Source organism: Protomyctophum bolini (assembly GCF_963924005.1).
Source record: "Protomyctophum bolini genome assembly, chromosome: 23".
Lineage (NCBI taxonomy): Eukaryota > Metazoa > Chordata > Actinopteri > Myctophiformes > Myctophidae > Protomyctophum > Protomyctophum bolini.
In genome coordinates, this window is record NC_137884.1 from 24,560,044 (window position 1) to 24,704,222 (window position 144,179).

Here is a 144,179-nt window from a genome sequence, read left to right on the forward strand (position 1 = left end):
ACTGACTCAACATGTAATATTCTACTGACTCAACATGTAATATTCTACTGACTGAACATGTAATATTCTACTGAGTGAACATGTAATATTCTACTGACTCAACATGTAATATTCTACTGACTCAACATGTAATATTCTACTGACTGAACATGTAATATTCTACTGACTCAACATGTAATATTCTACTGACTCAACATGTAATATTCTACTGACTGAACATGTAATATTCTACTGAGTGAACATGTAATATTCTACTGACTCAACATGTAATATTCTACTGACTCAACATGTAATATTCTACTGACTCAACATGTAATATTCTACTGACTCAACATGTAATATTCTACTGAGTGAACATGTAATGTTCTACTGACTCAACATGTAATATTCTACTGAATCAACATGTAATATTCTACTGACTCAACATGTAATATTCTACTGACTCAACATGTGATATTCTACTGACTCAACATGTGATATTCTACTGACTGAACATGTAATATTCTACTGACTGAACATGTAATATTCTACTGACTGAACATGTGATATTTTACTGACTCAACATGTAATATTCTACTGACTCAACATGTGATATTCTACTGACTCAACATGTGATATTCTACTGACTCAACATGTGATATTCTACTGACTGAACATGTAATATTCTACTGACTGAACATGTAATATTCTACTGACTGAACATGTAATATTCTACTGACTCAACATGTAATATTCTACTGACTCAACATGTAATATTCTACTGACTCAACATGTAATATTCTACTGACTCAACATGTAATATTCTACTGACTCAACATGTAATATTCTACTGACTGAACATGTAATATTCTACTGACTCAACATGTAATATTCTACTGACTCAACATGTAATATTCTACTGACTCAACATGTAATATTCTACTGACTCAACATGTAATATTCTACTGACTCAACATGTAATATTCTACAGACTGAACATGTAATATTCTACTGACTCAACATGTAATATTCTACTGACTCAACATGTAATATTCTACTGACTGAACATGTAATATTCTACTGACTCAACATGTAATATTCTACTGACTCAACATGTAATATTCTACTGACTGAACATGTAATATTCTACTGAGTGAACATGTAATATTCTACTGACTCAACATGTAATATTCTACTGACTCAACATGTAATATTCTACTGACTCAACATGTAATATTCTACTGACTCAACATGTAATATTCTACTGACTGAACATGTAATATTCTACTGACTCAACATGTAATATTCTACTGACTCAACATGTAATATTCTACTGACTCAACATGTAATATTCTACTGACTCAACATGTAATATTCTACTGACTGAACATGTAATATTCTACTGACTCAACATGTAATATTCTACTGACTCAACATGTAATATTCTACTGACTGAACATGTAATATTCTACTGACTCAACATGTAATATTCTACTGACTCAACATGTAATATTCTACTGACTGAACATGTAATATTCTACTGAGTGAACATGTAATATTCTACTGACTCAACATGTAATATTCTACTGACTCAACATGTAATATTCTACTGACTCAACATGTAATATTCTACTGACTCAACATGTAATATTCTACTGACTCAACATGTAATATTCTACTGACTCAACATGTAATATTCTACTGACTCAACATGTAATATTCTACTGACTCAACATGTAATATTCTACTGACTCAACATGTAATATTCTAATGACTGAACATGTAATATTCTACTGACTGAACATGTAATATTCTACTGACTCAACATGTAATATTCTACTGACTCAACATGTAATATTCTACTGACTCAACATGTAATATTCTACTGACTGAACATGTAATATTCTACTGACTCAACATGTAATATTCTACTGACTGAACATGTAATGTTCTACTGACTGAACATGTAATGTTCTACTGACTGAACATGTAATATTCTATTGACTCAACATGTAATATTCTACTGACTCAACATGTAATATTCTACTGACTGAACATGTAATATTCTACTGACTGAACATGTGATATTTTACTGACTCAACATGTAATATTCTACTGAGTGAACATGTAATATTCTACTGACTCAACATGTAATATTCTACTGACTCAACATGTAATATTCTACTGACTCAACATGTAATATTCTACTGACTCAACATGTAATATTCTACTGACTGAACATGTAATATTCTACTGACTCAACATGTAATATTCTACTGACTCAACATGTAATATTCTACTGACTGAACATGTAATATTCTACTGAGTGAACATGTAATATTCTACTGACTCAACATGTAATATTCTACTGACTCAACATGTAATATTCTACTGACTCAACATGTAATATTCTACTGACTCAACATGTAATATTCTACTGACTCAACATGTAATATTCTACTGACTCAACATGTAATATTCTACTGACTCAACATGTAATATTCTACTGACTCAACATGTAATATTCTACTGACTCAACATGTAATATTCTAATGACTGAACATGTAATATTCTACTGACTGAACATGTAATATTCTACTGACTCAACATGTAATATTCTACTGACTCAACATGTAATATTCTACTGACTCAACATGTAATATTCTACTGACTGAACATGTAATATTCTACTGACTCAACATGTAATATTCTACTGACTGAACATGTAATGTTCTACTGACTGAACATGTAATGTTCTACTGACTGAACATGTAATATTCTATTGACTCAACATGTAATATTCTACTGACTCAACATGTAATATTCTACTGACTGAACATGTAATATTCTACTGACTGAACATGTGATATTTTACTGACTCAACATGTAATATTCTACTGAGTGAACATGTAATATTCTACTGACTCAACATGTAATATTCTACTGACTCAACATGTAATATTCTACTGACTCAACATGTAATATTCTACTGACTCAACATGTAATATTCTACTGACTCAACATGTAATATTCTACTGACTCAACATGTAATATTCTACTGACTCAACATGTAATATTCTACTGACTCAACATGTAATATTCTACTGACTCAACATGTAATATTCTACTGACTCAACATGTAATATTCTACTGACTCAACATGTAATATTCTACTGACTCAACATGTAATATTCTACTGACTCAACATGTAATATTCTACTGACTCAACATGTAATATTCTACTGACTCAACATGTAATATTCTACTGACTCAACATGTAATATTCTACTGACTCAACATGTAATATTCTACTGACTCAACATGTAATATTCTACTGACTGAACATGTAATATTCTACTGACTCAACATGTAATATTCTACTGACTGAACATGTAATATTCTACTGACTCAACATGTAATATTCTACTGACTCAACATGTAATATTCTACTGACTCAACATGTAATATTCTAATGACTCAACATGTAATATTCTACTGACTCAACATGTAATATTCTACTGACTCAACATGTAATATTCTACTGACTCAACATGTAATATTCTACTGACTCAACATGTAATATTCTACTGACTGAACATGTAATATTCTACTGACTCAACATGTAATATTCTACTAACTCAACATGTAATATTCTATTGACTCAACATGTAATATTTTACTGACTGAACATGTAATATTCTACTGACTGAACATGTAATATTCTACTGACTCAACATGTAATATTCTACTGACTCAACATGTAATATTCTACTGACTCAACATGTAATATTCTACTGACTCAACATGTAATATTCTACTGACGCAACATGTAATATTCTACTGACTCAACATGTAATATTCTACTGACTCAACATGTAATATTCTACTGACTCAACATGTAATATTCTACTGACTGAACATGTAATATTCTACTGACTGAACATGTAATATTCTACTGACTCAACATGTAATATTCTACTGACTGAACATGTAATATTCTACTGACTCAACATGTAATATTCTACTGACTCAACATGTAATATTCTACTGACTGAACATGTAATATTCTACTGACTCAACATGTAATATTCTACTGACTCAACATGTAATATTCTACTGACTGAACATGTAATATTCTACTGACTCAACATGTAATATTCTACTGACTGAACATGTAATATTCTACTGACTCAACATGTAATATTCTACTGACTCAACATGTAATATTCTACTGACTCAACATGTAATATTCTACTGACTCAACATGTAATATTCTACTGGCTCAACATGTAATATTCTACTGACTCAACATGTAATATTCTACTGACTCAACATGTAATATTCTACTGACTCAACATGTAATATTCTACTGACTAAACATGTAATATTCTACTGACTCAACATGTAATATTCTACTGACTCAACATGTAATATTCTACTGACTCAACATGTAATATTCTACTGACTGAACATGTAATATTCTACTGACTCAACATGTAATATCCTACTGACTCAACATGTAATATTCTACTGACTCAACATGTAATATTCTACTGACTCAACATGTAATATTCTACTGACTCAACATGTAATATCCTACTGACTCAACATGTAATATTCTACTGACTCAACATGTAATATTCTACTGACTCAACATGTAATATTCTACTGACTCAACATGTAATATTCTACTGACTCAACATGTAACATTCTACTGACTCAACATGTAATATTCTACTGACTCAACATGTAATATTCTACTGACTGAACATGTAATATTCTACTGACTGAAGATGTAATATTCTACTGACTGAACATGTAATATTCTACTGACTCAACATGTAATATTCTACTGACTGAACATGTAATATTCTACTGACTCAACATGTAATATTCTACTGACTCAACATGTAATATTCTACTGACTCAACATGTAATATTCTACTGACTGAACATGTAATATTCTACTGACTCAACATGTAATATTCTACTGACTGAACATGTAATATTCTACTGACTCAACATGTAATATTCTACTGACTCAACATGTAATATTCTACTGACTCAACATGTAATATTCTACTGACTGAACATGTAATATTCTACTGACTCAACATGTAATATTCTACTGACTGAACATGTAATATTCTACTGACTCAACATGTCATATTCTACTGACTCAACATGTAATATTCTACTGACTCAACATGTAATATTCTAATGACTGAACATGTAATATTCTACTGACTGAACATGTAATATTCTACTGACTCAACATGTAATATTCTACTGACTGAACATGTAATATTCTACTGACTCAACATGTAATATTCTACTGACTCAACATGTAATATTCTACTGACTGAACATGTAATATTCTACTGACTCAACATGTAATATTCTACTGACTCAACATGTAATATTCTACTGACTCAACATGTAATGTTCTACTGACTCAACATGTAATATTCTACTGACTCAACATGTAATATTCTACTGACTCAACATGTAATATTCTACTGACTCAACATGTAATATTCTACTGACTCAACATGTAATATTCTACTGACTCAACATGTAATATTCTACTGACTCAACATGTGATATTCTACTGACTCAACATGTGATATTCTACTGACTCAACATGTAATATTCTACTGACTCAACATGTAATATTCTACTGACTCAACATGTGATATTCTACTGACTCAACATGTAATATTCTACTGACTCAACATGTAATATTCTACTGACTCAACATGTAATATTCTACTGACTCAACATGTAATATTCTACTGACTCAACATGTAATATTCTACTGACTCAACATGTAATATTCTACTGACTCAACGTGTAATATTCTTCATTCAGCCTGACTCCAGCTACTTCAGGATAGATTTGCCCAACAGTGGGAATGTTGTTCTGGACAAGCCTCTGGACTACGAGACCAAAACACAGCTGCAGTTGGTCATCTACGCCATGGTAATACATTATTCTTTCTTTTTGAGGGGCGCTTAGCCACCAGCCCCGCCTATATTCAGCTATAGTGTAGAACTGTAGATGTATAGGCTCGTAGCGCGCCACTCGGTGGCGCGCTATAAGCTTTAGATCTGCTATTTTTCAATAGCAGAATCATAACATAATGTTTAAAACACCAAAAGGGGTTCCCGCCCAAAATGGGTTAAAGCCAGCAGTGCATTCACAAGATGGATACAGCAATAAGTGAGCGTTGCCGAGCCATGGAAGGAACTCCTGTTTCTGTTGCTCTGAGGCGGAACCATCCCCCGACCATCCAAACTAATACAGTGGCGTTTCCAGGAATTACATTTTGGACAGGCATGAAGAATTACATTTTGGACAGGCAAGATGTGTTCATTAATTGTCGTCTCCCCGCGCACAATCGTAGCACTAAAGGTTTTCAAAGAGACATACCTTGCCAGACAGTAGGATACAAAAGGCTGAAAGGCATGCATTTGCATTCGAATGGGTGATTGAGGGTCGCGCTCTACCGCAACGGCCAATCAGCTGTCCATTAATAGTTCTTATTAATAGTTTTTGTCCTCTCTTTGTCCTCAGTGTATGGATTTTGGCCAGGCAGAAAATGGATTTATTGTAGTTTCGCCCCTGATCTAATATACAATTGAGTACATTCACTGAGCTGGTACAGATGACAAACTCTGCTTCACCCATTTAGACGATGACGATTCTCCTCTAAATCCTGCCAGTTCTCAAACATGCTCATGTCAAGGACCCCCAAAGATATATGTAATTGGCTTGGCCGCTGACCCCCATCTGAAAATATGTTGTTCTGCAGGGACCCCCAGAAGCAAAGATTTGAGTTAAAAAAACGTTTGCTCTGAAAGAATATATATTCAAGCATTTGCGCCACATTTCCACGATCTTTCAAAAACTAGCAGATCTGCTAGTTTTCAATAGCTAAAGTATAACATAATGCTTAAAACACCAAAAGGGGTCAAAACAACAGTATGTTGTGGCAATGCTGGAGCTATACACTACACTGACGGTTATCAAAGCACATAATTTGCTCGCATCTCCACTGTTTGACGTCATAAAACGGCCGTTTTAACAGGAAACCAACACCATGGAGAGGTACAACGTGACCGCCACGGTCACGGTGAACGTCCTGGACGGTGACGACCAGTACCCACGGTTTGTCCCCTGCACGCCAGCCTCTACCAACGTCAACCTGTCGGTCTGCACCGAGCCCGTCTACACTGCCAACGTCACAGACACCCAACAGGTGAGTCTGCACCGAGCCCGTCTACACTGCCAACGTCACAGACACCCAACAGGTGAGTCTACTCTGCACCGACCCCGTCTACACTGCCAACGTCACAGACACCCAACAGGTGAGTCTGCACCGACCCCGTCTACACTGCCAACGTCACAGACACCCAACAGGTGAGTCTACTCTGCACCAACCCTGTCTACACTGCCAACGTCACAGAGACTCAACAGGTGATATTGTCTTTTCTGAACCATGGTGAACTGTGGTGAACCGTGGTGGAGTAGCAAAGGTTTGGTTTATATTTAGATGCAGCAAACTATTCCATTACAGTGTTGATTTTGGCGACTAATACAAAGACGAAAGATTACTGACTGAAACTAAATGGAAACTAAATGAAAAGTGAGCTATGATGACTAAAACTAAGAACAAAACTAACAAATAAAAACTAGACTAAAATGTTAGGAAGGGACTAGTGGACAAGAGATCCAGTATAAGTCATTTTACACTTGGTTACATGCTGAAAATAGCTGATCAGCTACGTAGATCAGCTATTTTCAACATGTGCAAAATATGTCATCACAACGGCATCAAGGCCCGCCAAAATACCTTTTAGTTGACACAAAATCAACTGTAGATTTAGTCGACTAAAACTAGACTAACACTAAAACATTCCAGGTGACTAAAATAGAAATGTGCTGCCCAAAACCAACCCTGTGCCCACTGCATGCATTTACAGGATGTGGTTCTAGAGTTCTCTCCAGGACCGATCCATGCAGAGGACGGAGACAGGAGTCTGGCCACTCCTCTGACATACACTCTGCTCTCAGGTGATTAAGGCATAACTCTTGTTTTTTGGACAAAAATAGCAAAAATATTTTCGAGGCGCAACCCAGCACTCTAATCCCGTACGACATGGATTTCTAAACAAAATAATGTGTTCAATGTACAATACATGTGTTCAAGTTCAGGAGACTTTGGCGGAAAAAAGCAATTCTCCTGAACGCTGGCATGCCAGCTTGGCATGGAGAGGAGAGGAGGCCATTTTGCATTTCTTTCACCACTTAAATGCTGCGTTCGTGGTCTGGAGAGGGCAGTTGTTTTACAGACGGGTAAAAAGGGGCAGGGGCTGAAGCCCCCTTTGATGTCTATGTGTGTACGTCCCTGGTCGACATCATACAAAATGTACACACACCTAGGACACACTATATGTTCTTCCAACATGTGACAAACATATGCATTTCTTTTTTTGAGGGGTGCTATAGCCCCTCCTATATACAGCTTTTTGTAATAGCTCGTGTCACATTTGCCGTTGACAATGAGAGGAGAATTTACGTCATAATGTGTCTGAGCAAATCGGCATGTTAGTCCTTGAATGCAGAAGCACTGAGAGAACTGTTGCGTCCTTTCTTCGTCCTTTTTTTCAAAACTTGACTACGGTAGCGGTGGTCTCAAAAACATAAAGGGAAACTTTGACAGGAAAATATTTTTTCCTTTATTTTATCATGCTCATAAAGTGCAATTAAAAAGCAAACGTTTCGGTCCTGAGACCTTCGTCAGTGCTATATGATTTTCACAGACAAAGAACTTGCTCCAAAACAATACAGCTCAGGTGTATTGTTAGTAATTAGCAATTATCAGCACCTGAGCTGTATTGTTTTGTAGCTCTTAAAGAGCAAGTTCTTTGTCTGTGAAAATCAAATAGCACTGACGAAGGTCTTATAGGACCGAAACGTTTGCTTTTTAATTGCACTTTGAGCACAGAGCACTTTATGAGCATGATAAAATAAAGGAAAGAAAATATTTTCTTAAGTCTCAGTCTAAGGAGTTTTACTTCTAGTTTCTATGCGGTGAGCGAGTCCTTGAATGCAGACAGGCTCTTTGAGGTGTGTCTGTGTTTCAGAACCCATCAGGCTCTTTTAGGTGTGTCTGTGTTTCGGAACCCATCAGGGTTTCGGAACCCATCAGGGTTTCAGAACCCATCAGGCTCTTTGAGGTGTGTCTGTGTTTCAGAACCCATCAGGCTCTTTTAGGTGCGTCTGTGTTTCGGAACCCATCAGGGTTTCAGAACCCATCAGGCTCTTTTAGGTGTGTCTGTGTTTCGAACCCATCAGGGTTTCGGAACCCATTAGGGTTTCAGAACCCATCAGGCTCTTTGAGGTGTATCTGTGTTTCGAACCCATCAGGGTTTCAGAACCCATCAGGCTCTTTGAGGTGTGTCTGTGTTTCGGACCCATCAGGCGCTGACGGCGGCAGGTTCTCCATCAACAACGAGACTGGAGAAATCACGTTAACTAGACGTGTGGAAGACAGAGGGCCGACATCGACATTCAGACTACGTATCATGGTAGAAATATCTCACAAATCCTTCTGGTTTTTTGGAAAGTAACTAAGTACTGTTACTTAAGTACTGTACCTAAGTACAATTTTGAGGTATTTACTTGAGTATTTCCAATTTCCAATACTTTGTCCACTACATCTCAGAGACATTTATTTTACTTTTACTTCACTACAATTATTTGAAAACTTTACGTTACTAGTTACTTTGGAGATTTTAATTTTGATTAGAAAACATACACTGACCACTTCAACCCTATACACTTCGGCCATTTGAAAATAACCGATCTACAAGCTCACAATGCATCGCAACGAGACACATTGTGAGCTTGTAGATCTGCTATTTTCAATAGATTTTGTACACATTTTCAACTTGTGAAATGGGACATTCTGCACAATGAGTACTTTTACTTGTAGTACTTTAAGTACATTTTGATGCCAATACTTTTGTACATTTTCAATTCCGTACTTTTACTTTAATTAAGTAATAATGCCGCATAAGTGTAAAAACTGTGTAATTCTGTGGGTAACAAGACTACTCGCCCCGTTTCTGTTTTCCTCCCAGATTTTCCCCAGTGAGGGGTGGGAGAGGCTGGACAGCAGACGGCTGGACTTTTAATTTCTCTAACTATAAACTTTCATGAGAGCAGACAGCCTAAGTACAAATATAATTTAAGTCTGTTATTTATAATTTAAGTCACAGAAGTTGTTGTATAGGATATGTGGGGATTATCTGACGAGGTACCATTTGAGTGGGCAAAACCTTACATATACTAAATGATACTAAATTGTTTATAGGGTCAATATAAGTAAAATAATATAGCCTTTCCACAGGAGTATCTTTTTATATTTTTCCAAAAAGAATACAAACAGCCAATAGCATATTACAAAGTTATCCCCCTCACTGGTGAAAATTCCGGGAGGAAAAACGGGCAAGCACCGGGGCGAGTAGTCCAGTATTCATTCTGTGTACCACAAACATGTCCTCCTCCGACCTACAGGCTTCTCAGCTGAACGACCCCAACAAGTACAGCGTGACGACGGCGCTGGTGAACGTGGTGGCGGAGAACGGCTTCCCGCCGGTCTTCAAGCAGACCATCTACAAGGGCTTCGTGCTCCAGAACTCCAGCCCGGCCACCATCGTGACCACTTACAGAAACCAAGTGCTCCTCGTCCAGACGGTGGACAAGGACTTCAGAGACGTAAGGGGGGAGAGTGAGATGAGATGGAGCGTGCCGCGGGCGGCCTCTTTAACCCATTCTGACCTGAGATCAGATTCATACGAGGTTTCCACTGGACACACACTGGGTCTGATGAACCCATTCTGACCTGAGATCAGATTTTAAAAATGTCAGTCGTTCTTCGATTTTTCAAAAATAGCAGACCTACAAGCTCGTAGCGCGCCACTCGGTGGCGCGCTATGAGCTTGTAGATCTGCTATTTTTCAATAGCTAAAGCATAACATGATGCTAACACCAAAAATGGGTTCCCGTTCAGAATGGGTTAAGCCGAACCAAAAGATTGATGAAACAAGTGATTTCGTCGACTAAAACTACCTTTTTTCCACTGACGGAAACTAAATAAAAACTAAGCTATGGTGACTAGACTAAATATACTGACAATTTCGTCATAAAAACAAATCCCGTATAAGTCGTTTTACAATTGGTTGCATGCAAAATAATCCTTACGACGCCATCAAGGCCCGCCAAAATACATTTTAGTCAACTGTAGATTTAGTCGACAAAAATCCCATGACTCTTAAGTCGACTAAAACTAGACCAACACTAAAACATTCCAGGTGACTAAAACCAAGTGAAAACCATTCAAGAGACTACGACTAAAACTAGAATAAAAATGTGCTTCCAAAAACACTGGCGTGCGGTGTCTCTGTGCTGAATCAAAAGATTGATGAAACATACTGTATACAAACAACAACAATACGCCTCGTATTGTCTCTATTAGGGGGTCAATCCCAGGATCCACTACTCCATCCACGCGCTGCGGGCCAGTGAGATGGGACTGTATCACATCACCCAGGAGGGAGTTCTGATCGTCAGAACTGACCGCCTGCAAGACGCTGACCGCCACCACGTCCTGCAGGTATTTATTTATGACGCTGCTGATCAACCAATCACATTCTGCAGGTATCTATGAGCTATACTGATCAACCAATCTCATTCTGCAGGTGTTCATGACGCTGTGAACATTGTGCTACTGATCAAATCCATCTCAAAAGGATCCCTGGCTAATATAAGACAAACATGCCTTAAAGGACCTATAACATAAAATTCTACTTTTTCAATTTCTTTTTGTGTTTTCTATCCCCACAAATAACCATTTTTGAACAATCAAGCTTTCATGTCATCTGGGTGCTTTAATGGAAAAAGCTCTCAGGCTTTGATGATGCTCATATTAACCGTACAAAGTATTAAAGTTGTTTTGAATTAGCATATGCATTCCATACATTCCATATTAGCAGGACTCCTCTTAATGCTCATAGGAAACACTTTAATTCCAACTCCAGTTATGAATTCCATTCCGTGATCCTGATCCTGATCCTACAGGTGGTGGCTTTGGACCAGGACTCGGGGGAAGTGGCCACAGCTTCAGTGGAGATCGAGCTTCTACAGGGAAGCCAAGCGGGTGAGAGGACAGTTACATGACTTTAACCCTTTTAAGACCAGAGGACCATTCTATAAATGTCTTCTAAATCATTACAGTTTTCTGGGGGAAAAAAACATGTTTCTATGTCAGTCGTTCTCAAACATTTTCATGTCAAGGACCCCCAAAAATATTATGTATTTGGCCACCGAACCCCATCTGAAAATATGTTGTTCCAGGTACCCCCCAGAAGCAAAGATTTGAGTTCAAAACGGTCGCTCTGAAAGAATATATATTCAAAGATTTGAGCCACAATTTCACGATTTTTCAAAAAGAGCAGATCCAGGGACAGACCCAGGGATACAGGGACACAGGGGCAGGCCCAGGGACACAGGGACAGACTTAGGGACAGACCCAGGGACACAGGGACAGATCCAGGGACCCAGGGAAAGACACAGGGACCCAGGGACAGACACAGTGACAGACCCAGGGACGGACCCAGGGGCAGACCCAGGGACAGACACAGGGAAACAGGGACAGACACATGGACCCAGGGACAGACACAGGGACACAGGGGCAGGCCCAGGGACACAGGGACAGAGGGACAGATCCAGGGAGCCAGGGACAGACCCAGGGACACAGGGGCAGGCCCAGGGACACAGGGCCAACCCAGGGACACAGGGACAGAGGGACAGATCCAGGGAGCCAGGGACAGACCCAGGGACACAGGGACAGACCTAGGGACCCAGGGACGGACCCAGGGACAGACCCAGGGACAGACCCAGGGACAAATGGACAGACCTAGGGACCCAGGGACGGACCCAGGGACAGACCCAGGGACAAATGGACAGACCCAGGGACCCAGGGAAACAGCCACACACATAGCTGTCTATAAGAGTGGTTGCAGCACCACTCAGCCAGCCAAGTTCAAATGCTGCCAAGTTCATTAGTCAGTAGCATGTGATGTGGGGGGGGGGGGGGGGGTAATCTGTCCAGTTGAAGGGGCATTAATCCTCCCTTCTCTGCTAAAATAAACCTCCATTATCTTCCTGTCACAGCAGACCATGACATCATGTCAACAGTACCGTTGGAGTCACAGCAGACAATGACATGATGTCAACATTATGTCATTATGTATCGTTATGTATCGTTGGAGCCATTTGGGTCAACAGTCCTCTCATCTCAAAATAAGCCTGCAAGGTAACAGCTGGAAATTAGATAAATAACAAAGCTACGAAGGGTGTCCGAGGTTAACGGGAACCCCTTTTGGTGTTTTAAGTATGTTGTTATACATTTTGTTATACTACTGAAAAATAGCAGATCTACAAGCTCGTAGTGCGGCACCCTCTGTGACGCAAATCTTTGAATATATATGATTTCAGAGCAAACGTTTTTTTTACTGAAATCTGACTGAGGGGCTCCTGCCTGGAACAACATATTTTCAGATGGGGGTCGGTGGCCAATTACATATAATTTTTGGGGTCCTTGACATGAAATATTGAGAACCACTGATATTGAGAAACATGAGGTATTTCAGAAAACTGTCAGGATTTAGAAGACTTTTTTTTTTAAATTTCGACGTCAGGCCTAAACGGGTTAAACTAATGCTGCCGGTTGGAGAAACGTGTAGCATATACTTCTGTGTTTGAACCCTATACCGCCCCTCCGCTCTCTCCTTGCAGTTCCCTGGACTCCCTTCGCGTTGGAGCAGCAGCTGTTTGGTGACCTGGACAAGAGGCTGGTCGGAGGGCTGGCCGGTGTGATGCTGTTGCTGCTGGTGGTGTTGGGGTTGTTCCTGCTGCTGGGAGCGCTCAGGAGGGGGAGAGACGGGCCAGACGCGGCAGACAGAGGGGCCGTGGTCCTGGGGCAGCACCACAACGTGGTAAGGGGGAAGACAGAGGGGCCGTGGTCCCATGGGGCAGCACCACAACGTGGTAAGGGGGAAGACAGAGGGGCCGTGGTCCTGGGGCAGCACCACAACGTGGTAAGGGGGAAGACAGAGGGGCCGTGGTCCCATGGGGCTGTGGTAAGGGGCTGTCTGGAGCAGTGTTGGTCTCGTCGACTACCCTTTTTCCACTGACGAAAACTAAATGGAAACTAAGCTATACGGTGACTAAAACTACTAAACTACTAGACTACTGACAATTTCGTCAACAAATAAAAATGTTAGGAAGGGACTAGTGGACTCTGAGATCCAGTATAAGTCATTTTACAATTAGTTGCATGTTGAAAATAGGCGATTTACAAGCTCACAACGCCTTGCGCTGCGACACGTTGTGAGCTTGTAGATCGTCTATTTTCAGCAAGTGAAATAAGCAGTCATTACAACGGCATCAAGGCCAGCCAAAATAAAATTTGTTCGACTAAATCAACTGTAGATTTAGTCGACTAAAACCTTATGGTATTTAGTAGACTAAAACTAGACTAACACTAAAACATTCCAGGTGACTAAAATGTGACTAAAACTAAAATAGAAATGTGCTGCCAAAAAACCTACACTGGCTGTCTCGAGCGATGTAACACTTTGGCCCATGCAAGCCTTACTCAGAGCAAGAAGATATAATATTTCATAAGGATTAATTATGTGACGATTTAGGTATTGTTACATGGTATTTTTATAGCACAAAAATGCACACTTTGTATGTAGTAGTAGTAGTAGTAGTAGTAGAATTGTTAATATATTATTACCCGGTAGATTTGAGTGAAATACAAACTATGCTCCGAGGAAAGTAAATTAGATCTTGGTTAATTTGCCCTTAACAGTGTGAGACGCATGGTTGAACTCATCTCATGTTTAACGAAGTAAAAAGCTCTTCGGGGCTTGCAGGCATACACACAATTAGAACTCACAATTTAGGCATTTAGCAGACGCTATCCGAGTGACCTTTAAGTGTGAAAGAAGCAGGTAAATATAATCATACAGCGTCTAGACTGAGAGAGCAGTGAAACTACAGGAGGATATCAGATCAAGTAAAAATGAGGAAAAAGGCCGCACACTCGTATAGCCACGATGCTGTATATTTATTAACCCATTCTGACCTGAGATCAGATTCATACGAGGTTTCCACTGGACACACACTGGTCTGATGAACCCATTCTGACCTGAGATCAGATTAAAAAAATGTCAGTCGTTCTGTCGATTTAAAAAAAATAGCAGACCTACAAGCTCGTAGCGCGCCACTCGGTGGCGCGCTATGAGCTTGTAGATCTGCTATTTTTAAATAGCTAAAGCATAACATAATGCCAACACCAAAACGGGTTCCCGTACAGAATGGGTTAATATGCAAAGTTTCGACCTTTCGGCCTTCTTCTTCAGGGGATATCAGATCAAACCTTGATCTAAATAAGCTGCCTGCAGATAAACATCTGAGCACATTCTGAACCTGTTGTGGTCGAGAACAGCTAATCTCTCTCCGTCCCTCTTGCCCACCCCTGCATCGTCCTGACTCTCCGTCCTTGACTATAACGCTGCTCTTATAGAGGTTAAAGAGGTATAAGATGGTGAGTTCCTGACTCCGTGTTTGTCATTCTGAGAGACGCCTGTGCCTCAGTGATGTTAGTGGTTACCATTAGGCGTGTGCTTTGTGCAGCATTTCCCCATCTGCGTCATCATGTTGTTATTGCCCCAGTGCCGTTATTGCCCCATGTGGTGTTATTGCCCCATGTGGTGATATTGCCCCTGTGGTGATATTGCCCCTGTGGTGATATTGCCCCTGTGGTGATATTGCCCCTGACTGTGGTGTTTTGTGTTGTCAATTCTTGGTGAAGGTCATACTGTGTCTAGTTGTGGAGATGTGAACATACTTTTAAACGCATGTTCACAAAACGTATATGTCTATGTGTGTGTGTAGATCGAAGCAAAAGCCACTGTGCTGTAGTTCCACACGGACCCTAAATGCTCCCTCTTCCCCATAAATCAACAGGTGGATTCGAGTCGACCGGTCTACTTCATGGAGGAGCTGGTGTCGTGCGCCGCGAACGAAGTGCTCACCGGCGAATACCAGCCCTCGCGTTATGAGAGTCTGCATCATGGCATTGGCAGACAGGGCGTCTACACCAGGAGGAAGGAGTCCATACCCGAACTCCCCCCGCCCCTCGTCGTGAACAGCGACCAGAAAAGCGGTGTGACCGGTACTATCAACGACAGCACACTGGAGAAAGACAGCGAGGAAACAGCCATGGAGACCGAACACATGCCCAGTGTCAAGGAACTGACGAGACCAACGGGAGTTACATTAACAGGCACTGCTGATGTAGAAAACCATGGTGGGAGAATGAAGCTGAATGAAGGGAGACCAAAGCAACAACCAGAGGATGAACAGAACCTTTACAGGAACCTGCATGAGGTCATCTGTGAGGATCACAGCAGCATCGAGGAGGAACTGTAAGAACTCAAGGTAACGAAGCCAACTGCTGAACACGTCTTTGGTTCTGAACGATCAGAAGGCTCACAGACAGCGAGAGAAGACGCTGTGAATCCAAACGTCAATAACTGTACCATACTTTCCATTCCTAAACATACACTCGTCGCTCTTAACAAAACAAATACCTCACAAAGTATTCACTTTGAGCAAGACTCCGGTTTCAATTCACACCGTGACACACTTAAGCCAACAAAACTTTTGCAGACTTATATTTTGCGTAACTCTTCTACATACCATTATTTCTCCTCTGAAAACGTTTTATTACGTATTATTAATGATGAGTGAATACATTATCTGTTCAGGTTTAAGCTTTTAACATCAAAATATCATGTGGTTCGACTTGCCCCTCAACTTGGATCAACTTGCCCCTTGCCTGGGGCAAGTTGAGCCACAGTGACAAGAGGTCATGTTTTCATGGCCCTTTGTCATAGATGCTTATACTCATCATTTCGGTTGATGGAAGACATCCTGAAATATGGGTGGATCGTTAGATTTTACTGCCATCTCATTTTGCCTTGCTTCCAGGACAACTTAAAAGGAGAATTCCATACTAAAAGGCTTTCTTACCTTTCTTTGTAGTCGTTACGTCCCCATCAAAGAGGTCCAGGTGTTATTTTGTGCAAAAGCTCCTTATTGGCTATTTCCCCTACCCTAAGCCCTAAATGAATTGCATTGAATTGAATGGGATGTATGGGGTGTTGTGCTAATTCGCTTATTTCCATCGAAAGAAGTAGTAAAGTGTGCCGCTTGGGTTATTATTAACATTATGAAGAGAGGATATATACAAAAAATATATAATTTTGAGCGATGGAAATAAGCGAATTAGCACAACACCCCATACATCCCATTCAATTCAATGCAATTCATTTAGGGCTTAGGGTAGGGGAAATAGCCAATGAAGAGCTTTTGCACAAAATAACACCTGGACCTTTTTGATGGGGACGTAACAACTACAAAGAAAGGTAAGAAAGCCTTTTAGTATGGAATTCTCCTTTAAGTAAAGGGTGGTTCATCTTACCCCGTTCTCCCCTATGTATGTATATATATTATATGTATGTGTACTTTCATTCTGATTGTTAAGTCTACCAGCCAAGCAGCCTATATATATTGTAAGATGTCGAAACTAACTGACGAAATGTCTTCTCTTGTTGCAACGGTAATTGGAACCTTGGGGAGGGTGGGGCGATGGGGGATTTGTAATGAAAATGAAAAATGTTTAATAAAAACTTGGTCACAAAAAGAAAATCTTTCTCCTCTGCAAATGCAACGGGTCAAAGCCTACTGTTGCAATTCAACATGATATGTACATCTTGGAATGGAGGCTTCTATGTCAGTCCTGAGTGTTTGGCCTTAACCTACTAATTCATTCAGTGCTGTGGCGCATAATAGACATACTGAACACATCTGCACTGTTGCAGATACATTTTCTATTGCTGATTTTTGTTTGTTTGTTTTTTTACCTGTGGAGGACTTTGGTACAATGAGTTGTTTTTGTGCTATATAAATCAATTTGAATTGATTGTCTATTCACAGCTTCAGCCATAATTATAATCATAGATAAAAAGATTATGTCTTTAATATGGATGAATGGAATCCAATGGCTTCCTCAAAATAAAACGCGGGACAGACACACGGACACACAGACACACAGACACACAGACATGATCTGCTAGGTCTCATAGTAAGTGCTCACTGCGTTCGCAATCACTGCGTTCGCAATAACGATACAGAGACACCTCCCTGACAATATAACAATTCAGAGACACCTCCCTGACAATATAACGATTCAGAGACACCTCCCTGACAATATAACGATACAGAGACACCTCCCTGACAATATAACGATACAGAGACACCTCCCTGACACTATAACGATTCATATAACGATTCAGAGACACCTCCCTGACAATATAACGATTCAGAGACACCTCCCTGACAATATAACGATACAGAGACACCTCCCTGACAATATAACGATTCAGAGACACCTCCCTGACAATATAACGATACAGAGACACCTCCCTGACAATATAACGATTCAGAGACACCTCCCTGACAATATAACGATACAGAGACACCTCCCTGACAATATAACGATACAGAGACACCTCCCTGACAATATAACGATTCAGAGACACCTCCCTGACAATATAACGATACAGAGACACCTCCCTGACAATATGACGATACAGAGACATCTCCCTGACAATATAACGATACAGAGACACCTCCCTGACAATATAACGATACAGAAACAACAACTTACCGATTGAGTGGGGGGGGGGGGTTCCTTATAGTCGACGGTGACGCCACATCTCTCCTCCGTTGCCTCTGAGGACCTGTTGTTCACTGGCCGCCTCGTCAGCAGCACCGTCCGTCCGTCCGTCCCTGTTGGAGCAAACAAACTCAAATAAACAATCTTGCCAACTGTAATCACATAAACCGCTGAAGAGAGACCAACATACAAAACACAAGAGGTGACATTTCATGTGATTATGTGAAACTAGACATGGACGCTCTCTAGGCAGTGCATAAAAGACTGGTTAGGTTAGGGAGTGCTCAACTCTGCCAGCAGGCTGGGAGGGTAAAGGCTCATACATAGTCTGGATTTTCGGTGGTTAGGTGACCACCGAACTACAACATGACGTCACGAGCCGCGGTGAAGAGCAAACCACCGCCACCGCTCCAGCCCTTCTCTCTGTTTTTACTCATCACCGCGCAACGTTATTTCAGCTCCGGTGGTCAGCTCACCACCGGAGCGGTGGTCACCTCATCACCGAAAATCCAGACTATGAATAGGCCTTAACTCTCGTTGTGAGCTTGTAGATCGGCTATTTGATCAGCAAACATGTTTCGAAATTAAAACCCTGCTTCATCATACGAGAGTGTCACACAAAACCAGTGAAAATAGCAGATCTACAAGCGCGTTGTGAGCTTGGCTATTTTAGCCTGTTACCATAGTCTCGCGTTGCCAGACTGTTGCCTCTCGCAATTTCCAAATGCTTCCATCGTACAGTCTGGAGCAACGGAAGCTCTGATCACGAGTAAAATATAAATGCTTCCGTCGTACAGTCTGGAGCAACGGAAGCTCTGATCATGAGTAAAATATAAATGCTTCCGTCGTACAGTCTGGAGCAACGGAAGCTCTGATCATGAGTAAAATATAAATGCTTCCGTCGTACAGTCTGGAGCAACGGAAGCTCCGATCATGAGTAAAATATAAATGTTTCCGTCATACAGTCTGGAGCAACGGAAGCTCTGATCATGAGTCAAATATAAATGCTTCCGTCATACAGTCTGGAGCAACGGAAGCTCCGATCATGAGTAAAATATAAATGCTTCCGTCGTACAGTCTGGAGCAACGGAAGCTCCGATCATGAGTCAAATATAAATGTTTCCGTCGTACAGTCATGAGTAAAATATAAAGCGGAAGTGGAGCCTCCTCCCCACTTCCGTTTCGTCTTTACAGTCGCACAAACGTAATATAAATAGAAAACATCTAAGCATATATAGCTTGTTGCTTAGCAGAAAAGGAAAAATAAATAAATGTAAAGATATTTTTAAATATATTTTCGTGAACGGAAATAGCAGCTTCTTTACTCTGATTTGGGGAGGTGCAGTTCCAGACTCTATATAGCAGTTAGAGACTGTGGAATAATTGTCTGGCTACGTGAGACTAATGTTACCACAGTTTACGACAGGCACTGCAGTGCACTGTGCACACACTGCTTCTGTGCCAGAGATGAACTGAAATCACTTCATAGGGCCTGGCCATCAAAACGATGTATTTGGCACATATAATCAAAATGAATCAATAATTTAAACAAAAGAAGATAATAGCTGAGTGATTTATGATATTATGATCATTATGATAATGATGCTATTTAGTGATTATGAAGATGAGATACATTTGAGTGTCAAGAGACTCACAGATATCCTGGAGCATTCTGGTGAGATTTCCTGCCAGTGCCAGGTTGTAGAGTTCAGGCCTTGGAGAGAACAGTCACTCCCCTGTTTGTCTGGGAGACACAACAATCACAGTTAAACACTAACATAGAGCAGTGGGGGTCCGGGGACACCCAGGGGTACTTGAGGGAGTTCCAGGGGGTCCCCAGCTAAATGATAGTTTGTAAAAAAATGGATCCTTATGGGTCTGTAACTCTGAGAGTGTAGGCCTACAAATGGAACCAAATGGACCGTTATGGGTCTGACACTCTGTCAACTGTCAACTCTGTCAAAGTCTGGGTCTGAGTCCACTTCAATTCGGCATAGAGTAGCGCTTCCGTCATACAGTCTGGAGCAACGGAAGCTCCGATCATGAGTAAAATATAAATGCTTCCGTCATACAGTCTGGAGTGACGGAAGCTCTGATCATGAGTAAAATATAAATGCTTCCATCATACAGTCTGGAGTGACGGAAGCTCTGATCATGAGTAAAATATAAATGCTTCCGTCATACAGTCTGGAGCCACGGAAGCTCTGATCATGAGTAAAATATAAATGCTTCCGTCATACAGTCTGGAGCAACGGAAGCTCTGATCATGAGTCAAATATAAATGTTTCCGTCGTACAGTCATGAGTAAAATATAAAGCGGAAGTGGAGCCTCCTCCCCACTTCCGTTTCGTCTTTACAGTCGCACAAACGTAATATAAATAGAAAACATCTAAGCATATATAGCTTGTTGCTTAGCAGAAAAGGAAAAATAAATAAATGTAAAGATATTTTTAAATATATTTTCGTGAACGGAAATAGCAGCTTCTTTACTCTGATTTGGGGAGGTGCAGTTCCAGACTCTATATAGCAGTTAGAGACTGTGGAATAATTGTCTGGCTACGTGAGACTAATGTTACCACAGTTTACGACAGGCACTGCAGTGCACTGTGCACACACTGCTTCTGTGCCAGAGATGAACTGAAATCACTTCATAGGGCATGGCCATCAAAACGATGTATTTGGCACATATAATCAAAATGAATCAATAATTTAAACAAAAGAAGATGAGTGATTTATGATATCATGATCATTATGATAATGATGCCATTAGTGATTATGAAGATGAGATACATTTGAGTGTCAAGAGACTCACAGATATCCTGGAGCATTCTGGTGATGTCCTGCCAGTGCCAGGTTGGAGAGTTCAGGCCTTGGAGAGAACAGTCACTCCCCTGTTTGTCTGGGAGACACAATACAATCACAGTTAAACACTAACATAGAGCAATGGGGGTCCGGGGACACCCAGGGGTACTTGAGGGAGTTACAGGGGGTCCCCAGCTAAATTATAGTTTGTAAACAAATGGATCCTTATGGGTCTGTAACTCTGAGAGTGTAGGCCTACAAATGGAACCAAATGGACCATTAAGGGTCTGTCACTCTGTCAACTCAAGAGCGTACAAAGTGGAACCAAATCCAAATTCCATTTGTACAGTGGGGTCCCAGAGATATGCCATTCAATCTGGAACCGTAGCCTAATTTAGGTGAAACCGGGGGTCCTTGAAATGAAAATGGTTGAGAAGCACTGCTACATCTTCTCTTATGTGGGGGGTCCCTGGCATATCTTTTCGAATGGGGTGGTCCGCTGCAGGCTATTGAGTGCAATTTTGGGGGTACACAGTGGCTAGACATAGCCTTCATTTGAAAAGGTATGCATTATGCATACTTCTAATATCTAATGAATATAATTTGTCTTGGCTCATTATTCTCTCAAACCGCTAAAGGTGCACACGTGTCTCTTAATAGCTTTAGCCTTTTGACTCTTGGCTTGTTTTTGTTTTATAAAAACTAAAAAGAGAGGTAGTCGCCCATTCTCCAAACCTATCATATCTTATGCTTTGCTAAAGTTGTACAAAATAGTAATTTGGTCAATTTAATGTGCATATTAAAGAGCTCACCGATCCGCACAGCTGTGAGCTTTGTAGCCTAGTGTTTGTTGACAACAAGGGCAGGTCAGAACTTTAATTTGTTGCGACAGACACAAAAAGTTCCATCTTGGGGTGACAGACAGACAATACAACCTGCTTCACGTTATGGTCACGACTAAAACAGTAGCCTAACTTTATCTGAATTTCAATGAATAGTATTAATAAATATGACATTTCATTCATTCACGGAGAGAAGAAAGAGCGCTCACTCAGTCACACAGCTGGTCTGGGAGTGGGAGCAGACCTGAGTTACCGGTATGAATATTACACATTCCGGGGTTCGGGCTGGCAGTGTTGCCAACTCTCCAGTAACGGAAGTAGCTAGTGGCTCCTCGAAAAGTAGCTAAAAGTCGCCAGGGGTGGGATATGCGCGCGCGTAGCGCGCGCCGCCCCTAGCGACTTTTTTGCGTCCCTAGCGACTTTTAGGCGCCCCTTAGTGCACTTAGTTTGTATCATCTCTTCATTTGATAACACATCGTTTAAACTCATTGTAATATTTAAAAAAAACATACCTCAATTCAACTAATGTTTAGAACGCTATTTTGTTCCGATCCATACAGGAATTAGAAGGTTAATACTTTATGCATCCGAGTGTGTATTTTATTTTTACTAGCAGACTAAACTGAGCTGCCAGTGCTTCCTCCTTTCTTGCTCTGTCGAGCTCGAGGGGCGCGTTCGGAAATACCGCACCGGAGCGCACTCGCCTAGGCAGAGCAAGAAAGGAGGAAGCACTGGTAGACAGTCTGTGCAGTGTGCACATAACCGAGCCGAGGAAGCCACTGAGCCTGCTGTGACCTGTGAGCCAGACCAGACGCGCCGACCACTTTTAGTTTGGCCAATTTCGCGGATTTGAGGCTGAAAAAAAAAAAAAAAAGATTTTATCTCTGGCGCATATCTGGCGCCTGTCAACACGATTTGTCCCCAATTCACCAGGGGAAAAAAGCTAGATTTCTCGCCAGAAGCTTTTCACTAATTCAGTCGCTAGGGGGGTCTGGAAAGAAGCTAAATATGACGACAAATCCGCTAAGTTGGCAACACTGCGGGCTGGAAGTCCACCATCCATTCACAAGGATATGGCGCCCTCCACAGGACAAAGTGTGTGGTGTAGTTTTGTGTTGCAAGCTGTAGCCTATGTATTTGCTAGTGTTTTTAACTGTGTTTTTGTATTAACTGTTTTTTATCTTGTACGGCGACATTGAGTGCCCTGAAAGGCGCCTTATAAATAAAATGCATTATTATCATTATGTGTTTGTGTGTGTGTGTGTGTGTGTGTGTGTGTGTGTGTGTGTGTGTGTGTGTGTGTGTGTGTGTGCGTGTGTGTGTGTGTGTGCGTGCGTGTGTGTGCGCGCGTGCGTGCGTGCGTGTTCTATAGCATAGGGAGAGTTTTAAAACAAAATCAGATCAAGGCATGTCAACAGAACGCAGTAACCCTGGCAACGGACAACAACAAGCTCATAATAATAAGTCATAACAAACGCAGATTGTATTAAAAGTGAAAAGGAGCTGCCAGACTGCAGACTTTAGAGTCTAGATCAGATCCACTGCCTGCTTCCGTCCTAACTAGTGCCAACACCCGGAAGGGTGGAACTTAAAACTAGTTCTGCAAACAAACACAGACTGGTTGGGTCGCAGAGACAGTCCTCTGGAAGGTAAGGTAGCAAACTGCATATACATCTTGTTGTAATCTGTCTGGCGAATGCTTTGGGTATTGTTTTAATGTCTCGGTATTGACCGTGAACACGTGCGCTTTGCTTATAAATGTATAATGCAAATGCGGCTGTGTGTGTGTGTGTGTGTGTGTGTGTGTCTGTGTCTTTACCTGTACAGATAAACAACAGATGTCAGGCAAGTCTTTCTTGGATTTACAAGATCAGGCAAGTATTTTAATTTAATTTAGATATTTATAAAAGTATATATAAGATTAGCTGGCCTTTAATTACCTGGGGAGAAAAGTTCCATTGATGAAAGTCTCGTATGATTTTAAAGATCAAACGGAAGGCAATCCCAAAATGAAGGTTTTTAAAACGACAACAACAATCGATCTAGGCTAAAATGTTGCGTTTTGTTTTGCAATGTTAATCAGATGAGGAGACAGTGTCAGTGACGTAGTACAGTAGCTCTGATTAAAACCACAAACCACTAGCATTACTTTACTAAGGTAGGAACCGTAGGACAAGGACATATATAATGTATACTGCCCTTCCTATAATTAAACAGCAGGTGAAACGCTTAGATGTATTTGAACTAGAAGCTTAATTATGTCTGCTATTATAGTAATAGACTATAAGACTGCTTATTGTTACTTATTTGGTAAATTCGAAACTGTCAAAATGTGAGCTTTATTTATTCCTGTGCACAAGCATGTACACACACACACACACACACACACACACACACACACTCTCACACACACACACACACACACACACACACACACACACACACACACACACACACACACACACACACACACACACACACACACACACACACACACACACACACACACACAGCCTCAGTGCTGGAGGTCTGCAGGATCTGACTGTGATTTTGTCATTGGTGGGAAAACTGTTTTCCTGCAGTTGGCTGTGAATGAATTGCATTCCTTCCTGTGTCTTAGTGAAATCTAATATGACGATACTCTGTTGGGTTAGGGTGAGTCCAGTCTAATATGATGATCACTTTGACCTGATTCTGTGTTAAGGGATTTCATCTGGCAATACAGAAGTTGGCTCGACCACAGTTTTATACTTTGGCTTAGTAGTAAAAAACCAGACCCAACATTCTACTTTCTATTGATCTGTTTAAATGGATCAGGTTTCCATTTCTGTGCGTTTGCTGCTGCTGCTTTTGTTCAACGATCCTTGCTCTTGTATTACACGGAAACATTGTACAACTTTCAGCTCCTGTTTCTAAAGGATGGCTTCCTAAACGGAGAGATGTTGCCGTCACAAATACTGATATTCTGTGTTGTTTATCTCATTGGGGGACCCCCAGGGGTCCTTGATGCAGTTCCAGGGGGTCCCCAGTCACTCCCCATGCTAAATGATAGTTTGGAACCAAATGGACCCTTATGCAGGGGTTGCAAGTTATCATACTGTATACTGGGCCTGGCTTGGCCAGTGGGAAAAAAATCCTTGAAAATTAAATAATAATAAAGTCTAGCATTAAATGTTGTAAATTGTAATGGGTCAAAATAGGCAAATTTTGCCTATTTTGACCCATTACAATTTAGGCATTTAGCAGACGCTTAATCCAGAGCGATTTACATTAAGCAAGAACAAAAAAGCATGGGAATACACATAAAAAGCATTTATCATGAAACATGCGTAAGCTAAGAACGTAATGGAAGTAGTGGAATATCTATATAATGAAACTATACATATAAACTATACATATATACTACTATGCTATACATATGTACTATGACGTGCTATGACTACATAAAGTGCTATCTAAGGGGGTAGGGTAAGTGCTATGGGCCATGATGGAGTCTGAAAAGGTGGGTTTTCAGACTACGGCGGAAGATTGGGAGTGATGCTGCAGTTCTGACTGCAATGGGAAGTGCATTCCACAGTTTTGGAGTCAGAAGGGAGAAGAGTTTGGGACGTGTGGAAGACTATTGTCTTAGTGCTATAAAATGAATGCTTAAAAACACATTCTACAATCTACATGCGTTAAAAAAAATCCACTGGCCAAGAGGGCCAGTGCCAAATTTCCCATAATGTCTACCCCTGCCTTATGGGTCTGTAACTCTGAGAGTGTACAGATGGAACCAAATTGACCCTAACGCTACATTCCCCTCACCCATCAGTCCAGCCTGTAGTCCCCGTGTCCAGCCTGTGGTCATCGTGCCCAGCCAGCCAGAGCCATCCTCCAGCCATGAGCACTCAGCCCCGGAGAATCCGCCTGAAGCCCTGGCTCCTGGCCCAGGTGAACAGTGGACGGTACCCGGGCCTCCAGTGGCTCACTCCAGACCACAGGCTCTTCCAGATCCCCTGGAGGCACGCCACGCGCCACCTGGCCCTGTCCGAGGTGGAGGAGAACACCATCTTTAAGGTGAGGAGAACACAGTCTTTAAGGTGAGGAGGTGGAGAAGAACACCATCGTATCTCTGATGTGGGCCACTGTTTTGACACATGCTGACAATACGTTATCATGCCAGTTATATTTCCCCTTAATGTGGTTATGTACAGTGTATTGCTCCGTTGAGTCCAGAGCATGCTATAGGGACATTGTGTCATGATTATTTGTGCTAGGGACACTGGGGTCATGCTATAGGGACATTGCGGAACCACCAGGCGTACAGTATAGGGGACACATGGGAAGTAACATTTGCAGAACACAGAAAAGTGAGAAGCACATGAGAATTGAGTTGAACTTGACCCTTAAGTTAACTTCCTTATCCAGTCAGGAATGGAACGGTGGTATGACGGGCGGACAGTTTTTTTTGCTTACCCTTTTTTGAGTTTCATTTCACTTTCTCAGGGGCTTTTTCTGTTTCGGTAATTTTCAGGGGAAAAAAAAGGTAATTTACAGGTGATCATTTCCTTGTTCCATGTCTGACTATTGTTCAGTGTAGTTTATCAACTCACTCCTCAGTGCCTGGGCCTGGTAACCCTAAAAGAACGCGCTCGGTACCTTGACCGTGGTACATTGACCTTAACCCTGTCTCCCACCCCCCCAGGCCTGGGCTCTGGAAACGGGGAAATACCAGGAGGGAGTGGATGAACCGGACCCGGCCAAGTGGAAGGCCAACCTGCGCTGTGCCTTGAACAAAAGCCGTGAGTTCAAACTCCGATACGACGGAACCAAGGAGACCCCCGTTCAGCCCTACAAAATCTACGAGGTCTGCGAGCAGCCCGTTAACGGAGGTGAGCACCTGTCGTTCACTGGTTGTTATACCACAGGTCGTTTCGAGGAAGCCATCTGATTGGTTGAAACGGCCTTCTAGCCGTGGATTAAACCAGCACCGTTCACCACCTAATCAAAACAAAGAATTCAGCTGCTCTGTTTTCCCAGAGCGCAGCCAAGTCGGTGGCTAGGCTAGCTAGTTTCTTGGGACATTTGTGGTCGTAGTGACTACATATCTTTTTTTTTCAGCGATTTTCGGTAATAACTGTTGTATAATTGCAATATTACACTTGTGGGTGAGGTTTAACGTGATTATTGCCACTTCAGTGATGCTTGCGGAACTTGACTACGTCTCGTTCCTGACCGCATCACTGTCGTGGCAATAATCACGTTAAACCACACCCTCTCGTGTAACATTGCTTAAATCTCAGCAGCTGGTGTGATGTACATTTAGATACATAATATTTTCTTCATTTTTTTTAGAAATTTAGAAATACACTGAAATGTGACGGATTCTTTATCATTTTGGTTTCAGATACCGTTGATGAAGACGAAGAAGAGGTATGGAATTAAAAGTGAGAGATGCAACAGAAGCTGTACTTCCTGTTTTTTTTTTTTAACGATTTAATCTTTATCTGACTTTCATGCTTTCACAGATGCCGAATCTTGATGGTCTCAAGATTAGTAAGTAAAAAAGCTCCTTACATTTTATTGTTGGAATAGCCTGTTGTGACATAAATGGATCACACTGATCTGAATTATTGAGTAGTGATATTGGTCGTTGATCATGACATTTTAATGATCTCTTCCAGATCCAGGCGCCTTCCCCGCACACACAGAAGCCGCTCACTACAGCACCGATGGCCCCGCCCACCTCATCCTGATGCCCCGCCTCCTCCCAGACGCCATGCAGACGGACCCCAGCGGAGGAGGCCTTCCTCCTGTGACCTCCGACCTCCCTCGCTCAGACTACCCGGCCCAGGGTGGCGTCATCATGGAACAGGGCGACTTTGTGCATCACGGCGGCGGGCGACTCTCGGTCGACGGCCTGGGCATAATAGCGCCCATAGCGGCCCTCTCCTCCGAGATGCCTCCCGGACCCCCCATTGCCTCCGCGGCCCCCCCTGGGGGGCCAGCCCCGATGGACGATAGCCCCATGCCGGGGGTCCAGACCCAGGGAGAGGCTCAGCCCTTCAAGTATGACCTGTTGAGCAGCCTTCCATGTGAGTAGAACATGTGTGTCCTGGCGGTGGGAACCACATCATGTGTATTAAGCCATTCTTCTGACCTGAGATCAGATTCTAAGAATGTCTTCTACATCCTGACAGTTTTCTGAAAAAGCTACGTTTCTGTGTCGGTCGATTTTTCAAAAATAGCAGACCTAGAACCAGTCCCTGGAACAACATATTTTCAGATAGGGGTCGGCGGCCAATTACATATAATAATAATAATTTTGGGGTCCTTGACATGAAATATTGAGCACCACTCATATAGAAACGGGTATTTCAGAAAATTGTCAGGATTTAGAAGACTTTTTTTAATTTATTTCTAAGTCGGGTCTAAATGGGTTAAACTTTGTGTTATTTGAGATGCATATCCTCACAATAGCAGTGGCCTAATTTGCCGTTATGTGGATTATGTGAGGTCTTAGTGAAGCAGTGGGTAACACTGGCGCTCATACATACCAGGCTGGCACACCCAGCACTGGCATGAAGACGAAAGGCGTGGCAGGTTCCGTGTCTTTAAAGGTTTTTTGTTTTTCTTTCAACCAAGTCATCATGTTATAGGTTGTTATTAGAGAAACTGCTCTCTTTCGTTTTTGGGATTTTAGCAGTTATTCCTGGAACACTAGCATCTTTTCAGATTGGGGTCGGCGGCCAATTACATATATTTTTGGGGGTCCTTGACATGATAAAGGTTGAGCACCACTGATATAGAAACATAGGTTCATCAGAAAAGTGTCAGGATTTAGTAGGCATCTACTCCATGTCTCACTCCATGTCTTCCACCCCGTCTGTCTCCGGCTGAGCAGTGACCGATCTGGATCTGAAGTTCCAGTACCGCGGCCGCACGGTGGACTCCCTGACGGTCAGCAACCCCCAGGGCTGTCGGCTCTACTACGGCCACCTGGAGCCCACCCCGGACCAGGTGGAGCTGTTTGGGCCCGTCACCCTGCAGCAGGTCCGCTTCCCGGACACGGCCGGCGTCCAGAACCAGAAGCAGAAGTTCTACACGGAGGCTCTGCTGGACGTGATGGACCGCGGGCTGATCCTGGAGATCTGGGAGCAGGACATCTACGCCGTCCGCCTCTGCCAGTGCAAGGTGTACTGGTCCGGGCCCGGCATGCCCGAGCAGGGCCCGCCCAACCCCATGGAGAGGGAGAAGAAGATCAAAGTGTTCAGCCTGAATGACTTCCTGCAAGGTGAGAGAGACCTGCGGTCATTAAACTGCAGCCTGTTCAGTGAGGATCAGAGTGGCGTGGTTCACAGGACACCACGGCGACTGGCCCGTCGCTTTACACTCTCGGGTAACGGCACGGTACCTGAGAGTGTCCTCCTCAGTCTCTGTGGATGGATGTCTGTCCTCCCCAGTCTCTGTGGATGGATCTCTGTCCTCCCCAGTCTCTGGGAGGGATGGATCTCTGTCCTCCCCAGTCTCTGGGAGGGATGGATGTCTGTCCTCCCCAGTCTCTGGGAGGGATGGATGTCTGTCCTCCCCAGTCTCTGGGAGGGATGGATGGATGGAGGGATATCTTATGAAGAAATTATTGAAAACAATAACCGCTAGTTAGTTGTAATGGATCCAATGTAGTAAGCTCTAGTTAATACTTTTCATCAGCTAAATATTTATAAAACCCACACATCACTTTCAACAGAGATAGAGCCAGCATATCTTTCACAAATTGACAAAATGTTGTACAAAATAAGGCATTGGTTTATGAAAAAAACTAATATGGAGATGCGTGATTTCTGCCCAACAGCGATATCACGTTCATCTTTGACTGGAATCTTGTTTTTCCTCCTCTGTCCACACACACACACACACACACACACACACGGAGAGCAGGACTGATCTTCTTCCAGAAAGGTGAAGCCCACCGCCCTCCTCCCTTCGAGATCTGCTTCTGCTTTGGGGAGGACTGGCCCGACAAGAAGCCCAAAGAGAAGAAGCTGATTATTGTCCAGGTCAGTGGACACACAGTCTCACACACACACACACAGTATTATGCACCATGAAAGTCTCTCTACGTGGTGGAGGGTGTCGGGTATAGAGCAGTGGTTCTGAAGTGGGGATGTGAGGGAAAGTGGAAAAACTGGACACAGTTTAAAGTAAATGTGCTCAGGATCGATCAGAATCAAGCATTCAACCAAGCCATGTAATATAATAGTAAATAATAAACATTGTTCCCCATCAGGTGGTCCCGGTTGCAGCGAGGATCCTGACAGAGATGTTCTCCGGAGAGCTCAGCTGGTCTCTGGACAGCATCCGACTGCAGATCTCTCACCCCGACGTCAAAGATCACACCGTCGAGCAGTTCAAGGAGCTACAGAGACTGCTCCAGACCCAGCACATCCAGGGGCCCTGGGCCCTTAACGGACCCTGAACATCCAGGGGCCCTTAATGGACCCTGAACCCCAGGGGCCCTGGGCCCTTAATGGACCCTGAGGAGCACATCCAGGGGCCCTGGGCCTGTAATGGACCCTGAGGAGCACATCCAGGGGCCCGTAATGGACCCTGAGTGGCACATCCAGGGGCCCTGGGCCTGTAATGGACCCTGAGGAGCACATCCAGGGGCTCTGGGCCCTTAATGGACCCTGAACATATTGGGGCTAAAATATATATATATATACGATTCTGGGAAACACCCAAAGCGTGCCCATCCACTGGGGCCCCTAGACCCTTCACTGGGGCCCCTAGACCCTTCACTGGGGTCCCTAGACCCTTCACTGGGGTCCCTAGAGACACTTAAAGAGCTTGTGCTTTTGAGACTGGATCCAATGGGACGTTCTAGCAGTAACTCTTCGTGTTGCGTTTAACTGAAGGGCTCCACTAGTTTATTTTACTTTTTAAAGATTTCTTCTTGGCATTTTCATGCTTTTCTTCATCTACATTTCCATGTCACGCTCAGAGTGCATTGTGATTCTGCACGAAACCATTTTAATTAGAAACAAGAGTAATCTTAGAACTTTTAACATTTCAATAAACAACCGCTGCAGTATTCGTCAAGTTGAGATGCTGTCGATGCTTTTGTAAATAAGTGTATTGAAAATGCAATACGTTACTGGCTCCACATTGGAGTTCTGGACCACTGTCACTTTTTGTTTTTAATAAATCCTACATGGTTATGGTCTCCCCTTCCATCGTTTAATATTCTAATTTGTCAAGAGAACAGAATTTCTAAGAAGCAGCATATTCTAATTTGTCAAGAGAACAAATTTCTAAGAAGCAGCATTTGTGGGAGGCAGGACCGAATGGGTATACATAAAATTAAAGATTTGCATTCTTTCCTTAGTACCTTTTTAGAAGGGGCGAAATCAGTGCTGTTGAACCTCCTTTACGTCTGTGTGTTGTTTTTCGAAAATATTGAACCAATGGAAAGTAGTAAAAAAACACATTGGACAAAACCTCTCAACTCCATTGGACCCTCAAACTGTCCGCTAAAGCAGGGGTTCTCAACGATTTTGGGTGGGGACCCCCAGAAATGCTTTGGCCGTGTCTCGAGACCCCTTCCCCACCCCCAATACAAATTGGCCGCTACAATAACCATAATGGTGAAAATATCAAATACTGAAACCAGATATAATCATTAAGGAAAGTTTATGCATGTAAACTCTTCATTTCTCTTTTATTTCTTTTTATTTGGGGACCCCCCAAAATACTTTGGCAACCCCCCCAGGGGGTCACAGGTCACGACCCTCGGGTTGAGAACCCCTGTGCTAAAGCAACTAACTCCACCACCTCTCCCCCTCTCATGGAAGTAATTGACAATATATAAAGTTACACCACCAACTTTGAGGCTGTATTGCTTTGTTTTAGAAATATAAGGTTTTCTTTTTTTCTTGAAAACACAGCAGGAGATATAGACCTACTGTATTTATAAGGCTAGTGTTCTATTCACAGGCGTAAAACAGCACTTTTATTCCTTTGAAAGGTTTTTACCACAATGACATCACTGGAGTAAAAAGCTACAACCTATTCTGTACAGAAGCGAACGTTTTTAACTTTTTTTTTTAAATCTTTGCTTCTGGGGGGGGGGGGGGGGGGGGGGGTCCCTGGAACAATTTCAGATGGGGGTCGGCGGCCAATTACATATACTTTTTGAGGTCCTTGACATGAAAATGTTTGAGAACGACTGACAGACATGTTTTTTCAGAAAACATATCCTCACTAATGCTCATAATGTGGTACCATTTGTCAACGCACTAACCACTAGGCATCACTAGGTAGGTTTAGTTCAACCACCTACCAGTGACATCACTAGGTAGGTTTAGTCATTTCAAACAATTGTATTAATCTGAGAATGGCTTCCATTATTAATTAGGGAAAGTTAGCCACATTTGTGACCAATCTTCAAAATAAATGCTTACTTCTCAAATGTTTTATAAAAATCACACACGTGTGAACTGAGTGGTGCAATTCCCCCCCCCCCCCCCCCCCCCCTCTCTCTCTCTCTCTCTCTCTCTCATTACACAGCACTACCCCTCCCTCTGTTTCTGCCGCCCCCTACTGGTATAAATCAGTAACATACTCAGGCTCATACACACAGGTGTACACACAGGTAGGTACATGGACATTGCTGATTGTAGGAGTGGTTGCACCACTCAAAAAAAGGTGTCTACTGTAAGCTCTTCATTTGCTCCAACCCAACTAACTCCCTTGGGAAACCTGCTGAATGTTGGTACCATTAACCTAGTATACAGGCATAATAAATAGTATGACGGGTCAAACTAAGGGGTTTTCCCCCTCGTCACATTTGGAGAAGTGGCTACGGACGGATTTAGCCCAAGGAATGTTTGTCGTGCAAAACAAATGCTTGCAGTGGATTCAGAATCATGACACAAAAACCCTAGTTTGACCAGATTTTGACCCATCACATGGTACTTCAAGTAGAACGATTTGTTTTTTAACATTTTTTCTGCATATAGGTTAAATGTATAGTTTAATTAGATATAGATATATAGATATTCCACTGTTACGTTCTTAGCTTGCACATGATAACTACTTTTTATGTATATGTGATGTATTGCCATGCTTTTTGTTCTTGCTTAATGTAAATCGCTCTGGATTAAGAGCGTCTGATAAATGACTACATTATATAAATTGTACCCCAACTTTCAGCAGTCGCCAGTTTCCCAAGGGAGTCGGGTTGGAACAAATTAAAGGTAGTAAACCTTTATGAACACATTTTGGTGTGAAAGATATCGGTAAGCATTTATTTTGCAGATTGGATTTCGTCGACTAATACTAAAGTAAGTAAAAGACAAAGTCATTTTACACTTGGTTGCATGCTGAAAATATATCTACAAGCTCACGCGTTGTGAGCTTGTAGATCGACTATTTTCAGCAAGTGCCAAGGCCCGCCAAAATACATTTGTCGACAAATCACCTGTAGGTTTAGTAGACTAAAACTAGACGAACACTAAAACATTCCAGGTGACTAAAACTATATTCAAGAGACTAGGACTAAAACTAAAATTTCTGCCAAAAACACTGCATTGCATGCCAACTGTCCAGGAACAAAGCCTGGAGTTTCCATTAGCTTGGATGCCCCATCGATGATGTCACTGGTAGGGCCTGGTGCGGTTGAGAGGCATGCCACACTATTACCGCGGTGTCAAGTTCATAAGTAGTGATTTTAAATGTATTAGAAGATTTATCCCAAGATTTTTGTAACCCATTCTTCATCCGGTGCCAGTTGCCTAAGGGCCGATTCATACGTCATTTGTGGTTCGGGGGGGGGGGGGGGGCGGGGACCGTCTTAAAGTTGGCTCTTCGGTACTACTGACCCCCCGACCAGACCTCATGCTTCTTTCATTGCATGAGGTGTGAGCAGGCCGCTTAAGGCTCATTCATAGTCTGGATTTTCGGTGGTGAGGTGACCACCTCTCCCAGTGGCGTGCAGACATTTAGAGGCGCAGGTGCTCAAGTGAAAAAAAAAAGTGCACCTTGTGCAGCGTGTGGAACCGGCCAGTTTGCCTGAAGTGTGACATTTATAGATTGTGGGGCCTAAATAATATATTAGAAGCTTTTTATCAAGAATTGATCAATGTCACCATGGTCCACATACTGTACACTGTACAAAATAAGAAAATAAAAAAGGGAACATTGCCAAAAGGGCAGGGGGTGCTCTAGCACCCCGTAGTGTCTCTGTGCACGCCATTGACTGCTCCAGTGGTGAGGTGGTGGTGACCACCGCTCCGGTGGCGAGGTGACCACCGCTCCACCGGAGCTGAAATAACGCTGAGCGGTGGCGAGTAAAAAGGCCAGGGTGCCGGGCCTAATCCGGCGAGCCGCCCCATGTCCGAAACGGTTGAGAAATGACAGAGTTACCGTGTGGGGGTCCCTCTACTGTACTGTACCGTACTGTACTGTACTGTACTGTACTGTACTGTACTGTACTGTACTAGCACACCAAAAATCAAATCATGTGCGTTTGTGTTAGGTTGTTAGGTGGCGACAAACAGCCATGCTGTTTTCATGCTCATACCCCACCCAGCCAGCGCCACACACACACAGCTCCGTAAGGGAGTGGTTGCACCACTCAAAAAAACAAAACAAAAAGGTCATTAAAATTTTGACATATTGCTTATAGCAGCAGCTTTAAACCACCATGTAAATTCAACAAAACGTACTACTACGGCCATCTGTAAACATGTCCCCCCCCCCCCCCCCCCCCCGAGAGAGAGCCCATCGTTACATATCAGAGGAGGTTGGAAAACCTTTCAGGGATTCCTGAACAGTGAGGAAGGAAAAAAGCAATTCTTCTTCCCCAGTAGGAGCTGAACGAGGATGAACCAGTTTGACCTGCTGTGAAACGTCTGAAGAAACACAATGTGACTGATGACATCAGCTTACCCTGGAGGGCTGTCTGATGACATCTGCATACCGGGGGTTCGGATTACCAGGTGAGTGAGAGTGAAGACTCATTCATAGTCTGGATTTTTGGTGGTGAGGTGACCACCGCTCCGGTGGTGAGGTGGCCGCGGTTGGCCGAACGGCTTGCGGAGCGGTCTTGATATCGGAAGGTCGCTAGTTCGTATCCCCGGACCGGCACGTTAAAATTACCACCGTTGAAGTGCCCTTGGACAAGGCATTGAACCCCTACCATGAAATGTTCTATGAGCAGTGCCTGGCTGTAAACAAGTTACCAGTTAGTAGTTACCCTGGGTAAACATAGTACCTTTCCTTTCCTTTTTACCAGAAACTGTAATAACGTGGAACGGTGGTGTTGTAAAAACAGAGAGAAGGGCGGTGGCGGTGGTTTGCTCTTCACCGCGGCTCAGTGACGTCATGACTCCAGACTATGAATAACGCTTGAGGGTACTTTGGGGGATCGGTCAGGAGGCTTACAGCGCCACCTGCTGGGATGAGTCTCGTGTGAATTCCCGAGTACGTTCAACATGCGTACTCTTGCTACAGAGTGACGGCGTTGAATATTCGACAACATGCTACTGTAACAATGGACTCCTAGGCTAGTCGAAGCGGTTTCTCTGTGCACTGGGTGTGTATTGTCCCTAGTAATAGGGGAAAGCTATTACTAGGGACAACACACACCCGTTACACAGCCAATAGCACCTTTTACCATCATGGCGACGGTACATGGTACCTTCTCTGCAGGCTAGGGCCTCATATAGTTTGTTCCTATAAGTATAGGACTTATGAACAAGCAGGCCCGTCTCAGTTCCGTGCATAAAGTGTGATGTGATGCCTCTTGGAACTATGACTGGTGGCCTTCTGCTGGCATTGTTTCTTTATTGTCGATGTACTGTGTGATCCGTTTGTTTGTATATGTTTTCTGTACGCTGAAGACGAAACATATTTCCGAAAGGACAAATAAAGTATCTATCTATAGAGGAAAAGAGACTCTGGGTCCTGAACCGACAGATACCGACCAGCTGAGACTCTGGGTCCTGAACCGACAGATACCAACCGCTGAGACTCTGGGTCCTGAACCGACAGATACCAACCGCTGAGACTCTGGGTCCTGAACCGACAGATACCGACCAGCTGAGACTCTGGGTCCTGGACCGACAGATACCGACCAGCTGAGACTCTGGGTCCTGGACCGACAGATACCGACCAGCTGAGACTCTGGGTCCTGGACCACTCAGACTCTGGGTCCTGGACCGCTGAGACTCTGGGTCCTGGACCGCTGAGACTCTGGGTCCTGGACCGCTGAGACTCTGGGTCCTGGACCGCTGAGACTCTGGGTCCTGGACCGCTGAGACTCTGGGTCCTGGACCAACAGATACCGACCCGTTGAGACTCTGGGTCCTGGACCGACATATACCGACCCGCTGAGACTCTGGGTCCTGAAGCGACAGATACCGACCCGCTGAGACTCTGGGTCCTGAAGCGACAGATACCGACCCGCTGAGACTCTGGGTGCTGAAGCGACAGATACCAACCCGCTGAGACTCTGGGTCCTGAAGCGACAGATACCGACCCGCTGAGACTCTGGGTCCTGGACCGCTGAGACTCTGGGTCCTGGACCGACAGATACCGACCGCTTAGACTCGAGGCAAAATATAACAAGAGCATATTTGTTCCTCTCAGTTGTTGATTTTTATTGTTCAATACAAGGCTACATCGTCACTGATGTCTCTCTCTCTCTCTCTCTCTCTCTCTCCCAAATATGGGCGATATCAACTGGAAGAGCAAAAAAAGAAAAAAAAAAGAAAAAAGTTCCTTTTAACCAGTTAAAGTCGAATGATTCTTGCTTTCTGGCAAAAGATTTAGAACTAAAATTCCAGCCAACATGTTAAAAAGGTCAAAGGTGACGCCAAATCTTCAAGCATTACCCATCCCACCAAAACTACTACATGATCATGCCTCCACAGGGGGGCGCTGGCGACCATACTGTGAAGAGCCTCCACACAGACAGATGGCGCTAGCAGGCCACACTGTGAAGAGCCTCCACACAGACAGATGGCGCTAGCGGGCCACACTGTGAAGAGCCTCCACACAGACAGATGGCGCTAGCAGGCCACACTGTGAAGAGCCTCCACACAGCCAGATGGCGCTAGCGGGCCAAACTGTGAAGAGCCTCCACACAGCCAGATGGCGCTAGCAGGCCACACTGTGAAGAGCCTCCACACAGCCAGATGGCGCTAGCGGCCGTACTGTGAAGAGCATCCTGGGGGGTTTGCTATTCATTTTCATATGGCACGGACAGCAAGACCATGAATAAAGTCCTAAAGAAAACGTCCATGAAAATAAATTGATTTCTCTCCTTTTATCTTAAAACGTACAAGTCTTTTTTTTTTTTTTGATGCATTACGATTTGCAACCAGGCACATCTTTTGTTTTGTTGTTGTTTGTTGTTGTTGTTTTCCTCCTTGTTCTTTCTTTTTTTCGTTGTTGTTGTTTTTTTTTTAAAGATGGAACTTCAAGACATCTCCGGGCTGAAACACAGAGCTGAATCCATCGGTGCAACTCCAGGTGGGCGATCCATCCATCCATCAATTCATCCATCCATTTGCCCCGGGGGGGCAACAACGCCCCACTACGGCCCACCCCCTTTACCCCGGATGCCACCTGACTGTTGCTGGGGGGACAGTGAGGGAGAGGAGAGCTGAAAAGAGGAGTTGTTTTCTTTTTTTTGGAGGGGGGGGGGGGGGGGGGGGATGGGGAGGGAGGGAGGGAGGGAGGAGGAGGAGGGGGGGGGGCTCCCAATATCAGACCTCTCCAGAGTCTTTGTATGTCTCTTTACCACCCTGTCACTCCAATCTCAGAGTGGCTCGTCCGCTTGGCTTCTCCGTGTGGCCAAAAAGTCCCGCCTCCCGTCTTCCAGTAAAGAGTTCCCTTTAGATTCACATCTGCAGTCCTCAGCGTATTTTTTGCCGTCACCTCTGAATGTTAGCCAACAAAAGATTTAACCTGGAGGAGGACGAGATGTGCGAGAAGATGTACGAGAAGTCAACAACGTTGCAAGTGCCAGTTCTTCCCTATATCGCTATTTATTTATGGTGATTAAAACATGATAAAAAAAGGTGTTATCCATTATCTCTAGGGATGGAGCTCGTTAAGTTGTATTGATAACGAGTCCCTTATTGATCAGGCTTATCGAGCCGGGTTCTTATCGAGCCCGCTATCGAGCATTTTATATTATTTTGTGGAAAGACGGGAGACTTTAAATTCTGAACAGAACCAGTATCTTTTACTAGAGCCTTCAAATACAGAACTGTTCCAACAGTCGGAAGGGAATTGATCTTGAGGTTTAGTGGAAAACGTTGGTATTTACCTGGTATTCGGGCAGAGCTCTAAGGAGTGGCGTCGTGGCTATCGGAACAATCTGGTGAACTCTCGGATGGCCCAGCACACCTGTTTACACTCCTCAGCACTGGGAGAGAACGGAGAGGACAGAACAACCGTTTGAGTTAGATCGGAAGTAGCCTCGGAAAACCCAGACGTTTTTATTTCCAGGGAGAAAAGAAAAAGTCTGGGGCCGAGTCCACTTCAACACGGCATACAGTAGCGCAAACGTTGATCACTCTCTGCTGATTTCTGATCGTCTGCAAACTCTGCACCTTTGTTAAATTGACGGACACACGCTTCTCTCTCGCTCCAATTAATTAGTCTCATGTCGCACAGCTGCCTCTAGTTTCTCCCGGCCGCGAGCTGCCTCTGCCATAGAAAGCATGGGTGGACCCCAGGCTAGATCGGAAGCAACGTTGGAAAACGTATCGATGCATGATGCGGGAAATACCACTCTTACAAAAATGACTTCTTTAAAAAGGAGATTAGAGAGAGAGAGAGAGGTATCTATATTAAGTTCTGCACTGTTTTAGGAGGAGAGTCAAGTCTGGTCTGGTTCTGACGACATGCTTACAGCTCAGGTTCAGATCCCATCATGCCTTCCTCAGCTGAGAGGAAGAGAGCCACAGAGCGGGCCTGAACACGACGCAGGGAACCTGCCTGTTTTTCAACGTTCCATGGCGTCTCCACAGCGGGCCTGTCTGGGCCCGCACGGTTCCAACAACAACCCTCCACACAGCAGTGTTGGTTTAGTTTTAGTCACATTTTAGTCACCTGGAATGTTTTAGTGTCAAGTCTAGTTTTAGTCGACTAAATCTACAGTTGATTTAGTCGACTAAAATGTATTTTGGGAGGCCTTGGTGCTGTTGTAATGACTGATTTTACACTTGCTGAAAATAGCCGATCTACAAGCTCACAACGCGTCGATCTGTGTAAAATGACTTATCCTGGATCTCTTGTCCACTACAATCAATACATTTGGTCTTAGTCATAATAGCTTCATTTAGTTTCCATTTAGTTTTCGTCAGTGAAAAAAAAAAAAAAGGTAGTCGACGAACATTTTTCGTCTTAGTCGACAAAATCAACACTGGTCCGACTCCACAGCTACAACCTGACCCAGAACTGCATCATATCCACGACGTTGCCTTTGGGAACTCCGTCATAATCCTGACTAAAGCGCTGCCACCTCTGCGGTGACGGCAGAGGAACAGGGGAACCGTTTTGGACTGATGAGAACCATGCCACTGCTCACCTAGTGACTTGCTTGTGGAAGTCTGTGAGCTGTTTGTGCGTGACGGTCACCGCTCCGCCCGACGTCTCCTTAGGAAGCCCCTTCAGCGCGTTCTCCAGCCAGCGGCAGAACGTCTAGAAACAAATACATATCCACCTTCACTCTTTGGACAGCAGGTGTAAATGAGGAAACATGACATTTCTATCTATGCAAGTCTGTCTTTAGAGAACTGCTGACAGAGTTAGCAACTCTTCCACCTGGTGCCAGCAGTCAAGAGCCTATTCTAGTGATTTATAGAATAGGCCTGAAGAACAGCCATTTTTATGTGTTAACTGAGTGTTTTTATTTTGGGACTTCTCGACGTGTATCAGAGGGGTATGAAGCTGTAATTGGGAGGTTGACATGATACTTCGGTGTTGTGTCATTCTCCAGGAGCGTTCTATTGTTAATAAATACGTGAAAACTTCTAAAACACTTTCTCGATCTTCTGGACTTCAAATTCATTACACTTTTGTTGGGAGTTTAACGAGTGGTGGGGGGAAAAAATCGATTAGTCAATTTATCGCGATGCCATCATGGGCGATAATTCATCGATGCACAAATGTCAAACATCGATTATATAATGTATTTCTTTTACCGGAGCAAAAGGGCGGAACTAATCTGCGACTGCGCTGCGTCGTCGTACCGGGCCGTTTAGAGTGACGCACACAGCGCTCGCACACGCTTTAGCTTTCAACAACCAAAACAGAACGAGTTACCAACGCGGAGGGGAAGAGAAAAAAGATGACAGAAAGGGAACATTTTGGATTGTATGAGGTTGAGGGGACACGATAACTCGATAAAACTCACACCATCGACCGCCTATGAAATGTGGCCGAGATGGGACGATGTAGTGTGGCTCCAAAGTGCTAACATGGCCCGGAATCCGTCGCTCCCCACGACCGAATGTGAACGTAAATCCTTTGCAATAAAAGTGCCGATGGACTTCGTAATTCTAGTCGCCTTTTCTGAGTGCATGGGCAGCTGTCCGTGTGTTCTGGATCGGGATGGTTGTCTTGACTGCATCTCTGGATGTCAGTGGGCAATATGGTCTTGTACACGTTGTGAGTTGTATCGAGTTCCCGTGTCCCCTCAACATCATAGAATCCAAAATGTTGCCATACACTTGTAAAATACTTTAAACCAAATGCTCCTTAATGTGTGCAAACAAACAGAAAGGTGCAACATAATAGTCTCAATAACTACCCCAAAGCTTCCTTAATGACACTTCAGTAACTGTAAAGTTCTGCTGACCTCAACCGAAATCCTGCCCATGTATTTCTATGACATGACATCTTATGTCATTATTAATATATATTTATTGTATGCTTGTACAAACTCATTCTTTTTTTTTTTAAAGAAAGCTGCTTATTGCTGTTCTGTATTTGGCCACGGACACCCATCTGAAAATATTTTCTTCTATGGACCCCCCCAGAAGCAAAGATTTTAGTTAAAAACGTGCACTGTGAAAGAATATATATATTCATAATCATTAGAAAGCACTTTGTTTATTAGTCACACAGTGACTGAGTGATTAATCATGATTAATCGGGATTAATCGAATCGTAACATAGCCCAATTAATCAGGATTAATCGAATCGTGACCCTCGGAAACGATGTGTAATCGCATCGCCAGGTACCTGGCGATATCCGCCACTAAATTTAACCCATTTAGACCTGAGCTTGATTCTACAAAATGTCAGTGGTTCTCAAACATTTTCATGTCAAGGACTGCCAGAATTATCTGAAAATATGTAGTTACAGGGACCGCCCCAGAAGCAAAGATTTGAGTTAAAAACGTTCGCTCTGAAAGAATATATTCAAGGATTTGTGCCACATTTTCACGATTTTTCAAAAAATAGCAGATCTACAAACTCATAGCGCGGCACTCTTTTTCAACAGCTAAAGCATAACATAATGCTTAAAACACCAGAAGGGGTTCCCGCCCCAAAATGGGTTTAAGAAATCCAGTACACAGGTAAACAACAGACAGTCCCCCCCCCACTGAAGCTCAGAAACTGTGCCATCTAGTGGCAGGACGCTGCGGTCCTAACCTGAACACCATGATCTCCCAGAGCACCTCGGCCACATTGGGGAGCGTGTATGGAGGGTTAGCCCCTTTCTGAAACCAGTCCCTTGACTTGAAGTGCTCTCGGGAGGTTCCCTCGTCAGGAAGTGCCCCTCCAGCTGAATCAAGTTCCCTTGATTAGGGTGCTGGGTATAAAAAACTGTTTGGAAATACACTCGCCCTCCTTGTGCAGAAACAGGAAACAGACGCCATTCGTTGCCATGGTTACCATCATGCAATAGAGCGCCGCAGTCCCCGCCCCCTTTCAGAAAAGCGAGTGGCCCAGGAAGTGGAAGCCCCATGCATTATCCCATCGGCACTTTTAATATAATTTATTTAAAGACGGTTACGCCGCGGACAAAGCCAATTCGGATCGTGACGAATCATGACAATGAACACAATATTTTGGGACGATCAAATCATTAGAAAGAAGAAAAGAAAGTCAGGAGACAACACTATTTGTTTTATTTTTCGTCTTATAAATTATTTGATCGGCCCAAAATATTGTGTTCATTGTCATGATTCGTCACGATCCGAATTGGCTTTGTCCGCGGCGTAACCGTCTTTAAATAAATTATATTAAAAGTGCCGATGGGAGAATGCATGGGGCTTCCACTTCCTGGGCCACTCGCTTTTCTGAAAGGGGGCGGGACTGCCGCGCTCTATTGCGTTACCTGTTATTTTGTTTGTACAGTTATATTGCATCATGTATGTTTGTGTGACATGTGGATTTCATTAATATGGAAAAAGGAAATACAGCGTGACTGTCAAAAATGACATGTCATATACATCCATGGTGTTTATAAATCATTGTGTTAAAAGTTGTTTTGTTTGTGTGGTTTCATTTATAGTTTTTCACGGTGGGGTAAATAAAGAGCCTTGGAGCGTTGTCTATTCTGCATCAGATGAAGATTGTTTAGGAGCAGTTTATTTAGCATTTATTTGTGGTGGTTCTTACATTTGTAGGTTTCCATGCGGACAGAGAGCAGGGCTGCACAAGGCAATCGAGTCTAGATCGGCACAGACTCGCTCTTGAGGGGCTTTATAAGCCACTTCCACTCAAGGCTGCTTTGGTTTCGGACGACACTTAATATGGCGCAGCCTCGCGTGAACGAACGCGCATATCGAGGGCAAGTGTGTAGGTCGAGTGGCGAGGAGCTGGCTTCAGAAAGGGGGCACGGGGGGTATGGATACGTGTCATGTACTCACCGGCCTGTCGAACACCATGATCTCCCACAGCACCTCGGCCACATCGGGGAGCGTGTACGGAGGCAGGCAGAAACAGCACGTGTGCATGAGCTGAGTGACCAGTTGCTGACCATGCTGCTCCATGGCCTGGCCAATCAGCTGCTTACGCACCTCGAAGTCATCCTCGTGCTGCAGGAGAACAAATACAATTCACACACACACACACACACACATATGATATCGGATATTCAAAAATCAGGGCTGGGCAACTTTGACGATGGCGAGAGCCACTATATTTCCACGCTCACTCCAGAGGGCCACCGTTGCATATTTCTGTCGTAGCAAAAAAATAGCTGATCTACAAGCCCAAAACGCATCGCAGAGAGACGTGTTTTGAGCTTGTAGATCAGCTATTTCTTTTGCTATTATTTGAATTGAATATTTTTTTTGCTATTTTTCAATTGGAATCTTGAAAAGCAAAATCTTTATTTAATTCCAAATACATTCCATATATATAAAGAAATAAAAAAATAAAATTAATAACATTTTAGCTACTAATTTAGACTCTCAAATCTAGTATTTGATATTAAACCAGAGGGCTGCATAAAGTCATGGTGGGGGCCGCATGTGGCCCCCGGTTGCAGGCTTTAGTTCCGACATACTATTGATCCGAAACCTCAATCCTAACCTAACCCTAACCGCAAGCACGGGAGCAGCGCATGTCGGACCATCGCTTTTTCTCATCGCATCGCATGTCCCCCCGCTTTGGATCTTCGGTGTGTCGGAAAAGCGTGCGCACCCCGTGGCCCCCGGGATAAAGGTCACTCACGTCGTTGCTGACCCCGGTGTGGATGAGGTCTAAAGGTTAAAGGTCACTCACGTCGTTGCTGACCCCGGTGTGGATGAGGTCTCGGACGAACTTCATGACGCTACAGTTGGCGTCCCGGTGGTCCAGCGTGGTGGCGGCGATGGCACACTGGATGATGTGGACGATGATGCTGCTGCTGAGCAGCGTGACCGGACTGCGCTGGACGAACCTGGGCGGGAGGAGAGACCAGATGGGCGTTAGATGTTGGGGATTCATGCGGGAATCAGGGGGGGCAGTCAGACAGATATTTTGTGAAGCCACTGAGGAAATCGGGACTTCCTGAAAGTTCATATAATGGCCTGTTGTGGCGCTGTCATTGGACCGAGAAAAACCCATAGCCCCATAGAAATCCATGTATTTGGGCCCAACTTCACCTAGACTGCATTACCTTAATAAACATGGCCATGAATACTTTCTTCTTCCAGTCACTAGTTTACAGTCTCATTTCTAATGTCATAATATTCTTTTTGGAAAATTATGGTCCCATTTATTAAAAAAATGACCATAAAGTCGCGTATGTTCTGAGGGGCGTGGCTACCGTTACAGTCTATGATCGGGATTCCCCTCCCACTCGAGTCAAAATAAAAACCAACGGAGAAGAAGGGGGGAAGTCCCGCCTCGTTGTCTGGGCCAGCCAATGGCCAGCTGGACCAAAACGGATCTAGAAAGATGGCGACTTACAATACAAGGACTGACAGGCTTCATTTTACGTTCATGTTAGACCCGGAGAACGCTTTGTCCATATTTTTTACAGTCTATGGCGGGAATACAGAACTACTAAACACACTTATTCTGATAAAGTTGATTCAGATTCTTTCAGTCAGAATTGGTCAGAATGTATTATAGCCCTTTGAGATGCTGCATCTCATTTTAGAGGGGGTCCGTATAGCATTATAGCATCCATGCACATGACAACATTAAAATAGCTTCTCCCCAATTAAGCATTATGTTATACTTTAGCTATTGAAATTTTTTTTTGGAAAAAATCGTGAAAACGTAGTGCAAATCTTTGAATATATATTTTTTCAGAGCTAACATTTTTACTAAAATCTTTGCTTCTGGGAGGTCCCAGGAACAACATATTTTCAGATTGGGGTCAGTGGCCAATTACATATAATCTTGTGGGTCCTTGACATGAAAATGTTTGAGAACGACTGATATAGGTTTTCTTCAGAAAAGTGTCAGGATTTAGAAGACATTTGTAGAATCGTTCGGCAGGTCTAACACCACTGGGCAGCGACAGGTCAAAGGTCATAGCACCAGTGACAGGTCAAAGGTCATACCGGGTGGCCAGTCTGAAGAGGTCGTCCACTGTGTCAGGGTGGTTGCGCAGACCGTTGGGCTGCTCCAATAGGATGAAGGTGGGCAGGCAGAGAGCCTATTGGGCGAGAGGAGGAACACATTAGCATACAGAGAGCTTATTGGACGAGTGGAGGAACACATTAGCATACAGAGAGCCTATTGGACGAGAGGAGGAACACAATAGCATACAGAGAGCCTATTGGAGGAGAGGAGGAACACAGTCATGATTAACACCCTTAGCGCACAGGACGGAGTTCTCCTCCCTATCAATTAGTAACGCTCAGCGCTCGGGACGGAGATTTATTGATATCATGTCCATGGGTTACCTGTAACATGTCCAGTAGTCCCTGTCTGCATCCATCCTCCATACCGTACTCGTCTACAAGGATGCTTCCCAGGTACAGGAAACAGGAGTGGGGATACACCTGGTACACACTGACCATCTGGGGAACGCACACACACAAACACACATTACACCTGGTACACTACACACTGACCATCTGGGGAACACACACACATTACACCTGGTAAATGGTGCATTTATATAGCACCTTTATCCAAGGCGCTTTACATAGATTGTACATTACATTCACCCATTCACACACACATTCATACACCGATGGCAGCGGAAACCATGCAAGGCACCAACCAGCACATCAAGAGCAATTAGGGGTTCAGTGTCTTGCTCAAGGACACTTCGACAGTAACTCTGGGGGAGCCCCGGGTTCGAACTGGCGTGAGTAAGTGTAATGTACCTGTGTGACCAGGGGCTGTAGTAGTGAGGCAGACCCCTTGCCAACGCAGCGCACGGCGAATCTGAGACAGCGACAGCAGCGCTCCACGATGCGGTTGTCAGCTTGGTGTGTGTTCAGGGTCTCCGACAGGACAGGCCAGATCTACAAGACCAGTACATTGTTAGGAGAGGTTAGGACAGGCCAGATCTACAAGACCAGTACATTGTTAGGAGATCGACCGCTGTTTTTATTTCGTTGTAAAAAGACAGGAATCACAGAAAAAACGAACCTCTTGGATGACTTTCTGACAGGGGTGTGACTGTCCGTTCTCTACAATCGGGTTTGTGTGTCTAGAAAGGAAAAACAATGACAACTTGGTCAGTGATAAAAAACAATGACAACTAAATGATAAAAACAATGACAACTAAATGATAAAAACAATGACAACTAAATGATAAAAACAATGACAACTTGGTACAAGGAATGCTGCACCATGCAAATAGAAAACACTAAGCAACAGGACTGATATGTTCATGCTCTTAAAGTAGGTTTGCATGTGTGTTCCAGGCCTTACAGCATGTCTACATGTGTGCGTTCATGGCCTTACCGAAAGATGACCGCTAGTCTGTCCAGCCACACTGTGGGGTCACCCGTTTTTCCTGAGTCCTGAGTGAGAAGCTGTGGGGGTTTATGACAGTAAATCAGTTTCTCGCATTAATTCATTCATTATTTATAACAAGACAAATTAAAACAACATTACATTTGGATTATAAGTAGTGTTCTTAAACAAAAAAGGTCATATAAAAGGTCTTCCGGCTCTCTGAGGCACGTGTCAAAATTGAAGGCACAATTTTCCCAACATTCCTTTGCGAAACTTAAGAGGAAGCATGAGCGGCAGCAATGGAGGTCTCGGTGAAGACACGCTGTGATTGGCCAGTAGTCAGTTGAGTGACAGCGAGACATAGGGGAGTCTCATGAGTGACGTCACATGGGCAGCGACGCCATAGATATTAAAAACATAGACGCTCCCCTGCTGTTCGTTGGGAGCGGCGTGTGTTGAAGGACGAGGGCGGAAGAATTCACACTGGGAGAGGACGTGAGGAAGGCACGTTACGTCACGCTGCCACTCAGGCGATTACTGGCCAATCACAGCGCATCTTTTCCCGGGACTCCCCGGGTTACATCATCTTCGCGTACCTTTTTGAGGGCCATGACCTGCACCGCACACAGGTCACTCAGACACTCTGAGATCTTCTCCAGGGGGAGACGGGCTAGGACCAGCGCTGTACCTGCAGAACGTTGGACAGGAACGTGACGTGTATTAGCGGCGACATTGCTTTCATATGTAGTTTCAAGGCTTTTGTGGCCAAATCAATTCCATTTTCTCCAGAAAATGGAATTAATTTTGGCTGTATCAAATATGAATGGACATCATTAACGACGCACAGCCACCACCCCTGACAGAAATATAAATTCTTATATGGGGATTTCACGGCAGATAAACATATTTACAGATGGTGGTCGGTGGTCTACATTTGTAGAATCGATGGTCGGTCTAACTGGGTTAAATAAAGAATAATACAAAACAAACACTAGAAGGTGAGAGAGAGAGAACACAGAACACAAAGGGAGACAAGAAGAAGAAGACCACCACAGACCTTTGAGCAGGCCGACGGCGGCCTCTGTGGAGAGGGCGAAGGAGTCCAGGGCGCGGGCGATGTCCAGAAGGCCTTGGAAGTGCTGGGCCATGTGGTCTCTGCACACCGAGCAGATGTTGTGGATGGCCTTGGCTGCTACGGACGCCAGGGGCTTCTCCCTGAGACCCTTCATCAGGTAGTTCAGCACGGGGTCTGGGGGAGAGGAGAGGAGAGGAGAGGCACGGGGTTACGTTGGGTGGAAGACATGCAGGAGCAACATGATACAAAGCAGTGTTGTTTCAGTCACATGGAAATGTCTTGGTGTTCCTGCACGCGTTTTTCTGATCGTTTTTTCCGAAAAACGCATCCAGTGTGCAACCACCTTTAGTCTAGTTTTAGTCAACTAAAATATAAGATTTTAGTCTACTAAATCTACAGTTGATTTAGTCCACTAAAATGTATTTCGGACGGGCCTTGATGCCGCCGTAATGAAATAGCCGATCTACAAGCTTGTAAATGACTCATACTGGATCTCTTGTCCACTAGTCCCTTCCTAACATTTTAGTCTAGTTTTCGAACGAAATTGTCAGTACATTTAGTCTTAGTTTTAGTCATCATAGCTTAGTTTATTTAGTTTTCGTCAGTGGAAAAAGGTAGTCGATGAAAAAAAGGTCTTAGTTTTAGTCGAATCAACAACACAAATCAACGTAAGCGTCGCATTGACCATATTTACCTAGGAAGCGAGGGTTCCTATATATTTACCTAGGAAGCGAGGGTTCCTATATATTTACCTAGGAAGCGAGGGTTCCTGTATATTTACCTAGGAAGCGAGGGTTCCTATATATTTACCTAGGAAGCGAGGGTTCCTATACATTTACCTAGGAAGCGAGGGTTCCTATATATTTACCTAGGAAGCGAGGGTTCCTATATATTTACCTAGGAAGCGAGGGTTCCTATATATTTACCTAGGAAGAAAGGGTTCCTACATATTTACCTAGGAAGCGAGGGTTCCTATATATTTACCTAGGAAGCGAGGGTTCCTGTATATTTACCTAGGAAGCGAGGGTTCCTATACATTTACCTAGGAAGCGAGGGTTCCTATACATTTACCTAGGAAGCGAGGGTTCCTGTCCACCACCTCACTCATCTCGCCCACCAGCTCGATGCTGGTGTAGCGCACAGCGATGTGAACCGTCTCTGGGAGGAGGACCACCTGCTGTAACACCTCCGTCAGTGTGGGGTTGTTCTCTCTGCCAGGGAGGGAAGGGTTAAAGACGTTAAATATCCCATTTAGGCCTGACGTCGAAATTTAACAAAAAAAAAGTCTTCTAAATCCTCCAGTTTTCTGAAATAAATATTTTTTGTAGATCTGCTATTTTTCAATAGCTAAATTACAACATAATGTTTAAAATACCAAAAGGGGTTCCCGGCCAAAATGGGATATGCAAAGATAACCATTTAGGCATTTATCAGACGCTCTTAATCCAGAGCGACTTACATTAAGCAAGAACAAAAACAAAAAATAGATCACATACATAGAAAAAGTAGTTATCATGAAACATGCGTACGCTAAGAACATAACAGTGGAATATCTATATAATGAAACAATACATATAAACTACACATATATACTATACTATACTATACTATACTATAAAGTGCTATGACTACATAGAATGCAATTCTAGGGCCGTCTACGTAACATGCTATAAGTCTGTATAAAATCTAAGTCTACATAAAGTGCTATCTAAGGGGCTAGGGGAACATTGTTGATATTTATGTGCACTGAAAGGAAGGAATCTCTCACGGGTCGACACTCTTAGCGATGGCGGCCATGATGAAGAGAACAGCTTCGGTCACCTCCCACGGCGGGTTACCGTCTTTTAAAGTAGAATAAAGCTGAGGAGAGAAAAGACGAGGCGACGCGCTAAGAATGCAGGCTGTAAGACATGATCATGTGTATGAAATGCAAACAACAACATGGACTCCCGACGATTAACGTAAAAAACATTTCAGAACGCTTACCTGGGAAAAACATTCCATGGAACCCACGAGGAAAATGACATCCTTGACCAGATCGGACACCCTCATCCGGAACTCCCCGAAGTCATCCGTGTCTTCTGGGATGCCCTCCTGCCGGGAGAACAAGGTAATAGATGACACACTGCTCCTTTTACGAAGACAAACTGCTCCTTTTACGAAGACAAACTGCTCCTTTACGAAGACAAACTGCTCCTTTACGAAGACACACTGCTCCTTTTACGAAGACAAACTGCTCCTTTTACAAAGACAAACTGCTCCTTTAAGAAGACAAACTGCTCCTTTACGAAGAATACTGGGGCAGGGACACATAGGGATATCAAAGGGGGCTTCAGCCCCTGCCCTTTTACCAGTCTGTAAAACAACTGCCCTTTTACCCGTCTGTAAAACAACTGCCCTTTTACCCGTCTGTAAAACAATGCCCTTTTACCCGTCTGTAAAACAACTGCCCTTTTACCCGTCTGTAAAACAATGCCCTTTTACCCGTCTGTAAAACAATGCCCTTTTACCCGTCTGTAAAACAATGCCCTTTTACCCGTCTGTAAAACAACTGTAACTCTGAGAGTGTACAAATGGAACCAAATGTACCCTTATGGGTCTGTAACTCTGAGAGTGTACACATTTAAATTTGTACACTCTTAGAGTTACATTAACATTGATTTTACAATATAAATTGGGGGTCTCACAGAGAGGGCTGTAAAACAACTGCCCTCTCCAGACCACGAATGCAGCATTTACTACATGGTGAAAGAAACGCAAATGCCCTCCAGCTCCTTTCCATGCAGGAGAATGGCATGGTCAAGTCTCCTGAAATTGAACACAGTATTTTTGCGTTGGAACTAATTTGTTTAGAAATCCATGTCGTTACACCTGCATCTCCACTAGCCAAAGAGTGCCCCAAAAACAGCTGATCTACAAGCCCTCAGCGCTTACGTGGTCGGGGTCCAGTTGACAGTGTCGGGCCAGGCCGTGCAACAATCTCTGGATGTAAGGTCTGAAGATGCTGTGGAGAGCCGGGTCGTTGGTCTTGTACAGGTGCTCTCCCAGACGGTACCAGAAGTTAAACGAGATCTCCACAACCTGGAACCAGACCAGAGCAAACGTCTGTATTATAGTACTTAATAGACCTGGTGTGTGTGTGTGTGTGTGTGTGTGTGTGTGTGTGTGTAACACAACACAACGCCTCTGCAGCAACTGTATGTAGATTCATGGAAGGAAACACTCCTCTCCATCCCTCTAAGCACCCTAAAGACTAATCATTGTGTATATTCCTGCACTATACCTGCATTGAGTGACCTTGGTACATTTTTATCTATTGAAGATTCTGACCTTCAAATGTACATCATTTTTGTTTTGATTGTATTGCTGTATTGTTCTTTCTGCTTTGGCAATGTAAACGTATGTTTTCTCATGCCAATAAAGCCCTTTGAATTGAATTGAATTGTGTGTGTGTGTGTGTGTGTGTGTGTGTGTGTGTGTGTGTGTGTGTGTGTGTGTGTGTGTGTGTGTGTGTGTGTGTGTGTGTGTGTGTGTGTGTGCTAGGGCATTAACGATTTGAGATTTTTCCAAGTCGACTTGTCAGACAGTAAAGTCGAAGTTAAGTCGATTTAATGTTTTATGACGGGGGGGGGGGGACTTAACAGGGGCGGGTGGAGGTGCGCGCGCTGAAATACGGAGCATGTCCAACAAAGCACTGCGCACACAGTGGCCTCTCCAATATGACACAGTGCATGTATCATCTATATCAGAGGTTCCCAATCCCAAACACCGGTGCCGGTCCGCGGGACACGTGCCACTGGTACGCGAGAGGGGAATTCCAAGTTTTGCGTCGTTTAAAAACCCATTTGAAAACACTGAGAAAAGAGAGAGGACAAACACCAGACCTGATGGCCGTTGTGCGTAGAACGCGACGCTCAATCACCCGTTGGAATGCAAATGCTTGCCTTTCAGGCTGCCTTTAATTATATCCTACTCATCTCTTTGAAAACGCTTCTGATTGTGATTGTGGGTGGCGGACGGACGGACGGACGGACGGACGACAGGGACCAAACGGCGGTGAGAAGTTGACTCGTCCGTTCACTGACTGATTTATAAACGGCTTGGAGTCAGTGTTCCTTCCATGTTGCGTAGCACTGTCCAATCTTTGGTATCTTTACCGTTCATGTATGCTCCGCGGGCAGCAGCAGCTGTAGGCTATTTTGTCACGATCGCGTTAATGAAACCAAACGCTGCACGGTGCCGGTACAGGATTATTATTTAATGTCAAAATGAAAAGATGATGTTATCCAGGTAAAGTAGTGGCGTAAAGCCTAATGTGTCACTGCATGTTTAACTATAAGCAATTCATGAAAAAGACCCCTTCTATATAGGTCTATATATTATCATCACAGCAGCCAGCAGCAGTTTGGCACATCATCAGAATGCAATCTGCATTACCTTCCACGTGAACCTTCTCCTCCTCCTCCAACAACAACTCGATAACGTTCTCATGTTAGTTTGTTACTTATTTTCTGAGCCATGCAAATAAACAACAACACGCACTGACCGGAGACGGAGAGGTTCGTGTGTCCCTTCAGCACGGAGGTGAGGGGGATATCGTTTGGGGATACTTCTCTGACACATCGCAGTTCAAACTTTCTTTTCCTTTTTTTTCTCAACTTTCGACATCTCCTAATCTGAATCGACTTGTGTTAATGACATCGATAAATCGATGTTTTAGTGAATGCCCTCTAGTGTGTGTGTGTGTGTGTGTGTCATACCTCATACTGGGGGTGTCCAGCGCAGATGAGCAGTAGCTCCAGTGTCCTCAGGTCTCCCATGCCCTGGCCTGGACTCCTCACGGTGATTTCTAGGAAGGTCTCACACAGCTCTGTGAAGATCCTGCAGTAATTCAGCACTCTGGAAGGAGAGAGGAAACACTGAGAATCAGACAGAAGGTCTCACACAGCTCTGTGAAGATGCTGCAGTAATTCAGCACTCTGGAAGGAGAGGAGAAACACTGAGAACCAGACAGAAGGTCTCACACAGCTCTGTGAAGATCCTGCAGTAATTCAGCACTCTGGAAGGAGAGGAGAAACACTGAGAACCAGACAGAAGGTCTCACACAGCTCTGTGAAGATGCTGCAGTAATTCAGCACTCTGGAAGGAGAGAGGAAACACTGAGAATCAGACAGAAGGTCTCACACAGCTCTGTGAAGATGCTGCAGTAATTCAGCACTCTGGAAGGAGAGAGGAAACACTGAGAATCAGACAGAAGGTCTCACACAGCTCTGTGAAGATGCTGCAGTAATTCAGCACTCTGGAAGGAGAGAGGAAACACTGAGAATCAGACAGAAGGTCTCACACAGCTCTGTGAAGATGCTGCAGTAATTCAGCACTCTGGAAGGAGAGAGGAAACACTGAGAATCAGACAGAAGGTCTCACACAGCTCTGTGAAGATGCTGCAGTAATTCAGCACTCTGGAAGGAGAGAGGAAACACTGAGAATCAGACAGAAGGTCTCACACAGCTCTGTGAAGATCCTGCAGTAATTCAGCACTCTGGAAGGAGAGAGGAAACACTGAGAATCAGACAGAAGGTCTCACACAGCTCTGTGAAGATCCTGCAGTAATTCAGCACTCTGGAAGGAGAGAGGAAACACTGAGAATCAGACAGAAACCAATAGAGCAGGAGTAGGCAACCTTTGGCACTGGTGCCAACCTTGGCACAAAGGAGGGTGATCACTGGCACACTGGCATGAAATAAAAACAATTACCGGTAAATAAACAATTAAAAAAATGTAGTCAAATAAATGAATTCACTCATATTTGTATGTAAATGACATCCTGCACATCATTCTACATTCATTAAAACTCTGAACTCTGACTGGGGGAGGGAGATAGGAGGCCTATGCTCCGAGTCTAATGATCATAACAATGTGAAAGAATATTTAACAAGGGAAAAGGTTATATTCGTGGACAATCAAAACATGTTGAAATTGTGGTGTGGTGGTGGCATTAAAGTGACACACTGACTATCCAGAAACTAAAAACATGGCACTTTGTTTCAAAAAGGTTGCAGACCCCTGCAATAGAGGGTATGCGCATGCTTAAAGTGAATGGCACATCGAGTGGCAAATCGAGTGGCAAAGCAACATGCAAAGTGAGTTTAACATTGTTTAAATATTACTTTTCTGTGTGGATGTATGGGCTGTTGAGGCCAGAAAGTAGTTTATTGCCACTCAGTAGGCGTCCTGCATAACTTCCTGGCTCCAAACGTCATCCATAAAGTAGAACTTTTGGAGCAGATGAGTGCGCGGGTTCTTTTCTCTTTTTCCTAAACATTGAGAATCCTACATTTGACCCAACAGAGAACTATAGACCACTGGTTCCCAAACCTCTTCATGTCAAGGACCCCCAAATTGACACCAATTATCCCCCGCGGACCTCCGTTTGAAAAGATATGCCAGGGACCCCCATGAGAGAAGACTTTCTTTTACAGCTCTAGCAATGATTCTCAACCAGTTTAATTTCGAGGACCACCCAGTTTGACATTAATTAGTCTACGGACCTCCATTTAAAAAAGGCATTTCTATCGCTGGGACCCCCAATTTATATTGTAAAATCAATGTTAATGTGACTCTGAGAGTGTACAAATTTAAATGTGTGCACTCTCAGAGTTACAGACCCATAACGGTACATTTGGTTCCATTTGTACACTCTCAGAGTTACAGACCCATAAGGGTACATTTGGTTCCATTTGTACACTCTCAGAGTTACAGACCCATAAGGGTACATTTGGTTCCATTTGTACACTCCCAGAGTTACAGACCCATAACGGTACATTTGGTTCCATTTGTACACTCTCAGAGTTACAGACCCATAAGGGTACATTTGGTTCTATTTGTACACTCTCAGAGTTACAGACCCATAACGGTACATTTGGTTCCATTTGTACACTCCCAGAGTTACAGACCCATAACGGTACATTTGGTTCCATTTGTACACTCTCAGAGTTACAGACCCATAACGGTACATTTGGTTCCATTTGTACACTCTCAGAGTTACAGACCCATAACGGTACATTTGGTTCCATTTGTACACTCTCAGAGTTACAGACCCATAAGGGTACATTTGGTTCCATTTGTACACTCTCAGAGTTACAGACCCATAAGGGTACATTTGGTTCCATTTGTACACTCTCAGAGTTACAGACCCATAAGGGTACATTTGGTTCCATTTGTACACTCTCAGAGTTACAGACCCATAAGGGTACATTTGGTTCCAAACTATCATTTAGCTGAGGACCCCCTGGAACTGCGTCAAGCTTCTTCTCAGTGAAACTCCAGTGTGTGTTCACGTGTGTACCGTGTGTTCTTACTGTGGTAGGCCGTCTCCAGTGTGTGTGTGCGTGTGTGTGTGTGTGTGTGTGTGTGTGTGTGTGTGCGCGCGCGTGCGTGTGTTTGTGCGCGTGTGTGTGCGTGTTCTTACTTGTCGAGGTCGTCCCGGGCCACCGCCATGTGGTAGGCCGTCTCCAGTGTGAGGACGCCCTGGAACAGCTGCAGGGCCAACGCCATGTTGGTGTCCACGTTCTCGATGGCGTAGAGCGCCGAGCACACGCAGTCTGACGCCGCCTCGTGGAGGTTGGTGGAGATCTCGTCCCTCTGCTGACAGAGGGACACGGAAGACATGGAGCAACGCAACGTCAGAACACCACCAGAGGTTTGCTCCAAGCACACCCCGCCCCTCTAGACCAGAAAGCACGCTGGCTGGGCCAGGCTACCCGCCCCTCTAGACCAGAAAGCATGCTGGCTGGGCCAGGCTACCCGCCCCTCTAGACCAGAAAGCATGCTGGCTGGGCCAGGCTACCCGCCCCTCTAGACTAGAAAGCACGCTGGCTGGGCCAGGCTACCCGCCCCTCTAGACCAGAAAGCATGCTGGCTGGGCCAGGCTACCCGCCCCTCTAGACCAGAAAGCACGCTGGCTGGGCCAGGCTACCCGCCCCTCTAGACTAGAAAGCACGCTGGCTGGGCCAGGCTACCCGCCCCTCTAGACCAGAAAGCATGCTGGCTGGGCCAGGCTACCCGCCCCTCTAGACCAGAAAGCACGCTGGCTGGGCCAGGCTACCCGCCCCTCTAGACCAGAAAGCACGCTGGCTGGGCCAGGCCACCCGCCCCTCTAGACCAGAAAGCATGCTGTCTGGGATGTTCCCCCCCTGTTTAGCAGACGAGAATGAAAATCTTAAAACGTTAATAACTCTTGATCTAAATCATAACGTCCAATTCTAAGAAAAGGTCCTGTGTTAGACGGCCCACCGCGGTCCCGTCGCTAGTCGCGGGAAAGATTTAATCATACCTCCCGTTGTTGTCGATCGCCTCTAGTGTTTTGGCTACATTTAGCCGCTACATCCACAACATGTGGTCCATCGGTAAATGTGCTCCGGTGCTATAAATCGCTGCAGGGCGCTCTGATTTAATGGATTAAATAACTCCGAGTGTGTTTAAGAAAAGGAATGGGACTGACCAGCACTTGGAACAGAACCATGAGGATCTGATTGTTTAAGAAAAGGAATGGGACTGACCAGCACTTGGAACAGAACCATGAGGATCTGATTGTTTAAGAAAAGGAATGGGACTGACCAGCACTTGGAACAGGACCATGAGGATCTGATTGTTTAAGAAAAGGAATGGGACTGACCAGCACTTGGAACAGAACCATGAGGATCTGATTGTTTAAGAAAAGGAATGGGACTGACCAGCACTTGGAACAGGACCATGAGGATCTGATTGTTTAAGAAAAGGAATGGGACTGACCAGCACTTGGAACAGGACCATGAGGATCTGATTGTTAAGAAAAGGAATGGGACTGACCAGCACTTGGAACAGGACCATGAGGATCTGAGTGTTTAAGAAAAGGAATGGGACTGACCAGCACTTGGAACAGGACCATGAGGATCTGATTGTTAAGAAAAGGAATGGGACTGACCAGCACTTGGAACAGGACCATGAGGATCTGATTGTTGGCCATGAAGGTGCTGTCCAGAACCCCCAGGTTGAACCAGCTGCCCAGGCAGCGGAACACCTTGATCAGCATCTTCTCATCGCTGCCCGCCTTCTCCACACACGACGTCTGGATGGGGGGGGAGAGAGAGAGAGAGAGAGACATAGAGAGAGAGAGAGAGGGAGAGAGAGAGAGAGAGAGAGAGAGAGAGAGAGACACACAGAGAGAGAGAGAGAGGGAGAGAGAGAGAGAGAGAGAGAGAGAGAGAGAGAGAGAGAGAGACACAAAGAATCAGCACCACGTTTAACAAATTTAGACCAGACGTCGAAATAAAAGAAAAACGTTCAACGCTCTGAAAGAATATATATTCAAAGATGAGTTATAAACATTCACATTGAAATAATATACATTCAAAGATTTGTGCCGCATTTTCATGATTTTTCAAAATAGCAGATCTACAAGCTCGTAGCGGCGTGCTATGAGCTTGTAGATCTTCTATTTTCAATCTGCTATTATCAATAGCTAAAGTATAACATAATGCTTAGTTAAAACACCAAAAGGGGGGTTCCCGCCCAGAATGGGTTAACCCATTTAGACCTGAGGACGATTCTACAAATGTCTTCTAAATTTCGTTCTCAAACGTTTTCATGTCAAGGACCCCCAAAAATGATATGTATTTGGCTGCCGACCCTCATCTGAAAATATGTGGTTCCAGAGATAAAACAGAAGCAAAGATTTGAGTTATAAACGTTCACATTCAAAGAATATACATTCAAAGATTTGCACCACATTTTTAAGATTAAAGAAATGTATATCAGATCTACCGGCGCTACGAGCTTGTAGATCTGCTTTTTTCTCAATAGCTTAAATATAACATAATGCCCATTTAGACCTGAGAAATTTAAAAAAAATGTCAAGGACCCCAAACATTATATGTAATTGGCCACAGACCCCCATCTGAAAATATGTTATTCCAGGAGACAAGCTCGGAATATCGTATCTGTAAAATATGGTATGTGTAGCCTATAATAGATTTAAACACTCTTTTGTTCCCCTGTCAATCAAAATGCTCATTCAGAGATTGCCGAATGCACTTTACTGACTCAGAGATTCAGGGATTGTCAAAAGCACCGTATTGACTAGTTGCACTTTATCAAGGGAATGTGTGCAATATCTCCGTTTTGTGTATGTTGGGAGTTTCATGGTGTTTTTTTCCTTTTCGTATGTGAAGGTGTCTGTTATTTGTATGCAGCTGTGACTCTGTCTCCAAGACAAATTTCTCCCACGGGAGACAAATAAAGACAACCTTGAACGCCTCAGAAGCAAAGATTGAAGTTAAAAAACGTTCGGTCTGAAAGAATATATTCAAAGAAATTGCGCCACGTTTTCACGATTTTTCAAAAATGAGCTTGTAGATCTGCTATTTTTCAAAGGCTAAAGGTATAACATAATGCTTAGCTAAAACCCCAAAAGGGGTCCTAGAGGCCCGGGCGGTTAGCTCAACCGTCTGGGCCACGCCAGCCTGACGGCGTGCCGCGGGTTCGACTCCCGAGCCCCGACGGCCTTTGCCGCGTGTCACTCCCCATCTCTATTCCCCTTTCCCGCCTGTTCCCTATCAATAAAGGCATAAAAAGCCCCAAAACTATTCTTAAAAAAAAACACCAAAAAGGGGGAATGGGTTAAAATAAGTTGACGCCATTAGGTAGAAAGATGTATTGAAAAAGTCCTCATTTGCTGAAAATACACATAATAACACTCGAATCAAATAATGTCATTCAACTGAGGGGTCTTTGGCTGACTAATAGAATAGAGGGTATGCGCGTGACATCATCGTACCTGGAAGTTATGCGGGAACGCCTACCGAGTGGAAAAAAACTACTTTCTGGCCTTGACAGCCCATTCATCCACACAGAAATGTCCTGTCTGCATTAAACAATGTTAAACTCACCAACATTGCAGCTGTAAGAAAAGCTTGAATTATCCTCGTTCTATCTGCAAAGTTTTTGCTTCATAAAAATCCACCATAGAAAAGTTATGAGCTACTTTCTGTCAAGAAATGCCCTGCATTTGATTATTTTTTGTCAGAGTGTCAGAGTTTGGAAGTGCTTGTTTTCAATAACACAACATTTCGCTGCCTCCTGCATTATGTGACATTTAGAACCAGGTGGTACGAAGGACGGTTGAGTGATTTCCAACGAGCGCTTTCTAAACTCCAACACTCCAACATGCTGCTCAATGTTTTGCCACTCAGTCTAGATGAGGGGGGCGTGTCCTGATGGGAAAATCATACTCTCTATTGTTGACCCTACAATTGTTTAACATTACATTAAGCCATTCTGAACGGGAACCCCTTTTGATGTTTTAACTAAGCATTATGTTATACTTTAGCTATTGAAAAATAGCAGATCTACAAGCCCATGGCGCGCTACGAGCAGGAGCTTGTAGATCTGATATTTTTGAAAAATCATGAAAATGCTGCATAAATCTTTGAATATATATTCTTTCAGAGCGAACGTTTTTTTTATTTCTAAATGGGTTAAACTAAAACATGTTGCTGCTATAAACCTACACAATGATACATTACCATGATTCATGACAGATCAATCAATATGTACCAAAATCTACACAATGATGCATTATCATGATTCATGACAGATCAATCAATATGAACCAAAACCTAGCACAATGATACATTATCATGATTCATGACAGATCAATCGATATGTACCAAAACCTACACAATGATACATTACCATGATTCATGACAGATCAATCAATATGTACCAAAACCTACACAATGATGCATTACCATGATTCATGACAGATCAATCAATATGTACCAAAACCTACACAATGATGCATTACCATGATTCATGACAGATCAATCAATATGTACCAAAACCTACACAATGATGCATTACCATGATTCATGACAGATCAATCAATATGTACCAAAACCTACACAATGATGCATTACCATGATTCATGACAGATCAATCAATATGTACCAAAACCTAGCACAATGATACATTATCCTGATTCATGACAGATCAATCAATATGTACCAAAACCTACACAATGATGCATTACCATGATTCATGACAGATCAATCAATATGTACCAAAACCTACACAATGATGCATTACTATGATTCATGACAGATCAATCAATATGAACCAACGGGGAATTCCAACTGAAAGCAGAAGTTGACCTGCATTAACCATAAATCAAGAATGAGTTTCCTCTTTACAGTCATTTTAATGAATTCATCTTAAACAGTCCCAATAGGAACGCTCTACAAAGAGACTTGTTTTATCGCCCGCTTCTGATAACGAAGACAGCCAAAGCCCTGGACGGGGGGGGGGGGTATTTTAGTGCCTAATGAGAGACACAATAAAGATAGGAAACAAGATGGCATCTAAGATTTGTTTGTTTTCTGCCTTTATTGATAGTTAGGGTGAAGATGGACAGGAGGGGTGCATACTTAGTTTAGACTAGTCATTGGTTAGACATGGGTTAAGGTTAGGTTTAGGTGTGCTGCCCCCGTGGGAGGTTAGGTTTAGGGTGAGGGTTTGAGATAGGTTGTAGTTGTAGGACTAATGACTGGTCTAACCAATGACTAGTCTAAACCAAAAACTGTCTAAACTAAGTACTGCACCCGGACAGGAAACATATAGAGAGAGAGAGAAGGGGAGAGACATGCAGCAAAAGGTCGTCACCAACGGGACTCGAACACGCGACGCGCTGTCAGGCCAGAGCCTGTATGTGGCAGCATGCGCCTGGACCGCCAGGCCAGCTGGCGCCCCAACTAGATGGCACCTAATAATAACTGGTGTATAATAATTGCGTGATGCGGATGATGTTCTTGATGTCAGTCATAGACGATGACATGACGTGGAGGTACTTCCTTGGCCTAATGGCAGCAATGCATGCACGAGACATCTGGCACTGAACACTGATTAGTCTATCCGCTGGCAAAACCAGTGCCGGACAAAAACTAAACCACACCATCATTTATTTACCAGTAATATTGGAATTTTGAATTCTCCACTTTAATAGTATGTGGGAGTTCTAGTACAGCACCAGTTCTCTGTACCAAACACCAGCCATAGACATTTGATTTAATCCATGCTGTTGGACTGGGGTTCCCCATCCCGTAGAGCAGGGGTTCTCAACGTTTTTGGCCGGGGACCCCCGGAAATGCTTTGGCAATGTCTCGGGACCCCTGCCCCGCCCCCTCCCGACCCACAATATAAATTGACTGCTACAATAACATTAATAATAGACAATACACCAGATAACGAGACAGAGACACCTCCCTGACAATATAACGATGCAGAGACACCTCCCTGACAATATAACTATACAGAGACACCTCCCTGACAATATAACGATGCAGAGACACCTCCCCGACAATATACCGATACAGAGACACCTCCCTGACAATATAACGATGCAGAGACACCTCCCCGACAATATAACGATGCAGAGACACCTCCCTGACAATATAACGATACAGAGACACCTCCCTGACAATATAACGATACAGAGACACCTCCCTGACAATATAACGATGCAGAGACACCTCCCTGACAATATAACGATACAGAGACACCTCCCTGACAATATAACGATACAGAGACACCTCCCTGACAATATAACGATGCAGAGACACCTCCCTGACAATATAACGATACAGAGACACCTCCCTGACAATATAACGATACAGAGACACCTCCCTGACAATATAACGATACAGAGACACCTCCCTGACAATATAACGATACAGAGACACCTCCCTGACAATATAACGATGCAGAGACACCTCCCCGACAATATAACGATGCAGAGACACCTCCCTGACAATATAACGATACAGAGACACCTCCCTGACAATATAACGATACAGAGACACCTCCCTGACAATATAACGATACAGAGACACCTCCCTGACAATATAACGATACAGAGACACCTCCCTGACAATATAACGATGCAGAGACACCTCCCCGACAATATAACGATGCAGAGACACCTCCCTGACAATATAACGATACAGAGACACCTCCTTGACAATATAACTATACAAAGACACCTCCCTGACATTAACGCTGAGACAGCTTGTTTATTTTTGGACAACACTATTTCAAGATGACCCCATGTTATTCTCCATAGAGAAATTACTTCCGTGACCCAGGCAGAACCAGGGGATGAGCGAGTGACGTCAGGACTTCTTCGGCGCTCTAGCGATATGAAAGCAATGATAAAAGAGGAGGGAGGAGCTCACAAGTAGAGTGACTACAGTAACCAATAAGAAGAGGAGGGAGGAGCTCACCAGCAGTGTGACTACAGTAACCAATCAGAGGAGAGCTCACCAGCAGAGTGACTACGGTTGCAGAGTAGAAGGCGAGGTCCTCGATGATCTCTGTCCTGCGATTGGCTCCGATGCGTAACGAGCGACTGTGGACCTCCTCAGGCAGCACGGTCAGAATCTCTATCAGAAACGTCATGGAGCTGATGTCGTTATTGTACCTGGAGGGGTGAGAGAGGGGTGAGAGAGGGGTGAGAGAGGGGTGAGAGAGGTTATTGTGGTTGTAGAAGAACAGAATTCATTGCATTTGTATAGCGCTTTTCCAAATGCTCAAATCGCTTTACAACGGTTCATTCATTCATAAATACATTGGGAGGTGAAGGTTCATTCTACCACAGGTCGTTTCGAGGAAGCAATCTGATTGGTTGAAACAGCCTTCTAGCCGTGGGTTAAACCAGCACTGTTCACCACCTAATCAAAACAAAGAATTCAGCTGCTGTGTTCTCCCAGAGCGCTAGCAAACTCGGTGGCTAGGCTAGCTAGTTTCTTGGGAAGGTTGTGGTCGTAGTGACTACATCTGTCATTAAAAATATATATTCTTTCAGCGATTTTAATAGTTTTAAGGGTAACTGTGGTAGAATTGCAATATTACACTCGAGGGTGTGGGTTAACGTGATTATTGCCACTTCAGTGATGCTTGTGGAACTCGACTCCGACCGCATCACTGTCGTGGCAATAATCACGTTAACCCACACCCTCTCGTGTAATATTGCTTAATTCATTCATACATTGGGAGGTGAAGCGGCGAACAGTCGACGCCAGCGTCCTGCCGTCCTCACTTCCGACATTCACACACAGACGGTGGCGAGCTCAGACCGACCTACTCATTAGAGGCAATGTGGGGTTCAGTGTCTCATTGGAGGCAGTGTGGGGTTCAGTGTCTCATTGGAGGCAGGGTGGGGTCCAGTGTCTCATTGGAGGCAGGGTGGGGTTCAGTGTGTCATTGGAGGCAGTGTGGGGTTCAGTGTCTCATTGGAGGCAGTGTGGGGTTCAGTGTCTCATTGGAGGCAGTGTGGGGTTCAGTGTCTCATTGGAGGCAGGGTGGGGTCCAGTGTCTCATTGGAGGCAGGGTGGGGTCCAGTGTGTCATTGGAGGCAGTGTGGGGTTCAGTGTCTCATTGGAGGCAGTGTGGGGTTCAGTGTCTCATTGGAGGAAGTGTGGGGTTCAGTGTCTCATTGGAGGCAGTGTGGGGTTCAGTGTCTCACTGGAGACAGTGTGGGGTTCAGTGTCTCATTGGAGGCAGTGTGGGGTTCAGTGTCTCATTGGAGGCAGTGTGGGGTTCAGTGTCTCATTGGAGGCAGTGTGGGGTTCAGTGTCTCATTGGAGGCAGTGTGGGGTTCAGTGTCTTGCCCAAGGACACTTCGACATGTGGACAGGAGGAGGAGCCGGGATTCGAACCGCCGACCCAGGGATCATTGGACAACCTGCTCTACCTCCTGAGCCACAGCCGCAGTAAAAAACTCTGAAACAAACTACCTCCCCCTGGCCAGCCGGGGCACCTGATGGAGGGGAAAGGAACTGGTTGGAATAACGTGTTCCTTCCACGCGCTACATCTGGCCGGGGAATTTGGAAGATTTGAGTTAAAAACGTTCGCTATGAAAGAATATATATTAAAAGATTTGCACTACATTTTCACGATTTTTCAAAAGAAATAGCAGACCTAAAAGCTCATAGCACGGCACTATTTTTTGGGCTGAACAAATAATTAGAAAGAAGAAAAGAAACGGCAGGTTAAAATACTTTTGTTTTGTTTTTATTCTTTGTAATTATTTGTTTGGTCCAAAACAAGTTTGTCGTCATGATTTGTCACGACTCGAGTTGGCTTCGTACGACGCTTAAAAGGTCTTTAAAAAAATACTTTTTGAAATGTCTATGGGAAAAATGCATTGGGAATTATTTCCTGGGCCTGGCGTCGACATGAAAGGGGGCGGGACCTCGGCGCTCTATAGATGTATAGAATAGACATTTCAATTCCTAGAAACACTGTGCTTCGGAGACAAGGATTTCACGAGATGAGTGTGGCTGGCTAAAACCCAGCTGAGAGTTAAATGTGGGCCGTTTGCACCAAGATAAATAAAGCGTAGTTTGGTGTTAATCAAGGATCTGTTGATCAAGGATTTTATTTAAATTTGAGTTGTGGTGGGTGATTAAAATCCTGTGATTAAATCATTTAACCTGTGATTAATTCATAGATTAAACTGTATGTTTCCATGTTTAAACAACCTCAACCTGCAAATTAAAAATTAATCCCCTATTGATATTTAAATCGAAGTTTAAAGTAAACAAGATGAACATTAATTAATCCAGGGTTACTGTGAAAATAAAAGACCAAGATTAAAAAATAAAAACATTTTAATTAGGATTAAAAAGGATGGTTCAAAACTAAACCCGATTAGTGAAAACTAGGTTTAAAGTTTTGGTGCAACTGGACCACTGGTTGAAAAACCACTGAATGAAGGTAATCAAGTCACCTTTTGAGATCAAAAAGGGCTTGTCAGCTCAAACCCACAATGCAATACTTCAGTAGCATTACAAAAACCTACCTTCTATTTCCCCTTTGCATTTTTCTATATGCAAGGCCTGATAGCGCCGCTATTCCAAGGACCAAAGTAAAGAAAATAAACTATTTTCAGCAAATACGATAACGTTTTTTGGGGTCAACCTCGTTGAGCTGGTCATTTTGAAAGTAGCTCTCGAGTCAGAAAGTGTGGGCACGCCTGATTTTGGATTAACTCGGTTCCAAAACAAACATTTTAAGTTATTAAATGTAGTTTTTGATCCACACACACATCCTTGCGACACACACATCCTTGGAGAGGGAAGTCTGGAGCACTCTGGTGGAGCTGTTGCCCCCGCGACCCGACTACGGATAAGCGGTTGAAGATGGATGGATGGTGTGAAAGCATCCTTTACACTGTTTACAGTATGAAGGAACACGGTCTTACTTTTCAATGAGGGTGTGAACGCATCCTTTACAGTATGAAGGAACACGGTCTTACTTTTCAATGAGGGTGTGAACGCATCCTTTACAGTATGAAGGAACACGGTCTTACTTTTCAATGAGGGTGTGAACGCATCCTTTACAGTATGAAGGAACACGGTCTTACTTTTCAATGAGGGTGTGAACGCATCCTTTCCACGAAGCCATCTGAAGGGCAAGGTCTGCGATGGCGAGGGCCAGCTGGGAGAGAAACAGAGACAGACACGTACGGTTAAGACAGTGTTGTTTTTGGCAGCACGTTTTTATTGTAGTTTTAGTCATAAGTCTTTAGAATAGTTTACATTTAGTCAAATTTTAGTCACCTGCAATGGTTTAGCGTTAAGTCTAGTTTTATTTTACTAAAATGTATTTTGGCAGGCCTTGATGCCTTCGTAATGGCTGATTTTACACTTGCTGAAAACAGCTGATCTACAAGCTCGCAGCGCGACGCGTTGTGAGCTTGTAGATCTGCTTTTGCCCTTCGGGGACACTAATAAACAACCTTGAACCTGTTGCAATGACTTGTACTGGATCTCCTGTCCACTAGTCCCTCCCTAACATTTTAGTCTAGTTTTTATTTGCTGACGAAATTGTCAATATATTTAGTCTTAGTTTTAGTCACCATAGTTTAGTTTCCATTTCGTTTTCCTCAGTGAAAAAAAAGGAAAAAAATGTCGTCTTAGTATTAGCCTTAGTAATTAACACTGGTTAGGAAATTACATCACCTATGAAACAGGAAATAGAAGAGATGCATGAAAATCTAAACTCAATTACCTAATAAATATGAAGCACAATAATTAGTAGTTTTATTTTATTCAAAGCACAGATACAAGCTGATGCATATAATGATATAATAAATTTGGTAATTATACTTTTTTTTCCCATATTTGTAAACAAAACCCACTCATAGTTTCTGTTGTGGTAGAAAGTAGGCCATTCAGATGGATGGTGCTACATTCCAGGGGCCCGGGGGATCTTTGCATAAGACACCAAACAATGCTGCTTGACAGTTCTCCCTTTTACAAAGGGCTATTAAGTATGGCAAAAATTACACAAATGTATATACGCCAACAAAACATGATTTGCAACAAAGTGGGAGAGGCCACGCCTGAGAGTGTGATTGAGGGACAGGCGCCTTCACAGAGAACAGAGAGAAGCGAAGGGGTGATGTATTCACTGCAGCAGTAGTCTCACGTTGCCAGACTGTTGCCTCTCACAAATTTCAAACGCTTCCGTCATACAGTCTGGAGCGACGGAAGCTCTGATCATCAGTAAAATATAAATGCTTCCGTCATACAGTCTGGAGCAACGGAAGCTCTGATCATGAGTAAAATATAAATGCTTCCGTCATACAGTCTGGAGCAACGGAAGCTCTGATCACGAGTAAAATATAAATGCTTCCGTCATACAGTCTGGAGCAACGGAAGCTCTGATCACAAGTAAAATATAAATGCTTCCGTCATATAATCTGGAGCAACGGAAGCACTGATCACAAGTAAAATATAAATGCTTCCGTCATACAGTCTGGAGCGACGGAAGCTCTGATCATCAGTAAAATATAAATGCTTCCGTCATATAGTCTGGAGCAACGGAAGCTCTGATCATGAGTAAAATATAAATGCTTCCGTCATACAGTCTGGAGCGACGGAAGCTCTGACCACAAGTAAAATATAAATGCTTCCGTCATACAGTCTGGAGCGACGGAAGCTCTGATCATGAGTAAAATATAAATGCTTCCGTCATACAGTCTGGAGCGACGGAAGCTCTGATCATGAGTAAAATATAAATGCTTCCGTCATATAGTCTGGAGCAACGGAAGCTCTGATCATGAGTAAAATATAAATGCTTCCGTCATACAGTCTGGAGCGACGGAAGCTCTGATCATGAGTAAAATATAAATGCTTCCGTCATACAGTCTGGAGCGACGGAAGCCCTGATCATGAGTAAAATATAAATGCTTCCGTCATACAGTCTGGAGCGACGGAAGCTCTGATCATGAGTAAAATATAAATGCTTCCGTCATACAGTCTGGAGCGACGGAAGCTCTGATCATGAGTAAAATATAAATGCTTCCGTCATACAGTCTGGAGTGACAGAAGCTCTGATCATGAGTAAAATATAAATGCTTCCGTCATACAGTCTGGAGCGACGGAAGCTCTGATCATGAGTAAAATATAAATGCTTCCGTCATACAGTCTGGAGCGACGGAAGCCCTGATCACGAGTAAAATATAAACGCTTCCGTCATACAGTCTGGAGCGACAGAAGCTCTGATCATGAGTAAAATATAAATGCTTCCGTCATACAGTCTGGAGCGACGGAAGCTCTGATCATCAGTAAAATATAAATGCTTCCGTCATACAGTCTGGAGCGACGGAAGCTCTGATCATCAGTAAAATATAAACGCTGCCGTCATACAGTCTGGAGCAACGGAAGCTCTGATCATCAGTAAAATATAAACGCTGCCGTCATACAGTCTGGAGCAACGGAAGCTCTGATCATGAGTAAAATACGGAATACTGAAGTGGAACCTCCTCCCCACTTCCGTTTTGTCTTTACAGTCATGCAAATTTAACACAATATAAATAGAAATCATCTAAGCATATATAGCTTGTTGCTTAGCAGAAATGTGGAAAAAAAAAGTAAATATATTTTCGTGAACTCCATATAGTCGTCTGGCTACACGAGACAAAAATAACTACTGGAGTGACCCGGGGGAGGGAGGGTCAGAGTGACCCGGGGGGAGGGAGGGTCAGAGTGACCCGGGGGGAGGGAGGGTCAGAGTGACCCGGGGGAGGGAGGGCCAGAGTGACCCGGGGGGAGGGAGGGTCAGAGTGGCCCGGGGGGAGGGAGGGTCAGAGTGGCCCGGGGTTACCTGTGTGACGATGATGGGCGAGAGGTCTTTGAGGTTCTGTATGTGCGTTAGGAGCGAGTCCCGCAGGGCGATGTGGGTCTCCGGGGGGAGTTCGTAGAACGAAGTCTGGATCTTGACCTTCATTGTCTGTGCGGCGAAGTAGCAGGACTCCACGTCCTGCTTCACCTGGAGGAGCTGGTCGGATATCTCCCACGCATACATCTGCAACACGAGCACCACGGCAGGCACACACACACACACACACACACACACACAGACGCACACAAGACTGGTTTGAGGCGGTGAACAGACTCGTTGGTTACACTGTTGTCCAACTAAGTGAAAGTAGCATGCCATACATGTCAGAAGTCCAAAACCTGCCTGTGCCCCATGCCCCCCCCCCCCCCCACCCACCCCCCCCTGGACACAAAACAATGGATACCAATCGAATCTATACGGTTGATGTATATTGTAATTCAAATGACCAGGTGATAAAACTAAACAGGTTTTGGACGCAATCACTGACTCCACCACATCTGGTCTGTTGTGTGGATACAGTATGTCGGTGAACCTACCAGTTGCTTTCCAATTCAGAACATTCACATTCTGTCTTCAGAAACACAAACCTTTTTCAGTGAATCTGTTACAGGGGAATTAACTTTTTTTCCCCTTCATAAGTACGGTAGTAGTATGCATATTGTGCCAGTGTTCACAAAACAAATGCAATGCTCTCTTAAATTAGACAGGCAAAGCCCACACACACACACACACACACACACACACACACACACACAGACAGACCAATGTATATGCACTGTCATCATAGCCACACTAAACCACTGAAGAATGCAATCACTCTATCATGTTATGTCATGGCCAACTGAATTGTTGTAATGTGATTGTTCTCACAGATCATGGGTGCTTCTGAACAGGCATGTTGGCACTACGGCAGCTGCACTGCAGCTTTATCAATGATCCTACATTTAGAATGTGCTGAGCAAGTTGAACCCACCCATCTGTTGTGCTGGAGAGGAACCGTGGGAGTTTCAGCTGGCAACTCAAATAAACATGGCTTTACTTTACAAGTTCAGCTCAGCAGTGCATTACATACAGTCGGTCAACAAGTTAGAAGAAGTGTAAACTTTGAAACGGTACAAGTGCTAGCCTCAGTGTGACGGACAGTAAACATCCTCGGGGTTATTTAGCCATGTATGTAGAACTCCCGAGAGAGTACAGTACGGAATGTAACCAAATGAACCAGCATTCTGTACTCCTGTGAGTTAAAGTTAAATTAAACCAATCGAACTGGTCTCCTAGCTGTCTGTCTGTGGCCCCTGGCTGAATTCCCCTGAGGAGCCCCCCCAACCCTGGCTGCAAAATGCAAATCCCTCCCTCATGTTTAGATTGCAGCAGAGAAACATTGGCCTTGTTGCTTTTTACCAAAACGATGCATAAATAATGAATTGCATGCTTTAGCTTCTCTTCCCTTCCGTGTGTGTGTGAGTGTAGTGTAGCTTCCCAAGCTAACACAGTAGCATAAAAGGCTAGTAGTGTATCAGCTGATGTAGCAACATTGTTAATGTAATGCTAACTGTTAACAGTAAATGTAATCCTAGCTTCCTCTGTTTTGATTCATTCATTCGTCGGAGACTCCTGTACCCCCTCCCCCCCTCCCCTTCTCCCCGGTGGATAATGGACGTCATTTGTTGTATTCACGGTGCTAGAAACCAACGTATAAATAAATATACACTAGTGTATATTTCTCAGCATTTCCAGTTGTTATGAAGATCTCCCCACCATTAAGGGCCCCATCCTCCTCCACGCCCTCCCTCCGTATCTCCTCCCCGGCTCTAGTCTCTCCCACCCCGGGTGGGTCTCTCTCCTAGTCCTTACCGATCTCTGGAGCTCGTCGAGCCACACGGAGGCTCGCTCCTTCCCGGCGGGGTCCGGGTCGTGGTACAGAGCCTGCACCGCCTGGTAGACCAGCGCCAGCGTGGGTTTCCCTCCCTCCATGGCGGTCCGAACCACCACGCTATGATGCGACGGGGAGGAGGAGGAGGAGGAGAGAGTCGACGTTGTTGTGAAGAGGATGGATAATGTTTGAGAGGTTGTGGTCGGAGACGCGATGCTTCGGCGGCGTGAGGAGCTGTTGTTCTGGGGTGTGTGTTGTTGGATCTATTCGGCCCTGATGATGTGAAGACCGACCGCCATCTCACTACAGAGCAGCGCTTCCTTCCCTCCGCCGGTGCGACACACAACTCCGTCCGGGTGGAAACCGCGACGGGGAAGCGGAACCGTATATTAATATTGTATTATAGGGGGCCAGTGAAAAGTTTTCACCCCCCCCCACATTTTTTTGACGCTAATTAATTAGCCCACGGACACCCCCCCCCCCCCCATTTGAAAAATATATGCCGGGGGACCCCCCCCCCCATAAGATTTTTGTGTTTGATTAATTGAACAAGGTGGACCCTTTTGTAAACAAGTGTAGTGCTTTATTGGGTCGTCCACTCACAGTTATACAGTGTATTGAGTTGTGCTTGAAATGTAGTCTGGCCCTGTACTGTAACTGTAATCCTGCAAACTGTTAATCAATATTTCAATCAATTAATCAATCAATCAATCAGTCTCTAGCAGTGATTCTCAACCCGTTTAATTTTGTAACCCATTTTTCACCCCTGCGTCATGATTTTCTTAATATAAATACAGACTGAGGATGTTGCTATATAAATATAACACGGTCAAATTAATTACAGTCTCGTCATCAGTTTGCCTTGTTCATTTTTGCCTATATAACTTTATGATTTTTCTACCGCAAATTTACCACTAGATGTCAGCAAAGCACATAGTACGATTACCGGTATAATAAGTTTTCTTGACTTTTCTTGAATTGATTGAATCATTGATTGATTGATTGATTGATTTCAATATTGATTGATTGAAAATTGCATTAACAGTTTGTAGAATGGGTACAGTTCAATGAAAGTACAAGTCAATACAAAAAATGCTACATTTAAATTAACCAGAAAAAGACTTGTTTACATTAGGGTCCTCCATTTTCAATTAATCAGAAAAGACAATTTACCTTGCCCTCCAATTGTCACTGTACATTGGTTGGTTTTATAAGGCTTGGTTATTTAGTATTTGAGATGACGGCATCATATCAAATATCATAATACCATAATTTTGCATCATGTTTCTCGATTTTCAAATATAATAATAATAATAATATCTGGTATATACTATAGCACTTTCCTATGTAGTCCTACAAAGACGCTTTACATGTGGGAGAACAGAGAAAATTACTTTGTAGGAAAAGATAAACGAGTAAATGATTGACTGATTGATTTATTGATTGAATACTTTATTAGTCAGAAATGTAAACAGTACAGAGTACAGTCAAACACTTATAGTCTGGAAGGATATCACAGAAAATAATAAAGTCCTTGGGGTCTGTTTCCATTCAGGTCCTGGGTATTAAATTCATAATCATGAAAATAACTATAGGTATTGTATTCAATTCAATTCAATTCAATTCAATTCAATTCCATTTTATTTAAGTGTCAAATCACAACAAGTTGTCTCAAGATAATTTACATATAAAGCGATAATTTACATATAAAGCAGAAAACCAACATAGATCCACCCAGAGCAATTTTGCGTCAGGCAGAACCCGACTCTAGGGTGGGCGGCCATCTGCCTCGACCGTGTCGGGGGAGGGGGGGAGGGGAATAGAAAGAGGGCAAAGCTGCATTTACAATTTTAAATGTCAATCCCAATTTAAATTGCTTAACTCTATCTTCTATATATCTACACTGTACACAGAGCCAAATTAAACTATCAAAATGGGTTGCAAAAACATGCAGGCCATGGGACCCGGCCAGGCCGAGAAGTAGTCGAATTAGTTTGTTTTGGGAAGTTTGGAGTGACATTGAGATGTTGGAGAACCAAGTCAAAGGAGGGCTGAATAAGGGCTCCAGCTGAGAGCACTCATGTTGCCAAAAGAGGAAAATCTGCACAGGAATCTGTACTTTTTTTGTTCACCTTTGTTCACCTCCATACCTTGAAGGCAACCTGCTTGCCGAAACGTTGGTTTATTAAAGTTTCTATAGCATCATGATTAAGTCAAAGTTTGATCTCCTGTGGTCAGCACCTCGACCACTACTGGTGTGTAGTTTTAGCTCCTACCTTTCCGCTCCTTCAGTTCACCTTATTTGTTGCCATGCTTTTACCTGTCAGCTTGTTGTCAAGAATACATGTAGCCCATTGAGCCCAAATATGTACAGTAATCTCTTTTGGCTGGAGATAAGAATTCAAAGCAATAAAACACTTTGTGTAACAAGTTGATATCAGGAGAGGCTAAACTCTTGATTTGATGATTTCAGTGTAAAAGTTGAGCATATCAACAACAGGTAAGTATATACGAGTACGCATTATTGCGGCGTCATATTGTCATATACTACTGTGTCAACATATTAGGCCCTATGTATTAGTTATTTATTATCAAGACTTTTACAGTATGTCAATAATACACTGCATTCATGATGCATTTATTCTCTCCTTCAAAACTGATCTCAATTCTGCTGCAATTTGAAAAAGGCCCTAGTGAAAAGTTAAAGCCTACAGATGTGTGCAGTTATATTGTGCTTCAGAATCAATGTCCTCTTTTCTTTTACATTATCATACTGGACAATATTGGACACTATAGATCAAAATGTACACAGCTAGCATCCATTTGTTATGTAATTTCTCATTTTGTCAATGGACCTATAATTTCCACAAACACAGTCTAATCCAATTTAGTAATATTCAGCCAAATTCTTTGGCCCCATTTCCTCGTATTTACAAACAAATGTTTCAAATACCAGAGAAAACATGTGATGCCACGCAAATATAGTAACTCCATTCTAAATAAATTCATCAAAAGCAGCTTTATTCGTATTGGTTCATTTGGGGTTAGGCTATAAAGCTGAACAAATAAATAATTTGTCACACGTCCATGAAATCAATGTCCCTTTCATTGACAGTTTTGAGCAGCTTTAGGCTTAATGTTTAGGCTTAATGTTTAATTTTTAATCCCGGCGCTGATTTTGTTAAGGGCAATTTTCGGAATGCTATTTTTACAATTTTCGTGTTGCACGAGAACGACAGAAAATGTCCTTGCAATGTCTATTTCACGCACACCGTGAATCTTGCGGTTTATCTATTATGCTATCTGGCCCTAAACAGAGAATACACAGTGGCCTACCTGAGCACCGTGACCGACCCAAAACAAAGAAAAATCTTAACTAGGTACAGACTCAGTGAGCACAGTCTCGCGATCGAGAAAGGCCGTCATAGGCAGACCTTTATCCCGAGAGAAGACAGACTATGCACCCACTGCACACTAAACGAAGTGGAAACCGAGCTACACTTCCTAACCATCTGTCCATTGTACCAAGACATCAGAGACACATACTTCCCACAGATTACAACCACACACGGAGATTTTGAAAACATGACCAATGACAAAAAACTCCCATATCTGCTGGGCGAAGTACAACAATGTGCAAACACAGCAGCAAGATTTGTGAGTTGCTGTGATAGGAGAAGGATATCAAATGGAACACAACCACCCTAAAGACTAATCATTGTGTATATTCCTGCACTATACCTGCATCGAGTTATCTTGGTACACAGAAGTTGATCTATTGATGATTCTGACCTTCAAAGTACATAGGAGGAACGCAGGAGCATAAAGAAGAGCACTATATTTTGTCTTCGGACTGTGTTGTCGCTGGCTGAGAATCTGTTGTTTTCTGGTGAACCATTTGAAATGGGACTGTTGGAGGCTATGATGTATTTGTACTTTTGAACACAAAATAGGCTACTTGCTTATAACAAAAAGATCATAGACTTCCACTCATGGATTACGCTCTGATCTGTAAATGAAAATGATTTCCACTGATAATGACATGTACAGTATTATATTTATACTAGTAGTACATCTTTATTATTTTGGAAATAAGCGTGTCAGTCTGCTAGACTGTGACATGCTCTTGAAGGAAATCATGCAGGTTTTGATTTAATCTGTATACCAAGTATTATAAAGTAATTTGGGGCTAAAATGAAGCTAAAATATCTTGACCTGTGTACACAACATTGCATGTCATATAATTAATTGACAGTGCTGTATATATATTTATTCCAATTTCAGTTTTTATTTATTTAGAAGCAGATTTTACAGTACAGCATAGCACAGTTAATTAAAAACCCTATACATTCTCTTTATGCATATTAAATAAAAACTTAACTGCCACCATTGAAGTGATGTGCTGTTGCTTCCCTGCCAGGCCATTCATCAAGGTTCATAGAAAATTCTGTGACAAAAAAGCTCAAATGAAAGTCGAAAGTCTACTTTAGTATTTACACAGAAAAATATAATTGTTTTACTTCCTAGCATGTACCGTTCTTTACTTATAAAGTTGAATGCACCTTTGTTGACCAAAACAGCCCTTTTGAGAAATGAATTTGAGATACATGCATGTTTATATATATTTTGAGACGGAGTTATAAGTAAACTTAACTCGTCTCTCTGGCAGCAAACACCGGCGTAGACGACTCTTCCGGCTCTGGGGCGTCTCCTGGCGAAGCAAAGATTAATTCCAAGCTTCCGGCTATAACGGAACAATGAGGCATCAATATCTTGGTAAACACAACCGTAGCGTGCACACACACACACACACACACACACACACACACACACACACACACACACACACACACACACACACACACACACACACACACACACACACACACACACACACACACACACACACACACACACACACACACACACACACACACACACACACACACACACAATAACATACAGTAGACAGTTCATTCATAAATACTTTATAACATGATAAATTAAGTCAAAGACAATAATTATAAGGCTTGTTACAAACGGTATTAACAAACATCAGTGTATTTCATATAGGTCTCAGGACAGTAGTCAGGGCATTTTATACAGGTCTCAGGACAGTAGTCAGGGCATTTTATACAGGTCTCAGGACAGTAGTCAGGGCATTTTATATAGGTCTCAGGACAGTAGTCAGGGCATTTTATATAGGTCTCGGGACAGTAGTCAGGGCATTTTATACAGGTCTCAGGACAGTAGTCAGGGCATTTTATACAGGTCTCGGGACAGTAGTCAGGGCATTTTATATAGGTCTCAGGACAGTAGTCAGGGCATTTTATACAGGTCTCAGGACAGTAGTCAGGGCATTTTATATAGGTCTCAGGACAGTAGTCAGGGCATTTTATACAGGTCTCAGGACAGTAGTCAGGGCATTTTATACAGGTCTCAGGACAGTAGTCAGGGCATTTTATACAGGTCTCAGGACAGTAGTCAGGGCATTTTATATAGGTCTCAGGACAGTAGTCAGGGCATTTTATACAGGTCTCAGGACAGTAGTCAGGGCATTTTATACAGGTCTCGGGACAGTAGTCAGGGCATTTTATACAGGTCTCGGGACAGTAGTCAGGGCATTTTATACAGGTCTCAGGACAGTAGTCAGGGCATTTTATACAGGTCTCGGGACAGTAGTCAGGGCATTTTATACAGGTCTCAGGACAGTAGTCAGGGCATTTTATACAGGTCTCAGGACAGTAGTCAGGGCATTTTATATAGGTCTCAGGACAGTAGTCAGGGCATTTTATACAGGTCTCGGGACAGTAGTCAGGGCATTTTATACAGGTCTCAGGACAGTAGTCAGGGCATTTTATACAGGTCTCGGGACAGTAGTCAGGGCATTTTATACAGGTCTCAGGACAGTAGTCAGGGCATTTTATACAGGTCTCGGGACAGTAGTCAGGGCATTTTATACAGGTCTCGGGACAGTAGTCAGGGCATTTTATACAGGTCTCGGGACAGTAGTCAGGGCATTTTATACAGGTCTCAGGACAGTAGTCAGGGCATTTTATACAGGTCTCAGGACAGTAGTCAGGGCATTTTATACAGGTCTCGGGACAGTAGTCAGGGCATTTTATATAGGTCTCAGGACAGTAGTCAGGGCATTTTATATAGGTCTCAGGACAGTAGTCAGGGCATTTTATATAGGTCTCAGGACAGTAGTCAAAGCATTTTATACAGGTCTCAGGACAGTAGTCAGGGCATTTTATACAGGTCTCGGGACAGTAGTCAGGGCATTTTATATAGGTCTCAGGACAGTAGTCAGGGCATTTTATATAGGTCTGAGACCTATATAGTGTTGTAACCTGCCGTTGTTTTGTTTGGCCCAAAACATTGTTTATTGTCATGATTTGTCACGACAAGAGTTGGCTTTGTCCGCGGCGTAAACGTCTTTAAATAAATACTTTCTGAAAAGTCTATGAGGAAAATGAACAGGGATTTCTTTCCCAGGTCTCTCGAGGGGGCGGGACTGTTCAGGCCCAGTGGAGACCCAAACCTCGGGACAGTGTTAGTAGGCCCAGTGGAGACCCAACCCTCGGGACAGTATTTTAGGACCAGTGGAGACCCAACCCTCGGGACAGCATGATGGCCTCCAGATCGCGGTCCTCCTGGTGTTCCTGCAGCCGTTGCTCCTCCAGCAGAGACACCAGGGCGTCCCTCTGCTCCACCACCTCCAACATCTCCTCCAGGATCAGGCGCTCCTCAGCCAGCTCCGCCTCCTGCTTCAGGTGGTCTGAGAGAGAGAGAGAGAGACTTGACCACTTACTGCAGGAGACACATTTACATAGTTGTTACATGCGTCCTGATTCATATACTTTGTCTAGTCTGGCGTTACCAGACTGTTGTCTCTCGCAATTTCCAAATGCTTCCATCATACAGTCTGGAGCAACGGAAGAGCTGGCATGAGTCAAATATAAAGCGGAAGTGGAGCCTCCTCCCCACTCCATCTTTACAGTCATGGAAATGTATCCTAATATAAATAGAAATCATCTAAGCATATATAGCTCGTTGCTTAGCAGAAAATAAAATAAAAAAATAAAAAATAAAGATATTTTAAAATATATTTTCGTGAACGGAAGTGGCAGCTTCCGTTACTCAGCTCAGCTCATGGGGGGCTATAGGTCCAGACTCTATATAGCATTCGGAGATTGTGGAATAGTTGTCTGCCTACACAAGACTATACTTTGTCACACACTACCGTCCGTGTCATTCATTTGCGTGAGTAAGTTAGAAATGCATAATTTGTATTATTATTCATTGGGTTGTGGAGTTTTCATGATTTAACTCCAAATACTCTGTGATAAAATAGTTTATCCAAAATACTCTCCCCATTGACTTATCGTATTTTGCACAGAGAAACAGGTCTCAAAGCCACACTTTTGGCACAGAAATGAACAACCAAGGTGACAGGTCATGTAAGTTTCTGGTTCCATACTCAAGTAAAATCACTCATACTTTTGTCTCAATTGCCTCATCTGTGTGTATTGTTTGAGCATCCACAGTATCAGGGCAATAACTACACGACACATATACCTCTACAAACATTTAATTGTGCATAAAGTGACTGCTTTCCTGTTCTTTAAAAAAAAAACATACCATCCACAGCCATCCTCTCCCTCAGCTTCTGCTGCAGGCGGCTCTGTCTGTCTTCCAGTTCCAACTCTCGAGCACTGAGGAAGTTACAGTCGCAGTTAAATTACAGCAACACATTCATCGGTCACCTATGAAGAGCTACAGTATCGAGTACATTTCTCTGACTAAATGCTACGTAGCCTGCGGAGTTAGTTCAGTCAGATATACTGAACGGGCGCATTCATATACTCAAGGGGTTAATATGCTGCATTAACTATGTGGGTGTATTCAGTGTGTGCAAGACCCACATGTCATTCGCTGACGTGGCAGTCAGCTGACCAATTGGGCAGGCTACTTAAGCTCACTAGACTGCACGCTTCTTCCCGCCTTCCTTCTGCTTATGATTCCTGGTTGCTGTTATGTGATGTTTGCTCCCACCACCACCACCGGTGGGCTCTGTTATTTATGTTCCCCATAGGTTTTTTTTATTGTATATCTATCTCCCTGCTCTTTATGTTTAATGATGGTGATTGATTGTGCCGAGCAGGGAGAAAAATGTAGCAGAGCCGAACGCCGAGATTAAATATTATATGCACACAGCTTGTGTTCTCATTCGATAATAAATATTGGTTGACTGAAGTTATATACTCACAATATGGTCAGCTCAGACTCGTAGCGCACCAGTGTGTTCTTCTGTTGTACCAGGTGGAACCACTGCTGCATCAAGGCAGGGCTGTCCATTTTACCCATCCCTACAGGGGTGACACACACTCCATTTTACCCTGCATCCCTACAGGGGTGACACACACTCCATTTTACCCTGCATCCCTACAGGGGTGACACACACAGTCCATTTTACCCTGCATCCCTACAGGGGTGACACACACAGTCCATTTTACCCTGCATCCCTACAGAGGTGACACACAGTCCATTTTACCCTGCATCCCTACAGAGGTGACACACACAGTCCATTTTACCCTGCATCCCTACAGGGGTGACACACACAGTCCATTTTACCCTGCATCCCTACAGAGGTGACACACAGTCCATTTTACCCTGCATCCCTACAGAGGTGACACACAGTCCATTTTACCCTGCATCCCTACAGGGGTGACACACACAGTCCATTTTACCCTGCATCCCTACAGAGGTGACAGCTAGTCCATTGTACCACCATGGTAATATATAGGAATAAAACTGATTTGCTCAAGTTGTACCATATCCATAAGCAGACAAAATTGCAAACCATTCTTTAAAAAAATATATATATTTATTTTTCTTCCGTTATTGATAGTACGCAGCAGAGGAAATTGGGAGAAAAACAGGGCGAGGCACGCAGCAAAGGTCGTCGGAATCGGGATTCGAACGTGCGACACTGCACAGCAAATCTGGTCTAATGTGGAGATTGATGATGAAGGGGCTTAGGATGCTCAAATCAATATCAAAGTATCTAAATGTTTAAGCAAACAACCTAAATCCTGTCTGACTGTGCACACAAAAGCCAGCTGTAGATGTGAAAATGATGCTCAAGTTGTTATGAAGTGAAATTCCCACTTCCTGGAATTGACATGGATGGAAACAACTCATTGCAACCGTTGGGGGTTCTGCTGTAATGTTAACGCGTGCTGCACTCACTCACCGCCCAGATGGAGGTCCAACACTGGATCCTCATTGGAGTCTCCCCAGTAGTCTGTAAGAGAGTACATACAGTATAACATGTGTATGTACGTATGTGAGTTCACACACACACACCCCTGTGTGTTTATTTACCTGCTTCTCCCCTCAGAGCCTTCTCCACAGCCACGCCCCTCTCCTCCAGCTGTCGCTGTTTCTCCTCCACCTGCTCCAACTGTCTCTGGATGATCTGAACACACACACACACACACACACACACACACACACACACACACACACACACACACACACACACACACACACACACACACACACACACACACACACACACACACACACACACACACACACACACACACAACTGTTGTTTTAGTCATAGTCTTTTGAATAGTTTTCATTTAGTTTTAGTCACATTTTAGTCACCTGGAATGGTTTAGTTTTAGTCTACTAAATATCATAAGATTTTGGTCGACTAAATTGATTTAGTCGACTAAAATGTATTTTGGCGGGCCTTGATGCCGTCGCAATGGCAGATTTTACACTTGTTGAAAACGGTCGATCTACAAGCTCCAAACGTGTCGCAGCGCGATGCGCTGTGAGTTTGTAGATCTGCTATTTTCAGCATGCAACCAAGTGTAATATGACTGACTCATACTGGATCTCTTGTCCACTAGTCCTTTCCTAACATTTTAGTCTAGTTTTTTCTACCTGGGCTTTGTGCAGTAGTCTCTCTCTCTCTCTCTCTCTCTCTCTCTCACTCTCTCACCTGGGCCTTGTGCAGTAGTCTCTCTCTCTCTCTCTCTCTCTCTCTCACCTGGGCCTTGTGCAGTCTCTTGAGCTGTTCCTGTCGGGCCTGCGTGCGCGCCGCTCTCTGAACCCGCCGTGTGATCCTGGCGTCCAGCTCCTCCTCCTCGGCGACCTGGCGGTGGTCCTGGTGGAACAGGGTCTCGGTGACGGTGATGTCCGACGGCTCCGTGGCGCGCAGGGCCACGCTCAACACCGACCCCACCGACCCCCCCGGGGGAGGGGTGTTCTCCTTCACCGACCGCCTCTGTGAGGACGGAGCACCAGGATGTGTTTTATTTAACCCATTCTGACCCGAGATCAGATTCTAAAAAAATTCTTCTATATACATCCTTGACAGTTTTCTGAAAAAGCTATATGTTTCTATGTCGGTGGTTCTTCGATTTTTCAAAAATGGCAGACCTACAAGCTCGTAGCGCGCCACTCGGTGGCGCGCTACGAGCTTGTAGATCTGCTATTTTTCAATAGCTAAAGCATAACACGATGCTAACACCAAAAGGGGTTACCGTACAGAATGGGTTAACCCATTTAGACCCGAGGACCTACAAAAATTATTAGTTTTATCCTATAGTTTTATTAGAGTTTTATCCTATAGTTTTATCCTATAGTTCTATTAGAGTTTTATTAGAGTTTCTATGTCAGTGGTTCTCAAGGTTTTTCATGTCACGCACCCCAAAAATTATGTGAATTTGGCCGCCGACCCCCATCTGAAAATATATTGTTCCAGGGAGCCCCCCCCCCTTCCAGAAGCAAAGATATGAGTTAAACATGTTCGCTCTGAAAGAATATATATATATACCTTAATGGCGTACGCTCGCTTAAAAGCCAGCGCATGAGCAACGTACGGAGGCTTGGAAAAACAAAGAACAAGGATTAGTCAACTCCGTAGAGGGGGGGGGGGGGTTTAAATTAACTGAATACTGTAGTGTCACTACAGTCACTACAGAGTTCACTATTACACCTCCATTACCTCCCGTTTCTCTACCTCTACAGTCACTACAGAGTTCACTATTACACCTCCATTACCTCCCGTTTCTCTACCTCCTTCTCATCCTCCTTTATTACAACTCTCTGAATGCCAGACGCCAGGTCAAACAACTCCAAACGCAGCTTTGGAAACAAATCAAGTGTAATGGTTAACTATTGATTTACAAAATGTCTCTGAGTTAATAATTCTAGTGTCCGCAGTAGCCAGATGATTAGATAGATATCTAATGTCTAGGCAGTCTTACATTGGTTCTAGGGTGTTATCGTAGTGATGGTCTGGGGACAGTACTTACATTGGTTCTAGGGTGTTATCGTAGTGAATAGTGCTGGTCTGGGGACAGTACTTACATTGGTTCTAGGGTGTTATCGTAGTGAATAGTGCTGGTCTGGGGACAGTACTTACATTGGTTCTAGGGTGTTATCGTAGTGAATAGCGATGGTCTGGGGACAGTACTTACATTGGTTCTAGGGTGTTATCGTAGTGAATAGTGCTGGTCTGGGGACAGTACTTACATTGGTTCTAGGGTGTTATCGTAGTGAATAGCGATGGTCTGGGGACAGTACTTACATTGGTTCTAGGGTGTTATCGTAGTGAATAGTGCTGGTCTAGGCAGTCTTACATTGGTTCTAGAGTGTTATCGTAGTGAATAGTGCTGGTCTGGGGACAGTACTTACATTGGTTCTAGGGTGTTATCGTAGTGAATAGCGATGGTCTGGGGACAGTACTTACATTGGTTTTAGGGTGTTATCGTAGTGAATAGTGCTGGTCTGGGGACAGTACTTACATTGGTTCTAGGGTGTTATCGTAGTGAATAGTGCTGGTCTGGGGACAGTACTTACATTGGTTCTAGGGTGTTATCGTAGTGAATAGTGCTGGTCTGGGGACAGTACTTACATTGGTTCTAGGGTGTTATCGTAGTGCTGGTCTGGGGACAGTACTTACATTGGTTCTAGGGTGTTATTGTAGTGAATAGTGCTGGTCTGGGGACAGTACTTACATTGGTTCTAGGGTGTTATCGTAGTGAATAGTGATGGTCTGGGGACAGTACTTACATTGGTTCTAGGGTGTTATTGTAGTGCTGGTCTGGGGACAGTACTTACATTGGTTCTAGGGTTCAATGAGCATCTCTGCACGACGGTAGAACAAGCCAGCTCCGACTCATCTGTGCAACTCGGACTCCCCCTTAACGCGGAAACTGGAGAGAAAGAGAGGACACTGTAAGTATAGACATATTTCACTACAAGTGTGTTTTGTTTGTGTGTGTGTTTTGTCAAAGAGTGTTAAAGAGGGAGTGCCGTGATTCTTGTATTTTTTTGTGTTTATGAGGTGACAGTACTTCATTAGAGCCCTTGGTGTGGTTGTTATGTTGTGCGTGCGTGCGTGAGTGTATGTGTGTGTGTGTGTGTGTGCATGCGTGCGTGCGTGCGTGTGTGCGTGCGTGAGTGCGTGGTGCATGAGTGATACCTGTAGCTCTTTTCGGTTTCCTCTCCCTCCCAGTGGACACAGTGTCCGCCGCCTTGCCTGGTGGGGAAGAAGTCGCACCTTTCTTCGTCCGGTCTTTCTTGTTCCCTCCTGAGAAGACGGACTTCCAGAGGGCCCTGGCTCCTACCTCGCCCGTTCCTCCTCGCACCCCGGCCTCGCCCTGGCCGAGGTGCCGAGGGTCTTTCGGACCACCCTTCAGCTGGCGGAAGAGGGAGCCCCCCTGTAGCGGGCCCAGGAGCCCGACATCTTCCCAGGCGTCCCCCAACGCAGCCCTACCCACCTCCTTCCTCCTCTCCACCTCCAGCATCCTCCCCATCTCTCTCTCGGCGCTGGCGCTTCTCTCCTGAAGCAGCGCCGCATGCGACGGAGCAGGGCTGAAGTCCTCAGAGGTCTCCAGGGTGGACGGAGCAGGGCTGAAGTCCTCAGAGGTCTCCCTTGCGTCGTCATCATGGTCACGTAGAGTCTCACTGAAGGATCCCCTGCCCGGTCCTTCGCATCCCGGCTGCAGCACCGCGCCTGGCACCGTGGATACAGGCGTGGGGCCAGGTGGGCAGCCCTCATGCCGAGTCACGGCTTGGAGGGTCAAACTGCCATCTGCACTCCTCCTGCCTGCCTGGAGCTGTCCGGACAGAGGCACACCAGGAGGGGAGTCGGAGGTGGTCGAACTGCTATTCAGTCCGACCCCAGAGCTGCTGCTGGCCTCGCACTGCTCCGCGAGGCCTCGCTCTTTCGCTTTCTCAGCTCCATGACCCATCCTCTGAAACCTCCACCCCATGTCCAGCGACCCGTCCTCCCTCTCGCCTGCCCCCTCCTCTGGGCCCGGGGAGCAGCCTGAGGTGCTGGAGGAGGAGTTAGGGGAAGTGTCGCCGCCAGGCCGGGGCAGAGTGGGAGCGACGCTCCGCGGCCAACGTGTGGAAAAGGCGATGTCGGGGACGGCGTCGTCTCGGCCGTGTGCGTCCACAGAGTCCTGTAGGTGGGGGTCCGGGGTGGTGGAGTCGGGTTCCTGTGGTTCCTCAGGCGTTTGTGAACTGGTGAGGGAGGAGGAGGAGGGTGGGGGGGGGTCACCCCTCCTGGCCGACCAGCCTCTCTCGGTACAGAGAGGATGTTGAGACAAATCCTCTTCTGAGGGACAGAGGAGAGAATAGTTTAGTGGGGACCTCATGTTTTGTTTGTTTTTTTTGTACTGTCTTGGTGTTATGTGCTCTGTGTTGTTTTTGATGTGGGTGTTGAACTGTTGAACAGATTGTGAAGACAAATATCCTTCGGGACAATAAAGATTATTATTATTAGTTGGGAGATAGTGGAAAGGAGGAAACAGTTTAGTAGGGGAAGGAAAGAAAGAAAGAAAGAAAGAAAGAAAGAAAATTTGAAAATGGTTAAGACGAGGGAAGAGAAGCATGGTAAGATAAAACACTAAACATCAACTGGGTCAAATTAGTCAACTTGGATTGTTGAGACAAACATAAATAAATGTTAAAACTTCTTAAATCACTATGAATCAAAACAGAATAATGTCTCTGCACTACCTGTCTCCTCCTCTAGGAGGAGCCACAGGCCTGAACGTCGCTCCATGTCCCGGGGACAATAATCCCCTTCTAGAGAGAGAGACACAGACACAGACACAGACAGACAGACAGACAGACAGACAGACAGACAGACAGACAGACCAACACATGTTTACGCGACACAGAGAATCACAGAAAGGAAGGAAAGAGAAAGACACGGTATAGGATCCAAAACAACAGGAAACGTTTTAACACTATGGCTCACCGTCGCTAGACAAGTCATTCCCTTCCTCCTCGTCCTCTTCATCGACCTCTCCCTCCTCCTCCTCCTCTTCCTCCTCCTCGTCATCATCCTCGCCGTCCTCTTCTCCTTCCTCTCTCCGTCGCAGGGCGTGGCGCTCCACCGCCCGCCTCCACGTGGCCTTGGCCTCCTCTGTGACGGCGGCCCGCCGCTGGCCCTCTTGCTCCGCCTCCTCCTCCTCGTCCATCTCTGACTCGGAGCTGTTGGGGAAACAGAGGGATTCACTGTTACAGACATGATGGACGGACCTACAGGCAGATGGAGCTACAGACAGATGGAGCTACAGACAGAGGGAGCTACAGACAGAGGGAGCTACAGACAGATGGAGCTACAGACAGAGGGAGCTACAGACAGAGGGAGCTACAGACAGAGGGAGCTACAGACAGAGGGAGCTACAGACAGATGGAGCTACAGACAGAGGGAGCTACAGACAGATGGAGCTACAGACAGAGGGAGCTACAGACAGATGGAGCTACAGACAGAGGGAGCTACAGACAGAGGGAGCTACAGACAGATGGAGCTACAGACAGAGGGAGCTACAGACAGATGGAGCTACAGACAGAGGGAGCTACAGACAGAGGGAGCTACAGACAGAGGGAGCTACAGGCAGATGGAGCTACAGACAGAGGGAGCTACAGACAGATGGAGCTACAGACAGAGGGAGCTACAGACAGATGGAGCTACAGACAGAGGGAGCTACAGACAGATGGAGCTACAGACAGAGGGAGCTACAGACAGATGGTGCTACAGACAGAGCGAGCGTTAACACAGAGAGAAAGTGAGAGAGCAAGAAGTGGGGTAAAGAGAAGAGCCAGAGGAACAAAGCATAGCCTAACAGGAGATCGCCCAAATCTGGTTCCCAAACAATGTGCTGGGGGTCAAAGTGCTTGTGTTTGTTTTGATTGAACTCAAATCTTTGCTTCTGGAGGGATCCCTCGAACTACATGTTCTCAGATGGGGCCAAATACAGATAACTCCTGGGGTCCTTGACATGAAAAAACAGCACTGACATGCATATAGAAACATAAGGTTTTTCAGATAACTGACTTTTTTTTTTAGAATCTGATCTCAGTCCTAAATGGGTTAAGTTTCCTTCATTTCCACCACTGGTGCAAAGTGTCAAAGAAGTCCAACCTGGATCCCTGAGAGCATCTCTTCTTCTTCTCCTCCTCCAGCAGACTGAGGTTGTAGTTGGCCAGCACCTCCTCAGTGACCTCTAGTGGTGTGGTGCCGACGTCCCCCGCGCTGTCCTCCAGCCCGATGCGCTCCGAGGGGGGCCCAGAGGAGGGGTCCCTGGGCCCAGAGGAGGGGTCCCTGGGCCCAGAGGAGGGGTCCGCGGGCCCAGAGGAGGGGTCCCTGGCCCAGGCAGGAGCGATGAGGACGCCCCCACCGCTGTTCTCCAGGCCGATGCGCTCCGGCGTGGCCCCCCGCCACATCCTCTTGGCCGGCCCGGACCCCCTGCTGGGCTCCATCAGTGACGCCACTGGGAAAACATGTATACACTCAGCAGGCGCACACACACACTGAAGACCATATCAATAAATACGTGTGTGTGTGTGTGTGTGTGTGTGTGTGTGTGTGTGTGTGTGTGTAAGAAGGGTCTCACCTGAGGTTTTGCGGCCCACAGTGCTGTCGGGGGTCATGGTTCCTGTGGACGAGGCAGTGGGCACTGAGCTCAGGAGGGAGGTCTATAAACAGTCACACACCATGCAGGATTATAGATATAATAAAGTATATACAGTATCTATGAAATAAATACATGAGTGGTTCTCAATGTGGGGGCCCAGTGGTCCTTCTTGGGGGTTCCAGGGGGTCCCCAGCTAAATGTGTTAACTCATTCATTGCCAGCGCCATCTAGCGATAGCTCAGCATATAGGCCATCATAGAGTCCTATTCTATTACGTCATATAGAAGACGCCTGCCCCTCGGACAGACGAAAACAGCAATGGCGGAGGTGGTCGCGCGGCTCAGACTATCAACTACATAAGAGTCTTAATTAGAAGCATTCATATTTTAGACGCGCGGTCACGGGGAGTTGCTATTCAGCCATTAAACACAGTCGCTTTATTCATTCATTTATAGCATCGAAATCACTTAACCAGTTTAACTCCATTCTAAACTAAACTTGGCTATTTGAAAATAATCTACAATCTACAAGCCGTACAACGTGTGGCGTTGTTGTGAGGTTGCAGGTGTTTCTAAAAATCCCGAAACATCGACAAATTCTGGAGTTGTTCTGAACACAAATTAATGTTCTCAAATCGACATGAAAATGTTTGAGGACGACTGAAGTCTGGTTATACTGAATTTATTAACTGGATTTATGAAACCACAACAAAAAACAAAGCACTCAAAACTGGGAAAAAAAAAAAAAAAAGTTCTTACCCCTGAGGAGCGATGAGAGGTGGACGGGTCAGAAGAGATGCTGGTGGCGGGTCTCTTCCTCTGGGTCGGACCGCTCAGCCTCAGATCGTAGTGCTGCAGACAGTAGAACCTCCCTGCAGACAACATGGAGCAGTTATGGAAGCAGAACCACAACGTAACAAACAGTAGAACCTCCCTGGAGACAACATGGAGCAGTTATGGAAGCAGAACCACACCGTAACAAACAGTAGAACCTCCCTGGAACCAGAACAACACCGTAACAATCAGTAGAACCTATCCCTGCATACAACATTAACCCATTTTGGACTGAGGTCGATAAAAAAAAAAGGCTTCTAAATCCTAAAGAAAATCTGAAAAAACATGTTTCTATGTCAGTGGTGCTCAACCTTTTTCATGTCAAGGACCCCAAGAATTATCTCTATTGGACCACGGACCCCCATCTCAAGATATGTAGTTCCAGGGACCCCCCAGAAGCAAATATTTTTGTTAAAAACGTTCGCTCTGAAATATACATTCAAAAATGTGCGCCACAACATTAATCAGTTATGGTACCACACCGTAACAAACAACACACACACGTTTTAGCAGTAAAGTCAGTATCAAGAGAGCACAAAATAAAAACACCACACTTGCCATTTCGCCGAACCTAAAATAAAACATGATATCACGCAGAACCAAATATAGCCCAGGTCATGAATTCCCACGGCAACAAAGACAACTATTGTCTCACGGAGAATAAATGAATCATTGTGTTCAGATGACGGGACACAACTATAAATATATATCTTACGGTTTGAAGCCTCCATGGGGAGTAGTAGAACAGGTCGACAGCAGCACAGGTGACGTGACATCGCTCGTACAGAACTAGCGCAAGAGTCATTGGAAAGCGCTGGTAAACACGTATTATGTACCACTACTACTACCAACGTTGACGCGCAGCCTCATGTTTAAACGCAGCCTCATCATTTGACAGCGGCACTTCTGATTGGCTTCCACGTTTGAATCAAAGACAAGACCTCACTTTTGTCTCGGTGGTACCTCCCCTCGAACCCTGAGCTATACACACACACACACACACACAACAAAACGATCCTTGTGGTGCGCACGCACGCACGCACACGCACACACACACACACACACACACACACACACACAACCACAAAAAAGCCTGAATCCTATAGCGAGGCCCAGAGGGCACCAACGGTGAAGAGACAAAGTGATTTAATGCACACATACATGCATACAGTAAGCATACAGTATGCATACAGTATGCTTACTGTACGCTTTGTGTGTGTGTGTGTGTGTGTGTGTGTGTGTGTGTGTGTGTGTGTGTGTGTGACACGCACACACACACGCACACACACACACACAAGTCAGATGACAACATGTAGAAATGGGAATGATCCCGTGGTGGCAGGCAGTGTGAAATCACACTGACAGGCAGCATTATTGACCAAGCTGTGGTTTTCTTCAATCCTATAAGCTATATGACGACTAAAACTATAAGGTCACATTCATACCAGAGAGCTTTGCCGCGATTAAAACGAATCCTGCTGCGCATTTTCAGAAAGTGCACTTCGTTTGGCAGGTGTGAAGGCTCATTCGAACCGTAATGCGTATCAAAGAACCGCATTATAAAACGAGGAAAAACGGGGGTTTCGCTTCGCTTCCAATCGCACTTGACTACAATTCGGTGCAGGTGTGAATGCAATCCGCAGTAAATAAAGGAAATGAAGCAAACAATGTGGCGGGTGAGGAGCTGAACACAGTTGGAGACGGAGATGGCATATTTTACGCAGCGCAAAGATGTCCCGTTACCGTGGATAGACGTGGTCGAATGAGGAGACTGAAGCCCTGATCGAAATGAGGACGAGTACATTAATCAATTGCTTAAGAAAACACATAAACACTGCAGTGTAATAGTATTATAGCCTACAGAATATTCTGTCTGTCTGTGCGTGCCGTAAACATGGAGTGCTGTCACTGTGTGGGGACTAGTGGGGAGTAGGAACTTTCATCTCAATAAACGTGTAAACATTTTGCGCTGCTGTCTGTTATATCAGTGCGCTCAGCGCTGTGCCTCCATGCCCAAAAGAACAGTGTGTGTCTGCGTGCGTATAGTGAGAGAGCGAGAGAGAGAGGGGGGGGTCCAGTCCCAGACGGCACGACACATGCACGTTATGAGTATAAATTTATCACCATAGATTTCACTGTGTAGGCTAGTTTATGAATGGAACACATTGATAAAGGTCCCCCCTGCTGCGTTTCCAATTGCTGCGGATGACAGTGTGAAGGCAAACTGCAGCAAATTAAATATGCATTGAGTCTACCGAAGTATTAGGTGAGAATGTGACCTAAGACTAAATATACTGACAATGTTGTCAACAAATAAAAACTAGACTAAAATATTAGGAGATCCCGTATAAGTCACGTTACACTCGTTTGCATGCTGAAAATAGCAGATCTACACGCTCACAATGTGTCGCAGCGCTATACGCGTTGTGAGCTTGTAGATCGGCTATTTTCAGCAAGTGTAAAATCAGTCATTTCGACGGCATCAAGGCCCGCCAAAATATATTTTGATGGACGTCTGGGTGCTCACCGTGGCGCCCGTCGTAGGCGTAGGCGGCCGGGCGCAGCGTGCTGCCACAGTGGTCGCACAGGAAGCACGCCCGGTGGAAGAACAGGCCCTCGGCGCTCAGCCGCTCCATCACGTACACGCGCTTCCTGCAGAAGAAACACACGTCGCTGGCGCCCACCGAGCCCGCCAGCATCGACCGAATGGCCTGGAAGAAAGGTGGAAAAACTGAGCAATGTAAAGGAGGTGACATTTTGACAGACAACACACACTATATGAAGCTTTCACTGGCACAGTTTAGTTTCCTACACAGTCCTGTTCATGGCTCGCGAATCGTGACTATCTTAGACATTTTATTCTGTTCATACGAATATTTGGAAAACACTAAAAAAAGACACTGGGAAGAAGACAAAGACAGACAGACAGACAGACAGACAGACAGACAGACAGACAGACAGACAGACAGACAGACAGACAGACAGACAGGTCTAATACTCTCTGGGTGGGGTCATCACTCATGCAACACCGCTGAAGTGCCCTTGAGCAAGGCACTGAACCCCCAACTGCTTAGTGGCCGACAGTATCAGACTGTGGTTGTACCGGTCAGAACAGTATCAGACTGTGGTTGTACCGGTCAGTACAACAGTATCAGACTGTGGTTGTACCGGTCAGTACAACAGTATCAGACTGTGGTTGTACCGGTCAGTACAACAGTATCAGACTGTGGTTGTATCGGTCAGTACAACAGTATCAGACTGTGGTTGTACCGGTCAGTACAACAATATCAGACTGTGGTTGTACCGGTCAGTACAACAGTATCAGACTGTGGTTGTACCGGTCAGTACAACAGTATCAGACTGGTCAGCTCCCAGGTTTTAGTGTGTGTGTGTGTGTGTGTGTGTGTGTGTGTGTGTGTGTGTGTGTGAGATTTTCACAATGCATGTACATCTGTGTGACAATAAACACCTTGAACCTTGAACCTTGTGAGTCTGTCTGTCTGCCTGCCTGTCTGTCTGTCTGTCTGTGTGTGTTTCTATGTACAGGGCGTTGCTGAAAATGAGAAATTGTGCTCAGTTACTACCCTGGGTAAATAATGGATAAAGAAAGAAAATCACACCTGTGTGAACCAAGTGGCGCAACTCCCCTCTCTAAAAGCTGAATAACTCCTAATCTACGGAGCTCTCCATGGTTTGGTCCATTAGCGCGATTTTCGGAGGTCTTCGCTGATAATCCGGTGGTCTAGATGGAAACATTGGTGCTTTCTAGAGCAAGGATGGCTATATTTTAGCTCGCTAGCGTTGACGCTATTTATCTAGCAACAACATCCACACACGGGTGCGGGTGCGTGCGCACATGCACGGCACTACACACACGCACGCGGGTGCGTGCGCACATACTTCTGTCGTTCCAATTTCACGCATGCGCACACCACTCGTGCTCATTTGACGTACGTACCAAGGTACACGGACAAAGCTGGATGTAGAAGTGGTTGCACCACTTAAAAAAAAACTAGAGGAATAATAGACAAGTAGCATTGATGCAGGGCAAATCCAGTGCATTGATATATTAGACAGTGCTAATGCACACGCAACACATGGTGTCCTAAAACTGATGAAGGCTGGATATAGCCCAAACGTCTTTCTTTCAGTATGATGTAGAAAATAAAAATTCACTCTTGCCACTTTGTGCGACCCGAGTCACCCGACCCAGCACCTTTGTTCTTCGCTGTGTTGAATTGAGTGGATATCACACCACAAGTCATAGCGCGGTGGTTACAAGAAAAGTCATTTATCGAGACCTAAAACTGCAGCACAAACACATTTTTTTAAAAATAACCTCCAGATCCAAATTCTTCAAATACCTCAATTTTATACACTTGGCACTTTCTCATTGTCAACCCCAAAGCAAATGTAGGCTAGTACACACACACACACACACACACACACACACACACAGTACACACGCATGTTTCGAACTTCAATAGAAACTATTCATTGGTTCATTGGAGGGACTTTTTGCTGCATTGTCACATGCCCTGTGCCTGTGGAGTTAAGACACCCCCCTGTATAAAACACATGCCCTGTGGAGTCAAGACGCCCCCCTGTATAAAACACATGCCCTGTGCCTGTGGAGTTAAGACACCCCCCTGTATAAAACACATGCCCTGTGGAGTCAAGACGCCCCCCTGTATAAAACACATGCCCTGTGCCCCGTGGAGTCACCAAAAAAAGCCCCACCGTCACAAATCAAATGCTGTAAACACAGCTTGAAGGCCGTAGGGCAGAACCCGAGTCATCAAGGGTTATATATAAATAGCCATCATCCCTGGCTAAGGGCAATGATAGGTAACTCAAAAAGGTCAAAGTCAAAGTCGTACGATTAGTCACACACGTGACGTTACCGCAGTGAATTTTGTTCTCCGCATTTGACCCATCTGTTGGAGCGGTGAGCCGCAGCCAAGGAGCGGTTGATTTGACCCACAATATCAAAAAAAGTGATGCAATGTCCTTACAATCTAGCAGGATGACATCATCTCTCACCTGTCTGCGCAGCAGGATGACATCATCTCTCACCTGTCTGCGCAGCAGGATGACATCATCTCTCACCTGTCTGCGCAGCAGCGCTGAAGCTGACGAGGGGGAGAGGCTTGGACAGGAGGTGGCGCTCTCGTCTAATTTAGCTTGAAACCGATTGGCCATCAGACGCACGCTGGAGCGGCTGGACACGCCCACTGCATCCTCCTCAGTTGATTGGCTGTCTCGGCTAGAACTGTTAACGTCTGGCTGGAAATTATTTAAATATAAAGTCAGTTTCAGTTGTTAGGACTTTTACAGAAGCACCACTTAACACATTTAGACCTGACGTCGAAATTTAAAAAATGTTTTCTAAATCCTGACAGTTTTCTGAAATACCCATGTTTCTGTATCAATGGCTTCTCAATATATCATGTCAAGGACCCGACAAATGAATTGTATTTGGCCGCCGACCCCCATCTGAAAATATGTTGTTCCAGGGACCCTCCCTAGATAAGCAAAGATTTGAGTTAAAAAGATTTGCACCACATTTTCGTGATTTTTCAAAAATAAGTATAACGTAACGCTTAAAACACCAAAAGCGGTTCCCGCCCTGAATGGGTTTCAAGGTGCGTTCAGACTTGGATGATTAGAGCGGCGCCATTACATACAACGTCAACGCAAAGACGAGACGCGGCGAAAAAGTCGAGGGGCCGACAACGCAAGCGTATTTGCGTGGGCGCGATCCTGTGAAATTGTCGCGTGCGTTGTTGCGCCCCTCTAGAGCAGACATGTCGTTGATCCAGGACCTTTACATCACAACATTTTAAGGACCTTTACATCACAACATTTTAAGGACCTTTAATTACATCACAACATTTTAAGGACCTTTACATCACAACATTTTAAGCAGGTCTCTCTCTCTCACCTCCTGCTCATCTTGGCACAGTTCACTCGTCCTTCTCCTTTTCCCCAAAGCATCTTTCTGTTCCTACAGTTGGGGAATAGTTCAGAGTTAAATGTGACACGCACACACACACACACACACACACACACACACACACACACGCACACGCACCTTGGGATAGCGTTTGTGGCCCAGCCTGCTGAGGAGCGAGGTGGGGGCGATCAGTGTGGCTCTCCGGGCTGCGCTCCGAGCCAGAGACCCTGCAGGGGGAAGGACAAACAGAGGTCAAAAGATCAGAGGTCAAAAGGGGGAAATATAATATTAATCATAAACCGTATTATTGAAATGCTACAGAGCAGTGGTTTTCAACCCTTTGCATGTCAAGGTCCATTATTTATTTATTGGGCAATAAACTCTTGACATTTTTAAGTAATGCAAGATGTTTAACACCAATTTAACTCTGGAAAATGATCCGGGTCCATTTGATTTCATTTTATGCTCGCAAGAGTTAAAGATCTAATAAGTTTACGTTTGGTTAACAACTGGTTAACAACTCTCCATCATTTATCTGCATGGGGACCAGCTGGAACCCCCTCAAGGACCACTGGTGGTCCCCGGACCACCTGGAACCCCCTCAAGGACCACTGGTGGTCCCCGGACCACTGGTTGTAAACCCACTGCTATAGAGAGAATGGATGACCTTTTTCGCAGGGCCTGGGAGTCGATGGTCGCTGAGGGGGCGCTTGTTTTACACGTTAGGGTTAGGTTTAAGCATAGTTTTTGAGTGAGCTTATATAACACCGCCCTACTAGTAGTAGCCGGTGCTGTAAAACAAGCGTCCCATGCATCGACTCCCAGGCTCTGCGTAAAAGGTAGTCCCACAGCATAGAGAGAGAAGGCTGCTCTTCTCCCGGATTCTCCTTGTGTGTGTGTCTTCCTCACCACTAGATGGCGCTGTGTCCTTGAGGAGTTGGTAGAACTGCGTGAGGTACAGCACCATGGAGAGCGAGTCGGGCTCCTCCCCCCCCTGCCCTGGCTCCACCCCCCCGGCAGGCTCCACCCCCAGCATCTCGTCCACTGTCATCACGGGGCAGATCCCAAACGCCTGCTCCGCTAGCTCCACCCCCAGCGTCATGTTCTGCTCCGTGTCAGCCTCGTCCAGCGAGGCCAAGTCACTTTGTTGGAGAGAGAGGCAGGATTACATATAGTTGCGCAACACGCACGCACGCACGCACGCACGCACACACACGCACGCATGCACGCACGGTACGCACACACGCACAGTACGCACGGTACGTACGCACGCACGCCAAAGCACTAATAGTTTGGGATTTTTCATTTTAGTTTAAGTTAATTTTGAATATATTTCTTTCTAATTCATTTAGTTTAAATTCGTTTTTAGAGCGGATTTGCGTGTTTTTATTTTTGAAAATGCTAATAGTTTTAGTGGGTTTTTTTTATATTTTATTATTTATTTGTCAGGTGCAGGATTGAAAAGGTAAGTACTGTGTAATAAAAACTTGACAAATTTAAAACTTCAGCTACAACTGAAGGTCCAACCATCCACAAAGCAAAACTACGGGCATTTTGTCTACAATTTCAGTTCAAATTAGCTAATTTTGTAAACACACAATACAGTTTCAGTTAGTTACAGTTAATTTATCTCTATTGTATTTTTTATTCAGTTTTCGTTATTTCGTAACTATAACACACACACACACACACACACACACACACACACACACACACACACACACACACACACACACACACACACACACACACACACACACACACACACACACACACACACACACACACACACACACACACACACACACACACACACACACACACACACACACACACACACACACACACACACACACACACACACACACACACACACACACACACACACTTACATGAGATCTGGTCTGTAGTGGTGAATCAGGGCACATAGAGCCAGGCCACTCTTCCAGGAGGAGGTCAGGTCACTGACCACAACACCTCCGTATCCCTGAGTCTGCTCCTGGAGCCAGGCCAGCAGCTTACTGGACTGAGAGGAGGACTCTGGAAGACAGGCAGGCAGGCAGGCAGGCAGGCAGGCAGGCAGGCAGGCAGGCAGGCAGACAGACAGACAGACAGACAGACAGACAGACAGACAGACAGACAGACAGACAGACAGACCACAACACCACACTGATCATTTACCACACTAGTTCCCAAACATTCTCATGTCAAGGACCCCCCAAATTGACACTAATTAGACCTGCGGACCCCCATTTGAAGAGATATGCCAGGGACCCCCATAAGAGAAGATTTTTTTACGGCTCTAGCAGTGATTCTCAACCCATTTAATTTCAAGGACCCCCAGTTTGACATTAATTAGTCTTCTACGGACCCCCATTTAATGTAATTTCTATCTCTGGGTCCCCCCAATTTATATTGTAGAATCATCCATTTGTACACTCTGTGTTACAGACCCATAAGGGTCCATTTGGGGGTCCCCGGATCCCAATTACGAGTACAATCAAGTATAATTTTGAGGTATTTGATCTTTACTTTAATCCACTACATCTCAGAGGCAAATATTGATTCCATATCCGCTGTGGATTGTGCTATTAAAAAGATTGAATGCATAATTATTAGCACATGCATTCCATACAGAGCACAGACATACTGTATGACATCATCAACTTGCGACGGGAGCAGCACTCTATTCAGTGAAAAACGTACTATTTAAAAAATAACTAAAATATTTATAACAAAAAACATTGCATGGATACACCTGGGACGTATCCTCAGTGATGTATCCCAAGGAAGGTCATCAGGGTTCCGGGTCTAGCAACATCATACCCCTCACTCAGACGACCCAGCCGGGGTGATCAAGTCCCGACTTACGCCCCAGTAGCTACCCTCAATCAGTCCCACTAGGGAAATAAAATAAAACGTACCCTGTGTGAGTATAGTCTGCAGGGGAACGGGGTCAGGACTTACCCTGATTGAGTACCGGTAGTCTGAGCGAGGGGGGCCGTACGAGACCCCCTAAATCTTCACCCAACCTCGTCTCCTCTCCTGTGGTGACCAGGTGACTGACCTGCAGAAATGTATGTTTAATTTACCTTTGAAATTAAAATCATGATCTTTTGTTTTTTGTGTCCTGACATTTTGCCTTAAATAGGAAAAGATTCTGTCACACAGGGCTCTAAATTAGGGACCCTCCTGTTTTTGTTCCACGATTATTATCCGATAATATTAATAACCAATCTCCATGTTCAGATATGTTCAGTTCACCCCAGAATAGGGTCTCTGGTGTTCAAGTTGTTCAATTAGACAAAAGCTTGTCAAACAAGCTCGTCAAAGCAAACAAAGACAAAGCTTGTCTTTGTTTGTTTTTTGCTATTTTGAACCTCATGTTATCTAATCTATGATGTCTGCTGTCTGAAGGAAGCCAAACTAAAATAGGTTTTACTCTTACAGTATGTACTGTACAGGTACAGATATGTAACTGTACACAAGATGGAACAATAAAGTACAACCTTGACCGTGTTTTAATACTTTAATTTGATATTAACTGTGGGGTCACTGGACGGAGCGCTGTGTGAATCATGGCGTGTGGTTTGCATGTGCGTGTGGTTTGCGTGTGTTTGTGTGTGGTTTGTGTGCGTGTGGTTTGCGCGTGCGTGTGGTTTGCGTGTGGACCTGGGCTGCAGTGAGGACCAGAGGGGTGATGCTAGGGTGTGTCTACCTGGGCTGCAGTGAGGACCAGGGGGGTGATGTTAGGGTGTGTCTACCTGGGCTGCAGTGAGGACCAGGGGGGTGATGTTAGGGTGTGTCTACCTGGGCTGCAGTGAGGACCAGGGGGTGATGTTGGGGTGTGTCTACCTGGGCTGCAGTGAGGACCAGGGGGGTGATGTTAGGGTGTGTCTACCTGGGCTGCAGTGAGGACCAGGGGGGTGATGTTGGGGTGTGTCTACCTGGGCTGCAGTGAGGACCAGGGGGGTGATGTTAGGGTGTGTCTACCTGGGCTGCAGTGAGGACCAGGGGGGTGATGTTAGGGTGTGTCTACCTGGGCTGCAGTGAGGACCAGGGGGGTGATGTTAGGGTGTGTCTACCTGGGCTGCAGTGAGGACCAGGGGGTGATGTTGGGGTGTGTCTACCTGGGCTGCAGTGAGGACCAGGGGGGTGATGTTGGGGTAACGTGTAGCTGGGTCCACGGTGTACAGACACATGTTCTTATGGATGTTCTCGGGAGTGGTCTGAGGAAGGAGGCGATACAGGCTCTCCCTGGACGTCAGAGAGAGAGACAACAGGAGACAGAGAGAGAGACAACAGGAGACAGAGAGAGAGACAACAGGAGACAGAATGAAGGATTATCTAGTCGTAGACCTGGATGCCTGTGAGTGTGAGTGTGAGTGTGAGTGTGAGTGTGTGAGTGTGAGTGTGTGTGTGTGCGCGCACCTCTCAGCCAGGACGTCCAGGAGGTCGTGACCCTGAGCCCAGCTCCGTATCATCCATGCTGTGTCCAGAGCAGCCAGGAAGCCTCGTGCTATCCCCGTTCCCATTGGCCAGAACGGCTGCAACCACACGGACAATCATTCACCCCATTTGGTCTGCTTGAAAACTATCATATCCCATGAAGACACTTTTATATTTTACAGCTACATTCCTTAAGTTTCATGTCTATCGTCTCCCTCTCCTGACAGAGAGAGGTAATGCAATGATGTTTACAACTCAGGGATACCTATGGACCGATTCTGTAACGGGTCTCATGGTCGCAGCCTACGTATTTCCTGTAGGCGGAGACGACACATCTGCGGTTTCCCCGCACCAAGCTTCTACTACAGTGAATGGAAAAGTGACTGATGTTAGTCTGCCTCAAACGTTACTCTTTTACCTGCTTTTTACTAACACTAACATTACAAAGATGCCCAGAACATCGGGATGAACCTGTGTAGTTTATGGCTGCTCCAACAGTAGTGGCAACATAAAAATAAATAAATAAACGGAATGTCAAAATATCTACCGCGGTGGCTGAGACCAGAGCCATATAGTAATGGTTGAGACAAAGCAGTGAAAGGTCCTGAAAGATACATAACGTCAGTCTTACCCACACAAGGCTGCTGTACTATACCTCATACTTTAATGTTTAGTATGCACACATGCACGCACGCACGCACGTTTCAACCAATCTCTCCCTCTCCTCCACACCAGCCCTCACCTCCAGCAGGCTGTCTCCCACCAGCGTGATCAACAGCCGGTGTCCGTGCACGGTGCGGGCCCGGGCGGCGTTCTCCGAGGCGTACATGCAGGTGAAGTCGAACAGCGCCACGTCCGGCTGCCCGTAGTGGTTCATGGCGAAGTCCAGCGACGGCAGCCTGTGGTTGGTGGAGAAGTCCGCCGCCTCTCGGGCGTACGCCTGCAGTGCATGCTGGTCCACGTTCTGGCGCGAGAGGAGCAGCGCCGTTTCCACGTAGTCCTGATGCAAAGTAGTGCATTCATTAACCCATTCTGACCTGAGATCAGATTCATACGAGGTTTCCACTGGACACACACTGGTCTGATTAACCCATTCTGACCTGAGATCAGATTCTAAAAAATGTCAGTCGTTCTTTGATTTTTCAAAAAATAGCAGATCTACAAGCTCATAGCGCGCCACTCGGTGGCGCGCTACGAGCTTGTAGATCTGCTATTTTTCAATAGCTAAAGCATAACATGATGCTAACACCAAGATGGGTTCCCGTTCAGAATGGGTCAAGTCATTATTATTGGTACGACAGGTAATCAAACTAATGGATAGAATTCAGAGGTCAAGAGGTCGAGTCTGTGGACGGACAGGATATCTTTGGTAAAGATAGCAATGATATCCTGATGAAGGCTGCATACTAATAGGCTCAAACGTTGCCGTTTCCCTATTAAAGTTTTTTCACTGCATTTGAAGACAGTGTGCGAGTATTCGTTTATTCTGGTACGGCTGTACCAGTTTATTCTGGTACGGCCGGATCAGTTTATTCTGGTATGGCCGTACCAGTTTATTCTGGTACGGTTGTACCCGTTTATTTTGCCGTACCAGTTTATTCTGGTACAGTTGTACCAGTTTATTCTGGTACGGCTGTACCAGTTTATTCTGGTACGTTTGTACCAGGCTGTACCAGTTTATTCTGGTACGGCTGTACCAGTTTATTCTGGTACGGCTGTACCAGGCTGTACCAGTTTATTCTGGTAGGGTCGTACCAGTTTATTTTGGCTTCTACGATAGTTCTTCTTACCTGTATAATGACTCCCTTCTCCAGGAGGCTGTGCTTCTTGGCCGTCATTACGAAGTAGTGAGTGTCATCCTTGTAGTACACGATGTTCTCTAGGTCAATTCCTGGAGGAAACAATTAGTACACGATGTTCTCTAGGTCAATTCCTGGAGGAAACAATTAGTTCACGATGTTCTCTAGGTCAATTCCTGGAGGAAACAATTAGTACACGATGTTCTCTAGGTCAATTCCTGGAGGAAACAATTAGTACACGATGTTCTCTAGGTCAATTCCTGGAGGAAACAATTAGTTCACGATGTTCTCTAGGTCAATTCCTGGAGGAAACAATTAGTTCACGATGTTCTCTAGGTCAATTCCTGGAGGAAACAATTCGTTCACGATGTTCTCTAGGTCAATTCCTGGATGACACAGATATAAATATAAAAGGATGTCACCATTATTCTTGTTGACGAAATGTTTTACTTCATATTGTGACACTTCCGCCCAATTCAATGACTCATTTAAAAAAATCTCCTTTTGAATAAATGAAGGTACATTTTGATAGAAAAAGGTCTGACCGGTGTCATGCCGCAGTTCCTGGAAGAACCTCTGATTGAAGATGAACGCCACTCCGCTGATCTCCTCCACCTTGGCCTCAGCGCTCGTGTTCCTGTTTTTGAAGTTAGCCGTGATGGCGATGGCCAGCTTCCCTCGGAACTCCTTGCGTCTGAAACCTTATATGATAAACATATACCGGTATATAGGAAGTCAATAAATAATATATATTCTGGAGCATAGATGGAGTGCCTGTGATTTTTGTACTTTTTCCTGTTTTGCACGTGTCTATTATGTGGTTATAATATTCAAATATGTCTTCCCTGCAGAGTCTGTCTAGTGTGTGATTTAAAAGAAATTGAAAATGAAATTCATCTTTTGTTTTACTGCCCATTATATGAAGAATTAAGACATGTTTTTTGTAAAATGACAACCATCTGTGCTGACTTTTTCTGGTTGGAGGACTATGAAAAACTGGAATTTTGTTTTAGGAAAGGTGAAGTGCATAAAGAGACCTTGAAGATGGAGTTTTGGCAGACTTTTTATGCAGGGCGTGGGAAATAAGGCAGAATGTTTTGTTTGTGTAAAAAAAAAAAAAAGAAGGGAATATCAACAAAACATATCTGTTTATTGTACACAATGCAATATTGAATGTAATGATATGGTGTGTCCTGTAAGCCCATGTGGGCTGGGCGCCTTTGGTGCATGACACAAACATAAATAAATCTATCTATCTATATATGTCTTCCCTGTGTATTTTTGGTTTCTTCCTGAAAGCTGAAAGCCGTTGAGTCAAAAGGCCCAGTCGAAATACACCACTGTAGTGACATCATCATAACCCTAACCCCTCCCTGTGGGCGGGGCTTAAGTTCAGGTGGGTGGTGCCAAGGTGAAAACCAGGCATGCTTGGGGCGCGTTTGTAAATAGCGCTTTGTGTACTGTGCAATGCAAGCTAATAGGCGAGTGCGCTCCGGGGCGAGTGCGCTCCCGGGGCGGTATTTCCGAACGCGCCCCTTTATGAACTGGTGGGTGGGGCCACATGAAAACATAATTTTAACACTTTCTGTACACTCTTTCTTAAAGAAACCTTCCGCTGAGTATAATCATAATACCCGATGATCATGTTTTAGGGAGGAAAGAAATCACGGCACTCCATCTTTAAAGGTAGAGTAAGTGATTTCACTTAATTCAAATATCACTTATTTTTTTTGTTTTGTTGTGATAATCCTCTCTACTATAGAGTGTGCTGACCATATAAGGAGTTCCTCCCTGTCCCCAGTTAACCCCTGGGGGTCAAAAAACCTTAGGTTTCGTTTTTGACTCTCTATCCTGATTGGACGAAGGCTTAGGTCCCACAGCCAAAAACGAAACCTAAGGTTTTTTGAGTGAAATCACTTACTCTACCTTTAAGGTCTCCTTATGCACTTCACCAGAAGCCAGTGTCTTTTATTGACTATTATTACACGGTGTGCAGTGATTGGTTGTAAGGAACGTACCAGCCAGTGTGTTTTATTGACTATTATTACACAGTGTGCAGTGATTGGTTGTAAGGAACGTACCAGCCAGTGTGTTTTATTGACTATTATTACACAATGTGCAGTGATTGGCTGTAAGGAACGTATCAGCCAGTGTGTTTTATTGACTATTATTACACGGTGTGCAGTGATTGGCTGTAAGGAACGTACCAGCCAGTGTGTTTTATTGACTATTATTACACGGTGAGCAGTGATTGGCTGTAAGGAACGTACCAGCCAGTGTGTTTTATTGACTATTATTACACGGTGAGCAGTGATTGGCTGTAAGGAATGTACCAGCCAGTGTGTTTTATTGACTATTATTACACGGTGTGCAGTGATTGGTTGTAAGGAACGTACCAGCCAGCGTGTTCCGTCGTCCATCAGCTCCAATGATGACATCAAACTCCAGCTGGCTGACGGGATGGGATTTGGGATGCACCAAAATTCTCCATCCCACCTCTGTGGAAATAATACATTTATATTATCCCATTCTGACCTGAGATCAGATTCATACGAGGTTTCCACTGGACACACACTGGTCTGATTAACCCATATCTGACCTGAGATCAGATTCTAAAAATGTCAGTCGTTCCTCGATTTTTCAAAAATAGCAGACCTACAAGCTCGTAGCGCGCCACTCGGTGGCGCGCTATGAGCTTGTAGATCTGCTATTTTTCAATAGCTAAAGCATGACATGATGCTAAACACCAAAATGGGTTCCCGGTCAGAATGGGTTAAATTATAATAATATATAAACAGTTGGTCCGACAATGAATCAACTCAACCAATGGGTGTTACTTCTGTGTTTCTGGTGTTCTGGCGGCTCCAGCAGTTCCTTGAACTCCACGTTGACGTGAACCTCCACCCCCAACAACAGCGCCACCTTCAGGAGCACCAACTGGAGCTGCCGGATACCTGCAGAAAGAGATAAGTAAGTAGGTAGCCTTGCCGAGCCATGAGGTCCATAGGGGCAGGAGCCTATCTCCTGTTTCTGTAGCGTGAGGCAGCTTGATGTACAAGTACACCCCCTGGACATGTACATGTAGTATGTCGTAGGGACTTACCCCCAATCCAACCCTTGATGCTGAGTGTCAAGCAGGGAGGCACTGGGTCCCATTTTTACAGTCTTTGGTATGACCCGGCCAGGGATCGAACCCCCGACCTCCCAGTCTCAGGGCGAACACTCTAACCACAAGGCCACTGAGCTGGTAGAGAGATAGGGCTGGTATATGCCCTTTTTTGGCAGAGGCCTTTTTGGGGCGGTTCCGGTTCTGATAATTGGACCGACTCACTGATATGGTCGATGGATCCCGCGCAGAACTTCCCATAGAACTTCTTGGCCCCGAGGCCCCTCAGGTCGTGGATGGTGAAGGGCCACAGGTGGAGGACGTTGTTCCTGGAGAACCCGTCTCTCTTCTCCAGCAGAACCACCCGAGCCCCCATGAAGCCCAGCTCCACCGCCGTCCGCAGCCCACAGGGACCTGCTCCAATCACCACGCACTGAGAGGGGACAGAGAGACATGGTCAGACCAATCACCACGCACTGAGGAGACAGAGAGACATGGTCAGACCAATCACCACTCACTGAGGAGACAGAGAGACATGGTCAGACCAATCACCACTCACTGAGGAGACAGAGAGACATGGTCAGACCAATCACCACGCACTGAGAGGGGACAGAGAGACATGGTCAGACCAATCACCACTCACTGAGGAGACAGAGAGACATGGTCAGACCAATCACCACTCACTGAGGAGACAGAGAGACATGGTCAGACCAATCACCACTCACTGAGGAGACAGAGAGACATGGTCAGACCAATCACCACTCACTGAGGAGACAGAGAGACATGGTCAGACCAATCACCACGCACTGAGAGGGGACAGAGAGACATGGTCAGACCAATCACCACTCACTGAGGAGACAGAGAGACATGGTCAGACCAATCACCACGCACTGAGAGGGGACAGAGAGACATGGTCAGACCAATCACCACTCACTGAGGAGACAGAGAGACATGGTCAGACCAATCACCACGCACTGAGAGGGGACAGAGAGACATGGTCAGACCAATCACCACTCACTGAGGAGACAGAGAGACATGGTCAGACCAATCACCACGCACTGAGAGGGGACAGAGAGACATGGTCAGACCAATCACCACTCACTGAGGAGACAGAGAGACATGGTCAGACCAATCACCACGCACTGAGAGGGGACAGAGAGACATGGTCAGACCAATCACCACTCACTGAGGAGACAGAGAGACATGGTCAGACCAATCACCACGCACTGAGAGGGGACAGAGAGACATGGTCAGACCAATCACCACTCACTGAGGAGACAGAGAGACATGGTCAGACCAATCACCACGCACTGAGAGGGGACAGAGAGACATGGTCAGACCAATCACCACTCACTGAGGAGACAGAGAGACATGGTCAGACCAATCACCACGCACTGAGAGGGGACAGAGAGACATGGTCAGACCAATCACCACTCACTGAGGAGACAGAGAGACATGGTCAGACCAATCACCACGCACTGAGAGGGGACAGAGAGACATGGTCAGACCAATCACCACTCACTGAGGAGACAGAGAGACATGGTCAGACCAATCACCACGCACTGAGAGGGGACAGAGAGACATGGTCAGACCAATCACCACACACTGAGGAGACAGAGAGACATGGTCAGACCAATCACCACGCACTGAGAGGGGACAGAGAGACATGGTCAGACCAATCACCACTCACTGAGGAGACAGAGAGACATGGTCAGACCAATCACCACGCACTGAGAGGGGACAGAGAGACATGGTCAGACCAATCACCACGCACTGAGGAGACAGAGAGACATGGTCAGACCAATCACCACGCACTGAGGAGACAGAGAGACATGGTCAGACCAATCACCACGCACTGAGGAGACAGAGAGACATGGTCAGACCAATCACCACGCACTGAGGAGACAGAGAGACATGGTCAGACCAATCACCACGCACTGAGAGGGGACAGAGAGACATGGTCAGACCAATCACCACGCACTGAGGAGACAGAGAGACATGGTCAGACCAATCACCACGCACTGAGGAGACAGAGAGACATGGTCAGACCAATCACCACGCACTGAGGAGACAGAGAGACATGGTCAGACCAATCACCACGCACTGAGAGGGGACAGAGAGACATGGTCAGACCAATCACCACGCACTGAGAGGGGACAGAGAGACATGGTCAGACCAATCACCTGAACGCACTGAGGAGACAGAGAGACAAGGTCAGACCAATCACCACGCACTGAGGAGACAGAGACACATGGTCAGACCAATCACCACGCACTGAGGAGACAGAGAGACATGGTCAGACCAATCACCACGCACTGAGGAGACAGAGAGACATGGTCAGACCAATCACCACGCACTGAGAGGGGACAGAGAGACATGGTCAGACCAATCACCACGCACTGAGGAGACAGAGAGACATGGTCAGACCAATCACCACGCACTGAGGAGACAGAGAGACATGGTCAGACCAATCACCACGCACTGAGGAGACAGAGAGACATGGTCAGACCAATCACCACGCACTGAGGAGACAGAGAGACATGGTCAGACCAATCACCACGCACTGAGGAGACAGAGAGACATGGTCAGACCAATCACCACGCACTGAGGAGACAGAGAGACATGGTCAGACCAATCACCACGCACTGAGGAGACAGAGAGACATGGTCAGACCAATCACCACGCACTGAGGAGACAGAGAGACATGGTCAGACCAATCACCACACACTGAGGAGACAGAGAGACATGGTCAGACCAATCACCACGCACTGAGGAGACAGAGAGACATGGTCAGACCAATCACCACGCACTGAGGAGACAGAGAGACATGGTCAGACCAATCACCACGCACTGAGGAGACAGAGAGACATGGTCAGACCAATCACCACGCACTGAGGAGACAGAGAGACATGGTCAGACCAATCACCACGCACTGAGAGGGGACAGAGAGACATGGTCAGACCAATCACCTGAACGCACTGAGGAGACAGAGAGACAAGGTCAGACCAATCACCACGCACTGAGGAGACAGAGACACATGGTCAGACCAATCACCACGCACTGAGGAGACAGAGAGACATGGTCAGACCAATCACCACGCACTGAGGAGACAGAGAGACATGGTCAGACCAATCACCACGCACTGAGAGGGGACAGAGAGACATGGTCAGACCAATCACCACGCACTGAGGAGACAGAGAGACATGGTCAGACCAATCACCACGCACTGAGAGGGGACAGAGAGACATGGTCAGACCAATCACCTGAACGCACTGAGGAGACAGAGAGACAAGGTCAGACCAATCACCACGCACTGAGGAGACAGAGACACATGGTCAGACCAATCACCACGCACTGAGGAGACAGAGAGACATGGTCAGACCAATCACCACGCACTGAGGAGACAGAGAGACATGGTCAGACCAATCACCACGCACTGAGAGGGGACAGAGAGACATGGTCAGACCAATCACCACGCACTGAGGAGACAGAGAGACATGGTCAGACCAATCACCACGCACTGAGGAGACAGAGAGACATGGTCAGACCAATCACCACGCACTGAGGAGACAGAGAGACATGGTCAGACCAATCACCACGCACTGAGGAGACAGAGAGACATGGTCAGACCAATCACCACGCACTGAGGAGACAGAGAGACATGGTCAGACCAATCACCACGCACTGAGAGGGGACAGAGAGACATGGTCAGACCAATCACCTGAACGCACTGAGGAGACAGAGAGACAAGGTCAGACCAATCACCACGCACTGAGGAGACAGAGACACATGGTCAGACCAATCACCACGCACTGAGGAGACAGAGAGACATGGTCAGACCAATCACCACGCACTGAGGAGACAGAGAGACATGGTCAGACCAATCACCACGCACTGAGAGGGGACAGAGAGACATGGTCAGACCAATCACCACGCACTGAGGAGACAGAGAGACATGGTCAGACCAATCACCACGCACTGAGGAGACAGAGAGACATGGTCAGACCAATCACCACGCACTGAGGAGACAGAGAGACATGGTCAGACCAATCACCACGCACTGAGGAGACAGAGAGACATGGTCAGACCAATCACCACTCACTGTTCTCTCAGACAGTTGATTCTTCATATCCATATAAGCGGCCTGGATGATTTGTTTATTTTTCAATCACAGTTCTTATATGAGGCGATCTAAGATCAAGAGGGAATACAATGCAAATATATATATATGAGGATTATAATGCAAATATCTTCTTCTCTTGCTCTCACGGTCGCATATCTTTTCTCTCTCTCTTCTCTTCTCTCCCTCATGTTTCTATCCTGCCCGTCTTCCCCTGGAGCACCCCTCTACACTGCCTCTTCGGAACTTCGGAATTCTACACATGGAATTGGCGAACTGGTCTTTAAACGCTATTGACAAAATCTTCTCAACAAGGATATTGGGATCGGAGGAGCCCAGCGAAGACGTTTATCTGTTTGGCTTCATGATAACGAGGTCTGTTGCTGATTGGAGTGAGCACTGCTCTTGTGCATCGCAAAATCGGAAAGATGGGAACTTTTAACGGGGACCCCTAAGTTGACTTTTTTTAATGGGACCCCTAAATTGCCCGTCATGATAATTGACCCGAGCAGAGCAGTATAGGAGCTCGGACCGGTGGCGATCGGAGCTCAGACTAAAGCGATCGTAGGATCGCTGAATGGAAAGGTGGACACCATGCTGGGGGGGGGGGGACTCGCTGCACAAGGCCGGAAGATCGAAAACAACACGGAGAGACTCCTCAATGCCCTGCACGGTCTGTTGAGGGCCAGAGACATATAGAGACCAATGAGCCATTATACATTCCCTCGCTCAAAAACAAGAACAACATTGTCCTCCAGAAGAGAAAAAGACAGTGCTGAGGGAGAACTCCCTCCCCCCTCCCCCCTCCCCCCTCCCCCCCGCCCCGCCCCTATCTTCACGGAACACCTGTTGTTGTGACTCTGGACCGGCACGAGCAAGGGCGTCTCTACAGCAGCTGACCTTGCATGCATCTCAGAAGAACTCTCACTCACACACACACACACACACACACACACACACACACACACACACACACGAACTCATGGACTAATAAGTCACATACACACCCACACACACACCCGCCTCCCATCCCACCCCACCCCCTCCCCTCCCCTCCCACGCAGTTTCTTCCTTGATGGAATGGCGTGGGAGTAGTGCTTTTTTTATGCCCATAACCACCCCAACCCCTCACCCTGAGTTGTGAACAAGTATTACCAGCTTTACTTGAAATGTGATGTGATGTCTTCTTATGCTCTCCCCCCCCCCCCCCCTCTCTTCTTTGTTTTTCTGAGATGTACGGAGATGAAGTCTTGGAGCCGCGTGAAGCTGCCTGCCTGTTGTTGCTGTTGTAACACTTCAATTTCCCCTCTGGGATTAATTAATAAAGTATATCTATCCATAAAGTACATGAAGCTGTGGATGTGCGCCCTCTACCGATACCGACGTCAAGACTTCGGTGCTCTATTCCATTAGTAAGATAGGAGAATACTCAGCATGCGGCCTCAGACTAGGTACACAGTAAAATCATTGGTTTTAGTATCTAATGTTTGACTGCAGTGCACCGTCCATAGCACAGCAAAGAATAAATACAAATATAGCATGCTTTTGTAGGCATAAGTAAAGAAGCAGCGGCGGCTTACTGTGGTGTTTGCACAGGCGTGGCCCTTCATGTACTCTGGATGCGAGGCCCTCTTGTCCAGCTTGGCCCACAGGCCGCTGGCCTTCCAGTAGTTCAGACGCTCTTTGATGGTGTGGTACAGAGGCTGCTCGGGCGGCCTGCCGCCGCCGCCGTGCGAGAGCTGGAGATGTGCGCACAGCTGGCTGAAGGCGCGGAGCGTGGCCCTGCAGGTGGTCGCCTGGACGAAGTCATCAAACAGCTCCTGGGCGTGGCTCTCCGAGTCGGCCCCATCTCCCCCCATGGCGACCCCGGAGCCAGGAGGAGACCCAGGGGAGGGCAACGCAGAGCCAGGAGGACACCCAGGGGAGGGCAACGCAGAGCCAGGACACCCAGGGGAGGGCAACGCAGAGCCAGGAGGACACCCAGGGGAGGGCAACGCAGAGCCAGGACACCCAGGGGAGGGCAACGCAGAGCCAGGAGGACACCCAGGGGAGGGCAACGCAGAGCCAGGAGGACACCCAGGGGAGGGCAACGCAGAGCCAGGACACCCAGGGGAGGGCAACGCAGAGCCAGGAGGACACCCAGGGGAGGGCAACGCAGAGCCAGGAGGACACCCAGGGGAGGGCAACGCAGAGCCAGGACACCTAGGGGAGGGCAGGGTCTCCTGTTGACGACGTCAGTGTCCGACTCCAGCTCGGCTTCAGGGAAAATATTAAAACAGAGAGCACAGTATGGCTACGTTAAAACAGATAATCAAACTCACACTTTTGCCGCATTGTAACGTGGTGTATATAGTTATTAGTTAACATCAGTCATTACACAATTCCTTTTAATAACTATATAAATCTGACTGTCTTAATTGGTAGGGTAAGTGATTTTAGGTATTTTAAAACGATTAAAGTACTATTCTGATTTGTTCAATAAAATGGGTCCTCTATAGCAGGGGTTCCCAAACCTTTCCATGTCAAGGACCCACAAATTGACACTAATTAGCCCCACGGACCCCAATTTGAAAAGATATGGCAGGGACCCCCATGAGAGAAGGTTTTTACGGCTCTAGCAGTGATTCTCAACCCGTTTAATTTCAAGGACCCCCAGTTTCACATGAATTAGTCTACGGATTTAATCTCTGGGACTCCCAATTTATATTGTAAAATCAATGTTATTTTAACTCTGAGAGTGTACAAATGGAACCAAACGGGGTTCCATTTGTACACTCTCAGAGTTACAGACCCATAAGGGGCCATTTGGTTCCAAACTATCATTTAGCTGGGGACCCCCTGGAACTCCCTCAAGGACCCCTGGGGGTCCCCGGACCCCACTTTGGGAAGCACTGCTCTATAGCAATGATTCCTATGAGAATGTATTTATTCAACACTTATTTTAACAAATTAAGACATTTTGTGAAAATGACAAAAATGACCTACTGTTGGCAAGGGCTTTAAGAAGTGCCATGCCAAAGCCCAACTAAAACCTTCTATGGTTTTCAAATCACAGTACGGAATTGTTGCCGGAATTGTGTCCATTTTCAGTGTGGGCATCCATCTGGGTAAACAATGGGTGTCAGAATGACCATACATGTGTGTTTGTTTACAACACAGTGGGAGCATAATGACCCTTTCACATCCCAGACCCTTCCGCACCAAGCACCGAGACACACGCACACAGAGACACACACACACACACACACACACACACACACACACATGCACACACACCGACACACAGTATTATTAAACAAGATCATGCTAATAAATTGGGAATGCGGTAAGCCCAAATCACAACTGACAAAATACAAAACTATATCTTTAAACAGACAAAGCCAAGAGTATACTGCCATACCACAGATGTTTTTTTCCCCCTCATAAAATGACAGGATTTAGTACCCCTCAAAAATGCACATATACATTACACTCACAAATAAGGGAATTCAAATAGTATAAAGATAGTTTAATATTACTCACCGTGTACTCAGTTGTCTGTCTCAGACATAGTGTAGTTTACGGTGCCCGGTTGGTTGACAGGTGCAAGTCACAGCTAGTCCAAGTCAAACTTCAGCTACAACAATTATACTCCACAGCAGACGTCATCGTATACCTTCACTACAGACTAGAGTCTTCTACGCCACCTTCACAACCTTCCATTGGTCCTGCAACGGGCGTTATGCCTCTACGATGACCTTACAGCACACACACACACACACACACACACACACACACACACACACACACACACACACAGAGACTGGAAAGGACACTCCTCCCACACTGTATACACGTGAACACATGAACTCCAATCTTGCAGCACAGAGGAGACGGATTAGGATCTAGAAAGCTTAGAGACTTTAGGATCAGGAAGGGAGAGATCTTTAACAACATCTTTAATTGCTCAAATAGAGGGCATATGCACATGCATTAAAGTGAGTGGCCAGAGAGTAGTTTTTTGCCACTCCGTAGGCGTTCCTGCAAAACTTCCGGGTTTGATGATGATGTCACATGCATACACTCTATTGCTTCAGAATACTAGCTGTGACTCTAAATAACAAATAAATAAAAAAACTCTAGACAGTGTTTTATCTGGTTTGTACCAGATACAACTTAAGTGAATGATACAAACATTGAGCTGGAGCCAATGTCCACTCCCCCCTGGCTCCAATTGTGTATATGATGTGGCTGTACTGTAACCAAGTAGGCCTACTTGGAATATAATCATTGGATTAAGCTCTCCGACAGTGTGCATACATGGGGACAGCAAAAAGCATGGGTTAATCTTACGGTCCAATATGTGTTTGTGGAAGTATAATGCTGCGCACGCACACACACACACACACACACACACACACACACACACAGTAAGTAGAACTGAATGGACAGCATTAACTCTTCTTTTAAATAATCCCTCCGTCTCCTTCCCTCACACACCTAATCCACTGCTGTGCTTCAGCTGTTCTCTTAACAGCTCCACCCGTAGATGAGATATGTCTCCCTCTAGTGGTGAAGGAACACAACTGCAGACTGAGGGACGGGTGGTGTAATGACACACACTAGTAGTAGAAAGAGAATGAAATCCCACAGTCTCAGTTGTAGTAAGAGTCTTATTTAACAATTTAGACCTGAGTTCGATTCTACAAATTCCTTCTAAATGCTGACAGTTTTCTGAAAAAGCTCAGTGGTTCTCAAACATTTTCATGTCAAGGACCCCCAGAATTATCTGTATTTGGCCGCGGACTCCCATCTGAAAAAATATTGTTCCAGGGACCCCGGCCAGAAGCAAAGATACGATTTAAAAACGTTCGCTCTGAAAGAATATATATTCAAAGATTTGTGCCACACTTTCACGATTTTTCAAAAATAGCAGATCTACAAGCTCGTAGCGCGGCACCGAGTGCTATAACAATGTTTTAAAACACCTAAAGGGGTACTTCCCACCCAGTATGGGTTAATAGGATCGGCGCAGGCCTTCGTCACTCGTCTCGTGTCAGAATTCTGACACAAGGCCTGCGCGCCGAAACGCGTTTGTCTGGTCTGACTGCTGCTGATCCTATTAAATAAGACTCTTACTAGAACTGAAGAGTTCTCAGACACACACTAGTAGGACAACAGACAACTAACTACCCAGTGCAGTGTTCTGTCCTCGGTCTAGACTAGACAGTGCAGTGTTCTGTCCTCGGTCTAGACTAGACAGTGCAGTGTTCTGTCCTCGGTACTCTAGACTAGACAGTGCAGTGTTCCGTCCTTGGTCCATGCAGTCTCAAATATCCTCCCGGCACTAATAGATTGTGAAAAGTACAGTTGACCTTAAGCCGTTGCCGTGGATACGATACGGCTTTCCATCATGTCCGTGAAATGATAATTACTGAATGACAACAAGCCGTCTGACATGTCTCTCTTCCCCTTTATCTAAATGGACAGTAGACTGGATAATAGGGGCTCCATGCTAAAGCCCTTATCCATAAACTATTTTGAAAAACATTTTTGAATAGTTAAAATAGCCGATTTACAAGCTCACAGTGTGTCGATGTAGATCGGCTGGTTGAACTATTCAAAAATGATTTTCAAAATAGTAAATAAAGGCAAAGTAGTTTATAGGAATAAGGGGTTTAGCTGGACGAACGTGAGAGAGAGAAACAGAGAAACATTTTCATGTCAAGGACCCCCAAAAATATATGTAATTGGCTGCCGACCCGCCCATCTGAAAATATGTTGTTCCAGGGACCGGACAAAACTATGAACATGAATTAAATGTACTCAAATTAGAAGGCAATACTGGTTTGTGATTCTTTATGTCTCAAATGATTTTAAAATACAGTGACATTAAAACCATTAAACACATTACACAAAACTTTAAAATGTGTGTCATACTGCCTGGCATCAAAACCACCAGTCAATCCACAGATAACATAACATAACATAACTTTTAATAAACCCAAACAACATGAACTGTACATTACTCAATACATAAGCTACAAAATAATAATAATAAAAAAACAACAACAATAATTATGAACATCAGGAACTTTGCTGCAAAGAAATGGAAAAGTCCAAACGTTAAAATCATTCCGCTTTGGATCGCAGATAAAAATTGGGAAATAAATAAAGATATCTCTGCTGTCGGGAAGAAACCTCTTAACTCCAAATTGTTCATTTTTCAGGAAATTTAAATTAAACATTTTTAAGAAAACCTTATATTTTCAAAACGCAGCAATGCAGCCTCATCAAAGTTGGTGTTGTGAGTTTATATATTGTCAATTACTTCCATGAGAGGGGAAGTGGTGGAGGGGTTAGTTGCTTTAGCAGACCGTTTGAGGGTCCAATGGAGTGTTTTTTACTACTTTGCATTGGTTCAATATTTTTGAAACAACACACAAGACGTAAAGGTTGTTCAATAGCACCGATTTATGCCAAAAACAATCTAAAACCTTAAAAATGGAGTTATGAGGTTTCCTCCCAACAGCAACGATATTACGTGAAGATATTGGGAGGAGAAAGGGCTTACCAGTAGTGCTCTGCCCTTGGTCTCGTAGGGCAGGAAGAAGGTCAGGATGGCACACAGAACACAGGCCAGGGCGAAGGGAGTCATGGCCAGGATCACAGAGTGGGACATCAACACCTGGGAAACAATAAAGACCTTTAATGTTTAACCCATTTTGACCTGAGGACGATTCTACAAATGTCTTCTACATCCTGACAGTTTTCTGAAAACCCTATGTTTCTAATCAGTCAGTGGTTCTCAAACATTTTCATGTCGATATATATATATAGTAATTGGCCGCCCACCTCCATTTGAAAATATGTTGTTCCAGGATATATATATTGCAAGATATATTCAAAGATTTAATAATAATAATAATACATTTTATTTATAAGGCGCCTTTCAGGGCACTCAAGGTCGCCGTACAGGTTAAAACAGTACAAGTTAAAAGCAGAACAGTTAAAAGCAGAACAAAAACACAATTGTCACAATTTTTCAAAAATAGCAGACCTACAGATGCACACTTGCAAGTGCGTGCGTGCATGCGTGCGTAGACATGACAGGCAGAGAGGCGAGAGGGGGAAACAATTTTCTTATTGCCTTCCCTCACTTTTGTTCAGTCGTATAGAATATTTAAATGACGGTTGGTTTCAGCCGTGACATTATTTTATCAAAGTTCTGAACCAAATGTACGCTAGGATGGGGCTGTATCACTTGATGAGTTCACGTGGGCGTACGACAAAACCCCAGGCTCCAAATGAAGGCAGAATATACAGAATATCCACTGGGTTGGTAAACGAGGCTCAGAGTTTACAGAGGAGAGACAGAAGAGACGTGACACCGCAACGTTGAGACATGACACTGGGAGTCAGATTACAATGACCCCCCCAGCACCGGGACCATGCAACACGATGAGCGTGGGGGTCAATGGACCCCTCCCAGCACCGGGACCATGCAACACGATGAGCATGGGGGTCAATGGACCACCCCAGCACCGGGACCATGCAACACGATGAGCGTGGGGGTCAATGGACCCCTCCCAGCACCGGGACCATGCAACACGATGAGCAATGGACAGTTACAACTTTCATAATTCCGTTTGTTTTTAATTATTTGCATATTGACCCTCTGGCAGCTATTGCATGAAGAAGAAGACCATTTTGTCAGTTGACCAAAATGTCAGTCTGTAGAGCTTGTAAACAGTGATTAAGGTCTATACAAATAAATGACATTTGACCATAAAAGGTCCCCACACACAGAGCACGTTTTTCAGATTTTTAGCGCCGTTCGGTTTTCCGAAAAACGCGTCCAGTGTGCAACCACCTTTAGTCACAGAACAGATATGAGCCAGAGGGGCGGCGCCAACGTACCTGTGCTATGAAGGGTGCGATCATTCCTCCGATACGACTGAAGGAGGTACAGAAGCCCATCCCGAGAGACCGCGTTATGGTGGGATAGACCTGAGAGGGGAAGACACACGTTATGGTTACGTTATGGTGGGATAGACCTGAGAGGGGAAGACACACGTTATGGTTACGTTATGGTGGGATAGACCTGAGAGGGAAGACACACGTTATGGTTACGTTATGGTGGGATAGACCTGAGAGGGAAGACACACGTTATGGTTACGTTATGGTGGGATAGACCTGAGAGGGAAGAGACACGTTATGGTTCCGTTATGGTGGGATAGACCTGAGAGGGAAGACACACGTTATGGTTACGTTATGGTGGGATAGACCTGAGAGGGAAGACACACGTTATGGTTACGTTATGGTGGGATAGACCTGAGAGGGAAGACACACGTTATGGTTACGTTATGGTGGGATAGACCTCAGAGGGAAGAGACACGTTATGGTTCCGTTATGGTGGGATAGACTGAGAGGGAAGACACACGTTATGGTTACGTTATGGTGGGATAGACCTGAGAGGGAAGACACACGTTATGGTTACGTTATGGTGGGATAGACCTGAGAGGGAAGACACACGTTATGGTTACGTTATGGTGGGATAGACCTGAGAGGGAAGAGACACGTTATGGTTATGTTATGGTGGGATAGACCTGAGAGGGAAGACACACGTTATGGTGGGATAGACCTGAGAGACGCAGTGCTGTGGACTCACTCTCATGACACACAGACACAGGGCTGTGGACTCACTCTCATGGACACATGGAGAGACACAGTGCTGTGGACCTCATCAATAATAAACTCAATAATAGAGTCTTCTCTTTTGAACCCAGCACCTCCTCCACTAAGTAATGTGTGTATTGTATTAGTTTCTGGACACCTGTGAAAAATAATTTCAGTAGAAGTCCTTCACTAGGATGCAGTATTTAAAGACTGAACAACAAGATGTGTGGTATTCATAGTTACCTCTGCAGTGTAAATATACGTCACGTTAAAATTCATGGAGACCAGAGACCGAAGAAACAGGAGCAGCGCAGTAAAACCAGCCCTGGAAGAGAGAGACAGGGACATGAGACGGGGACATGGAACACAGTGAGACAGAGACAGGGACATGAGACACAGAGAGACAAAGACAGGGACATGAGACACAGAGAGACAAAGACAGGGACATGAGACACAGAGAGACAGGGACATGACACAGAGAGACAGGGACATGAGGGGGGACACACGTGGGACCACATAATGTACTCTATCGCAGTGGTTCCCAAACTTTTTCACATCAAGGACTAGTGATGCACCGAATATTCGGCCGCAGAAAATATTCGGCAGAAAATGGCAAAAAAAGCATTTTCGGCCTATTCGGCCCATTTGAAAAGATGCGCCAGGGAAACCCCACACAAGAGAAGATTTTTTTTACGGCTCCAGCAGCGATTCTCAACCCGTTTAATTTCAAGGACCACCATTGAATGGCATCTCCATCTCTGGGACCGCCAATTTATATTGTAAAATCAATGTTAATTTAACTCTGAGAGTGAAACAAATGGAACCAAATGGATTGGGTTCCATTTGTACACTCTCATAGCTCATACCTACACCTCTCAGCCTTTATAAAATACACTGTAACCTCATAGCTAGACCCTCCGCTGTGTGACGGGTCTAACTACACCTCTCAGCCATTATAAAATACACGGTAACCTGAGACCTCTTGTGGCTTATTCCTTTATCGACTAACATTTCTCGTCATAGTTTTAGTAGACGACATGAACACCCCGAGGGTCTCATTAACACCCCAATGGTCTCATTAACACCGTGAGGGTCTCATTAACCCCGTGAGGGTCTTACATGGTGGTGCAGATGTTGACCAGCATAAACAACATGGCCGCCACCAGCTGCAGCACCGTCAGGCTCCACTTTCGTCCAATCACGTTCAAGAGCGCGATGTTCACGGGGATCACTGTGGAGAGAGAGAGAGAGACAGACAGACACAGAGAGAGACAGAGAGAGACAGAGAGAGAGAGAGAGAGTGAGACAGACAGACACAGAGAGAGACAGAGAGAGACAGAGAGCGAGAGAGAGAGAGAGACAGACAGAGACAGAGAGACAGAGACAGAGAGACAGACAGAGAGAGACAGAGAGACAGACAGAGAGAGACAGACAGAGAGAGAGAGAGACAGACAGAGACAGAGAGACAGAGACAGAGAGACAGACAGAGAGAGACAGAGAGACAGACAGAGAGAGACAGACAGAGACAGAGAGAGACAGACAGAGACAGAGAGCGAGAGCGAGAGGAGTTCATTCACTTATTCCTCCTGGACATGACAACGTGATGACCGCTTTATTTATTCAGCGCGATTTGAAATGGAATACTCATGAAAAGGCCTAGAAAGGCCTCATCCGTTTTTTTGTTTCCTTTGTCTGTCTTTTTCCGCCCACTCTTTTATTTTTGTCCTCCTGAAATGAGTGTGGACTTGATGTCATATGTAGAAAAAGGACTATACAGAGACATTGGAGATGGTGCCACATGGAGGGGGGATGAGGGAGGGAAGAGGGGTGGGGGAAAAAAAAGAAGAAATCTTGGGAACTGCTCTTGTGTCATATGTAAAAATGCTATTTGTATTGTATTGCACTTTCCAAATAAAACAAATATTATAAAAAAATAAAAAGAAAGGCCTCATCCACCACCTTCATCTTTTTTTCAATGCATTGAGGCTGAAGGGGAAGCAATTCAGTATTTAAGTCCGACGTCATTTTGTTACGTCCGGGTCCAAGTGGTCCCGTCGCTAATGGCGTCAGTATTAAATCATACCTCCCGTTGTCGTCGATCGCCTCGGGAGTGTTTTGGCTACATGTTGCTACTTCAGCTACATCCGGGATAGCGCCTGGTGCGTCGCTAAATGTGCTCCGTTGCTGAGAATCGCTATGCGTTTTGATTTATTGGTCTAAAATACCCTCCCTCACTCACATACGACCTCTCCCAGGCAGCTGATGAGCAGTGTGTTGTAGTCGTCTTTTCCAAAGGGGATGCAGTAGCACAGTCCCTCCTCATGGCGGTGCTGGACCTGGTGCTCAGCGCCCGCGTCCGTTATGCAGAGAAGGTTCTTCTCCAGGAGTTCAGAGGAGCTGAGAACGGACCCGTAGTAGGAGAAGGACGCTACGAACCTAACGCACCCAAACACAAACACACACACACACACACACACACACACACACACACACACACAGAGGAGCTGAGAACGGACCCGTAGTAGGAGAAGGACGCTACGAACCTAACGCACCCAAACACACACACACACACACACACACACACACACACACACACACACAGAGGAGCTGAGAACGGACCCGTAGTAGAAGGACGCTACGAACCTAACGCACCCAAACACACACACACAGACACACACACACACACAGACACACAGGAGCTAAGCACCGAGCCGTAGTAGGAGGACGCTACGAACCTAACGCACCCACCCACCCACCCACACACACACTTTTCTGCCCCCTCAATGTTGCAACTCTTCTATTAGATGGCTCTGCATGCAAGCATCCAAGAACATGCACAAAGGTGAGTGCATAAACACAGACACACACAAAAGCATACACTATTCTTTTATGGAGACAATTATACAATAAGTTATTATTAATTCACAAAACCTGTGTGTGTGTGTGTGTGTGTGTGTGTGTGTATATTTATATCAGTCTGTCCCAGGCACAACTCGGGCTCCTTCTGACCAAACAGCCTCAAACTTGGCGAGTGTGTCTCTCGAGTCATATCTGACCCGAGGTGTGCAGTGCCGAGCGGACTAACTGTTTTCAAGAGACCAAAAAAACAAAACACATAAATATCTGTCCCGGCCGGGTCTGCTGAGAACGCACCGATTCTGCAGAGGCGGTGCGGGTCCTGTAAAGATTCTAATAACGGTGGCTAATAAACTTCATGGCGTAGCGTAGAAGGAAGGCAGCATTACCAGGTGTACCACAGGATCACCGAGGTTCTTCTCCATACTGGGCTGACCAGAACACGCCAGCTGCCTCGCTCATCCTACCCCACACACACACACACACACACACACACACACACACAAACAGGGAGGAAGGCATCAAACAACAGAAAACCCACAAGTATATACAAGTAAACAGCATGTATGTTTCAGTCCCCACCATGAGGTATTGGCCTAATGGACCGATAGGCCACACATGGTCCACATTGTACACATGGTCCAAATGGACCACAGCAGGTCCACTTGGTTCCATTTGTACCCTCATAGTGTTAAATTAACATTGGTTCTACAATATCAGATCTTTAGCAAGTGGCGTGTTCTGCTAGCAGACATCGCAGCAGGAACACAACATCCCAAACAGGGAACGCTGAGGGCCAACCAACCAACCAGGGAACGCTGAGGGCTGAGAAATACGGGAAAGCCGCTTTTTGCTTCTACGGGCCGACGGCGTGGAACAAACTCCCACTGTACCTTCGACAGGCAGCCTACGGGCCGACGGCGTGGAACAAACTCCCACTGTACCTTCGACAGGCAGCCTCTAAATACATTTTTTAAAGCACAGCTCAAGACCCACTTCTACACTCTTGCTTTTAATTGATCTTTTCTTTTTTTTGTTATTCATGTCCTCACTGTATTGCATTACTGCTCTTGTTCTGTAATGTAATGTATGTATGCTCTGTAAACAAATGTTGACCCTGTATGTTAAAGGAGAATTCCATGCTAGAAGGCTTTCTTACCTTTATTTGTAGTAGTTACTGTACGTCCCCAGGGCCACCAAGGAGCAAGAAGCAAATATTGATCCTACAATTAGCTGAAATCCCATCTAGTCCTTCTGTAGGGTATTATCTTCACCCATTCTGGGCAGGAGGAACCCCTTGTGGGGTTATGTTATAATTTAGCTACTTTATCTACAAGCTCATAGCGCGCCACCGAGTGGCGCGCTACAAGCTTGTAGGTCTGCTATTTTTGAACAATCGTAAAGATGTGGCACAAATCTTTGAATATATATTCTTTCAGAGCCAACTTTTTTTTTTTTTTTCGACGTCAGGCCTAAATGGGTTAAAGTATTATCTTACCTGCACAGGTTCTACCAGCTTCCCGGGCGGGAGGGAGGCGTTGTTCATCTTACAGATCATCTCGAGGGTCTCCATCGCTGCCTTCACGTTCCCCGCAGAGACGTTGTAGCGCGCCGACTCTGGGATGTACTGCAGAGACAAGACACGATGAATTGAACAAGGTGGACCCTGTTGTAAACAGACACGTTGTAGCGCGCAGACTCTGGGATGTACTGCAGAGACAAGACACGATGAATTGAACAAGGTGGACCCTGTTGTAAACAGAGACGTTGTAGCGCGCAGACTCTGGGATGTACTGCAGAGGCAAGACACGATGAATGGAACATGGTGGACCCTGTTGTAAACAAGTGTAGTGCTTTATGGTGTCGTCCAATCACAGTTAACTAGTTTTTTATTTGTTGACGAAATTGTCAGTATATTTAGTCTTAAGGCCTATTCATAGTCTGGACTTTCGGTGATGAGGTGACCACCGCTCCGGTGGTGAGCTGAAAGATCAGGATGATACTGGGAGCTACCGATATGAATCCCACCTTGAACAGAAAGATCAGGATGATACTGGGAGCCACCGAGATGCGGATCATCCACCTCCAGCCCAGGGTGGGAACCAGAGTCATGCCCAGGACGATGATCAGCATGGAGCCCGCCATCCAGAAGATCTGCAGCGACACAAACAGGAATAAAGGATTTAAAAAAAAGGATAATGCTGTAATTTAATCGGCACAAACAAGGGATTAAATTAATTTTGCTCCTATGCCACCAAAATGTGGAACGCCCTACCAACAGTCATTAAGACATGTTCCATCACTGGAACAGTCTCCCTACAGAATTAAGAGAGACCTCCAACTATCTGACCTTCAAATTCAACCTGAAAAGGTGGCTAAAAACAACTCAAATCTGTAATCATGAGTAACCATCAGCACTATTTAGTATTTATCACCGGTGTAATTTCTCACTTCACTTGCCGTTGTTCTGTCCCCTGTACCATGTCGATCTGTTCCTGTATTGTACTGTATTGTATTGCGTTTTTGTATGGACGTAGTGTTGGCACACTACACTTTGTCTTTCTTTTATCATTCATTTTTTAAGAGCCTGCCCAGGGACTACAGATGAAATTTAGCATCGGCTAACTCTGGCCCATTTACATTGATGTGAAAACTTAACTGACATGTTGATTAATGAGCTTTGTCCCTGTCAAATAAATAAATAAAAATAAATAAATCCCTTGACTCCTTCAAAACCGCTCTCAAAGGGATGCAATTCGAAACTGGCCCCCGGAAAATCTGAATGGAATCAAGGCCCGCCAAAAATACATTTTAGTCGACTAAATCAACTGTAGATTTAGTTGTAGTTTGCTCTGGTCCCAAATACATTTGGGATTCCATTGACATAAGCGAACATGGCAACGCTGGTAGGTGGTGCCGTCAGTGGTAAACAAACCACTGTGCACAGGACAGGAGAGTCAATGTTTAGAAGCATGGCTTATCATCTGTTATTTAAACATGATTATTCAAATGGTGGTTCTCACTACTTACAGAGGCCAGAGGGAGCAGGGTGGCTCGGTACTTAGCAGGGATGAATTCTGTCTTCAAGACAAACCTTCAAGGAAAAAAAGATTCATGTAATACCAGAAGAGCACGTTTTCACTCAAGAATCTGTACTGTGTGTGTGTGTGTGTGTGTGTGTGTGTGTGTGTGTGTGTGTGTGTGTGTGTCACTGACTAAAACTAAATAAAAAATAAATAAAAACGAATCTATTATGACTAAAACTAAGACCAAATAGACAATTTTGTCAACAAATAAAAACTAGACTAAAATGTTAGGAAGGGACTAGTGGACAAGAGATCCAGTTTCATGCTGGGTTGCATGCTGACAATAGCAGATATTTATACAATCAACAAAGATTGTAGATCTGCTATTTTCAGCATGCAACCAAAGGGTAAAATATGTCATTATAACGACATCAAGGCCTGTCAAAACACATTTTAGACTAAAACTAGACTAGAACATTCCAGGTGACTAGTAAAATGTGACTAAAACTAAGTGAAAACTATTCAAGGGACTAAAACTAAAATAGAGATTTGCTGCCAAAAACAACACTGGTGTGTGTGTGTGTGTGTGTGTGTGTGTGTGTGTGTGTGTGTGTGTGTGTGTACGTTAGTTTTCTCACCCCTGCGACACTCCAGCCACCCCGCAGCCGACCATGCTGCGTAGGAATATGAACCAACCGTAGGTGGGTGCAAAGGAGGTCAGGACGGAGAAGTAGGCACTCCAGACAAAACCACCGAAGACCACCTGGAGTGGAACAACAAAACAAACGGACAAATACAATGTGTATAAAACAGAAGTATTGAGATTTAAAAAAAAAAGACACACAAAAACACCGGAACCTCCTCGTTGTAAATAATTCACACCACTGACCTTCCAGCGTCCATATTTGTCAGCGAGGTACCCCGACAGCACGCCACACACCATGAACCCCAGAAACACCATCTGTGGGCAACAGTGCAAAGGAAGTTAACCCATTTTGGCCTGATTTAAAAAATGTCTTTTTAAAATGTATTTTTTTCTATATCAGTGGTTCTCAATATTTCATGTCAAGGACCCCAAAAATTATATGTAATATAATTCTGAAAATATGTTGCTACAGGGACCCCTGACCCCAGAAGCAAAGATTTGAGTTAAAAACGTTCGTTCTGAAAAGAAATATATTCCAAATTTGCACCATATTTTCACGATTCTTCAAAAATAGCAGACCTACAAGCTCGTAGCGCGCCACTCGGTGGCGCGCTATGAGCTTGTAGATCTGCTATTTTTCCAATAGCTAAATTATAACATAATGTTTAAAACACCAAAAGGGGTTCCCGCCCAGAATGGTTTAACGTCGTAGGCTAATCTGTAGATGTCACAAGATAATCTGATATTGTGGTTTTCAACCATTTTCCTATCAAGGCCCATTATTTAGTCAGCATTTGAGCCACGGACCACCATCTGATGACATTTATCCTCTCAGACTCAAAACTAAAGAATATGCTGTGTTGACCATTAGGAGAGATAACAGGCAAACGTTGATCAAAATAACAATTCTTCTACAGTCTCGACATTGTGTAGACTTCTTGTAAACTAAGTATTGGAGATGTTTAACAATAATTAAACTCTCGAGTTAAAGATCTAATAAGGGTCCATTTGGTTACCAACTCTCTGTCATTTAGCTGCATGGGGACCACCTGGAACCCCCTCAAGGACCACTGGTTGAAAACCATTGTGATATAGCATCCATTACGCCACCAGCTCAGTGGCCTTGTGGTTAGAGTGTCCTCCCTGAGACTGGGAGGTCGGGGTTCAATCTCTGGCCGGGTCATACCAAAGACTGTAAAAAGGGGACCCAGTGCCTCCCTGGTTGACACTCAGCATCAAGGGTTGGATTGGGGGGTATAAGTCCCTGCGACATACTAGCGTCATGTCCAGGGGGTGTACTTGTACATCAAGCTGCCTCACGCTACAGAAACATGAGATCGGCTCCTGCCCGATGGGCCCCATGGCTCGGCAAGGCTACTTACTTATCCATTAAGCCTACTTCTCACCCGGGCGTCCCAATCTTTGGCATAATATTATAATATGATTTTCAGAATGCCCGTGACATGTACGTCAAATATTTGAGCTATAAATTATAATACATCTCAAATCTGACTGTTAGAGCCATTTTCTATTTATTATTTTTTGCATTTAATCTGCAATCTATTGCCTGCTATATGTATTGTTTATTTTGTGGTCATTTAAATTATTATAATTAAGCTATGAATTTGTTGGACTGAATGGAGGTTTCCCCTCCCCTTTTGTAAAATGATTTGTAGGTGCTAGGCACCTGATCACATATAGGTGACTCCCTGCTGGGAGAGAATGTGACATAGACGGGGAAGCTCACAGTTTGTCGACCGCGCTCACAGGCTCTTTTTGTTTTATTTGAATACAAGTTTGTTATGTGACGGAGAAATAAATATGATTTGTTCTGACAAAACAATCCGATCTCCATGCAAGTATTTGAATCAAGAAGAGAGGCGACGCGAGTTATACAGCAACAATAGACTGCAACACCACCCTGACCAACAGTGGCCTTATTTGTTTGCTAAGAAAGGCCACGATACTGACAGATTGATGCTATGTTAAAGCAACAGGATTTAGAACATCTGCTCATAAACATGGATGACGAGACAAGCTCACAGCTTGGTTCATATGGGTCTGCAGCCAAACACACGTCAAAATGTTTGGGGCGTCATTGATTTGGTGGCACGAAAAGGTCTGAGAACTGTATTCTGAATAGAAGGCATTTGTACAGATCTGAGTAGGAAAGAACAAGCCCCTCACCGTGGACACCAGCGCCACCTGCCAGTCTTCAAGACGCCACTCGCAGCGGATCTCGGGCGACACCACCGCCAACAGCATGATCTCCATGGCCTCGATTATCTAACGGACAGATTGCACACAAAGACAGACGTAAGGAGTAAGAAGAAGAGCCAAAGGAGTAGAGTTGTTCCGATACCACCCTCAAGTACTCGGAACCGGGCCCGATACTTTGACCCGAGTACCAAAACATTCAATTGACGGTATACAGTAGGCTGAACGAATGCAAGTCTGACCACAACACTGCAGCAGATTGCCAAACACCGCCGATCTACAAGCATAAATGACAACTGACAAAGTGTAGATCAGAGATCCATCTGCATCTATGAGAAAAAAGGGGGTCAAATAAGTGGTTACTCAACAAAAATAAAGTGCTCGTATCGGTACTCATATCGGCGAGTAGTAAAAAAGACTTGTACTCGGTCAGAAAACAGAGTGAGTGATGGAAAAGGAGAGATGGCTATTAGGCTGCAGAGAGCAACACGTTCAGAATATTCTAACGAAAAGCACCAATCTGATCGGGGACGTGCAGAGAGTGATAGAGGAGGCAGGGGCTGAAATCCCCTAAGAGGGCACTTTTGGACAAAAATAGCAGATCTACAAGCTGACAGCACGTCGCGTTGAGAGCTATTTTCGGGGCGCGACCCAGCACTCTTCAGCTAGTGGAGATGCAGGTGTGTAACGACATGGATCTATAAACTAATTTGTTATTGCAAAATACTGAGTTCCAAGTTCAGGAGACTTTGGGAAAAAAAGCAATTCTCCTGAATGCTGCCTTCCTTCCGGCATGGAAAGGAGAGGAGGGCATTTGGCATTTCTTTCACCATGTAGTAAACGCTGCATTCATTCGTGGTCTGGAGAGGGCAGTTGTTTTACAGACGGGTAAAAAGGGGCAGGGGCCGAAGCCCCCTTTGATGTCTATGAGTGCACATAATCCCTGAATCTGATTGGAGGAGAGCCTCACGTTGGCGCTGCCCATGACGACGAACAGCAAGACGTGGAAACGCCCGAAGCCGATGGTCTCCACCGCGTCCTCCACACTGTAGGTGAGCTCTGGAACACACACACACACACACACACACACACACATCAAATACATTAACACAACCACCCCATCAAACACATTAACACAACCCCATCAAACACATTAACACAACCCCATCAAACACAACCACCCTATCAAACACAACCACCCCATCAGTCTGACAACATTGATGGTTGGATAGAAGAAAAGAAAGCACACTTAAATATCTATAATATCAATATGAAAAGCGTCCTCACCATTCTCACTGCTGTCCTCTTGTTGTTGTGATTGTTTCTGTTCCAACTCCGAGTCCAACTCCTGGAGCTGGATAGCGTTCACCAGCTGGGTCTTCATGTAGTCCCCCGAGCTGCAAGGCTCCATCATCCTGGATGGTGGGACTCTGCCGGCTGGAGAGAGAGAGAGAGTGTTGTAATCTCTCATTACTGGACCCTCGTCTGTGCAGGTTAGAGAGAGAAGAGTGTTGTGATCTCTCATTACTGGACCCTCGTCTGTGTAGGCTAGAGAGAGACAGAGTGTTGTAATCTCTAAGTACTGGACCCTGGTCTGGGTTGACAGACAGACGGGTACTAAGGTAGTGTGTGCCGGCTGGGTGGTGTGTGATAATCCGGTTGAAGTATTCCTTCGGTACGGCGACTGCGGCGGCGGCGGGCCCGGGGAGAACAATAACGTGATACGAGACAGTATATCACGCTAAAGGTTCACACAGTTTAATAACACAAACAGGAACATATATAGTGCTGGATCATAATGACGTGACGATAAGATATGAGACATGGAATCATTGGAATGGAAACGTGACATGATAATGACTACTGCAGCAAGGCTGACCTTGCTGGCGCTGAGATGTCTCTCGTAGCCTATCTATAAAGTTGGCTACAGCACAGGCAGTACACAATACATATCAAGAGAGAGAGAGAGAGAGAGAGAGAGAGAGAGAGACAGACAGACAGACAGACAGACAGACAGACAGACAGACAGACAGACAGACAGACAGACAGAGACGGAGAGAGACAGACAAAAGTCAGCAAGTCAGATTTCTTTTCCATTTTTACCTCCTTTATGCTGAATTCTTGTTCTGTTCTTTGGCTATATATACAAGTGTATATTTGTATGTCTCTAAATGTTTTGATGAATTGAACAAGGTGGACCCTCTTGTAAACAAGTGTAATGCTTTATGGTGTCCTCCACTCTCACAGCTAACAGTCTTTGTATTGAGTTGTGCTTGCAATGTGCTGTAATTCTGCAAACTGTTAATAAATATTTCAATCAATCAAGTCTACACTGCATTACATTAGATAATTGCCACTGGGTGAAAAAAGAATGTGTTGCAAAAAAGTGGGATAAAAAAAAGTAACTCTAGTCTAAAATGTGTGAATAAATATAAACAGATGAGATAATAGCCGCAATTTGCAACTCTAGATTTGTTTATATTATGGGATGAATCTAGAGTTGCAATACCATCCATTGACTCCCCCTTCATCTGTAACCGATCTGCTTGTATTAAACAATGTTAAACTCACCAACATCAACCGAGTTGGTAAAGGGGGAGCATGCAGTCTCCATTCAAGCTTGGCCTACAGCTGCAATAATGTTGGTTGAGTTTAACGTTGTTTAATACAAGCAGATCACAAACCAACGCAAATTGGATGAATGGGGAGTCAATGGAGGGTATTGCAACTCGATCATTTCATATTTATTTATTTCATTTCAGTTATATTGTTTTACATGATTATATTATTATTATTATTTATTTTTTACATATTCCATAACAGAAAAGAAAAGAAGCAGGAAGAAGATAAATCTTATTAGCTCAACAAGAGAACAAACAAAACAACGCTGAGAACACTTCTATCTAACCTTCTAATTCATATTTTATCATTGTTTTCCTTTTTAAACTCTCTTAAACAGCTGAAACACTGTTGTACAACTCTTCAACTCCTGGTTTTGTGAATTCCATAACTTTATACCTGTAACACATTTGTGTTAGACTTTTAGTGTAGTCCGCTTCATCCCATTATAAACAAATCTAGAGTTGCAAATTGCGGCTAATGGAGAATGAGATGGATTCATCAAAACTAACGTCAGTCTCCTCCAGTTATATTAACTCAGACGACAATTATAACTTCAATTCAAACTTCACTAAAACAACTGCATGGAGAACCCGTGATTTAGTCCAAGATAAACATCTATTCTCACGGAGCCAACAGGATGATGGAATTGTTGCGGCGGAGCCGCGGCACATACAGATTTATTTATTGTACACTTACTCGATGATGTTCTTCAGTGTTGAAACGGCGCTGTATTTAACATTTGGTCTGACGAAGGTAAATAAAACGTGCAGCTGGAGAGAGGAATGGCGGATCAGCCGGTGAGACACGGTGGTGTGTCAACTCACTGAACTGTGAATGTTTGTACCGTCAGCCGGACTGAGAACTGAGGACTGGAGGAACTAACAGGTGTACCAGGAAGTAGAGACACCTGACACCTGAGACAGCCCCGCCCCCTCCCTATACTCTATCAGCCCCGCCTAACAACAAACTGGGGTGGGGCGTGGGGGGGAGAGAGAGAGAGGGGGAGAGAGAGAGAGAGAGAGAGAGAGAGAGAGAGAGAGAGAGAGACACACACACACACACACACACACACACACACACACACACACACACACACACACACACACACACAAGGGTTGTCCCTAAAAAATAAGGAATCTCCACATTCTGCAAAAAAAAGGCAGAAAATACCCCAAAATCTTTTTGAAAGGATGTGTTGGTCTGTGGGCCTTCTGCCTACAATATGATCCTATATTTGGTCTGGGGGCCTTCTGCCTACAATATGATCCTATATTTGGTCTGGGGGCCTTCTGCCTACAATATGATCCTATATTTGGTCTGGGGGCCTTCTGCCTACAATATGATCCTATATTTGGTCTGTGGGCCCAATTCTGCCTACAATATGATCCTAGTATATTTGGTCTGTGTGTCGCCTTTTGCCTACAATATGATCCTAGTATATTTGGTCTGTGTGTCGCCTTCTGCCTACAATATGATCCTTTGCACGAGTAAACATGACTCTGCTTCCAGCTATGCAAAGTGACACCATGCAGCCTGCAGGTATAGGTCAACAGGTGAGAGAGAGAGAGAGAGACTAATGACATATGACATAAAACTCCCATATCTGTTGGGTGAAGTACAACAATGTGCAAACACAGCAGCGAGACTTGTGAGCTGCTGTGACAGGAGAAGGGTGTCAAATGGAATACAAGCACCTTAAGGAATACAAACCATAATGTGTACTACTGTTTATCAAAAGTATAAAGCGAACGTATTCTATAGGGATGTATATTGCATGTCAAACTGGGGGTCCTTGAAATGTAATGGTTTGAGAATCAAATGGGGGTCCGCGGGCGAATTAATTAGTGTCAATTTGGGGGTCCCTGACATGAAAAGGTTTGGTGAATCACTGCTTTACACGATCCATGAATCCACTGACAGCAAATAATGATTGTTTTTTTGTAACACTTTAATGTTTGTTGATCACATCTTTAATTCAGACTTAAAACACCACAGGGTGGCAGACCACCAGAGGAGAGAGGGGGAGGGTCGTGAATATACAATATAATGGGGTAGTTCTGTCAGACAATACAGACATGGATTAGTTGGAGGTTTGCCAACATTACATTGTGGCTGCTGAACCTTCTCCCATTGTTTATATTGTGTTCAGTTTCCAAGATGGCCGCAGCACCAGGAGGGGGTGGGGCTGCATGGGGGGGGTCCTGGTGGTTGGATACTCGCAGAGGAGAAGGACCATCATGGATCTAGGAAACACTAAACTATGAAACGCAGGTCTAGAAAACACACACACAGACAGACATGTCTATATTATAGGAAACATTCAGGAGATGCTGTTGGGCTGCACAGCAGCAGCTGGCTGGCTGGCAATCCAGAGTCTGATGCGAGAAGAAGAGAATATATATCCTCTAATTCAACCGATGTGTCCGCAGTGTGTTCATCAAGATGGCAGTGTGTGACTACATCGTGTGTGTGTGTGTGTGTGTGTGGATGTCAGGTCACCCCCTCCTCGTTGGTATTCCAAAGGGTGAATTAATGGGATGTATCGATGTATCACCTCAGTCCTCTGGCTTATAGTGTCATAATGTCATTAAAACTCATCAAAGCACCATTAAGATTCTGTAGTCCGACTCCTATTACTTGACTGACAGGTCCAATCAGAAAGTGATTTGCTCCGATGGGAGGGGGGGGGGGGGGCAGAGTTCTGGTCTGCTATTGGTCCATTGGGAGGGATATCATTAATTATCCTCCTTTTTGCTGGGATGTGATTTTTTTTCCTTCGTCCATTCGATATATAATAGTGATCACAAATAAAATATTATTATATTTTTCTATACAACACCATATACCCACTTTCATTTATATAGTATAATATCCATTTTCTTCTTTTTTTTTTTAAAGATTCAAAAATATCATTTGAAAAAAAATGCAAAACAAGGAAAACAATGATGTTTTTACATTTACATAGTGTGTCTTTTTTTCCCCTAAACATTTGGATTATCACAACAATGTACTTAAATATCTGTGCTTGGATGCAGTGTTGTTTTTGCCGACTAAAACTAAGACGAAAAATGTTTTGTCGACTACCTTTTTTCACTGACGACATAAAAACGAAATAAAAAACTACGCCATGATGACTAAAACTATGACTCAGGCCTCCTTCACACGTACCAAACACTAATCAAGCAATGTTTGGTAGTTTTTGGGCCACCACAATGCTTTTCCAATGGGAGTCACATGGTTTGATCAAACATTTGTGTTCGATTGCTGATTGCTCCACCCTCATTAAACAAAAATGTTTGGTCAAACCATGTGACTCCCATTGAAAATGAATTGGAGCAGCAATCAAACAGCAATCAGACATCCACACACGGACCGAACATTTGTTGTGTAGGTGTGTACGAAGCCTCAGTATACTGCCGAATTCATCAACAAATAGAAACTAGACAAAAATGTTAGGAAGGGACTATAGTGGACAAGAGATCCAGTAAGTCATTTTACACTTGGTTGCATGCTGAAAATAGCCGATCTACAAATAGCCGATCTACAAGCTCACAACGCGTCGCTGCGACGCGTTGTGAGCTTGTAGATCGGCTATTTTCATCTTCATTTTTTTTTACTGTATAAAATCAGTCATTACGACGGCATCAAGGCCCGCCAAAACTCATTTTAGTCGACTAAATCAACTGTAGATTTAGTCGACTTGAAATCTTATGATATTTAGTCGACTAAAACTAGACTAACACTAAACCATTCCAGGTGACTGAAACTAAATTAAAACTATTCAAGCGAGTAGCTATGACTAAAACTAAAATAGAGGATTTTCTGCCAAAAACAACACTGCCTGGATGAAACAATGGTTGGATGGAACTGTGACATACATGACTCACTCTTTGCTCACTCTTGACTTAAACTCATCACTTTTTTTCTGTTTAATTAAACTTTGTTTTTAAACTATTTTTTCTAGCATCATGCCGGAGGACAACATTGACTGGAACATCACGAGGAGCTAAAGCCACAAACTTAATAGTCGAACATGCTGTAGGAAGAGCAAAGAGCTGGAACAGGCAAACCTCCATGGAGCTCAAATTAATATACTGACCAAATTCATGAAAAACACCACAGAGAAACTAGTCATAATTTCAGAGATGGGAACCAGCCATGCATCCAAACAACCAGCAGATGGAGACACAAAGAGCACTTCATTATCATGAGACCGACTGTAGCAAATACAATCCAATAAACCCATACTGTACTTTACTGTACCTTTGCCTCTTTGTGTTGAAGGCAAAGCAACATTGCATGTTGCATCTCTTTCTGTGTACACAGTCAAATCTGGAGTGTTCATTTTTTAACTCAAGAGAGTAACTGCAGCGATGGGAGACGGTATCCCTGCTCGTCTGTGTCACCTTATAGCTTGTAACAACTTTAACCATTATTTTTAAACTTTAGCTGTTGAAAAATAGAAGATCTACAAGCTCATACGAGCTTGTAGATCTGCCATTTCTTTTGAAAAGTCCTGAAAAAGTGGCGCAAATCTTTGAATATATATTCTTTCACAGCGAACGTTTTTAACTCAAATCTTTGAGTTCCCCTGGAACAACATACTTTGAGATGGGGGTCGGCAGCCAAATACATATAATACTGGGGCTCCTTGACATGAAAATGTTTGAGAAACACTGACATAGAAACATGTTTTTTCAGAAAATACATTTGTAGAATCGTCACCCAGGTCAAAATGGGTTAAAATGAACGCTCCAGATTTTACAGCATAAAACCGCACGTCGTTAAGACTCGTTATTCAGGAAAACAAAGTGCAGCAGAATAAAGCGAGGCAAAGAGAACAGCGACTCAACAGTGGCCCCCGCTTGGACATTAATAGATAGCAGCGATAAACTAAACGCGGGAACCTTTCCACCGAAGACTGCCTTTTCTACAAAGCATGCTTTTCACTCCATCAAGTCAACTCACAATGTTTACCCGATCACTTCTAAATCGACCTTATATTTATGGTCCTAAATAATGTGGATTCCCAGCTCCTGCACCTTAGAAACACTCAATTCATTTTTTTTAACCCACTCACCCAGTCACCTGACAGAGCCTTTTTGGGAGTGAGTGAGAAGAAAGTGAATGAGTGAAAAGCAGTGTATAAATGCAATGCATCACCATTATGTCTTATTCTTTACTTTTCTTTTCATTAATCTGTCAATATATGAACAAACGAGCTAGCGAGCCAGCTATGCTAATAAGCAACGTCTCCACAGCGATAAAACGAATCAAACACAAGAGGAATACAACCAGAAAACAGTAGTTTGGTCTTTTTTTTAGGGGGGGGGGGTGAAAATAAAGGATTTTAAAGTATACTTTCATATATAGAAATAAAAAAAGAATAGCTCTTAACATACATTAATATTGTGCTCATTAGGATTTCTATCTTCTTTTTTTTTTTTTACATATATTTATATTAATCTTTATAGATATTTATGTTGATTTATTTAGGTTTTTTTCATTGTCATCGTATTTAAGTCCCCATGCCACAGGAACTCTACTATACCTCCAACTGTCTACAGTGCAAGACCTCACGGTTGGCGATGAAGACGTCCTGATGAAGACTACCAATATGGTCAGTGATGAAGACCTCACAATATGGTCAGTGATGAAGACCTCACAATATGGTCAGTGAATGGAGACGTCCTCATGGTGGCTGATGAAGACCTCCCACCATGGTGATGGTCACCATGGTGATGGTCACTACGGTGACCATCACCATCATGGCTGCTGATGAGTGTGTGCTGAAGGCAATGCGTGGTAGATGGCAGGACACTGTATGAGGCTGACAGTTAGCACCACGGGTGGACGGGCGGTCAGGAGGTAGTATCGCGTAGCCGGACAACTATTCCACAATCTCCGAATGCTATATAGAGTCTGGAAATACAGTATAGCCCCCATGAGCTGAGGAAGGAAGCTGCCCTTTCCGTTCTGCTAAGCAACAAGCTTTAGATGATTTCTATTTCTATTGGGACGAATTTGCGCGACTGTAAAGACGAAACGGAAGTGGGGAGGAGGCATTTATATTTTACTCATGATCAGAGCTTCCGTTGCTCCCAGACTGTACGACGGAAGCATTTATATTTTACTCGTGATCAGAGCTTCCGTCGCTCCAGACTGTACGACGGAAGCATTTATATTTTACTCGTGATCAGAGCTTCCGTCGCTCCAGACTGTACGACGGAAGCATTTATATTTTACTCGTGATCAGAGCTTCCGTCGCTCCAGACTGTACGACGGAAGCATTTATATTTTACTCGTGATCAGAGCTTCCGTCGCTCCAGACTGTAAACATTTGGAAATTGCGAGAGACAACAGTCTGGCAACGCGAGACTAGTCAGGGGGGACGTGAACCCACCCCAGGACGTTGAGGGGGGACGTGAACCCACCCCAGGACGGTCAGGGGGGACGTGAACCCACCCCAGGAAGCACTTCAATGGATTAGTGAAAGCAGTGAAACATTGAACTGTAGAATAAGGAACGTTTGACACGAAGAACAGAGAACACCCTGTAAAACACCGAGAGGTCTTCAAGTTGGAAAACAGCGTCATTATTATTAGTATTATTATTATTTTCTTTTTTTCCTCAGACTTGGGACAGTGGTCCAGAGTCCAGACTAATTTGGGGGGGTGTAGGTTGGTTAGAACTGGTCCTGTCCAGTTCACAGATAGTTTGGATTGATTCATCTGTACAGATATACAGCAGTGTATCAATCCCATTCTGATTGGTACAGAGTAGTTAAGGGCGTCGAGGTCGAGAGAGCCCCAGAGAGGGAGCGTTCCTATTGGTTACTGGAGGAGAGCCCCAGAGAGAGAGAGCGTTCCTATTGGTTACTGGAGGAGAGCCCCAGAGAGAGAGAGCGTTCCTATTGGTTACTGGAGGAGAGCCCCAGGGAGGGAGCGTTCCTATTGGTCACTGGAGCGGTCCTGGTGCCACGGAGCGTTCCTATTGGTCACTGGAGCGGTCCTGGTGCCACGGAGCGTTCCTAATGGTAGCTGGCCACGGCGGCCTGCTTCTGGGCGAGGCGTCGCAGCTCCTCCCTGATGGCCTTGATGAGAGAGGCGGAGCTATGGGCGGAGGGGGAGGCGTCCTCCGGCGGGTACTCTGGGGTCGGAGAGGTCAGGAGGAGGGGGGGGGCCGAGGGGTCCCGCAGCGCCGAACTGGGCATCTGGAACACTGAGGAGGAGGAGAACTCTGGGAACGACAGCACCTGGGGGGGGAGGGGGGGGGGGGGAGAGAGAGAGAGAGAGAGAGAGACAGAGAGAGAGACAGAGAGGGAGAGGGGGAGAGAGAGAGAGAGAGAGAGAGAGAGAGAGAGAGAGAGAGGGTTGGATAAAAAACCTTTCTACTACAACACAAACGCGTGCTCCGAAACGGCTAAGTCCTTGCACAACAGAGGTAACTTTAACCAACTCAGAGGCTGTTCAAAGGTAACTTTAACCAACTCAGTGGCTGTTCTGAGGTAACTTTAACCAACTCAGAGGCTGTTCTGAGGTAACTTTAACCAACTCAGTGGCTGTTCAAAGGTAACTTTAACCATAGGCAGGGGAGCCTGAAAGACGCCCATATTGTCTGCATTAAACCTGTTTTAAGGGACTCACACTTTCTCTGCTGGCTCCTGGCCGGGTCAGATCCTGGTCCGAGTGCTGCTGGTTCCAGCTGGAGCCGGTGGGCCCAGAGACGCTGCGGCCCACACCGGGGTACGCCCCGATCTGACTGGACAGACCCACCTGGGTGAGGTGGTGGAGCTGGGCACCTGGAACACAAAACAAACGCACCTGGGTGAGGTGGTGGAGCTGGGCACCTGGAACACAAAACAAACGCACCTGGGTGGAGCTGGGCACCTGGAAACTAGACAAATCACTGCGTGCTGTACACAGATGATGCAGTACTTTTACCACTTAGTCAGGGAATATTATCAGAATAATGTCAAATCTGGGAATACATTTCTTACCAAGAAGTATAGTATTGAAAGGGTGACTACTAACATATCGCACATTGGTTTATTCTATATTCAACCACCCTATAGGGAAATCTTTGACAACTGTTAAAAGTTGGGGTACCATTAACAACCATTACTTTTTCAGCGTTACCGTTTCAGCGCTAGCATTTATTAAAAAATTAGGATCTAACGGCAGGCAGCATTTTTTCCGGTCGAGCTCTTATTTTGAAAAGCCACAGTTCCAGTCTATACCGGAAGTAGATTATCCTAGGACGCTCAACGGAAGCCGAGACAGGCCTTGTTTACAATTATGAATCCAAACCGGGGCACTGGAACGCTCCACATCGTCGGCTCTGTGCCGTCAAAGAAACGCTTTTTTGGTTTTGACCAAAAATGCCATCTGGGAACAAGGAATAGGAGATACAGGCGATTGAAAGAAACGGATAGAATGGATTATTATGGCGACGGCGATACAAAGCCCAACACACGCCGTCTGTGAAGCGCGTGCGCATCTACGCGGCACAGTATTGCCGCGCGTCATAACATAACCGCACAGCAACACCCACAGGACACACACACACACACACACACAGCGTTACAGCGTTGTCCTACCTGTGCTACCACCCACTGGCCGTGGTCTGGAGCTGCAGGGAGGGTCATCATACTGCCCCCTGCTGGAATACACTGACTCCTGCAGCTGCTCAGTAGCAGAGACATAACAACCTCCACCTGAGCCCAAACCGTCCCTACAAAACAAGACCAAACAAAACATGCATCAATCCCGTGTACCCGTTCTGGGTGGGAAACCCTTTTGGTGTTTTAAGCATTATGTTATATGTGGGAAAAACGTAGCGCGTGGAAAGGAACACGTTATTCCAACCAGTTTCTTTCCCCCCTCCATCAGGCGCCCCAGCTGGCCAGGGGGAGGCAGTATAATGCCGCACACCCCTTTTCCCCTCACTGTATATGTTTCTTTTCCATTTTGACCTCCTTTATGATGAATTCCTGTTCTGTTCTTTGGCTATATAGAAGTGTCTATTTGTACGTCTCTAAATGTTTTGATGAATTGAACAAGGTGGACCCTCTCTTGTAAACAAGTGTAATGCTTTATTGGGTCGTCCACTCACAGTTAACAGTCTTTGTATTGAGTTGTGCTTGAAATGTACTGTAATTCTGCAAACTTCTAATAAAATACTTCAATCAGTCAATCAATAAATCAATCAAACCCCTATCGTACATTAACTCTTGAACTGTTCTGGGTTCGTCCGGTTTCACTCTCCCATCAAAGGTCACTCACCTGTTGTGTAGAAGGCCTTGCACGGAGGTGGGAGACATCCCCAGCTCTGCATACCTCTGGAGAGGAGGGAGAGAAAACACATGATCTACAAGACCTCTGGAGAGGAGGGAGAGAAAACACATGATCTACAAGACCTCTGGAGAGGAGGGAGAGAAAACACATGATCTACAAGACCTCTGGAGAGGAGGGAGAGAAAACACATGATCTACAAGACCTCTGGAGAGGAGGGAGAGAAAACACATGATCTACAAGACCTCTGGAGAGGAGGGAGAGAAAACACATGAGGAGCAGATCTACAAGACCTCTGGAGAGGAGGAGAGAAAACACATGATCTACAAGACCTCTGGAGAGGAGGTCGTGCATACTCACAGCAGAGAAGGGGCTGTGAGAGGGGGGTCCCAGAGAAGGGGCTGTGAGAGGGGGGTCCCAGAGAAGGGGCTGTGAGAGGGGGGTCCCAGAGAAGAGGCTGTGAGAGGGGGGTCCCAGAGAAGAGGCTGTGAGAGGGGGGTCCCAGAGAAGGTGAGAGGGGGGGTCCCAGAGAAGGGGCTGTGAGAGGGGGGTCCCAGAGAAGGGGCTGCGAGAGGGGGGTCCTGATACTCACAGCAGAGAAGGGGCTGTGAGAGGGGGTTCAGAAGGGGGTCCCAGAGAAGGGGCTGTGAGAGGGGGTTCAGAGGGGGGTCCCAGAGAAGGGGCTGTGAGAGGGGGTTCAGAGGGGGGTCAGAGGGGGGTCCCAGAGAAGGGGCTGTGAGAGGGGGTTCAGAGGGGGGTCAGAGGGGGGTCCCAGAGAAGGGGCTGTGAGAGGGGGGTCAGAGGGGGGTCCCAGAGAAGGGGCTGTGAGAGGGGGGTCCCAGAGAAGGGGCTGCGAGAGGGGGGTCCCAGAGAAGGGGCTGCGAGAGGGGGGTCCTGATACTCACAGCAGAGAAGGGGCTGTGAGAGGGGGGTCCCGCCGGGTAGGACCCCCACTGCCTCCCCGAGGGGCGTGTCTGCGGCGAGGGGCTGGGCAGGGGGCCGGCGCTGCCCCCCGATAGGCCGGAGGGCGACACCAGGGCGAAGGCGTCGTCCAATAGGGAGTGCATCTGCTGGCGCGCCTCCTCGATGGACGGCTGGGGGGGCGTGTAGGGGGGCGGGGCCAGGGGGACGTCGAACACCTCGTCGGTGGGGGAGGGGCTGCCGTGGTCGGGAGGGAGGTCAGGGTCCGACTGCCAGAGAGGGAAGAGGGAGAGTGAGTGAGTGAGTGAGTGTGTGTGTGTGTGTGTGTGTGTGTGTGTGTGTGTGTGTGTGTGTGTGGGTGTGTGTCTGTGTCTGATGCAGTTCGAAAGCATGTGCCATCTAGTGCAGCAATGTATAAACACTCAAGAGTGTTACCAGATTGGTTTAGCTGTGCATGCGATGTCTTTGCTAACATCCCGAATACACCTGATGTTGTCTTTGTTGACACCAGACACAAGGAGGTCCTGATTCTGGAGGTGGGCTGTGTCTTTGATTTGTACATGGACCAGGCATTCCAAGATAAATATTCTAAGTATCAACCATTACTTGGAAGCATAACAAACTTGGGGTATCGCTGTAGATTTGCCATACTGATATTCGGAAGCCTGGGCCATGTGCATAAACTGACCATGAGTGGCCTAAGAATAGCTGGCATGACAAAAAGCAAAGCCAAACAACTTGCCAAATACTGTTCTGTCTCGTCTGTTATAGGCAGTTTGTCTGTGTGGAGAAGGAGGTGCCATGTGTATCCTTAAGTGAACATGAACTGTCAACCCCGTTATATTTGTTTCCTTGTAAAATTAATTGTAATTTGTGGATTCAAATAAAGAAATCGAAATGTGTGTGTGTGCGTGCGTGCGTGCGTGCGTGCGTGCGTGCGTGCGTGCGTGTGCCATTTTAGAAGAACCAATATTTTAGAAGGTGCCCCAAAAGAGAAATTTTATGTCTGTGTGTGTGTGTGTGTGTGTGTGTGTGTGTGTGTGTGTGTGTGTGCATGCATCATGTGTGCCACCGTTCCAGCGTAGCCACGAAAGGACATCATAAATCTCACCATATAAGCCACGTTGTTGAGTCCCGGGTATTTCCTGTAGGTGGCGTTGTTGCTCTGGTCGGTGAGCAGCCTGTCTCTGTCTGTGTCGGGGAGACTTCCGTTCCCCGGCTGGCCTCTTCGCCCGTGAGGAGAGCGACGCCCTCTGGTGGCACAAGATCATAAATACAACTGGAATCAAAGGTCATTTCTCACGGGAACGCTATGGCAGTGCAGGGTCCGGGGACCCCTAGGGGTCCTTGAGAGAGTTCCAGCTAAATGATAGTTAGGAACCAAATGGACCCTTATGGGTCTGTAACTCTGAGAGTGTACAAATGGAGCTGGTTTTGTTCTGTGAGAAAGACTTAAAAAGGGAAAAGTTGCAAATATACTGTTAGGTAATGGAGAAGATGATGTTTTATGCTTAGAGTATATATGCATAGAGATATAATAATGTGTCCATTATTATTATTTATTTTTATTTGGACTCATTATCACCATATTCACCCACTTGCATTAAGTCGCTCAAAAGCGCATGAGGCGATTTCACTCCTCCTTCCGAGTAGGAACAGAGTGCATTCTGGGATGGATTGGCCCCAAACACATGAACGCGCTGGTCCGTTGACTATCATTGCACGCGTTCACGTGCGTTCACGTGTCATCATGAACGTTGCGCAATGACAGTCAACGGACCAGCGCGTTCATATGTTTGGGCCCAGCGCTGCAATACCAAATTCGGCCACTATGTCCATTTCGCCTCAGGGGTTTCCTCTGGGTGCCGTCTCTATTCATATATACTTTAAAGAGCGGGAACCCCTTTTGGTGTTAGCGTCATGTTATGCTTTAGCTATTGAAAAAATACCAGATCTGCAATCTCATAGCGCGCCACCGAGTGGCGCGCTATGAGCTTGTAGATCTGCTATTTTTGAAAAATCGAAGAACGACTGACATAGAAACATAGCTTTTTTAGAAAACTGTCAGGATGTAGAAGATTTTTTTGAAAAATCTGATCTGGGTTAATTAAGCTGAATCATCACGTTGACCTCTCACCTCTTCCTGGAGAGGTCGGGGGTCGGCGGCGAGGAGACGTCCGTCTGCAGGATGCAGTCCATGTGGTCGTGGGCGGAGCTATAGAGGCGCTGGGCCACGCCCCCCGGGACGGGGCCATCGCCGAAGGCGTCCAGGATGTCGTCCATGGAGGGGAACTCACACTGGCCCCGCCTCTTGGCCCGCTGGCGGAGCTTGTTCCTGTGGTGCTCGATCTCAGACTTGTGCCTCAGCGCCACCTGCAGGCAGAGACAGGGACACACACATTTGAATTCTTTTATTTGGATCTGCACAAGTGGCGTATACAGAATAGACCCAAACACTGATCAGAATAAGGTTATACATTATATGGTCGAACCAAGCTGCTGCACATGCTTAACACACAGAGGGAAAATAAGTATATATATATATATATATATATATATACTGTATATAGCACATTGTTGACATACTATATACTTGATACTACTAGACAGGATGTTTGTTTTGGGTTTTTTTAAGCCACCTAGGGATAAATGAAACAACGCCTTCTCCAGACAGACAGACTGCCCATAGTAGCCGAGACAGAACAGTATTTAGCCAGCTTTTTTGCATTTGTTTTTAGCAATCCACCCAATTGCAGACCCCTGAGCACAAGTTTATGGACATGGCCCAGACTTCCAAATACAAGGACACACACACACACACACACACACACACACACACACACACACACACACACACACACACACACACACACACACACACACACACACACACACACACACACACACACACACACACACACACATACACACACACACACACACACGTGTTGTTTTGGGCAGAACATTTAGATTTGTAGTTTTAGTCATTACTATAGTCTCTTGAATAGTTTTCATTTAGTCACATTTTAGTCACCTGGAATGTTTTAGCGTTAGTCTATAGTCTATTTTACACTGAAAATTACGCTGAAAATAGCCGAACTACAAGCTCACAACGTGAGGTTGCATATCGGCTATTTTCAGCATGCAACCAAGTGTAAAATGACTTATACTGGATCTATTGTCCACTAGTCCCTTCCTAACATTTTAGTCTAGTTTTTATTTGTTGACTAAATTGTCAGTATATTTAGTCTTAGTTTTAGTAATTATTCAAAAATATTTGCTTATGCACATTTGTGTGTGTGTCTCTCTCTCACACACACACACACACACACGTGCATAAGCAAATATTTTTGAATAATGATAATAATATTTATTTATAATATATACAATTCTTATACAGTGTGTACATATTACAAAGACTGCAGCTAAAAATTGCTTTGCAAAACAAAAAAACAAAAAAGACGACAATGAAATGGGGGGAAAAATGTCGAACCCTCCAAAGTGGCTACGCTTATTTTTTCAGCCCACGATGGCTGGAGTGCACCAACATGAACCGATAGGGTTCCCCCCAGTGACCACCCACCTCCGTGTTGACCCTCTCGGTGAGCGTGGGGCTGGGCTGGGACTGGCTGTGGGTGGGGGGTCCTGGGGGGCTGGGCCGCGGCTGCATGGCGATCAGCTGCACCTTGTTGGCCTGGCGCCGCGTGCCATCCGACGAGCCGCGCGACAGGCGGTCCACGTGGTCGAAGATGGAGGACGAGGAGAGGAGCTCGTCTGGGACGCTCCCCGTCGGAGGGGCTGGGAGGGAGGGACGGAGAAGAGTTAGAGAAGAAACAAGATGGAGGACGAGGAGAGGAGCTGGGAGGGAGGGACGGAGAAGAGTTAGAGAAGAAACACATTCTGGACGGGAACCCCTTTTGGTGTTTTAATTAAAGCATTAATTACGTTATACTTTTTAGCTAAAAATTGTGAAAATGTGTCACAAATTTGGAATATATATTATATATTCTTTTAGAGCGAACGTTTTTAACACAAATCTTTGCTTCTGGGGGGGGTCCCTGGAATAACATATTTTCTGATGGGGTTCGGCGGCCAAATACAGATAATGACATAAGATGAGAACCACTGACATAGAGAAACATTATGTTTTTCAGAAAACTGAAGACATTAGGAGACATTTTTTATTTGTTTTCAGGTCTAAATGGGTTAAAGGTTTCATTTATTTTTATTTTATGTCCTCAATTATAATATAATTATACCCACAAACCCTGAACTTTGAACATTCAGTGGATTTTCTGTGGTCTGGGATTTTTTTTCTGTGTCTGTGAAGCCTTTTGAGCTGCAATGAAAACAAGGCCAAACAGTGAAAACGTTGACATCTGCTGGCAGATCCCATTGTCGTATGGGATTAGCAGGCTGTGACATCACAGTCAGCATGGCAATCAGAGCACTTGTTTGAGCAAGAAAACGCCCCGAGCAAAGAAAATCTACTGAATGTTAAAAGTTCAGGTTTTTGTGGGTGCGATTGAGATCAGAAAACAAAACAAAAATTAAGAACAATTACAAAAACAGTGTAAACATAACATACCGTTCTTGTTGCGGCCTGTGGTCCACAATAAAAGAAAGACAAAATAATGAAAAACTCAGACAAATTGGCACACAGATACAGTACAGAGTTCAGCAGATACAGTACATGCAGACACAGAGGTCAAGGTCCAGACAGATTGAAACCCTCCATCCATCCTTCCTCTCGTCCCTCCAGACTTATATTTGACTCGTGATCAGAGCTTCCGTTGCTCCAGACTGTATGACGGAAGCATTTATATTTTACTCATGATCAGAGCTTCCGTTGCTCCAGACTGTACGACGGAAGCATTTATATTTTACTCGTGATCAGAGCTTCCGTTGCTCCAGACTATGACGGAAGCATTTATATTTTACTCGTGATCAGAGCTTCCGTTGCTCCAGACTGTATGACGGAAGCATTTATATTTGACTCATGATCAGAGCTTCCGTTGCTCCAGACTGTATGACGGAAGCATTTGTATTTTACTCGTGATCAGAGCTTCCGTTGCTCCAGACTGTATGACGGAAGCATTTATATTTTACTCGTGATCAGAGCTTCCGTTGCTCCAGACTGTATGACCGAAGCATTTATATTTTACTCGTGATCAGAGCTTCCGTTGCTCCAGACTGTATGACGGAAGCATTTATATTTTACTCGTGATCAGAGCTTCCGTTGCTCCAGACTGTATGACGGAAGCATTTATATTTTACTCGTGATCAGAGCTTCCGTTGCTCCAGACTGTATGACGGAAGCATTTATATTTTACTCGTGATCAGAGCTTCCGTTGCTCCAGACTGTATGACGGAAGCATTTATATTTTACTCGTGATCAGAGCTTCCGTTGCTCCAGACTGTATGACAGAAGCATTTGGACATTGCGAGAGTCAACAGTCTGGTAACGCCAGACTACTAGTACAGTCTCAGTCCGGTCACATGCACAGGCCATCAGTAATAAAATCACACGCATGACCGACGCGTGCATAGAGTCACTAAAATGGTGTGATGTATTCTCTCTCTCTCTCTCTCTCACACACACACACACACACACACACACACACACACACACACACACACACACACACACACACACACACAAACAAACTGACACATACACACACACAAACAAACTGACACGTCTAATCATCATTACTCTAATGCTCCTTGACATTTCAACATGCACATCATGCACACACACACACACACCATGCATAAACACCATGCACACTCACCATTTTTGGGCGTCTTTCGGTGCTGTTTCCCCTCACTGGGCGTGGCTACGGGTCGGGTGCTTTCCTCCGCTGATTCTCTGCCACTTGATTGGTCGCTGCCTAACGAGTCCCCATCTGATGGGCTGAGTCTGGCCAATGAAACAAAAAGAGCACAAGGGTGTACTACTGTAAGAACAGAGTTCCATTGGATAAAAAGAAAATAGTGCTCAGCTGATTGGCTGAGCACGGAATGTGATGTGTGATTATTTTGACTTTATTTTCATTTATGCCCTTTTTGCCTAAAACAAAATGAAAACTATTCAAGAGACTTTGGGCTCCATTTTCGTCACCGCTTTAAACCCCTTATCCCTAAACTTCTTTGACTTTTTTACTATTTTGAAAAACATTTTTGAATATTTCAACTAGCCAATCTACATTGACACGTTGTGAGCTTGTAGACTGGCCATTTAAACTATTCAAAAATGTTTGTAAAATATTAGAAAAAGGCAAAGAAGTTCTTTAGGGATAAGGGTTTTATGGGTGACGAAAATGGAGCCCCGAGACTTAAACCAGAGACGAGTGCAGAGCGCTGACCTTCCCCTGCGACGGCCGCTTCGAGCCGCCTTATTGGTGGACGAGCCTTTGGATTTGGGCGTGTTCAAGTCCCCGCCGTCGGAGGGCGTGGCCTGTTCCTTGACGGGAACAGGAAGCGAGCCGGGTTCCTGGATCACCATGATGTCATCCTTACTGTGCTGGCCCAGGTGCAGCTTGGCGAAGTCAAAGCCCTTCACGCTGGGAGCCTGCAGCTACGGGGCGAGAGAGAGAGAGAGAGAGAGAGAGAGAGGCCAGTCAAAATAAAGTGCAGTAGTAATGAATGAATGCCTTTATTGCAGACTCAGGGTCCATAGAGAAACATACAAAACACAAAATACAATAAAAAACAACAGTCCAAATGTACATGTTAGACAGGCATCTGTGACGGTTCTAAATAAAGGCTTTTAAGCCAATGTCTTCTAAGGCTAGAGGAGTATCTAGTGCAACTTTTGACAGGGTTATTTATACTGACGATGATGCTATTCACAGACTCATCCAAGCGACACATGAATCTATGCATTAAGTCCCGGAGAACAGCTTGAAAAGTATTGACTCTTGCAGCCACAAACATTGCACTTGCACTGCACCATCTAGGCTTTTTGAGTAAAATTCTCATGGCATCATTATACTCTACTTTTTTATACTAAAAATATTATACTTGCTTTTTTGTAGCTTGACCACAAGTGGGCAGTGTAGAGTGGTGTACAGTAAGCTCTAAATAGAGTAATCTTAAATGCTTCTGAACACATTTATATATTTTGGGCATAAATAATATATTAGAAGCTTGTTTGTTTTTTTAACAAGAATTTATCAACGTCACCATGGTCCACTGATCTCTGTTGGATGGTGTTGATGGGTTAGGGTGCTCTATAGCACCCCCTAGTGTTACCTTCTGTCTCTGCTGGATGGTGTTGATGGCGTCCGGCTGGAACTCCAGTTTCTCGGCGCCACAAAGCTTCCAGTAGAGGATGATGATGATGAAGACGGCCAGCAACACGGGCACCACCACGCCCACGATGAGCCAGACGGAGCTGCTCTGGGTCTCGGAGGGAGGCACGGACAGAGTCTCTACGGCTGGAGACAGGAGGAGACACATGAGGACAGAGTCTCTACGGCTGGAGACAGGAGGAGACACATGAGGACAGAGTCTCTACGGCTGGAGACAGGAGGAGACACATGAGGACAGAGTCTCTACGGCTGGAGACAGGAGGAGACACATGAGGACAGAGTCTCTACGGCTGGAGACAGGAGGAGACACATGAGGACAGAGTCTCTACGGCTGGAGACAGGAGGAGACACATGAGGACAG

The 144,179-nt window shown here is 44.9% G+C and overlaps 5 protein-coding genes across 6 annotated transcripts in view; 1 reads left to right on the forward strand and 4 right to left on the reverse strand.

Moving 5' to 3' along the window:
* The first annotated feature begins 24,076 nt into the window (after nt 1-24,076).
* On the forward strand, nt 24,077-31,246 carry irf5 (interferon regulatory factor 5). Of its 2 annotated transcripts, XM_080757277.1 has the most exons (10): nt 24,077-24,155; nt 24,334-24,380; nt 26,321-26,565; nt 27,194-27,380; nt 27,896-27,921; nt 28,017-28,044; nt 28,173-28,583; nt 29,393-29,782; nt 30,427-30,545; nt 30,776-31,246. In XM_080757277.1, exons 3-10 carry the CDS (start codon nt 26,389-26,391, stop codon nt 30,962-30,964), a joined length of 1,527 nt encoding a protein of 508 aa, XP_080613403.1. In that variant the 5' UTR covers nt 24,077-24,155; nt 24,334-24,380; nt 26,321-26,388; the 3' UTR covers nt 30,965-31,246. The 2 variants fall into 2 exon arrangements, with proteins under 2 accessions (XP_080613403.1, XP_080613404.1); XM_080757278.1 differs by lacking the exon at nt 24,334-24,380 and having other exon boundaries at nt 24,132-24,155.
* A 5,877-nt stretch (nt 31,247-37,123) lies between these two features.
* tnpo3 (transportin 3) lies at nt 37,124-70,356 on the reverse strand. Its single transcript, XM_080757854.1, has 23 exons — nt 70,020-70,356; nt 68,148-68,348; nt 65,401-65,474; nt 62,297-62,453; nt 56,907-57,050; nt 55,413-55,588; nt 52,705-52,843; nt 50,879-51,025; nt 49,931-50,038; nt 49,713-49,804; nt 49,016-49,155; nt 47,927-48,118; nt 47,466-47,557; nt 46,876-46,946; nt 46,558-46,618; nt 46,290-46,430; nt 45,861-45,977; nt 45,516-45,610; nt 44,245-44,401; nt 43,386-43,553; nt 40,091-40,203; nt 38,825-38,923; nt 37,124-38,460 (listed from the first exon to the last, which is right to left on the reverse strand). The coding sequence occupies exons 1-22, from the start codon at nt 70,137-70,139 to the stop codon at nt 38,863-38,865; spliced, it is 2,766 nt and encodes a 921-aa protein (XP_080613980.1). The 5' UTR covers nt 70,140-70,356; the 3' UTR covers nt 37,124-38,460; nt 38,825-38,862.
* Nucleotides 70,357-76,535: 6,179 nt separating this feature from the next.
* Nucleotides 76,536-108,122, reverse strand: mical3b (microtubule associated monooxygenase, calponin and LIM domain containing 3b; the record flags this gene model as incomplete). Its single annotated transcript, XM_080757493.1, has 31 exons — nt 76,536-76,819; nt 77,683-77,756; nt 78,311-78,410; nt 79,298-79,348; nt 79,429-79,522; nt 80,108-80,212; nt 80,897-80,947; nt 81,124-81,207; nt 82,186-82,280; nt 82,550-82,787; nt 82,902-83,689; nt 84,338-84,573; nt 85,508-85,856; nt 85,980-86,061; nt 86,759-86,871; nt 89,361-89,544; nt 91,943-92,119; nt 92,778-92,840; nt 92,928-93,016; nt 93,699-93,931; nt 94,682-94,829; nt 95,757-95,856; nt 96,875-97,046; nt 97,221-97,336; nt 97,981-98,238; nt 99,029-99,129; nt 99,583-99,738; nt 101,434-101,535; nt 101,875-101,991; nt 102,369-102,576; nt 107,844-108,122. The coding sequence occupies 31 exons, from the start codon at nt 108,120-108,122 to the stop codon at nt 76,635-76,637; spliced, it is 5,148 nt and encodes a 1,715-aa protein (XP_080613619.1). The 3' UTR covers nt 76,536-76,634.
* A 4,059-nt stretch (nt 108,123-112,181) lies between these two features.
* On the reverse strand, nt 112,182-127,135 carry svopl (SVOP-like). The gene is made up of 16 exons (XM_080757383.1): nt 126,979-127,135; nt 124,954-125,094; nt 124,637-124,725; nt 123,637-123,735; nt 121,693-121,764; nt 121,442-121,566; nt 120,808-120,871; nt 119,806-119,931; nt 119,276-119,404; nt 118,167-118,240; nt 117,161-117,357; nt 116,041-116,152; nt 115,165-115,246; nt 114,163-114,252; nt 112,817-112,930; nt 112,182-112,341 (listed from the first exon to the last, which is right to left on the reverse strand). Exons 2-16 carry the CDS (start codon nt 125,078-125,080, stop codon nt 112,330-112,332), a joined length of 1,512 nt encoding a protein of 503 aa, XP_080613509.1. The 5' UTR covers nt 125,081-125,094; nt 126,979-127,135; the 3' UTR covers nt 112,182-112,329.
* A 6,183-nt stretch (nt 127,136-133,318) lies between these two features.
* The window catches only part of LOC308311002 (UPF0606 protein KIAA1549), a gene marked incomplete at both ends in the record, with an annotated part of 28,060 nt that continues 17,199 nt past the window's right edge, over nt 133,319-144,179 (reverse strand). Inside the window, 11 exons of the mRNA XM_080757496.1 lie at nt 133,319-133,543; nt 133,935-134,089; nt 134,888-135,021; nt 135,573-135,628; nt 136,487-136,771; nt 137,614-137,755; nt 138,640-138,875; nt 140,098-140,300; nt 142,298-142,425; nt 142,871-143,082; nt 143,760-143,944. Of these exons, the coding sequence (XP_080613622.1) occupies nt 133,319-133,543; nt 133,935-134,089; nt 134,888-135,021; nt 135,573-135,628; nt 136,487-136,771; nt 137,614-137,755; nt 138,640-138,875; nt 140,098-140,300; nt 142,298-142,425; nt 142,871-143,082; nt 143,760-143,944 (1,961 nt within the window). The remainder of the gene's footprint in view (nt 133,544-133,934; nt 134,090-134,887; nt 135,022-135,572; nt 135,629-136,486; nt 136,772-137,613; nt 137,756-138,639; nt 138,876-140,097; nt 140,301-142,297; nt 142,426-142,870; nt 143,083-143,759; nt 143,945-144,179) is intronic.

What these genes read in the sequence shown, in the direction of transcription:
- irf5 (XM_080757277.1), top strand. Translation starts at nt 26,389, where the DNA reads ATGAGCACTCAGCCCCGGAGAATCCGCCTGAAGCCCTGGCTCCTGGCC. An exon ending in AGGAGAACACCATCTTTAAG is followed by an intron (nt 26,566 to 27,193) that starts GTGAGGAGAACA and finishes CCACCCCCCCAG; the next exon opens with GCCTGGGCTCTGGAAACGGG. An exon ending in CCTGTTGAGCAGCCTTCCAT is followed by an intron (nt 28,584 to 29,392) that starts GTGAGTAGAACA and finishes CCGGCTGAGCAG; the next exon opens with TGACCGATCTGGATCTGAAG.
- tnpo3 (XM_080757854.1), bottom strand. Translation starts at nt 70,139, where the DNA reads ATGGAGGGAGGGAAACCCACGCTGGCGCTGGTCTACCAGGCGGTGCAG. An exon ending in CTGGACACCCCCAGTATGAG is followed by an intron (nt 51,026 to 52,704) that starts GTATGACACACA and finishes GTCTGGTTCCAG; the next exon opens with GTTGTGGAGATCTCGTTTAA. An exon ending in GTCAGAAAGTCATCCAAGAG is followed by an intron (nt 46,431 to 46,557) that starts GTTCGTTTTTTC and finishes CTGGTCTTGTAG; the next exon opens with ATCTGGCCTGTCCTGTCGGA.
- svopl (XM_080757383.1), bottom strand. Translation starts at nt 125,080, where the DNA reads ATGATGGAGCCTTGCAGCTCGGGGGACTACATGAAGACCCAGCTGGTG. An exon ending in AGAGGACAGCAGTGAGAATG is followed by an intron (nt 124,726 to 124,953) that starts GTGAGGACGCTT and finishes TGTGTGTTCCAG; the next exon opens with AGCTCACCTACAGTGTGGAG. An exon ending in TCGTCATGGGCAGCGCCAAC is followed by an intron (nt 123,736 to 124,636) that starts GTGAGGCTCTCC and finishes TCTGTCCGTTAG; the next exon opens with ATAATCGAGGCCATGGAGAT.